The sequence below is a fragment of the Siphateles boraxobius genome, unplaced genomic scaffold (genome assembly GCF_051911475.1).
Source record: "Siphateles boraxobius isolate OS27281-9 unplaced genomic scaffold, OSU_SipBor_1 33, whole genome shotgun sequence".
In the NCBI taxonomy this organism is placed as follows: domain Eukaryota; kingdom Metazoa; phylum Chordata; class Actinopteri; order Cypriniformes; family Leuciscidae; genus Siphateles; species Siphateles boraxobius.
The window spans coordinates 3,169,610-3,282,500 of NW_027508953.1; the positions used below are offsets into that span (position 1 = coordinate 3,169,610).

Genomic DNA, 112,891 nt, shown 5'->3' on the forward strand with positions numbered 1-112,891 from the left:
TTATTAATATCATTTAATTTTCATCTCACCTTGACAAGCTTTGCACATGGCTGTTTGTAAAAAAAAACGTTGGAAAAAAATTAGACATGAAAAATCTGTTCCGGGCGAGCTGCATAATTGGCCATGTTTCCATATGGAAGCTATTGTTATTTCTAAATAACGCCCCTCAATTCAGGGGTCGGAACATATGAATGAGCACAGCAGGATAAGAAAGCATGTGATTACCGTCAATTTATGTGGCAGTTTTAGACTTCACAAAAATGTCTAAAGTGTTTATATCAAAGGAGACTTATTCGGTTACACATGTGGAGGCAGATAGATTGTATTATCGGAAACTCTCAACAAGATAGAAACTCAAATCCATGTTGAACGTTTCCTTTTCAATAATGCATGCGTTACCCCTCAGAGATGTCATATAAGGGTCATCTTTTTGCTGTCATGGTATTCTTCCTCCAATAGCGTCTGTCTGCAGTAATCAAAGAAGAGAAACATTATGTGAGCGGTTTTGGCAAGCGCAGGATCCCTGTCTTGTTTTGGCACCACATTGCCTTGTGCTTCACTAAGAAGAGACTGTCTTCTTCATTAGTTGGTTACCCTTTTTTTAAGCTGTAACTGCATTTGCAATTCACAATTTTAGCTCAAAATAACAAATTAACTACTAAACAATCAAATTGAAATTCAAATCAAAGTGACCACCCACTTGGCAAATAGCCATGAAGCAAAGCAACCAGAGATGAATCATAAAATTACAAACACTGATCTGATGCAAAAATATAAGAATAGGCCTATCTCGAAAAAAGCGTGCAGGAAAGTTAAGAGAGACTTTTTTTTTCTTTTTCGTTTTACTCAGATATACATAAGCTCTGTCTTAAAGACTCTCTGACGAATAGGATGTAAAATCCAGGAAAAACTTTATTTTAAATTCAAAACCAAGTAATATCCAGGCAGATCAGCATCAAACAGACAATGCAGCATTTAACTTAGACTGACAGCAAAAAAACAACTATACACCATTTTACCTTAACTGATACCAGAACAAGGACAGCAACTTTAAAGTTTCTGATGCTGAGTGACATGAGTAACCCCTGCTGAGATGAAGACACAAATCTCCATAAAGTATGTTCTCATCATCTTAAGAAGAGTGTGAACACCTGCATCCAAACAACAAGAAGACAGCAAACAGATAAAGAGTGTGATTTACATAGCAATTAAATACAGCTGTTGGCAGTTATGGATAAGTGTGGGCCTATATGTGCATTAAATCAAAACGCATGAATTTAAAGTTTGTATTTGCATGTGAGACCAAGATAACAGCTGTTGTTTTATGTCATCTTTGTTAAGTGATGGTAAAAATTCTCAATATAATATATATATATATAAATATCACAATAAAAAAAGTGTGAGACTAATTTATTCTCCCGTGCGTATTCCACTAGCCAACTCAAATTTTAGTTGGGGATGCCAAGCCTATACTGACTGTTTTTGCAAAACTCTTGCCCACGGAGCTCTGTCAGTCAGAATGACAGAGAAGTGACATATAATAAACATCTGCCTCTGACATTTTTCTCACATTCCCTGTCTCATGAGCTCATCAAAATAAGAATAGCAGCACAACTATAAACAAAAACTGTTGTAACAGGTCGAATTAAAATGCATTTCATGGTGAAACTTTACCCTGAATGTGTGTGATGTCTATTTGTTCCTTCAAGGTTGCTGTAGAAATCTGTCTTGCAATAGGCATCCTAAACATCATACAACCTTGTGAGTGATCGATTTAGAACACTCTATAGGAAGCAGCTCCATGTGTGAAACACAAATATGTTAACATGTTGCTAATACAATGCACAATGTTCATCGGAAATGTGCAATTATCATTTTTACACCAAACTATTATTCAACGCATTTCAGTATTGAATAAAAATTTGGGGTTCAATAAGATTTGGAAAGAAATCTCTTATGCTCGCCAAGGCTGCAATTATTTGATCAAAAATACAGTAAAAACAGTAATAATTTAAAATATTATTACAAATCAAAATACATGTTTTCTATTTTAATATATTATAAAATATAATTTATTCCTGTGATGCAAAGCTGAATTTTCAGCACCAGTCTTCAGTGTCACATGAACCTTCAGAAATCACTCTAATATGCTGATTTGCTGCTCAAGAAACATTTCATATTATCATCAATGTTGAAAACAGATGTGCTGCTTGATATTCTTGTGCAAATCCCGATAGCCTACATTTTCCCAAGGATTCTTTGATGAATAGAAAGCTCAAAAGAATAGCATGTAGGCTATTTGAAATAGAAAGCTTGTGTAACATTATAAACATCTTTGCTGTCACTTTTCATCAATCTAATGCATCCTTGCTAAAAAAAAAATATAAATAAAAATAAAATATATTTATTTAAAATCAATAGGCCTATTTCTTTCATCACCCATATTGGATGTATCTTTTACATTGCAATGAATTCTGGGATTGCCAAAATATCTTTCAATCTAAAATGCCAATGTTGGCATTTCGCTATATATTTTAGAACAAATAATTTATGTTCCTATGCAATAAGTGAGTATAAGATTACATTACAGTTTTTTTTTTCTCAATCGCTTTGGAACATTTGTAACCATCTTAACATTTTCTGAACTGTACGCTGAATTGTCACAGCTGTTTGAATGAATATCAAAACTTAAAAATGTAGTAACTCATAAAATATTCATGCTTTAAACCCTGGTTATTGTGTAATAATTTGGTCAATGACATCAAAATAAAAATGTTTTGTCATTGTGTGATCCACACTGGTCAAAACAAATGTCTTTTCACCATTGTAATATTAGTTATATATAAATTTCATGGGGTTTTTTTCTATTTTGATGGCGTTAAGAGTTGGACGTTTGACTGAGAATCAGCTCATCAGTTTTGATCAACAAGTCATTTGCATTTAGTTATTGTGCAAATTGTAGACTCTTTTGCACATGCACATGCAATTTGCTTAAATCAATAAGAAATTCAAATCTGATGTATAAACAAGAAATATATATATATTGTTCAGAGATTTAAACTAGTTTTGAAGAAAGAAAAAAAAAAATCGAGAATTGACCCAAAGCGATTGAGAAGACTTGCAGGACAGAAGAAAACACAACCATTATTAGACTTGATGTTTGCGTCCACGGGCTGATGCTGCTCTCTATAGGCACTGAATGGTATTTTCTACACCCTCCCATGAGCAAACCTTCTCTGATTATAAAAAATGTTAATCATCCGTTGGCCTGAACTTCTGTCACTCGCTGAGGAACTACATGCTGCGTTAGATAATTTAGGAGAATTACAATTAATATGCAAATATATATTTTTAAACAATGCCTTACCTATTCTTACCAAGAATAGAATTTGTACTTTAACTGGTCTTGGCCGCGTTTCCTAAAAGCATTGTAAGCCTAAATTAATCATTGAGACCATTGGTGGCATTGTTCAATTGTCAATTTCTTTAAACGAAACAATTCAAAACGAAAAGAAAAATGCTAGCCTATACCTTCTGATTATGTAATCCATGATTTGCATTTTTCTCTATATATGCGCGTCCACTAGGAGATGGCGATCGTCAACTTAATCTTTGCAGCACTGACAGAAAAGTTGTATTAATAAAAATCAATGGACGCGTGTCACCAGATTTACAAATGCACTTCTTGCTTGTTGCTTGTTAATTTAATTTAAATTAATTAATAAAATGCATACAATTGTCATAATTAAAATTATTAAATATTATTAAGTGTCCCATTTTTGCTCATTTATAAATAGTAGCCTATTTATATCTACAACCTCCTCAGCATATACCTGTAACTTTTACAGAAGTTGTAACCTCGGACAGATCAAATGAGTGGGTCACTGCAATGGATGAGGAGATGCAATCACTTAGAGAAAATTACACATTTACCTTAAGTAGTTTGCCTGAGGGTAAGAAAGCAGTGGGGGGCAGATGGGTTTATGCGATTAAGAATAACATAGATGGATCTGAAAAGTGCAAAGCACGTTATGTAGCCAAAGGATACAGTCAGAAGAGAGGTGTTGATTATGAAAGAGACTTTTTCCCCTACAGCTAACTTGACAAGTATCCGAGTGATAATACAAAAAGCAGTACAAGAAAACTTGATTTTGCACCACATGGATGTAAAAACTGCCTACCTGAACGCTCCAATAGATCACGAAATTTACATAGAACAACCAGAGGGTTATGAAGTAAAATCTGGCACAAATGAAAAATTGGTTTGTAAATTGGAAAGGTCATTGTATGGGTTAAAACAATCGGGCAGAAACTGGAACAACTACTACATGAGTACTTGACCAGAAACCACTTGTGCAGAATCAAGCTGACTATTGTGTGTATACATGGGAAACAGCTAATGAAAAAGTGATCATTGTAATATGGGTTGATGATTTGTTGATTGTGGCAAGTGATGAAAATGTTCTTAGATGTGTAAAGGACATGCTTACTGAAAGATTCCAAATGAAAGACTTTTTGAAAGACATTTTTTAGGCGTGGATTTTAACCACTGTGACAACTGTGTGAGAATGTCACAAGCAAAATATGTGACAAAAATATTGCAAAGGTTTAACATGCAGGATTGCAAACCTAGATCGACTCCTTGTGTACAAAAACTTGAGTATAATAATGATGCCGAAAAGATGATTGATGTGAAAAAATATGGAGAGGCAGTGGGAAGCCTCATCTATTTGACCATCTGTACTAGAGCTGATATAAGTTTTGTTGTATGCAAACTGTCACAATATTTCACAGAACCAACTGTTGAGCAATGGTCCACAGTTAAACAGGTACTGAGGTATCTTAAAGGTACAATTGACAAAGAACTGTGTTACAGAAAATGTAATGAGACACTGGGAATAAGAGCATTCAGTGATGCAGACTGGGCAGCTAGTAATGACAGACGTAGTACAACTGGCTATTGTGTAAGTTTAACTGAATGTGGTGCTTTGATTTCATGGAAAACAAAGAAACAGCCAACTGTCGCACTGTCCACCTGTGAGGCAGAGTATATAGCCCTAGCCACAACCATACAGGAGTGTCTCTATCTTAAACAACAGTTGAAAGATCTTGATACATGTCAATACTCGCAACCTAAAGTATATGAAGATAACCAAGGTACTATCGCCTTAGCAAAAAATCCTGTGAGCAGGCAAAGATGCAAACATGTAGATATCAAGTACCATTTTATTAGGTCTTCTGTAAATAATGGTGACATTACATTAGTGTATTGTCCCACTAATGAGATGGTAGCGGATGTGTTGACAAAGCCTGCAACCAAGTGTAAGATGATGAAGTTTGATGCAATTATTTTTGGAAAATGATGCGTTCTATGTTAACAATGTGAGAGCAAGTGGGGGTGTTAACCGTGGAGCTTAATGTTTTTTTTTTATTATTGATTGATATTTATGTATGAAATGAATGAAATGTCACGTGACGAATAATGGGGGTGTGTACATTTGTGATTTGTTGTTTAATTAATAAAATCACCTTGAGTGAGCATAGCTGTTGCTGTGTGTGTGTTGCAAGTCAGATACATTGTTGTGTTTACTGTGTGAACAGAACAAATTGTAAGATGTATATAAAAACTGATTAAAAAAATTTTTGTATAGACCGCTTTTGCGCCGACGTCACAATTACGTCACGGTGCTAGCTGGAGGCAAAACAAAGGGGAAACTGGAGGCGGCCAATACAAACCAGCACAGATTCGGCTACATAATAAGGAGCTTAAATTAGTATTATTATTATTAAATGTCATCTTGATGTGTTGTTGGATGCTAGAATCAATGAAAAATGAATATTCTGTATCTGGAATTTTTACTTCTAGAAAATATTCACATCATTAAAATTGCACCGTAATGTCTCTTTACATTGTCGTCTTCTTGGCGCTGGCTAGGCAGAACTGCAGATCGTACCACAGAAGTATTGTACATGACCATTCAGCACATAGTTATAGGCATCTAAAGATTCATATGCCCTCAGTTTCTCTTTACGCTCTGTTTCTCTATCGGATAGGTGTAGAAGTCAGGCCACTCAACCGGAGGTAGCCTAGCGTTAATGTTAATCCTGTCAGATCGTCCATCCATTGAGCGTGTATGGGGCGGCCGATCTGGTTCCGTCTGTTAAAATTAACTTTTGCAAATAACAGTCGCGGTCCTGGACAGTGAGTGACCTTGCACATTAAGATAAAATAGGATTTTCTCCAGCCATTGTTAAAAACAAGCTAACAAAATTTGCAAACTAACGTTAGTGAAGTGGCCAGAGGGATCTTTCGGTCTCCACCTAAGCTCCGCCCACATAAAAACATCATCATGTTTACCAACTGAAAAGGAGTCTATCCACATTATTCTTACGCCCCATGACGCTTTGCGCGAATTATGGGTGTAACTTCCGTTAGCTGTAAACAATCAGTGAAAGACTAGCTCTATGGACGCAATAATATATATTTTTTAAACTGTGTACAATGACATTATATTATTCTACTCACCCTTCAACCATTAAGGGCATTTAAAAGTGTAAAAGCATCTTTCCACAGCAAAATCGGACGGTTAAATATCACTGTGGTAATCTGTATAATGTAACATGCGTTCCTTAATAATAATAAAAAAATGACTTTGGCATTGCTTGATACTATTTCAAAGTGGTTTCAATTATTTTGACAGATAATAAATTGTATTTACCCGTGAAACCAAACCTGGAAAAAGATGTGAGGATTTGGGGAGGAAAAAAAAGGATTCTTTGTGCATTTCAGTGAGTTATTAATGGCATATATTGTAAATTAAATCGGGAGAACAGACCACAAATGTGCAGTATATGTTGACCTTTTTCATACTATTACAGCGGAATTCAAAAGGAAAAAAGAAAACTTTCATGAGGAAAAGAATGCAGTGACTGAAAAGAGCACTTGCCATAGATATTCTTGTTATAACATGTCACGTTAAAATACTAAGTGTTACGTTATTCTCATGTTATTCTTAAATAAAACATGAAAGAAAACTGATTGCTCATTGAGTCAAACTGACAGATAAGCTTTATTTGTAGGGCAAACTTATGATTTGAAATGATTCGTTTCAGTCTTTTTGAATGGAAGTTCCCCAAACCGGAAGTGCCACCCATAATTCAAAACGCAGTAAACTCATCAGGAATAAGGTGGATAGGTTAAAACAAGACATTTAATGTCACAGACTATAGTTTCTTTTTAAGTTTGTGATGAAAGTTGTTGTTCATTTGATCGATGACGCTGGCGTTGGCGGAAGTACCGCCCCACTCAACCGTGCGAAGGAGGATAGTTCAAATTGTATTGGTCGCTTTGTAAACAGTAGGGCCGTACTTCCGCCGACGCCATCGAGCCTGACCTTTCAACGTGATGGCGTAGTGAGTGTTCATAATAATAATAATACTTAATAATAAATATTGAAGATTTAAAATGATAATAAGAACAGTTTAAGGTTTAAAGGTAGACCATTCCACAAGACAGCTGCAGAGTATAGGAAAGAATACTTTCCCACACAGCTCTTAAAACGGGGGGGCTATAATCTGTGGAACTTTTATTTTTATATTTATTTATATATTTTATATTTATTTTATTTTTAGATTATTTCTTATCTTATAAGCTAAACACAGTTTAAGTTGAGAATCCCTCCCCTCCACTCTGAGCCACCCAAGACTGGAAAAATAGTCTGGAAGAAGATGAGTTCCAAGATGTAATTTAAGGATCACTCTGATTAGTTTATTTTGACAGATCTGTAACTTGTCTTTAAGGCCCTTTAGTAATGCCTGTGTAACAAGCTATACAGGCATAGTCAAGATGACATTGAACGAGTGCATCGGCCAGTATTTTTAAGGTTTTAATATCTAAGAGGCTAGATATTCTTGGCAGGAACTTTGAGAAACTTTTGAGATAATCTTTCGAGCCATAAGCTCCCCTGAAAGTTTGTTATCTAGTATACAGCCCAAGTAAGTAACTGCTTCCTTGGCTGTAATTTCAACATTACCTACGACTACCCTAAACCCCAAAGCCTTTTTCAGTTTATCTCTAGACCCAAACAAAATTTACAATGTTTTGCCAAGGTGGAGAGACAACTTGTTGTCTGTTAGCCAAACACTGAGATTAAGGAGTTCTGAACTAAGCAGCCTTTCCACCTTATGAGAGACAAGAATAGCTGAGTCATCTGCAAATAAAAACAAATTACAGTCTATAGCTGACCACATATCATTGACATGTAATAAAAAAAGAGGACCCGAGATACTCCCCTGGGGAACTCCACAGGTTAATTTAAGTGGTGAGGACAAGGTCCCTTCCACATCTACCATCTGTTCTCTGCCCACCAGATATGACCTCACCCACTGAAGAGATGCAGGAGAAAATCCTAGGGCTTTTAGTTTGTTCAAAAGGACTTCATACTGAACTGTATCAAAGGCCTTTTGAAGATCTATTAACACCATGCCACAAACATTCCCCTTTTCTACCTCTTTCCTAATAAAGTCTGTGAGATAAAGCAGACAGGTGTCAGTGGAATGGGCTTTTCTAAAAAACCTGATTGAAAGTCAAATAAAAGGTTATTGTAACCCTTTTCTCAACCCTAGTGGTTAATTTAAATGTTTTACAAACAAGAAAACCCTGGATTCCCGGCAGTTGAATGTTGAATTGGCCGGAGGTTAGTTTCTTCTTTTATCAAATTATTAATAAGCGCACAGTGCCTCCAAAGGGAATAAAAAAGCAAAATAATCTACTTATAATTTACTTCCCCAGAATTTTAGATTCTTGTTTTTTTCCAATTCATTTAAATAATAAATCAAGACAGCAATTCTAAATAAGGGAAAAAAGAATAACAAAGATTTATTAGACACAAATATGAAAAGATTAGAATAAAATAAAATAAAATAACAGCTGTTGTATCAAAGCGTGGAAAATGGAAAGATATCGTTTTGTTCAGTTGTATAACAGTTTGTTCACTCTTTAAACAATTAAGTATGGAATAGCCTCAATAATCTCTGAGTATTCTAAATTATCACCCTCAAAACAAAATTATATACACTCTCCCTTCTTATTTCAAGGGGGGGGGGGGGGAAATACACTGGATGATTATTGACAACTCACAATTACTCCTTTGGATCAATTTACACAATTCACAGAATGAACCCAGTAACAACACAATAGATGAGTTTGATCACAGTCTCATAAAAAAAACCACACACTCTTTTGGCTAGCCGTGGGGGCCCAATCGTTGGTGCACTTTCAAGGGAATGGATTCAAGTTAACTCAGTACATCAAGAGTATTTGTCGAGACGAATTCACTTACATTCCATCCAAGGAAATGACGAAGCAATGAAAAGTGATCACTTACGGCCCGAGCCACGAACAGAACAGTCATGCAGCCTCGCAGCGGGGTGAAAGTCCAGTCCAAACGCAACGACAATGCAGCTTGCGATGAATCTCGTCCCCGAAACACTGTTATGAGTCGTTTGGAAGTGCTTGTGACACCGATGATGCAGCTGTCGTCCTTGATGCGAATTTCTCCTTACAATATCTCACAGTTAAGGGAGCTGTATGTAAGAAATGTATTTCAATTAATCATAAAATGGCCCTGATATGTCACAAGACATTAAGAAATCATGTTCATTTCAAATACATTTCAAATCACTGACAACATTAGTCCGGCCAGGATATTGTCATTTAAAAAGCGAAGTTGCAGCCCTCAACTGATGTTGATGTTGTCATGTTGTGTTTTGGTCTGATGCACCACCCTCCACCTATCTACCAATCATGAAGTCAGTAGTGTTGCGGCATCCGGATTGCCAGCTCTGCTCTAGTTACCATAGCTGCAGCTACAAACGTGTCGGAATCGGATAAAACAAATGTCTAACGTTGCGAAACCAAAAAAATACTTGTTATGAATCCGAAATACTTCGTGACAAAGTCCGAAATAAAACAAGGATCTGTATAGGAGAGGCCTTTGAAAGATGGAGACGGCTGAAAACGGAGAAGAATTTGAAGACAGACGCCAACGTTGCTAATTTTCTCCTGGACAGGTAAGATTCATCTATGTTTGGCTAACTTGTACTTGATAGATGGTAAATGGACATTTTAAATATTCATGACAGTCGAAGTTGTGCATGTTCGTGCAAAGTAACATTACGTTAGCTCGGAGGAGGTGGGTCATCGACTTGAATAGGTAACCTAAGGAATTGTTTGGGTAATAAAAATGGCGAGTCATCATTGCTAGCATTAGCAATGCATTATCAGAGCCCGCTTCTCTGTCATTATGCTGAGACGCTGAGGAAAACAACATTAGCACGCCCATTATGGCAAAGTGAAACGTAATTGAGACAGTAGCCTAATGTTACCTCGGTAAAAATGATTTCTCATTCGTTCTTCGCGTATATTGTGGACTACACATGCTGCAAGTTGACCTGTATGAATAGCTATATCTTTGATATCGATTATACACAGTGACAGAGGCTTGTGCTTGTACTAATTACAGATACCTGCCTTCACAATTTAGACTAATGGTGTGTTCACACCGAACACAAATTTAATTATTTGCTTGAGTAGATTACATACAAAGTCAATGCAAAGACACGAATAGACGCATCATTCGCGCCGGGTGGCGCGAATGACGCGAATTGGGTGACGTGTTTGCCGTGAACGTCTTCCGCGCAAGTTGAAAAATTTGAACTCGAGCGAATGTTCAGGCGTCTAACTAGACGCGATAGACGCGTATTTGACGCTCTATTCGTGTTCGGTGTGAACACACAATAACAGCTACTGTTAACAATGTACTGTCACATACGAGCGTACATCTTTACGATTATATTTGGCTAATCGCCATTAGTACATTTTTGCAATGTATAATTACTTTGCAAAACATCTCTCATTTGAAGCATAAACATAATTAACAGAAAAAAAATTACAGGACTCGTCACTTGCCATTGGAAGCTTCTTGTAGCATCCTATCTGGCAACCTCGAGTCAGTGAAGAGGGGAAGGGGATACACCGCTCTACAGTAATTTGAAAGTGATTGCAGTACCAGTTTTGGCCACAATCTTACATACAGCTCCTTTAATGTACTAAACAGATGACACAACCCAATGGTAGAATGGGTTGAAATTATAATACAGTAAAATAAAAAAATAACACTTTTAAACAAACAAAATTGAGTGGATGAAAGTTCTATTTGTCACTTTGGGCCTGTACTAACACAAATAGCGAAGTCTCCAAGAATGACGCTCACTTTCACGAGGACATGTGCTGCACTCTTTTCGCCATGTGCGATCTCTTTCCATGTCGTCTCTATAACGTAACTCAACGCAACTTGCGTCCGTAAACTTTATACAATCTCAATGTTGATTGGTCAACATTTGTACACTTCAGTTCAACAGAACACCTTATTTGAGTAAAGGAAAACAGTATAAATAAAGAAACAAAGAATGTTGGTACATTTAGTTACATCACATAGTCAAATAAGCAACAACAAATAATCAAATGTAGCCTATATGTTTTAATACTCTGCAATTTTCAAAATAAGGCATATTTTAAGGGGTCCCTACATCATGTTGCACTAAATAACTGTCTATTTGCTCATAAATGATCCTTTCCACAATTTTTTATATCGAATACAAGATAGATACAGGAAGGAAATATCCAGGATCAGATTTGGACCCCTTTTTAAATAAAGGTATCACTCTTGCCACCTTAAATTTACTGGGAAAATTGTTATTTTCAATAGATAAATTAATAAGATAAGTTATGACAGGAGTGATTATTTCAGCAGCATCCTTAAGAAATCTGGCAGGGGTGTTATCAAAGCCAGTAGACTTGGAAGGTTTTAAGCCTTTGAGTTTTTCTAATACCAGCTCCTCTGTTACTAATTTGAAATAAAAATTATTTGTCTGGACTCCATTTTCTTCATAAAACTTATGCACCCTCTGTGAATCACTAAAAACACCTGATGCAGATGGAAGCTTCTGCAACAGATTCCTTGTAGCTGTTAAATGTATCTACCAACACTTTTTTATTATACTGGACCCATTAATATATAGGCCTATTTTACCTTGTTTTTTGCTTAGGGTTCTCTTTTGTCCCCAAAGGCCTAAGAGTTGCCCACATTTTTTTAGGATCCTTTTTATGCTCCTCAATTTTAGACATAACAAAAAATCTTTTTTCGCCTCATCCACCATTCGCTGAGCCTTATTTCTAAGCATTTTATATTCTTTAAAAAGAACAGGCAATTTGGTTCTTTTAAACTCACTTAAGATTTTATCCCTTAAGAGAATGGTGTCCAAAATATCATTATTTTTACAAGGCTGTGATCTTTGTTTAATCCTGGTCTCTTTTAATGGGGCTATCTTATCAAGTATTTCCGGGAAAATAGATTGAAAGCAATCCCATGCTAAATCAACATCACATTTGCTGGTAATTTCCATCCAGTTGATATTATTAAGTATGTCCTGAAAATGATTAACATTATACCCTTTTAAACTTCTGCTCTTCACAGATTTGTGAAATTTAATCTGAGCCCTTTTAACTTTCCTGGTACAATAGGTTAAAAAATGGTCACTAATTCCATACACAATTTAGCCTGGTCCCATCAGACTCTCGTACATTTCATTTCATTTGTACATAGAGTCTGGCACCGATCCATTGACAAGCGTTAACTTCCTTGTAGGCGGGTACTCTATTGAAGTCTAAAACAATTGGAGTCACTCTGGATCTGCCATAACCAATCGCTAACTGTGAGAGACCGTGTGCGTCTGCGGCTGGTTATGGATTGCTCGTCAACTGAGTCTTCCTCGGTCAGAAGGAATAGGCAAATCCGATGGTGCAGTTTTGAGTATTTATTAAGGAGGAGTCAGGTACATGAAGGTGATGCTGGTTCACAGGTATTAATATGACAAAATAAGTGTGTTTGTGAGGGTGTGTGTATATGTGTGTGGTTATCTGAAACAGATACAATAGAATGTATATTAATAAACATTTAGGCTATGGTTACATGTAGTTGCATAAAGAAATGACCCGCAGTACAACCAAAAATCCACTAGTGGGAGCTCTAACACTATAAATGAACTTGCATAAATGGTATAAATCTCCAAATGGTGAAAAGTGCCAAAACAGGCGAACTATACATTAAATATAATATGTGCGGTTATTTGCAAGGCAATAACTAAAGTATATACAGTAGATGGCTACTTTATGAGCGCATGTGGAGCGCCGTAGCGGCAACAGCAGTATAGCACTAGTAAATAACACGAGTATAGAGCTCGGGCAAAGCCCGTCTACGGAAAGCCTGGCCACTCCCTATTAGGCCCTATTGTACCGAATTTTGGTTGTAGTTCCACCAGAGTTCCACTGGGGGGCGATCGTCCGAGTGCAAAATGAATGGGAGTCTATGGAGCTAGACAGCTAAATTTGTCTCTTTCACCCGATTGCCGTTGAGAAATCTCAGATTTGAATGTAGGGTTTGCAAGTTCAACATGGGTTATAGGTCGAAGGTTGAATGAACGAGTACTTATGTCCTTTTGATTTCTTACAGGTTGAGTTGTTGTTGCCCATAACACGTGACGCTAGCATTCGGCTAATGGACAATGATTGGTCAGTGAAGGACTGATTATGACCAGAGATGCCGCTTGATGGCATCGTGGCATCCGAAGCGGGACCAGAATGTTAAGGTGGACTTAACTCTTCTAGCAAGTGTATTTACCTGTGTCAGCTGTGTTGTCGATGCCTCAAGCGAAAAGAAAGTGCAGATCGCGAAAGCACCAAAGTGACTGAAGGATTGGCGTAAAGTAGTTCTCTGGTCGTACGATGTGTATGACGTCATTAACATTTTAAAAGACTTTTTAAAGCAAATAAGTGACTCTAAAAAATCTAACACCCAGTAATCTGTAATTTCTTTGCATCTCCTTTCGAAAAACAACATTCAAAATACTAGACAAAAAATTATATCCTGAGAAAAGTGGATTTTTAGGGGTATATCTCCATAGACCTCCATTCATTCTGCACTCGTCCTGCGAGTGCCCTCATATGGAATGGAACCAGAGTGGAACTGCAACCAGTTCAGAACCCGGAAGTTTACTGTGAGTGATACTTTTCCCCATATTAGATATTCTCTGTCTCGGGCGTAGACGTCATGGAACGGTGCATTGTGGGTAACTGCGGCCATTTTAGAGATAACGCAAAGGCCGGTTTGGAATAAGGTATTAGCGTAACCCGCCGATCTCCGGATAAATAAAGGAGTTCATTGATTTAAAAAGGATTGTATTGCTCCAGAATAAACAGAACTGTGTCCATGGCAACACTCTGTTTTTCATGGCAAAGGTGTGTTATAAATAATAACTTACGCCTGGTCTTAAGGTAAGTAGGTCTTAACTCAGCATTCTAAGTCCGACCTAATAGTTACGACAGTTGCACCATCCAGGCTTAAGTCCTCTTCACGTTAAGACTGGGCGTAAATCTTACGCCTAGTCAGTAGCAGGCGTAAAGTCAAAATCTAGGCAAGTTTCTATAGTAACCACTTGATAACTCAGCAGTAAAGACTTATACACAGACTTTACAATGAGCGGGCTTTTAGACGGGAGAGAGTTATTAGGGACAGAGGCAATCCATTGGACATTTACAACGATGAGGAGCTTATTGAGAGGTTTCGATTCTGTCGGAGAGAAATATATGAACTTGTTGAACTAGTTGAAGAGCTGTCACCCGACTTACAGTTTGTGTCGAGCCACAACGCAGCATTGACACCGGCATTACAGCTGTTAATAGCGCTACGTTTTTATGCAAATGGTGCGTTTCAGAACACTGTTGGAGACATGATTAATGTCCACAAATCCACCGCATCTCGGGACATCCGCAGAGTCTCACTGGCACCAGTTATGCCAGATGTACGATAATTATCGTATTTATACAAAAATTTTGACCTCTGTACGATGTACGATCAATAATGAAAAAAATCCCATAATGTACGATAATTTCAGAGTTTTCAGTCGTTCGTCCAAACACACATCCTACGGCTTCTCTCTCTGACCCCGAATCATTTCATAGGCTCGCCTGCCTGCACACAAGCACGTAAGTCTCTCGCATATTGATAGCGGCTCCCTGATGCCCGCAAATTAGTTCAAATCTCCCGGAATCTTGAGCTTGCGAGCTCCAAACCGTGTAGCGCGCGCTTGGCAGAGAGCGAGAGAGCGAGAGACCTTGCGTGTGTGTGCAAATGTGCGTGTGTGCCTCTTGATTCTTGAAGCGCATGTAACCCACTCCCCCGTCAACAAAACCGAACAATCCACCATGCAACCCCACCCCCCCCCCCCCCCCCCCCCCCGTCAACAAAAATAGACCATACATGTTGGTCTAGATGAATAGCTGTATTATGTACGTTTAACTCGTGTACGATAATTTTCTTCCAAATACGATAATTTAGAACTTCTAGTACGATACTTGGACATTTCCAATCTGGCAGCACTGACTGGCACTGAGCCGTCGCCTTCCGTGATCTGCTCACCTCCCCACTGAGGCCGAGTCTGCGGTGATGAAACACCGGAAGATAGTTTACAACGTAACCCCAGCAACGCACGTTGCTAGGCAACCGCTATATTTCTGTGGCCATTCACAGGAACGTGCATCGCTAAAACCAGGCGTAGTTAAGCCAAAGAATATAGAAGTATCAAGAGGCGAAACTCAATAGAACGTTCCATTGCAACAAACGCGCCCATGCGCATAGCAGCAGTTCCGCCATCTTGGCCTGAACGCAAAACAGCTGCCATAGAATTGAACGATACCGGTTCCAATTCAAAAGCGGTTAAGGGAACTAAATAGTAGTTTCTAGTTTTTAATATCTCTATAGCCTAAACTAAAATGGCGTGTTGAATAATGTACAAGAAAATAATGCTTATGGATCGGTTTATAATTAAACAATTTCGTCATAGAGCATGAAGCTGTCAAATAGGCTATTTATTTACCACAACACCAGTAACAGCCCATCCTCATGAAATGATTGACAAATTCATTGAAAAAGCCAAAACACAATGAACAGTGAGTAAGTTAGGTGAAAGCGAAAACACATTAGTCAAGAGAGAATATGTAATAGTAATAGAAGATCATCACAAAATGAACAGTAATAAAATTGGTGATGGTAAGTAGATCACAAGTCCTGCAGTGTTTTCGACTAGCATCTAAGTATTGTGCTTTATCTGGGAAGAGAGAAAACATCATCTCCACCACTACTGTGTAGTTGCTTTTGGTCTTATTTTTCTGAAGACCCTGGAATATAATGAAAAACAAACTTCATTGTAAGAGGTTTAGTATTTTGAGGTTCACAAGAAAAATAGTAATCAACAAATGTTGACACACTTGCACTGGACTTCTTTTCCAAAACCTAGTGAGCTGAAGAGCATGAGAAACTCGATTTAATTTAATTAAATAGAATTTCCCGTGAACATTTTGCCAAGTGAATGACATGATACTCAGAAGAATAAAAATACATAACACACGCAAATATGGGGTAAACAGTAAACTTAATGACTAAAAAAACGGATTAGTCCACCATCTTGGATGGATTTCTTTCATTGAGCTCATCATAATACCATTTTGGGACATCCAATGCAATAATTCGAGCAAAAACATAATCATGCTTCCCATGTTTTGGAACAACTTTGTTGTGAGCACAACTGTACTGTCTTAAAATGCTGTCTACATAGCGTCAGTTTTTGGAAAAGATTCAATGTTATTTTACAGTTATTTAATTCATCACTGCGCAAGGCTAAAAGAAATGTAAGATCAATACCTTCCAATACTTGTAGATATCTTCACTGAGCACGTAATTTTCCCGGCTGAGCAGTGGTTGAATAGAGAGATCATAGAGTTCATTGAACCAAGCACTGTGAGTGCAGAGGGGGTACCAGGATGTCATGTTTGGGGGGGCATTTGGCTTGTTTGGGGGGGCAACATAAACAATTGAAAAAATCTGCGCAAAATTAAGCTATACTACACACAATCTGTTTTAGTGCAGATCTTTTTCTAAGCCAGGAACCCAGAGATAGGCACAGGGCCCCTATTAGACTATAGGGCTATCACATAAAAGTTAATCAAACGAGGTCAACATTAATAATATGATGATGATATTATTATTATTGACAGATTCATATATATCAGATCACGGTGATTGCCTGTGTTTGCTTGTGAGAAGACGTGCTACACGAGTAGGCTACCGAGAAGGATGAGAGTTTTTTAAATGAATCTGAAGTCACGTTTGTAGACAAGAGGTAAATTAATTTGTTTCTTCTTCTAAACTGTCTCAGACGTAGGTGCTACTTTTAGGGCTTAAATGTTTCGTGAAGTTCTCTTAGTAAAACACATTAGGAGTCTAAAGTTATGAGTCACACGCCCATTATTTTTAGAAGTTTCGCCAGTTAGGAGCTACTTGTAGCCTCTTATAAGATTCTTTGTGAATGCGGCCCCAGGTAAACAATTTTGATATGCTCATTTGAACAGTATGAGAACAGTATTTGAATGTTATTCTCTGGTGGCTTTGGATAAAAGTGTCTGCTAAATAAATAAATGTAAAAATGTAGGGCTAGATAAAACCAAACATATTAGGCTACATGCAGGGGGTCAGGAGACCTAGAGAGTTGAAATAAAAGCTATTTTTTGTGAAACTATAAGAATTGAAATTATGATATGATTAGCAGAGGCAACATAACTTTTTTTTGTAAATATATATATATATATATATATATATATATATATATATATATATATATTTTTTTTTTTTTTTTTTTTTTTTTAATGGTACTTATTCATGGATTTAATCAGGTCCCTGATACATCCAGTGTATCCTATCTACAGGACCAGTCTGCGGCTAGTCTTGGCAAATTCAGAAACAAATCGATTAATGTCCAGACCTTTTGTGATTTTCTTTTCGTGTGCCAAAATGACCAAATCTCTCTTCCTTGAATGCAGCATTGATCTTCGGAGAGGGGTGAGAATGCGGCTCAAGGTAGAAAAAGAACTTTCACATGCAGCTGAGGACACACCTATGATGAGTGCTGTGACATACAGCTTATGCAAAATGGGGAAGGCCTCTTTGTACTGCTGAATGCACTTGCATACTTCAGAGAGGTTAGCATCAGTGGACAGTTTATTGAGCAACATTGCTTTTGCCACAGCAATTTCATTTTGCAAGGTCATACTATTTTGCTCTGTGCCTGCAAGCACTTGAAGTGGCTTCAGGAGAGAAGGGTCAAGGAAAGACGCTGATTTTGGTAGGAGAAATGATGTTGCCCTCATTAAATCAACATTTCTTTGAGAGAATCTCGTCTCCATCTCCACAATAGCCCTATCAAGGATGGTGAACATAGCCCTTTTAAAAGTCTGATTAGGAGCAGTTTGGTCATCAGAGTCACCACCATGCCCTATTGTAGACAAGATAACACTACTGACAAGTTGTGAATTAACTATCCGTCTTCTTTTAGGTGGGTTGGTAGGCCTACTTCCACACTGAGAGAAATGCTCCTCCCAGAATGAGTCACATCGCATCTCCTTCAGTGTGCCCAGGGAAGCTGTCACCACTTCCCCTGCAGTGCACAAATCCACAGTTTGGGACTGCAGAATTGAATTGGCTGGCTTCAGCGCACCAAGCACATGCAGAAGAAATTTGCCAGTGTCAAAGAAGTTCTGTCTGTTAAGCTGAGTCAAAAGACCACATGCCTCTGTGTTAATGTCAAATGGAGCACTGTCATCCTCTGCTATCTCAGACAGAAGCCTCCTGATGACATCCTCATTGTGAACAATAGACTTGGTCACATCATAATGACTGGTCCAGCGAATTTCTAATAGTCTTTTCAGTGTGGGTGTACTGTATCTATTTGCAACATAATGTCTGTGACAAAATGTGTTTAGTGAACTGGACCAGTAAAAGAACTTCTTTGCCACAGGTTCTGCATGCATTGCATGTACCACTGCCAAATGGAGTTGGTGGTTGTAGCAGTGCACATATGGGATATCTTTACCCACTTTGTTTTGCAGAAAAGCCTGCACACCGCCCCTCACTCCTGACATGACAGAAACACCATCATAACACTGAGACACTAAATTGTCACCATTGTAACCCAGGTTAGACAGATTAGACAGAATTTGGTCACACACATACTCAGCATCAAGCTGATTCAATTCAATGAGGCCGATTAGGTGTTCCTCTGGGATTGAGTTGCGGACAAATCTAATGATGACTGACAAATTCTCAATGTTACACCGATCCCTGGTACCATCACTTTTAATACAAAGGCCACGAGAGTCGGCCTCCTCATATTTGGTCTGGATGTCTTTTAGTACCATTTTGGCAAGAGTTTGAATTATCTCTTTCTGAATCAAATTGGACGTGTATTTCGCGTTTTCGGGAATGCTTTTTGCAATCTCTGCGAGTTCAGGGTCTTTTTGGAGGGTGTAATCAAATAGCCGAATTAAAAGACCTTCCTCATCCCCACCCCCGTGATGGTGCCCACGTAGAGCAAGTTCATTAACCGCCAGAAACTGAATAACTTCCCCAATACTTTTTACATAATATCTGTTTTTTTCTATGTGAGTTTGACCAAGCTGGTGAACAATGGTATTATCGGTCTCTGTCCGGCACTGGTATTCCTGCCACGCAGACATGGCTCTGACATGCGCAGTGCCGGAGGCATGTTTCTGAAAACCACTGTTTTTTATCAGCGCTTTTTTCCAATTGGTGTAGCCTACTTTTGTGAATGCGTCATCTCTTTCTGAATTGGAGACACTAAATTTACGGCAGGGAAAGCAAAAGCTGGCATCACGTAAGAGAGAATATTCGAGCCATGGTCGAGACTGATACCAGCCCGCATTGAAACACCTGAGAGCCTGTCCAAATGGGCGCTTAGGATAGCTACTTAGCTTGGGCTGGGATGGGCTATACAAATCTAAGTCAGGGGGAACAGACACGCTAGAGCTGGAGGAGGATTGTCTGTTTTGGGGAGGCTAGAATATTGCTGGCTCCGACACAGATGCAGAGCTGGAGGATGGTGCATGTGGATTTTGTGGAGGACATGCGTTTGGAGGATTTACCGTTGTGGATGCAACAAGGCTCTGCTCGGTGTCGGAAGCAGAGGTACTGGGCTTGTCAGAGGCAGCATGTTCACTGTTGCTAGCAGGAGAGCTGAGCTCAACAGAGACAGCTTGTATGGAGGGCGAAGGACAAGGTGCCTGTTTTTTAATGAGCCACTAATGCATTTTTTATGTTTAATAAAAACTGGTCTAATTATTAAATCCAAAAGCCTACTTCATTGACTTCAGTCAGTCAGTGCCAACTTCAGTGACTAGAGACTAGCAACTTAAGTGAGTGACTAGCAGCTAGCTAAGCAGCCTGAGCTACCCAACAAATTAATAGCCTGCTAAAATGACAAAAAAAGTGCACACAAAACTTAACTGTTCAACCACAAGAATTTCAGGAAAAGCTTATAAGTACACACTAGCATTAAATGAGAAAGGAACAAAGTTGTGATCAGTGAGACTTTTAACACGAGCTGCCAACAGATTCAAAATCTATATCGTCTGTGTGCAGAGTGACTGTGACTGCTGCGCACTCTGGTTGTTAAAGTGATCCGGCAGCAGACTGACACACCCCCAATAACGGCCAATAGAAAAGCAATAGGTTAAAAAAAATTTAATGAACGTTCTGGTTAGGACTGTTCGTTTTTTATTTAAGGGGCTACTGGAGGAGTTTTGAGATCTATAGTCAAAATAGACTTAGATAGATGTATTTAATTGCATACTTATATTTTTCACAGTCATCTTTTTACTTTATAGCGGGGTAAAGCAAGGAAGATTACAATTTACCTCAACAAGGCGACATAATGAACGATACTAGTCTCATTCGTGGAGGTGGAAAAACAAGTTCTTTGTGAAATGCAGGATTTATTGTATTAAAATTTAAATGCAAAAGAAAAGGTATGAGTCTGCTGTTTTTGTCAATTTTAAGTTTTAATTTAAAATGTTTGCGAATCAGATTTTAATATAAATACATGGTTAAATATTTTACCACTTGCTTTAGCAACTAGATATATTCTACATATAGCATACGCACTGCACACGGCTTTCTCTCATTCATCATTTGGCCATTTCAGTAGATTTACTCACTAACATTGTTGTGGAAACACATTAAGCGTATGGAAACTAAAATATGATATAGTATAATATGATAGTATCGTGCTACAGCGCACATTCTATCAGCTGCAGTCCCAATACTCGATGTACATTCACATGTTAATGCAGCGGTAGAGTTAAACTCACAGGACACTGCACTTATTCGCAATCACAAAAGTTCATTATTTGCTCGTGCTTTAAAGCTTTGACAGGTAAGCATTTCATTGGCGTTCTGTTCTCACATTATTATGCACTTTTTCTGAGTGCGTATACGTCCGAAGCACGCGCACACTGTCAAACAGCGCCTAACTGGATTTTTGTTGGGTCAGACCCTTCCGCTAGCGTTGGGAAAATATACACAAAACAATCCACTTTTATCTTAATTTATCATCAGATGGACAGATAATTTCTCTGGGGAGGCAGGGCTTATCCTAGGGGAGGCACTGCCTCCCCGGCCTCCCCCTAGACACGCCCCTGGTGTATAGCCTACACCCCACAGGCATCTCCCCTTTCATGAGTGTATACGCCATCAGGCATCCATGCACCTCCCCGCTCATTAAAGGTACAAAATGCAAGAGTTGTTTGCCACTAGAGGGCGCTACATTCCAAACAACAACAACGGCGTAGCTTGATGACGATGTGAAGGATCGTGGAATGATGGGAACTGTCGTATTAAACTCCACCGTGGATGTAAATCAGTCAGACGGGAATCGGAAAATCATATTCATGGATGAGGTTTTTTTTTTTATATATAATGAAATGCTTTTTGTGGCGAGGGTGGCGTGGTTCAGCGTGGTCTGTAATGGGAGAGAGAAGAGACGAGTGGGAAGTAGGTCAAGTGCAAATGACGAACACCTGTGTCTTATTGCAGTGATCGGGGTGGAGAGACCGCTGAGCCGCGTGCTGGAACGAGAGAGAGAGACTGGAGAGAAAATTTGACGCAGAGAAAGAAAACCGGTGGATCCGAGCTCTCATTTTTGAACTGTTTTGTGCCGTCGCGGTTGCCACGGTGAATGCGCGTTGTGTGCGACTTTTGTTTGTTTTGTTTTATTTTAATAAAGTAGGAGTCCCAGTCACGCAGACCCCTGTCTTCTTCCTTCATGACTCTTGAACCTCATCACACTTTAATTTCATTAAAATGAATTAACCGCAAGAAAAGTAAGGTTTAATACTAAATTGGTTATCATAGATGTTACTGTATGTCGAATTCATTATTGTGATAATGCTGTGCAGTTTTACGTGTTCTTAACAATTGTTGTAAAAGTACATTCGAACATACCCACATCATTTGCCAAAATACTGATTAATCATTATGTATAACACATGCTATATTTATTTACATGGCCATAAACATCAGACGTGATAAACAATGTAAATAAACTAAACACAAATCTAAAGCAATAATACTTCCCTTACATAAACATAACTATTAACGAATGCTACATTTGGAAAATATAAAATTAAGCATGCTTTGTCGACAGAACCAGCTGCAATCGGTAAAGAATAACGGTGTTCCGTAACGACTGCACGAAACAAGCTAACGTTTGTAGCTTGATAGACGCTACAACTACAACTTCTGCATTTGTCAAGGACTCCACGCAGTACGAGCGGAAACCGAGGGTAACTCGGATATGACGCAATTGACTGGCGACTCCCAGCTCCTCCCTGCTGTAACGTTTCCTTGGTTAAAATCGCAATTTTCTCATGATTTAAAAATAGTTGGAAACATTTGGTATATTGTAAGTAATCAACTTAACAAAATATATAACACTGGCCTTGAGATTATGGGATATTGTAATGCAAAATTCTTACATATTGTAGCTTTAAATAGCTCAGGTCTGAGTGGTTTGATAGATAATACTGAATGTGTTTCCCGACTGGAAGCTGTAATACAAAACTTCTGAACTTTCAGTCTGATGTTTGCTGCAGCTGGTGGTTCCCAGCGTCTAAACACACACACACACACACACACACACACACACACACACACACACACACACACACACACACACACACAAACACACACACACACACACACACACACACACACACACACACACACACACACACACACACACACACACACACACACACACACAGTTCACTCACTGTACAAAGTGATAAACTGAAGGCCATATTGTGACTAAATTGTATTGTATTTAGTTACCAATAGTTCTATGGCGGATTTGAACTCAGTTGTTCCTCTTTTAAAAAACCTTGATTCAAGTCAATTGCATAGACTGTAAGGTCAATAGTTGCGTTTTATTCATGATAAAACCTGACTGCTTCACCCAAAACACACCTAGCATCCACTCTTCTCATTCATATTGTTCATTGAAGCTTATAGAGTAGATTATCCACTTTATTCCTGACGACCTTGCTGCGTTTTGAATTATGGCTGGCACTTCCGGTTTGGGTAAATTCCATTCAAAAAGACTGAAACTAATTTCAAATCATAAGGTTGTCCTACAAATAAAGCACCTCTGTCAGTTTGACTGGATGAGCTGTCTATTTTCCTTCATGATTTATTTTCAGACATTATGAGAATAATGTTATTGTCACGGTTCATCAGTCCGGGTGTTCGTTCTGAGTTTCTGTTGGTGTGTTTGTAGGCGTGGGTTTGTGGGTGTGTACTACCTGTTTATTGTTTAGCACCAGCTGATCACTTATCAACCTTCAGCTGCAGCTTATCATTATGCTTGTTAGCTGTTTTTATATCGCTGGAGTTGTTTGTGCTTGGTGTCGGTTCGTCACTCTGGTTTGTGTCTCTCTCACAGTTCCTGTGTCCTAGTCTCCGTGCGGAGTTTATGTCTCTGTTTCCTGTGCATCCTGCCCTTTGGAAGATCGCCTAAGTCCATTCACCTGCCTTCGAGCTAGCCTTCATTGGGGATTCCCCTTCTCACGTCTCCAGTAGGAGTGTTGTCTTCCAGGTCGCCCGCCTGCTAAACGTGGTGTTTTGAGAACTCTCCTGTTCTGTCTGTCAATATTAAACTGCTTAACTTGCATTTGGATCTACGACTCATCCTTGTGACAGAACGAACCGACCATATAATGGATCCAGCAAGTGCGGCAGAATTGCATGACGTATTGGTCAAGAGTGACGCTCGTCTTCAGCAACAGGAGGAACAAACTATGGCTACGGGTCGTACTGTTCAGGCGCTAGTTACCCAGGTCTCTGAACTGACGAAACAGGTACAACAATTACGAAGTGAGGCTGCTGCTTCTCAATAACAGGCCGCGGCTAATTCACCGGCTCCAGTGATCCAGCCTATCCGTTCCACTGAACCCTGCCTTCCGTCTCCCGCATGCTACTCCGGTGAGTCCCAGTTGTGTCGTTCTTTTTTGGCAAAATGTTCACTATACATCTCGCTTCAACCGTCCGTGTTTCCTACGGAGGAATCCAAGGTGGCCTTTGTGATCACATTACTTCTAGAGCGGGCAGCTGGGGAACGACTGTTTGGGAGCAGAGACTTCCGTGTTGTGCATCATTTCAAGCCTTTTCTAGCGAACTCAGAAAGGTTTTCGATCGCGCTGCCTCTGGCCGAGACGCGGCGCGTCTTCTCGCTGAACTGAGCCAAGGGGAACGAACGGTATCAGACTATTCGATTGATTTTCGTACGTTGGCTGCTGAGTGTGGCTGGAATCCCGAGGCCCAATGGGACATGTTTTTACACGGATTTTCTGAAGCGGATTAAGGACGAGATCTACGCTTTGGAATTACCCACCGGGGTGGATAAATTGATTGATCTAGCAGTTCAGGTTGATACTCGACTACGTCGACGAGGCCGTCGGTCACAACAAGGCCACGTGACTTATTCACCTTATTCCAATTTTTCTCCTGACGAGACCACAGCACTTCTTCATGAACCCGAGCCCATGCAGCTTGGCAGATCTCGCTTATCCTCGCGGGAGAAACAGAGGAGAAAGGAGAGAGGATTGTGTTTTTATTGTGGTACCGCTGGTCATATCGCGCTGCAGTGTCCGGTAAAAGCCAGCACCCGTTAGTAGGTAAGAGGTTACTGACGGGTGGGGTTGCACGAACTGAATCCTCTTTTTCTGCCACTCATCTCTCAGTGAGTTTACACTTTCAGACTCTGAGGTTTGACTGTGAGGCCCTCGTTGACTCAGGGGCTGAGGGAAATTTTCTTGATATTGATTTAGCTCACAGACTAGACATACCTATTGTAACACTCCCTCTGCCCATCTCTGTGGTTGCTTTAAATGGGCAATGTTTGCCTTCTGTAACTCACTCTGTCGTCACTATAAGACTAATTACCTCTGGTAATCATATTGAGAATATTGACTTTCTGTTGATTGACACTCCTTCCTCCCCTGTGGTGTTAGGTCATCCCTGGCTGGTACTCCATAACCCACACATCAACTGGGGCAGGAACTCCATATTAGCCTGGAATGAATCCTGTCATGCTTCTTGTTTATTGTCTGCATGTTCTTCGGTGTCTTGTTCTGTGTTTCAGGATGAACACGCGGATTTATATAACGTGCCACGTGAGTATCTTGACCTGAAGGAAGTGTTCAGTAAGTCTCGGGCTGCTTCTCTTGCTCCGCATCGTCCCTATGACTGTGCCATAGATTTACTAACAGGTATGTCTCCGCCTAAAGGCAAGTTATACTCACTTTCTGTCCCAGAGAGGGAGGCCATGGAGAAATATGTTTCTGATTCTCTAGCCTCCGGGTTCATTCGTCCTTCCTCTTCTCCAGCGGGGGCAGGGTTCTTTTTTGTGGGGAAGAAGGATGGTTCTCTGCGACCTTGTATTGACTACCGAGGGTTGAACAACATCACGGGAAAAGAATACTTATCCTTTGCCGTTGATGTCTTCAGCCTTTGAGAGGTTGCACGGAGCATCCATTTTCACGAAATTGGACTTACGTAATGCATATCATTTGGTCTGCATAAGGAAGGGGGATGAATGGAAAACTGCTTTTAACACCCCCAGGGGGCACTTTGAATATTTGGTCATGCCGTTTAGGCTGTCCAACTCCCCAGCGGTTTTCCAGGCACTCGTGAATGACGTGCTGAGAGATATGGTAGACCAGTTCAAAAATGTCTACCTGGATGACATGTTGATATTTTCTTCTTCTCTCCCGGAACACGTTCAGCATGTCAGAAGAGTGCTCCAGAGGCTTTTAGAGAATGGGCTTTTTGTCAAGGCGGAGAAATGTTCGTTTCATGCACAGTCGGTCCCGTTTCTGGGTTATATCGTCTCCTCCGAGGGGGTGCGCATGGATCCCGACAAGGTTAAAGCTGTGGTGGATTGGCCAACTCCAGATTCCCGTAAGGCCCTACAGAGGTTTCTGGGGTTCCCCATTTTTTACATGCGTTTTATTCGCAATTTCAGCCAACTAGCTGCGCTTCTGACTGCCTTGACCTCCACCAAGACGACGTTCAGGTGGTCGGGTGTAGCTGAAGCTGCATTTACCAACCTCAAGAGCTGCTGTTTCAGCCCCCATTCTTGTTGCCCCTGATACATCACGTCAGTTTGTGGTGGAGGTCGACGCGTCAGAGGTAGGGGTAGGAGGGGTTCTTTCCCAGCGCTCGTCCGAGGATGACAAGATGCATCCCTGCGCGTTTTTCTCCCATCGTTTATCTCCGGCAGAGTGCAATTATGACATTGGTAACAGAGAGTTGCTGGCAGTAAAGTTAGCATTGGAGGAATGACGCCATTGGTTAGAGGGCTCGGGGGTACCCTTTATTGTCTGGACCGATCATAAGAACCTTGAATATATTAGGTCTGCTAAAAGACTCAACTCCAGGCAGGCTAGGTGGGCACTTTTTCTCGGTCGTTTTGAGTTTACCTTATCGTATCATCCGGGGTCCAAGAACATCAAACCCGATGCTTTGTCTTGCATTTTTGACCGTTCCGTTCGCCTGTCCACTCCCGAGTGCATTTTTTCCGAGAGACTCATTGTCTCCACACTAGGGGTGCAACGGTACAGATAGCCTCGGTCCGTACGGTCCGTACCTCGGTTTTTGGGCCACGGTCTCGGTTCGGTTTCGGTACATGTTTTGTGCAGAAAGAGACTGCTATTTCATCCCAAAAATATGTTTTATTTTTCTTTTACAGAAAAATAAGTTACAGAAGTGAGTTTGACTTCACACACCTGCGATTGCTCGATTGCTTTTGTCCGCCTCGCTGCCTGCTGTGAGCTGTGAGTTTGTTTGCGTCGTGGCTGTCTAAGCCTTGTATTAGCTTCGTATTTCCCTCTGTTTTTCCGTATTTCTCTCTTTATTCTGTTCTGAACCATCATTTAACTCATAATTACAACTCGGACTGTTGGCCATTATACGGCTGGAACCGCAAATACGGTTTGAACATTGATTGTTGGTCGTAGAGCGAGACACTGCTTCACTGCTGCTCGCCCTGCGATCGACTGCTTTTGTCAGCCTCGTTGCCTGCTGTGAGTTTGTTTGTTTTCCCGTCTGTCGTGCGTCACTGTTACAACTCGGACTGTTGGCCATTATACGGCTGGAACCGCAAATACGGTTTGAACATTGATTGTTGGTCGTAGAGCAAGACACTGCTTCACTGCTGCTCGCCCTGTGATCGACTGCTTTTGTCAGCCTCGTTGCCTGCTGTGAGTTTGTTTGTTTTCCCGTCTATCGTGCGTCTACATTACACCCATACCACTAATAAGACGGTTTTTACCCAAGACTTGAGTCATAAATTAGTATAAATATTAATAGCATCACTGGTTGCATCATTGCTAACTTACTGTCAATCTGTTAAAATGGCGAATATATCAGGTGTATGTTATCTACCTTTTGGTGCAGATGAGAACAAATCTGAATTGCTCGCGGTGCAGTCTGAATTAGAAGCTGTAGAAAAGCAGATCAGTGACCTTCTAGAGAGACAAGCTGAGCTGAGAGACCGGCGTTTAGCACTTGAAACATCACGCGCTGATGCACACGGATCAGTGATTAACGTTAGTAACCCGCTGACGCTGACCTCGTCTACTCCGTGCGTTTCTCAGCATTGGTCCCGAGCGTCCAGGTCACGATCAGCCATGGTTTCATTCACTCCGGCTCCAACACACCACCACGAAGCCTGGGTGGTTCCGCGGAAGCCGCGAGCCAGGACAAGAATCTTTTCGCCCCTCCCGGTTTTCGAGATCTCCACTCAGAACCGATTCTCCCCTCTTCGTGAAACGGAACGCGATTCTGTGATCATCGGCGATTCCACCGTCCGACACGTCCACGCTACGTTAGGTAAAAGTAAGGTGCACAGTCACTGCTTTCCTGGTGCTCGTGTTCTCGATATCACTGCGCGGGTAACTGAGATCTTGAACGGTGACGAGCGCGTCGGAGCTGTTGTGCTGCACGTGGGAGCTAACGACATTAGGCTGCGACAGACGGAGGTTCTGAAGAAAGACTTCAGGAGCCTTATCGATACGGTACGCAGCACATCGCCTGAAACATCGATTATTGTGTCTGGACCGCTTCCTACGTACCGACGAGGGCATGAAAAGTTCAGTAGATTATTCGCGCTAAATGAATGGTTATTGTCATGGTGCAATGAGCAGAAACTGATTTTTGTAAATAATTGGAATCTGTTTTGGGAGCGACCAAGGCTCTTCCGCGCTGATGGCTTACACCCATGTAGAATCGGGGCAGATCTTCTGTCGGATAACATCTCCAAGATGTTAAATACCGTTTGACTAGTAACCAAAAATCCAAATCACAGTCTCTACTGCACCAATTTAATTGATATAAATACTAGTGTAGAACATTGCATAGAAACTGTGTCTATTCCTCGTTTAGTAAGATCAAATAATAAATCTACTGCGGGATCTAGAAAAAATCTAATTGTTATTAAAACAAAAAATCTCGCTAGTAGTGAACAAAAACTATTTCTAAAGCTAGGTCTCCTAAACATTAGATCGCTCACACCCAAGGCGGTTATTGTAAATAAAATGGTCACAGAAAGTAATTTCGATGTTCTGTTGTGTTTAGATGTAAGAAAAAAAAAACCTATTATCTCTAGCATTGGCAACCGTATATAGACCTCCAGGGCCTTACGCCAATTTCCTAAAAGAGTTTGCTGACTTTCTATCAGATCTTTTGGTCAACGTCGATAAAGCATTAATTGTTGGAGATTTTAACATACACGTAGATAATTTAAATGATGCGTTAGGGGTTGCGTTTACAGATTTATTAAACTCCTTCGGGGTCAAGCAAAACGTCACCGGACCAACTCATCGTCTTAATCATACACTCGATTTAATTATATCATATGGAACCGATCCAACCGATATAGATATTGTACCGCAAAGTGATGATGTCACTGACCACTACTTGGTAACTTGCATATTACGCACTGCTATAATATGTCATGCTGCGCCACGTTATCGACCAGGTAGAACAATTCGTCCATCCACCATAGATCATTTCTCAAATAGCTTATCTGATCTGTCCCAGCTGCTGCCTGAACCCAAACAAACAGATGAACTAGACGAACTAACTAGCACTATGAGCTCCATTCTCTCTAGAACATTGGATATTGTTGCACCCATTAGATTAAAAAAGGTCAGAGAAAAAAGTATAGCACCATGGTACAATAATACTACGTATGTTTTAAAGAGAGAAACCCGTAATTTAGAGCGTAAATGGAAAAAAACTAATTTAGAGGTCTTTAGAATCGCGTGGAAAGACAGTATGTCATGTTATAAAAAGGCCCTTAAAACGGCCAGGGCGGAGCACCTCAGCAAATTAATAGAAAACAACCGAAATAATCCAAGGTTTTTATTTAATACCGTGGCTAGACTAACACATAAACAGATGTCGTCTGAACAAAATACCTCGTTACAGTTTAGTAGTAATGATTTCATGAACTTCTTCACCGAGAAAATTGAAAGCATCAGAATCAAAATCGTAAACGTTCGATCTATGCTCGCGCCTTATAATTCAGCCGCAATTATCACCCCGCAAGAACAATTACAATGCTTTACAACCATAGAACAAAAAGAGTTAAATAAACTTATCACTTCATCTAAAACAACAACATGTTTATTAGATCCTATACCAACTGAACTACTGAAAGAAGTGTTACCTATAGTGGAAGAGCCTCTTCTCAATATTATTAACTCATCTTTATCTTTAGGTCATGTTCCAAGAACGTTCAAGCTGGCAGTTATAAAACCTCTTATTAAGAAACCACAATTAGATCCAAATAACCTAGCAAATTACAGACCCATTTCGAATATTCCATTTATGTCAAAAATATTATAAAAAGTTGTGTCCGCTCAACTCGGCTCTTTCTTGCAAGAAAACGACATCTATGAAAAGTTTCAGTCTGGATTCAGGCCACATCATAGCACTGAAACTGCGCTTGTTAGAATCACAAATGATTTACTTTTAGCTTCGGACCAAGGCTGTATCTCAGTATTAGTTTTACTTGATCTAAGTGCTGCGTTCGATACTATAGATCACACAATACTCTTAGATCGACTACAAAATTACACGGGTATTCAAGGACAAGCATTAAGCTGGTTCAGGTCATACTTATCTGACCGCTACCATTTCGTCTACTTAAATGGAGAAAAATCGATTATAACTTCGGCAAACTATGGAATGCCACAGGGATCTGTGTTAGGCCCTTTATTATTCTCAATATATATGTTGCCACTTGGTAATATTCTAAGGAAACATGGAATTAGTTTCCATTGTTATGCTGATGACACTCAAATATATATTTCATCACGGCCAGATGAATATGCTAAATTATCCAAATTGACAGATTGTGTTAATGATATAAAAGATTGGATGACGCGTAATTTTCTTTTATTAAATCCTGACAAGACAGAGGTAATACTTATCGGTTCTAAAAACCGTCCACAAAACCCTTCACAGCACGACTTTAACATAGTAGGATGCCCTGTTACTTTATCCGCTACAGTAAAAGACCTGGGTGTTATACTAGACCGCAACTTGTCTTTTTGAAAAGCATATTTCATATGTTACAAAAACAGCCTTTTTCCACCTTAGAAACATTGCTAAGCTACGTAATATGCTATCAGTCTCTGATGCAGAAAAGTTAGTTAATGCATTCATGACCTCGAGACTAGATTACTGTAATGGTTTATTAGCTGGTTGTCCTGGATCTTCAATAAACAAGCTACAGTTAGTCCAAAATGCAGCCGCTAGAGTTCTTACTAGATCAAGAAAATATGATCATATAACACCGATTTTATCATCACTTCATTGGTTACCTATAAAGTTCCGTATTAAATACAAGGTATTGCTTTTGACTTATAAAGCTCTAAATGGTTTAGCTCCAGTCTATTTAACGGATCTTCTATCGCCTTACAATCCATCGCGCTCTTTAAGATCGCTAGATTCGAGGCTTCTGGTCATTTCTAGGATATCCAGATCCACCAAAGGAGGCAGAGCATTTTCACATTTAGCTCCGAAGCTCTGGAATAGCCTTCCTGATATTATTTGTAGCTCAGACTCTCTCTCCCAGTTTAAAACTAGACTGAAGACGCATCTATTTAGCCAGGCATTCAAATAATTTTTTTATCTTACAGTTACTGTAAATTTGGCCTCTAGTTCATAAACGCCAGAGGAGAACTGGCCCCCGACTGAGCCTGGGTTCTCCCAAGGTTTTTTTTTCTCCATTGGGTCATTTAATGGGGTGTTAGGACACCATTAGGTCACTGGATGGAGTTTTTCGGTTCCTTGCCACTGTTGCCTTTGGCTTGCTCAGTTGGGGATATTCAAATGAATTAACCAATCATACCATTGATTAGCTCTACCAAACTTGGATGTCTTTTTTTTTCCAGTAATAAACAAACATTGTCAAGTTGTTTTGATTGATACTGTGAAGCAGCTTTGATACAATCTGTATTGTGAAAAGCGCTATATAAATATATTTGACTTGACTTGACTTGACTTTCTTATGAGCATAAACAGAATGTCACAGTAGGAAGAACATCAATGTGTATGGAATAAATTAACACTCTAGTCTGTACTGAACAACACTAAGTAATACAACCTCATCAACTGCCACTTATGAAATACAAAATGTAAACAACACACTTTAGAATATTCAAGTGGATCCCAATTCCAAACCTTGATAACTGGTATATGAAGTGATCAATGTGAAAGAAAAAGTGCACTTTTACCTTTAACAAACATAAATTAGGTTGTGGTTTGAATAAAAAAAGCAGAGCAAAATAATATAATAAAAAAAAATCAGGATACAAAGTGCAATGTTATTTACTCATCCACTATTGAGAGATTCTTGTGCAAAAAGATGAGTCTATCAACACTGTCTGGTGCAAGGCGAGACCGGTTGGCACTAACGATGTCCCCAGCAGTGGAGAAAATTCTCTCACTAGGAACTGAAGTCCCTGGGACACAGAGGAGACGTTTTGCCGCTTTTGCTACATGAGGGAACTTGCACTCATTGGTCTTCGACCACATGAAAGGATCAGCATCAACACCAATGGAGTCTGCTAACCTATATGAAGCAACTTCATCCTCAACAATCTGGGAAAGAGCCTTGACCTGGTCTTGTTTTTTAAAAACCTCCCCAAATAGCTCTGCCATTTCTGTCTTCTTTGGAGGGGGAGAGGCTGACTCTTGTCCCTCTGTGGGTGGCATTGTCTCCGCTTGTCTCTGAAAGAACAATGACAAATAATTAGCATATAGAATAACAGCTGTAAAAGTCTGTTTTGCTCCTGTGAACTGCCACAATAGAGAATAGTTCAACTGCTGTTTTGTTTTATTGTTGACAGATATGTATGTATACTATGTACAAGTATGACATGTTAAATCATCTATATACATTTTGACAACAAAAAAAATTATCATTAAATAAATATACAGCCATAGATTCACAGAAAATAAGATCATCATACCTGTGGTTCATACTCCAAGATTTCTGTGGCAAGATCTTTGTAGAGTCTGTCAAGGGAGGATTCATCAAGGGAGGGCAGGGATTTAAACCTGGGATCCAGAGCTGTGGCTTTTTGGAGGTACTTCTGAAGGTCAGGGTCAGTGTACCTTCTTCTATCCAGGTCCTGTGCAATGGCTTCTTTTGCTTCTTTGATAACTGTACTGTCTTCATCTCCAGGTACCATGGATTTGAGAATCATTTCTTCAGTGGGAGGATCATTGAAATTGTGGGGGCTGTTCCACTGCTCATGAGTGTTGTCACCGTCTTCAGTGGTTTGAGTACTTCAATTAGTTGTTCTGCCATTTTTTGTTCTCCATCAGTCAACATTGCAATGCCCGTGAAGTGGCTCCTCAGGTTTTTGTCCATTTTTAATGCCGAATAGATGGCAGGCTGCTGCTCAACATATCGTGATAACATGTCATGTGATGTGTTCCACCGAGTTATCACATCATTGATTAACTTGTGCTTTGGCAAGTTTAACATTTCCCGTTTCACAGCAAGTGCTTGGTTTGCTGTGGTGCTGCGTTGAAAAAAGGTGACAACTTTCCTCACTTTCCTCACGAGGCGGGACACACCGTTGATTGACACTGCCCTCTTGGCCGCGAGATTCACAGTGTGAGCAAAACAGCCAATTTGGGGTCCCAGCTCAACAGTTTCATTGACTGCATTAACTATGTTTGCAGCATTATCTGTGGTGACGGGTATAGTTGTGTTTGGCCGCTCCAGCTTCCACTCGCTGACTGCATTTTTCAACTCCTCTGCTAAATGCGCACTTGTGTGGCTTTCATAAAGTGGGTGGGTCAGCAGCACGGCACTTTTCATCTGCCAGTCCAACATGTAGTGAACCGTCACAGTCATGTAGCTCTGTGTTGCCCGAGAAGACCAACTGTCCGTAGGCAGTGCGAGGCTTTCTGTTTTCGCCAAATCACTCTCGATGGCTTTGCAGATTTTGTCGTAAAGACCAGGGATGACAACCGCACTGAAATAAGTGCGACTGGGCACAGCATAACGTGGGCCGAGTGCTTTCATTAAATGTTTAAACCCCACATCCTCTACTACAGAAAAGGGCTGTAAATCCTTAGCGATAAACACTCCCAATGCACCGGTTATCTTTCTGTGTTTCTCTGAAGAGGCCCGGTACGTCTGAGCAAAAGCATTCTCAATAGACTATTGTTTTTTTTCTGCTGGTGCCTGTTCGGGTCGCTCGACTGACCTGTGTTCAGGAAGCGTTATGTCTGGATGCTTTCGCTGGATATGCTTTGACATATTGCTCGTGTTTCCTTTGGAGTATGCGACATGTGCCAAACAAAGTTTACGGACTGTGTAATTTCTGTTGATTGTTTTCCCTCCTTCGTCGTTGTACTCAACCCCAAAGCCAATATGATTCCACACAGAAGATTTGAAAGATGCTGGTGCATCTTCAAATTTCTGTTTTTCAACTCCGCTAGAGCTCGCCATTTCTACGTGTCTCTGTAGCATGTGTAGCCAAACAACTAGTAGTACGAGCCAGTGAGTGACAGAAGTTAGCGTGTGGGTGCACAACAGTGATTGATTGGACACATTAACTTGCGGGGGCGGGCTTTCGTCTGCCTCGACAGGCAAACGCACCTGATGGTATGTAAAGCAAAAACTAAAAGGATCAGCGCGAACTCAATGGCAAAACCGAAGTCCCGCGGGACACGAGGGTAGATTGTCCCGTGCAGGGCTGACCGAACGGTCCGGGATTTTACCGTATACCGTTGCATCCCTACTCCACACTCGCTTGGGAGATCGAGTCGAAGGTCCGCTCGCCTTAGAAGGGGTAATGCCTCCGCCCGGGTGTCCACCGATTCGCTTATTTGTACGGGAGGGGTTACAGTCCGACGTTATTCGGTGGGGTCATTGTACCAATGTGGCATGTCATCCAGGAGTCAATCGCACCAGTTTTTTGGTCAAGCAACGATTCTGGTGGCCTTCCATGGCTCGTGACGTTCGGAGTTTTGTTTTGGCATGTTCAGTCTGTGCGTGTGGTAAGACTTCCAATCGCCCACCGGATGGGTTACTCCAACCGCTGTTTGTCCCTTCGAGACCCTGGTCCCACATCGCGCTAGATTTTGTCACTGCCCTCCCGCCCTCTCAGGGCAATACAGTCATTTTGACTGTAGTGGACCGGTTCTCGAAGGCGGCTCATTTCATTCCCTTGCCCAAATTACCGTCTGCCAAGGAGACAGCGGTCGATGTTGTAGACCACGTCTTTCGGTTACATGGCCTCCCGGTGGACGAGGTCTCTGTTTTGACGTTTGTTGGGGGTGAGTGTCAGTCTTTTCTTCTGGGTTTCATCCTCAGAGCAACGGGCAGACCGAGCGTGCCAACCAAGACTTGGAGAGAGTTTTGCGATGTTTGGTTTCTCAGAATCCTTCCTCCTGGAGCCAGAAGCTCTCATGGGTGGAGTACGCACATAACTCGTTACCAGTGTCATCCACGGGCCTATCTCCGTTTGAGTGTAGCGTAGGGTACCAGCCACCTATTTTTCCCAGTCTGGAATCCGAAGTCGGGGTCCCCTCGGCTCACGCCTTCGTCCAGAGGTGCCATCGCACTTGGACCAGAGCCCGTGAGACTCTGCTCCAGGTGGGGGCGCGCACCAAGTCTAAGGCCGATCGCCACCGGTCAAGGCCTCCCGTGTACGTCGTGGGTCAAAAGGTCTGCCTTTCTATTAAGAATATTCCGCTCCGTTCCGTGTCTAATAAGCTAGCTCCTAAATTTATCGGCCCATTCACTGTCACCAAGATCATTAGTCCGGTGACGGTCCGCCTCAAACTTCCTCCAGCGTACAAGAGAATTCACCCCGCCTTTCATGTCTCCAAATTGAAACCTGTTTTTCGTTCTGACCTTAATCCGCCCACCCGGATTACCCCACTGCCGCGACTCGTTGACGGGGAGCCTACATATTCGGTTAATCGTATTCTGGACTCGAGACGGAGGGGACGCGGATTCCAGTACCTGGTGGACTGGGAGGGTTACGGTCCAGAGGAGAGGAGTTGGGTTCCTGCTAGGGACATACTGGATCACTCCCTTATCGATGATTACAATCGTCAGGTAAGCTCTCCTGGGAGTGCCAGGAGGCACTCCTAGGGGAGGGGGTACGATCACAGTTCATCAGTCCGGGTGTTCGTTCTGAGTTTCTGTTGGTGTGTTTGTAGGCGTGGGTTTGTGGGTGTGTACTACCTGTGTATTGTTTAGCACCAGCTGATCACTTATCAGCCTTCAGCTGCAGCTTATCATTATGCTTGTTAGCTGTCTTTATATCGCTGGAGTTTTTTGTGCTTGGTGTTGGTTCGTCACTCTGGTTTGTGTCTCTCTCACAGTTCCTGTGTCCTAGTCTCCGTGCGGAGTTTATGTCTCTGTTTCCTGTGCATCCAGCCCTTTGGAATATCGCCTCAGTCCATTCACCTGCCTTCGAGCTAGCCTTCATTGGGGATTCCCCTTCTCACATCTCTAGTCTGAGTGTTGTCTTCCAGGTCGCCCGCCTGCTAAACGTGGTGTTTTGAGAACTCTCCTGTTCTGTCTGTCAATATTAAACTGCTTAACTTCCATTTGGATCTACGACTCATCCTTGTGACAGTTATACTTGGTATTTTAACGTGACATGTTATAACAAGAATATCTATGGCAAGAGCTCTTTTCAGTCACTGCTTTCTTTTCCTCATGATTATTTTCTTTTTTCCCCCCCTTTGAAATCCGCTGTAAATGTATGAAAAAGGACAACATATACTGCACATTTGTGGTCTGTTCTCCCTTATTTAATTTACTCCCTTTAAATTTAATTAAATTTTTTATATATTCCATTAATAATTCACTGGAATGCACAAAGAATCTTTCGTTATTCTTCTCAAATTCTCACGTCTCTTTCCAGGTTTGTTTTCACAGGTAAATGCAATTTATAATCTGTCAAAATGACGGAATTCACTTTGAATTAGTATCACGTAATGCTGAAGATAATTAAACATTTTTGATTAAGGCAACATAAGTTACATAATACAGATATATATTAGCCTACTACAGTGATATTTAACAAAAGACTCACACTTTTGGGGTTATTTGGTCTGTTGAAAGCACCTTGTTGATGCTTTTACACTTTTAAATTTCCTTTTAATGTTCGATAGTTGAAGTGTGAGTAGATTAATGTCATCTCATTGTGACACTTTTTTAACCTATTGCGTTCATAGAGCGAGCGAGCCTTTCGCTAATAGTTTACAGCTTAAAACAATTAATAGAAGTAACACCCAAAATTCGCGCAAAGTGTCATGGGGCGTATGACTAAGGGGGATAGTGTTTCATTTGCGATAAAACCTGACCGCTCACCCAACGTTCAATGTACACAACACCCCTAGCAATCACTCTCAGCAACGTAAAAATACATTAAACCACTCATTGATATTGTTAAAGCTAAAATAGAGTAGAGTATTGTGAGAGAGATCGAGTAGACGAGTGTACCCCATTTACTTCCATAGTATTTAGGGTCCATCAACTGGTTACCTACATTCTTCAAAATTCCTTCACACAATATTAACAATCTAGTAACTATTATTAACTAACAAGAAATTCTAATTTACGAATTTCTAAGTAATAGCACACAGATGAAAGTGGTAGTTCACTATTAACTAATCAATAACTAAAATTTTTTTAATGCTTCCTAGATACTGAAAAATGTATCATAATTCATGCAAAACTAATCAATAACTAATGCAGGACAAATGACTAGCACTACATTAACATTTTAACTGCTACTGTAAACGAATACAAAAGGTTTATCAATATGTAATAGCATAGCAGACTTATGATTTGGGAAATAATTAGCCTATGCTCTCTCCTAGAGAACTATTTATCAACCGAATAATTTTAAAGAAATGGATTTTTAAATGCAGTTGTCGGGACCTTACTTGTCCTGTGGCCAATTTTCCGGGATTCCTCTGGACTGGCATTGAATCACTAGAGTCGCGGTGACGACTGGAACATATTGAGTTATCAGCCATCCAAATACCATATACAATGATTTTATTATTTAACCTAGCTCACAAAAAAAATATATTTTTATGTATGTCTCCTAGCTCATATATGTGTGTGCAAATATCTTGTGAAGGATTAGAAGATTCTAGACTTTAGGATTGGCTTTTCATTAGTAACTACTGTAAGAATCATGGTAACTAACTAGTAATGACTGAAGTGTTACTACATACTTCTAAAGGAATTACTAATTATTTGGATCCGTATTCTAAAGTTAAGATCATGGTAACTAACTAGCAATGACTAAAGTCTTACTACATACTTCTATGGGAATTACTATTTAAAACTTCACCAAAAACATCAAAAGCTTAAAATAATTAGTAATTCCTTTAGAAGTATGTAGTAACACTTTAGTCATTACTAGTTAGTTAGGGTTAGGGTTAGGGTTAGGGTTAATGCTCTGGGAAGCATTAAACAAATAGTAGTTATTGATTAGTTAATAGTGAACTACCACTTTCATCTGTGTGCCATTACTTACTAATTTGTTAATCAGAATTTCTTGTTAGTTAATAGTAGTTACTAGATTTTTTATATTGTGTTACTCATTTGTTCCTGTGTAGTTATTCATTAACGAAGGAACCGTATTCTAAAGTGTTACCATACCTTCTTTTGTGTTCAGCAGAAGAAAGAAATTCATACAGGTTTGAAACAACTTGAGGGAAGTTAAAAAACTTTTAGGTTTACAAAACTAAAGCCAGTTACAGTAAAAGCAGCTGAGTGGGAGAGAACTACATGGGGAAGAAGAGACAATGAGAGAGATTATATGCATGCAAAATACCATGATGTAGGCTACTGAAAAATATAAATGTATATATTAAAAAATATATATTTCTGCCCGTGCATTAAACATGTATCCTTGAGAATATCACAGTTAGGACTTGAACAGCATTATTTCTTCCTTTCTGCATTCAGTGTCTTCAGTGCCACATGATCTTTCGCAAAAAGGCCTATGTTGATTTTGTGCTCATTTCTAATTATTATCAATGTTGAACACAGTTGTGCTGCTTAATATTTTTTTAAGGAAACAGTAATACGTATTTTTTTGGTGAAAAGAAAGTCAAAAGAACAGCATTTAAAGGAAATAGAAATATTATGTAACAATGTATGTCTTTATTGTCCATTTTGATCATTAAATAGCATCCTATAAAAATTTATCTTTAGAAAAACAAACAAAATCTTGCTGAGCAAACACTTTTGAATGGAGGAGTCTATATAACAAAATATGTATATACAGTGCTTGAATACATTATGTTTATCTTATGTCACATCCACAATAATACGTTTTCTAAAGTTTTTTCAAGTTCTGTTTTCGCTGGAGGGGCGTAACGGCCTACTTCGAGCACTGTGTATATCATCAATACAGATGAATGTCATTAAATAATCATGTAACTGAAACTCAGAGTCCTCGTCCTTCTCACCACCCTCTGTATAGACTGATCAGCTCCCTTTCCTGAAGTTCTAAGATGGTCTGCTGCTCAATCCCTCCACTGTGTCTACCAGTGCGTCTGAAACTCTTGGGCATGTTTTCGAAATAGTGGTGCCAAGTGCCTTTACTGTTTGCGCCAAAGCCAAACACACTGACCTAAGCACAGAAAAACACATCAGCAGAAGTACCTGACATTAGTACACAGCACACAAACCGCAGACAGTAAGCCACACGAGCTTTGTGAATGCTAAAACTTTACCTCATCACAGATGTGCAGGGCGAACATCAGCACAAGGAAACCTGTGGATGGATAAGATCTTCGAGACTTAATGTGGAGCCACGCAGTGTGCACATAATGCATGAAAGCAGGGTGTACAACCATCACCTGGAAGTACGAGAGGAAGGTTAGTGAAGAACAAAAAGGAACTTTGATGTTGTAGCCTTTACAAGCTACTTCAGAATCTACAATGCACTAAAAGTCTGACAAGATCTGGGACTAAAAACCAGATAATGAACAAATCATTTTATGATTCAAACCGATTTTAAACGAAGAAATGTTACAATAGTTGTGTCTTCTTCCAAAGTTGCAAATTTAACTGAACTAATTAATTGCATTAAACATTTGCGAATAAAACCGTGTATCCATCTCATGTGTTCTAAAAGACAAAATTGTCCCTTCCAGGCAAATTGGCGCAAAATATCTAATAAAAATGGAAGTTGCAGCAATCAGTGGCTTTTTCCTCTTACATCATAAACGTGTTGTGTCTCAGAGCATGCAGTCGAAACGCAATACATGCTGTCTCGTTATCTTGCGTTCAGACGCCTGGTGTTTGGGAATTCAATCTTCTGGGAGGGAATTAAACCAAGTCATTCTGATGACAAACTTTTGGCAAGCATTACTAAACAAACATTAATATACTATTCAGTGAATTTGGTCTACTGGTTAGTCCAGTTATGCAATCACATCCTCTGTTGAGGCAAAGTCACATGAGCTTTTTGTTGCAAATCAAGGTACTTATGGGTTTCCATCGTAGTTTATGTCTTCTGACAGAATAGAAATGTATCTGCCTCAATTGAGCGCATACATTTTTTTTGCACATTTGTAGAATTTATGCGTATCTTAGCGTTTCCATCCAGCATTCTTTCAAGCGATATCACAAAATGCGCATAAAAATACAGTAGAGCATGGAAAGATAGCTAATGTCAAATGAAGTGTTTATAGCAGAAGTCTTCAACCCTCTTCCTAGAGGCCCACTGCACTGCAACTGTCACGGTGTGGGTGTTGTGTTTGGTTCCTTGTTCTTGTCTGTCATGTGTTTCCCTGTCTTTACATGTTTTGCTGTTCCCCGTTCTGTTGATTAGTCTCCCCAGGTGTTTCTGATTCTCCCCTGGATTTCTGTTTGTTGGATTATTAAAGTGCTTGCGATTGGATTCACTCTCTGCTTCATCCTTGCTGCATCGTAACAGAATGACCGACCCTAAAATGAATCCAGAAGCACGGACCTCATCTGATCTCTCCAGCATGAGCCGGGAATTCGCGGGTCAAGTCGCAGCCTTGGCTCTGGATAGCCCTGATTTATTTCAATTCACGTGGGGATTTATTCCTCTTGCTACTTCCTTCTCCCTCGGAGACGAGGCTATTAAATTGTGTTATCGGCTGGGGGCTAAGGAGGTCAACCCGAGGGAGCTTCCCAATATCTCTGGTCTGGACTGGAGAGAGGCACTCTCCCGATGTCTGGAGAGCTTCCTCCCATGGTACGCCAGGTCATCATCTGACCTCCACGCCCAGCTGGATTTTCACGTCCAGCCAGAGCTTCACGTCACCCACGTCCAGCCAGAGCCTCACGTCAGCCACGTCCAGTCAGAGCTTCACGTCAGCCACGTCCAGCCAGAGCTTCGCGTCAGCCACGTCCGGCCAGAGCTTCACGTCAGCCACGTCCAGCCAGAGCTTCACGTCACCCACGTCCAGCCAGAGCTACACGTCACCCACGTCCAGCCAGAGCCTCACGTCAGCCACGTCCAGCCAGAGCTTCACGTCAGCCACGTACGGCCAGAGCTTCACGTCAGCCACGTCCAGCCAGAGCTTCACGTCAGCCACGTCCGGCCAGAGCTTCACGTCAGCCACGTCCGGCCAGAGCCTTCACCGCTGGTCCCATCCAGCACAGAGCCTTCACCGCTGGTCCCGTCCAGCACAGAGCCTTCACCGCTGGTCCCGTCCAGCACAGAGCCTTCCCCGCTGGTCCCGTCCAGCACAGAGCCTTCACCGCTGATACCGTCCAGCACAGAGCCTTCACCGCTGGTCCCGTCCAGCACAGAGCCTTCACCGCTGGTCCCGTCCAGCACAGAGCCTTCACCGCTGGTCCCGTCCAGCACAGAGCCTTCACCGCTGGTCCCGTCCAGGACAGCGCCCTCACCGCTGGTCCCGTCCAGCACAGCGCCCTCACCGCTGGTCCCGTCCAGCACAGCGCCCTCACCGCTGGTCCCGTCCAGCACAGCGCCCTCACCGCTGGTCCCGTCCAGCACAGCGCCCTCACCGCTGGTTCCGTCCAGCACAGCGCCCTCTCTCTATCGGAGACGGAGGAGGAAGAGGACTTCCTGCGTCCCGCAATGCCTGGAAGTCCTCCCTGTACTTCCTGTCAGCCCAGAGTCCTCGCCGCTGGTCCCGTCCGATCCAGAGACTCTTCAAGTCACGTCTGCCGATCCAGAGACTGTTCAAGTCACGTCTGCCGATCCAGAGACTGTTCAAGTCACGTCTGCCGATCCAGAGGCTGTTCAAGTCACGTCTGCCGATCCAGAGGCTGTTCAAGTCACGTCTGCCGATCCAGAGGCTGTTCAAGTCACGTCTGCCGATCCAGAGGCTGTTCAAGTCACGTCTGCCGATCCAGAGGCTGTTCAAGTCACGTCTGCCGATCCAGAGGCTGTTCAAGTCACGTCTGTCGATCCAGAGGCTGTTCAAGTCACGTCTGCCGATCCAGAGGCTGTTCAAGTCACGTCTGCCGATCCAGAGGCTGTTCAAGTCACGTCTGCCGATCCAGAGGCTGTTCAAGTCACGTCTGTCGATCCAGAGGCTGTTCAAGTCACGTCTGCCGATCCAGAGGCTGTTCAAGTCACGTCTGCCGATCCAGAGGCTGTTCAAGTCACGTCTGCCGATCCAGAGGCTGTTCAAGTCACGTCTGCGATCCAGAGGCTGTTCAAGTCACGTCTGCCGATCCAGAGGCTGTTCAAGTCACGCCTGAACCTGATCCAGAGGCTGTTCAAGTCACGCCTCAACCTGATCCAGAGGCTGTTCAAGTCACGTCTGCCGATCCAGAGGCTGTTCAAGTCACGCCTGAACCTGATCCAGAGGCTGTTCAAGTCACGCCTCAACCTGATCCAGAGGCTGTTCAAGTCACGCCTGAACCTGATCCAGAGGCTGTTCAAGTCACGCCTGAACCTGATCGCTCTATGTTTGTTTCTGTGTTTACGTCTGTCCTTGTGGCTGTTTCTGTTCTGGTGTCTGTTCCAGAACCGGAGCCAGTGTCTGTTCCCGAGCCAGTGTGTGTGTTGTCTGTTCCCGAGCCAGTGTGTGTGTGGTCTGTTCCCGAGCCCGAGTGTGTGTTGTCTGTTCCCGAGCCCGAGCCAGTGTGTGTGTTGTCTGTTCCCAAGCCAGAGCCAGTGTTTGTGTTGTTTGTTCTCGAGCCAGTGTGTGTGTGTTGTCTGTTCCTGAGCCCGAGCCAGTGTGTGTGTTGCCTGTTCCTGAGCCCGAGCCAGTGAGTGTGTTGTCTGTTCCCGAGCCAGTGTGTGTGTTGTCTGTTCCCGAGCAAGTGTGTGTGTGGTCTGTTCCCGAGCCCGCGTGTGTGTTGTCTGTTCCCGAGCCCGAGCCAGTGTATGTGTTGTCTGTTCCCGAGCCAGTGTGTGTGGTCTGTTCCCGAGCCCGAGTGTGTGTTGTCTGTTCCCGAGCCCGAGCCAGTGTGTGTGTTGTCTGTTCCCGAGCCCGAGCCAGTGTGTGTGTTGTCTGTTCCCGAGCCCGAGCCAGTGTGTGTGTTGTCTGTTCCCGAGCCTGAGCCAGTGTGTGTGTTGTCTGTTCCCGAGCCAGTGTGTGTGTTGTCTGTTCCCGAGCCAGTGTGTGTGTTGTCTGTTCCCGAGCCAGTGTGTGTGTTGTCTGTTCCCGAGCCAGTGTGTGTGTTGTCTGTTCCCGAGCAGGTGTCGTCTGTTCCTGCGCCTGAGTCACCGCCCTGGCCACCCGAGGGGTCTTCACCTCCCTGGTCGAGGGGTCTTCACCGCCCTGGCCGCCCGAGGGGTCGCCTGCTCAGCCTGCTCCACCCACGGTCCTGGTCCGCCCTCACTCCACGAACCTGGCCCTCCGTCCCTCCCCCAAGACCGCCTCCACTTCACCACCCTCCTGAACTTTAGTGTTTTTTTGTTTTTTTTGTCTCAAGGGGCGTCGGGAGCCGCCCATAGGGGGGGGGGGGGGGGGCGTTGTGTTTGGTTCCTTGTTCTTGTCTGTCATGTGTTTCCCTGTCTTTACATGTTTTGCTGTTCCCCGTTCTGTTGATTAGTCTCCCCAGGTGTTTCTGATTAGCCTTGCCCCCTTGTTATCTTGTTAAGCTTGTTTGTCTGTGTATTTATACCCTTGTTCTTCAGTTGGTGTTTGTCGGTCGTTGTTTGATGTTAGATGTTCCCAGTTCCTTGTTCCGTGTCTTGTGTGCCTTATTCTGAGTTTTCCCTGGATTTCTGTTTGTTGGATTATTAAAGTGCTTGCGATTGGATTCACTCTCTGCTTCATCCTTGCTGCATCGTAACAGCAACCTAGTTTATAGTAAACCTGCAGATCCTGAAAAGCTTGAGCTAGTTCAGAAGTGTTGACATAGGGTTGGAGCGAAACTCCATGGCATGCATTGTACAATTTTCTCAAGCCTAAAGTAGTCTGTGTGCAATAACATTAATCTCCAGAGAAAATATGCCTCTCAGGTGGAGTTTGAGACAAAGCGTACAACTATAATGACCAATTAAATCAATTCAAAGTTCTTTAAATTAACTATTTTCTGTTGAATGGTTTATCGTTTTCGTTGGTTTATTGTTAACATAAAATATAGATACTGTGTGATCTTACTTTGTCCTTGTTGGCTTGTAGCTTGTCTATAACCTTGAATCGCGTTCTGTTGAGTAATACAGAAATAGAAAAAAGGGTCAAAACAATCCAAGAAATAATTGATGACAAAATAAATGTACATATGTCCAGTGTTGTTAACTTGAGTAACTTAATCATATTACTTTTTCAAGTAACTAGTACAGTAACGCATTACTTTTAAAATGTACAACAAAATATCTGAGTTACTTTTTCACACAAGTAAAGCAAGTTTCTTTATTTTCCCATTTATTGACTGACAGCTCTCTTGTCCTCATGTTGAGACAAATAATCGAAGCGCAGAGGCGTTTTTACAGTGAAAAACAAAACTTGGAGATATTGCTGGTACAACAACAATTTATCAATTTATTGTTATTTATTAACAACATAAATGTATTTAAACAAGTTTTTAAACAGTGTGTGTGTGTGTGTGTGTGTGTGTGTGTGTGTGTGTGTGTGTGTGTGTGTGTGTGTGTGTGTGTGTGTGTGTGTGTGTGTGTGTGTGTGTGTGAGTGTGTGTGTGTGTGTGTGTGTGTGTGTGTGTGTGTGTGTGTGTGAGTGTGTGTGTGTGTGTGTGTGTGTGTGTGTGTGTGTGTGTGTGTGTGTGTGTGTGTGTGTGTGTGTGTGTAAACATGATGGTTATTGTAGTTTTAGACTAAATAAACAAATATTTTGTGCAAATGAGATGAATAAAAATTCATCTTACTTGCACAAAAAAAGAATCAATATTCATTATGCAGAATCAGAATACAATGCAAACCTCTAATAACTAAATATATTAAATAAAACATACATTTTTATGCATTTAATCTCACTTTATTGACCAATGTACTTGCTTCTGTCCTTCAATGATTCAGTTAAACCAAAAATGACTATAGATTTTTTTTTTTTTTATTGATAAAGTAAGTGTTAAATGTTTTTCTCCTATTCTTCCGTTATCCAGAACAGCAGCAGCTGAAAGGTTTATTTGTTTGTTTGTTTCCTATACTCTACTCTACATGCGTGAATTTGCATTTCCTTCAGCATGATGCTTATTATTTCACTTTTGGTCTGAAAGGGCCTTCACATTTGCCCAAAAATATAACTTTTTTGTTATAAAACAAACAAGCCTACTCCTTGTGAAAAAAAGTAACGCAAAAGTAACGTAACGCATTACTTTTCTAAAAATGTAAGTAAAGCAATTAGTTACTTTTTAAGGGAGTAACGCAATATTGTAATGCTTTACTTTTCAAAGCAACTTTCCCCAACACTACATATGTCATTCAAGATATAAAGACTAATCAATGCCCGGTCATATTTCACCTCCAAATCAAAAGACATATGAAACTACATTTTGCTTATATAGAAAATATATATATATATTTTTTTTTTTACGTGTGTGTGTATGTTAAGCAAAATTCAGCATATGTTATCAAAAAATTTATTACCATAGTACAAAAAAAAATGTATTGCAATAATGTTTAAATTGTAAATTACTTACACATTAGGGTATAGAACAATTTTTGTACTGCATTTATGCTGATATTATGATATATATGCATTATGCATATATATATATATATATATATATATATATATATATATATATATATGATTTTCCTTCTCTCCTTTCATTTTGCGATTCAATGTGACATTTAAAAAAAAAAAAAAAAATATATATATATATATATATATATATATATATATATATATATATATATTTAACCATTATCTTACCGTTTAATAGTTCCATCAGTAAGAGCACTGGTGACCCACTGGATATCCAGTGTTTTGAAGGGCAACAACACCAGGTGGGTGGTGTTGTCCAGATGAGTGGCAGTTTCTGGGTACATGATGCGGTGGGTGGTCTTGGATCCCACATCTTTCTCATAACCTTTAACTGGTGCCTTATTCATTCTGAGGGAGACAGAACTATAATATTAAAGTAATATTAAAATCATAATTACAAAAAATGTATTCATCAAAGTGGACCTATGTCCATTTTATAATTTTTGATTCAGTTTTTTTTTCTCTACTAGAATAGGTTTTCATGCTTTATTTCCATATTTTGCAGCTGCAGCACCTCTCTTCCCAGTCTGTCTGTAATGCTCTGTTTAATTCCTGTCACTATGAAGCCTCTCCTTTCTGAAAACCAAAATGTGCGTCAGCTGAACCAGTGTGTTGTGATTGGTCAATTGCTGTAGGAGAAAACACACCCCTTGCAACTCAATCAGGCCTTGTTTCCCCCCTTTTTTGGTATGCCTTTTGCGGGAATTATTTAAATAAGGAATTTTGCTGTGTGTAAGTTCCCAGAAGAAAACTCAAAACTACAATGGAGGGATTTCAGGGAGTTCAGAAACAGTGCGCCCTTTGGAGAGACTTTGTGCTGTGTAACTTTGCATCCCTTTTTCATGTTCAAACAGCAACAATACACACCAAAGAAAGTTGAGACTAAAAAAAGCATAACAGGACACCTTTTAAAAAAAGAGAGTTTACCTCATTACACAATCATGATTGTCTATAAGAGGACCATAGAATGATCCTACAAGGTTCCCAGAGTTTCCCACCACAGCACAGGTTCGGCAGCGAGACGGACCAGCGTCTCTGTAGTGTTCCCCTCCAGGAATGACCGAGAACAGCTGCTGAATCACTTGAGAATAACTAGCTTTGCTCTTAGACTGTAGAGACTGTGGGTGGATAAAAAACAAATCTAATGTCACAGTGACACAGGAAAGTGCACTTCTACAATCAGCATGAAATGATAATCAAATAAAAATCAATAAAGAAGATTAGATTTGAAAATCACCAAGAACAATTTATATAAACTAGCACCAATGATTAGTTAAAAGACATTACAACTTTAGAAAATATTTCAATTTAAAAAAAAAACTGTTTTTGAACTTTCTGGTAATCAAAGAACCCTAAATAAAATGTATCAGGTTTCCACAAAAATATTAACCAACACAACTATTTTCATAATAATAAGTGTTTCATGAGCATCAAATCAGCATATTAGAATGATATCTGAAAGATGATGTGACACTGAAGACTGAAGTAATGATGCTGAAAATATATTTTCTAATATATTTCTAATATATTTTACATTTAAATATATGAAAATAGAAAACAGTTATTTTAAATGTTAATGTTATTTCACAATGTTAATGTTTTTACTGTATTTTTGATTAAATTAACAAACATTAAAAAAATTACAGACCCCAAAAACACGTCAATCTCCTTCTACAGTCAATTTAAATAATTGACTCCCATTCAAGTCATCATTGTGAATATGAACAGATTTGCCCACACCCCAGAAAGTTAGATTAAAACTTCAGAAAAAATGTTTCTGTAAAACGCTTTGAAATGTACAGTTAAAGGCACTATAGAAAATTAAGGTTGTTATTATTATTGTTTTTTTTTTAAATTATTATTTCAATTTAATATTACGCAACTGGTTTAGTTTATGTAACGCAAACAAAAAGGATGCTATATCGTGATTTGTGAATAAGTAACAGCTGAAGGGCGCTGTTAGGCTCGACGCAAAGCTTAGTTGCTTTTATAAAATGTTACCACACAATACAAATATTAAAGCCAAAAAGTATGTATCAATGCAACTTTCATGAAGTAAAATCACTAAAATCCTTGCTTCCACTGGAAAAATGTCCCTGGCCGTGGACAGCAACAGAGGTTACATTATTTCGCCGTTAGATGGCGGCAAAGGCTGTCTTTATGAGTGAGTCAGTCAGTAGAGAAGACTTTTATATTGAAAGACTGAAACTTTTTGTGAACAGAACACGGAGAGGAAAGACGCAAATGACTAGAGTGTCACGGAAAACCAGGTTGAAAGGACAAGATCTCGCAGCGGACATTTAAACGGATTGTTCTATGACGAATATAGAAAGACCTGAAGTAAAAGCAGGTACGCTCGCTTACTCGATCTCTCACAATACTCTACTCTACCTTAAACCGACGAGAGGCCGTTGAAATGGTCTATACGCTTCAATTAACAATATCAAAGAGAACACACAAAATAAGCTCAGTGTTGCCAACTATTTTCAAAGGAAAGTAGCTAATGCCTTCCCCAAAAGTCGCTAAATGTCGCTAGATGACGTCATGCATCAATTAGCATATTCATGACGTTATCGTGTCGTACTTGCGTTCTGCCTGCCTAATGTCAGTGATTAGGCTTGTTTGAGATGCGCCTTGCCTCGCCTTAAATGTAGTCGAGAGTAGGCGGCTGCAGTGAGAGGAGGAGTGAAAAAAGCGCAGGCAAGCCGGACAGTTCTCGCTTCTCGCAGTGGATCTGACACCTGGGAGATCAATGATGGATATCGCGGGATTCACGCTCGTGCACAGTTTTGCTAATAAACTGGATGTAATTTAAGTTCTGTTGCTTTTATATGAAAATAAATATAATGAACAAGACACCCAAAGTACTTGTTATTAAATTCCATTCCAAATAAGTGTTTATCAATAATTTTTCTTTAATATATATATATATATATATATTTGTGTGTCTTTTCCTTTTTATAATAAAATGACATTGCATAACCCAAAGAGATCGCACTGTCCGAGAGTTTGGGAATATTCACACATAACATACACATAAAGCATGATATTCGAGTTTTAAAATCAAACATTTTAAAAGAGAACAATACATCACAGTTGTTTAAATCAATCAACTGTCTCGGACAGTGCGATCTCTATGGGTTATGCAATGTCATTCTATTTAAAAAAAAAATGTCTGTATTAAAGAAAAAATGATTGATAAACACTTATTTGGAATGGAATTAAATAATAAGTACTTTGGGTGTCTTGTTCATTATATTTATTTTCATATAAAACAACAGAACTTAAATTACATCCATTTTATTAGCAACACTGTGCACTAGCGTGAATCCCGCGATATCCATCAGTAATCTCACAGGTGTCAGATCCACTGCCAGAAGTGAGAACTGTCAACTGTCCGGCTTGCCTGCGATTTTTTCACTCCTCCTCTCACTGCAGCCGCCTCTCGACTACATTTCAGGCGAGGCAAGGCGCATCTCAAGCAAGCCTCCAGCTAACGCCGTGACGTAATTGTGACGTCGCGCAAAAGGGGTCTATAATATAATATAATATAATATAGCCGAATGTCCAATAAAGCTGTTCTCATTACCTATATTATTTTTGTCAGACAATAGAACAAGTAGCTATGATATAGTGAATGACTACATTTTATGTAAAATTAACTGAATTGAGAGAGTTCGGGAACTGGGTGAAAGCTCTGTGATAGTGAGTATAGGGCTATTACAAGTAATAAGCAAAAGAAAGGACATTAAAATGGTCAAACTAAACTATTTAAATATAAAACAAAACAGCAGCAGATAAGTGACAAGTCCTGGAAAAACAAAAAACTGGCGCGTTTTCAACACATGAAGCATATTCATGTGTTGCATATTCATGCAGCAGCATATTCAACACATGAATGTGCTGCTGCTCGTCACAGCCATTCACTGAACAAGTTAGACGCAGAGAGAGTGACGGCAGGGAGAAAGCAAGAGCTCGCACTCGCAGAACAGTACTGGCAACATCTGGAGGTTACTGTGGTTTGTCTAAAAAGTCGCTATATTTGTCGCTAGTCGCTTTTCTTTTTTTTCTTTTTAAAATAGTGACAAAGGCGCTAACTTGGCAACACTGAATAAGCTGGATTTTCAACAGCCATTACTCCAGGTCTTTAGTGTCACATGATTCTTCAGAAATCATTCTAATATGTTGATTTATCATCAATGTTAAAAACAGTTTTTTTATGGAACCTGTGATATTTTTTTTTTCAGTAGGCTATTCATTTATGAATAAATAGTTAAAAAGAACAACATTAAATTAAAATTCACGTGTGAAAGTCTTTACTGCCACTTTTATCAATTTAGCACATCCTTGCTCAATAAAAGTATTCATTTCTTTAAAAAATAAATAAAGAAAATTACTGACCCCAAACTTTTGAACGGTAGTGTATATTGCTAGGTATTTCAAATAGATGCTGTTCTTTTTGTAACTAAGAATCCTGAAAAAAATCAAAGGTTATATATAATAGAAAACAATTATTTCAAATTGTAGTAATATTTCACAATATTACTGTTCTGTATTTTAGATCAAATAAATGCAGCCTTGATGAGCATAAAAACTTGGCTTCTTTCAAAATCATAAAAATAGTAGTGTCCAAACTTTAGGCCGGTAGGCTACTTGCATAGCCTAATATTATACTTATATACTTACACTACTACTACTACCACTATGTGTGTGTGTGTGTGTGTGTGTGTATATATATATATATATATATATATATAATGACCCTTTTTACATTTGAACCCCTGCCCCTGAGGAACTCTTTGCACATCCCTGAGGAACACACAATTAAAATATGCAGGGGTGGTAAAAGTACTCAAAAATTATACTCGGGTAAAAGTATATACCTAAATAAAAAATGACTCCAGTAATAGAAAGTCCTCCATTCAAACATCACTTGAGTAAAAGTACAAAAGTATCCGATTTAAAACGTACTTAAGTACCGAAAGTAAAAAGTAAATATTCAAACTGTAAATATAAATAATTAAACAGATCAATTGTTTTGGGAGTGATATGCAATGTTTTAATTGAACAAATGATTAGATACTGCAATTAAGAATTTGTTAGATTTGCAATCATAAGAGATAATGAATCACCTTGCATCAATTCTAAACAATTTCATTAAGTTTAGTGACAGCATATTATGCTTAATTTTTAAATTAAGAAAATCTCACCTAATTCTGTAAACACAGGCTACAGAGAGCCCTGTCGGCTGGTATTATTACATGTTAAAAATACATGTGATTTTTATTATAATAACAACTTTATAATGTCTTAATGATATAATTAAAAATATATAGTGCACATTTAACAAAATACTAATTTATAATGATATGGTCATTAAATGTTTTTTTTTTCCTGAGGTAAATGTAACGTTATGTGACATATTGTTCTCCAGCTGTTCTATTGACCTCTTTCCGCGGTTGAAAAACACTGATTTATTGATATTATGTATAAGGTATAAACATTTTGGTAAGTTGTACTGTATCTTTCAACATAGGCTACCTATTATTGTTCATTTGTGTTTATTTACAATTAACTAGTAAAGACATTGGCACCCCATATAGCAGGCACTATAGCTATCTGTCACGTCACATTTAAAAGCTCCAAAACGGTATTTATTGTTTAAATTTCGTAATAAAATTGACAGAATCTGAGAGCTGAGAATTTGTTTCATATCAAAAGTAACCTAATCTGTCTTGTCTGTCGGTGTCAATGTCCTCTTTGCTTCGCGATTTTTCTCTGCTTGAGAAAATAGATGTGTGTCGTGAAAGCGTGTGGAAAGTGTCAATTGCGTGAGTCTCACACTGAATGAGTGAGAGTTGGCAGCTCTGCAATAGACATGTTCCATAACATTAGCTGCATCAAACAGAAGATGTGCAAGATTCAAGGTAAGCGGGAATCTCGGGATCATTGCTGGGCAGAGCTGCACCTTCACCTGTTTCTGCGGTCATCTTCCACAATGGCGAACTGACTGCTATGTGAGCGCATGCTGGAAAAGAGCTTGCGCATTCTTTTTTTCAAAATAAAACCAAGTTTTTCATTGGTTTGGAAAGCCAGTGTAATAAATACTTGGAGCAGGCATGGGGAAATGTAACGGAGTAAAAAGTAAACTTTGTCTTTAATATTGTAGTGGAGTAAGAGTAAAAGTAGATGCAAATAAAACATACTCAAGTAAAGTAGCCTACAGATCCCCGAAAAAAATACTTAAGTAAAGTAACGAAGTATTTCTACTTCGTTACTTACCACCACTGAAAATATGGCTCATCTTACCCCAGTCTCTTCTATATAACACTGTGGTTTTTGGACATTTTCAACACTAAGGATGGAACTGAATGCCTACCTGCCACCAGGCATAGATGTCGTCAGGAAGCCCGCTGTTATGGAGAGAGAGCAGAGGTGGGACATCTTGTCTGAAGCGTTTGGTAAACCACTCGTCGTCACTTGCAGCCAAACACCGCTCCATACAGGCACAGGGTTCTTCATGAAAAAACCGCTCCACCATGCTATTGTTCAACAAATGTTTGAACCGATTGTGAGGAACTTTATGTATGGTCACTGTACTGATGATGGCACCCAACAGAACGACGAATAAGACCTTCATGTGTTTACAAGATGGCATTTTGAATGCTGAGGTGCTTCTATCCTCAGATGTTGGGTTGGTATAGATTGAGGTTCAGGCGATTCCTCTGGAAACTTTCAGCACCTTAATATGAGACCAGTTGCAAGAAACTGAACATTAGGACAATAAAAAGAGATATGCTAATGAAAATATTTATGAGAATAAAGGGTTAGAGAGAAAGTATACTACACATAGCTACTTTTCCATTGTTTTTCAATTTAATAAGGTTTAAAAAAAAACTTTAACGCTTAAACTCTTAAACTCCTTCTGTGTGAACAGTGTTGTTCCAAATTCGGACTAGGGTGAACACCATCAAACAAATCAAATGTGGGACAATTATAAGATAATAATAATAATACATTTATTTTGTATAGCGCCTTTAAAATGTGCTTTCTCAAAGCGCTTTACAGACAAACATAACAACAGAAAAGAAAAGCAACACACTTTAAACACAAAAATAAGCAGGTAAAATAAGTAATCAGATAAAAGCAATCCTAAAATAAAATGTTTTAAGAAGAGATTTAAAAGTCACTAATGTTTTTGCTTCCCTAATGTCAGCCGGGAGAGAATTCCAGAGCTTGGGAGCAGCGAAGGAAAATGCTCTATCAGAACGAAGACGCGTCTTGGGAACAACCAACAGACCACTCTGAGAGGAACGCAGATTACGACATGGTGTATAAGGCAATAAAAGATCAGTCAAGTATTGAGGAGCCAGATTATGCAAAGCCTTATATGCCAGCATAAGGATTTTAAAACCAATACGGTACCTGACAGGGAGCCAGTGCCAGATTGTGTGGGACAATGTGGGACATGTTACCAACACTAAAACATAACCTGAAACTGTTATATAATGTTTATCTAACTTAATAAAAACATTTATATTCTGCCTTTCAGCCGATAAAAATTCTTTGTTCTTTAGTCCCTTCCAGAAAACACCATTACGTCACAATGTAACATAACATGTCTTTATTTTACATGACGTTTACATTCAACATCACTGAGCCCAAAGGCAGCAGCATCATGTAGATAACTATTTTTGAAACATTTCTGATGAAGTCCAAATAAAATCCCAAAAAATAAATAACGAACAAATAAAATATAAACCAACATGAATTTGTACCATTGACAGTTTTATATATTAAGAATATATTGAACCAAAAACGTTCATATTTTTTTTTAGAAAGGATGTGAATTGAAAAAACCACAGCAGGAAACAAGTTGATAAATTCTGTTAATTTTAAAATTAAATTTTCGTGAATTTAAATCACAAATGCACAGAAAGCGGTTCACAAATAAATGCCATGCAGAGTTGTGCTTGTGATATAAAACACATTTGCAAATATATATTTTTTAAATTTGCAAATCTCATTTTATTTATTTGTGAGTTTTATATTTTTTTGATAAATTCTTAAAATTTATTTGTGGATTTTAATCTATTTATTTGTGAATTTGATATTTGTTTGTGAATCTCTTTACATTTGTTTGTGAATCTCAATCTATTTATTTGGAATAATGCAATAATCCTAACCCCATAGGTTTAGGATCAGTCAACTAGAGGGGTTATTATTTGGCCGCAGGGAGTTTCACAGATCACAGATCCTCAGCACATAACCAGCTCTATGCAGTTCTAACAGATTTGTAATTCAACATTCTCGTCAGAAAACGTTCAGAAAGCAGACATTCAAGAAGTACAACTGATTTATGTTTGATTCTAAACCTGATTCGAGCAATATTCTGTTATCTTTTCATTTTCATGAACCTATAATGATCTGCACTGTTTTTAATTCTACTCTTAAAAAATGATGGGTTGTTCCAACGTGTTTGAGTCAAATACGGACAAGCCCAACCGTTGCTTTAAATTAAACAGTTTAGGTAGCCTAAATTTAAACCAACAGTTTGTCCATTTGACCCGAAAAACCCATCAGTTTTGTTTATCGTTTTTTAAGTTGTTTTTGGATATGCTGGTCTAATGTCTTTATTTATTTATTTATTTATTGTAGACCTACATAACAGTGCTCGAATGTATTAGGCTATACCCTGCCCTACACAATAGTCTAATATTAATCATACGTAGCCTATTAGGCAACAAAGGTAAATAATAAAAAAAATTATGAAATATACCATTTTCAGTCGAGGCTGGTCACTGAGGTAACATCTAATTACAACCCGAACATCGTATGCAACGGACATTTAAGATGGACTAAAATCTTTAATTACGGCATTTAAGAAATGAATAGAAAAATGAAATAAAAATAAAACATTTACTCACTTTCTTGCCTTTAAATAAAACTGTGCAGTTTTGAATCCACCGTTGAATGCGTCTCTGTGGAACTATCTAAATGTGTAGGAATGTGTAGTTGTGAACTGGAAGAGCAACTAGTTAATCTTGTCACACAAACAACTGGCTAGATCAGTCGCTTCTCGGTTCACACGAAAATTACAACCCAGTCTCACGGCAGTTCGTGACATAGTCACGAAATTTAATCTATTGATTCGTGTTCATGGACACGAGTTTCCCCATTTTTTCGTGTCACTCAGCACGACTTTCAATCTAATGTATTTCAATGGGACGTATTTTTCGTGCCTGCACCACGTTTTTCTTTCGAGAGCACAGTATTGTTTTTTTCTCAATTGTTATTCATTTTGCAAACTTAAGAGCTACATTACTCAACATTTAATCAATAGATTTTAATCCTCGTTTTTATTGCTTTATATTCGGTAGGCTACTCAACATTAATCTATTTATTCGTGTCCAAAGGGCACAAATATCCTTCTTTTTTTCGTGCCACTCAGCACGACTTTCAATGTATTTCAATGGGACGTATTTTTCGTGCCTTCACCATGTCTTTCTTCCGAGAGCACACTATTGTTTTTTCACAATTGTTATTCATTTTGTAAACTTTAAGGGCTACATTACTCAACATTTAATCAGGTGATTTTAATCCTCGTTTTTATTGCTTTATATTCGGTAGGTTACTCAACATGAATCTATTGATTCGTGTCTATGGGCACGAATTTTCTTCTTCTTTTTTCGTGTCACTCAGCACGACTTTCAATCTAATGTATTTCAATAGGGCGTATGCACCACGTCTTTCTTTCGAGAGCACACTATTGTTTTATCCTCAAATGTTAGGCTATTCCTTTTGCAAACTTTACATTACTCAACATTTAATCAGGAGATTGTAATCCTTGTTGTATTGCTTTATATTCGGTTGGCTACTCAACACGAATTGATTCGTGTCCTTCAGCACGAATTTCCTTCTTTTTTTCGTGCCACACAACACGAATTTCAATCTAATGTATTTCAATAGGGCGTATGCACCACGTCTTTCTTTCGAGAGCACTATTGTTTTTTCCTCAAATGTTAGGCTATTCCTTTTGCAAACTTTAAGGGCTACATTAGCTATTCAACATTTAATCAGGTGATTTTAATCCTCGTTTGTATTGCTTTATATTCGGTAGGTTACTCAACATGAATCTATTGATTCGTGTCTATGGGCACGAATTTTCTTCTTTTTTCGTGTCACTCAGCACGACTTTCAATCTAATGTATTTCAATGGGGCGAATGCACCACGTCTTTCTTTCGAGAGCACACTATTGTTTTTTCCTCAAATGTTAGGCTATTCCTTTTGCAAACTTCAAGGGGTACATTATTCAACATTTAATCAGGAGATTTTAATCCTCGTTTTTATTGCTTTATATTCGGTAGGTTACTCAACATGAATCTATTGATTCGTGTCTATGGGCACGAATTTTCTTCTTTTTTCGTGTCACTCAGCACGACTTTCAATCTAATGTATTTCAATGGGGCGAATGCACCACGTCTTTCTTTCGAGAGCACACTATTGTTTTATCCTCAAATGTTAGGCTATTCCTTTTGCAAACTTTAAGGGCTACATTACTCAACATTTAATCAGGAGATTTTAATCCTTGTTGTATTGCTTTATATTCGGTTGGCTACTCAACACGAATTGATTCGTGTCCTTCAGCACGAATTTCCTTCTTTTTTTCGTGCCACACAACACGAATTTCAATCTAATGTATTTCAAAGCCGTCTTTAATTTTGGGCTACATTAAAATTACATAATTACAGGACTGCATATTCTATATGCTTAAAACATGCCTTATTTTATTGTGGGATATTTTATAATTGTCGATGGTATTTCAATTTTCAATGGCTTATAGTGAGCCTACTTTGCTTTTTTTTGCGCCAAAAAAATTAAAAAACAGAATAGCCTACTTTTATAGAACTTTCATCTCAATACTGATTATGAAGTTGTAATAAATTAATTATATAGCCTACTGCAGAAATGTTTATTGCTTTATATGGACATATCCTTTGGCAAAGAGATGGATGCATTCTGGGAAGTGATATGTGTTTAAATGTAATGTCTACATACTCGTGTTCCTTCACTTGGACATTTACGCTGACCCCTTTAAAATTTTGAGCACGGATATAAAATATTAAGACTGTACTTTTTAATTATTTCGACATTTTGGCGCAATTTTGTGCAATACGTCACTGTGTGCGACCATCGCAGAAACCATTGCCCAGCGCGATTCCACCACGGTAAGTCGCTTACAATAGTCTAATAAGCAAAATGAATTCATGAGCATTTACACGTCCAAAATTAATAAAATTACGTGTTTATAAAAAAACATTTTCTAGGCCTAGATATAGGTTCTAGATGTGTGTGTATATATATATATATATATATATATATATATATATATATATATATATATATATATATATATATATAATGAGTATTTACATAAAAAAAACATGTGATATATATAAGTATATATATATATGCATATACACACACACACATATATATATATATACATCACATGCTTTTTTTCACTGTAATGTGTCAGTAATAACAATATTATCACTTGGTCTAACGTTATACTGCACATATGAACACACACTGAACCCTAGACACATGTTATGCGCCATTAAAAAAGTAGCACAGGAAATAGGAACAACGTGAATCTGTATTTATTTATCCTAAGCATTTATTAGAAAATGGGAATCACTCACTATATTAGGGTACACTTTTTAAATCTTATATCAACATAACACTACATAATTAACATTTTCTGTTGTTCTCCCTGCAGATCCTGTCAAACATATCACCTGTCGAACCTATCCGAACCTGATTTTCAAAACCCAAAGGCACTTTTAAGAGCCAACCTCTATCTCTTCATTATTTTCTATATCTTACATCCTCTCTGTTCTCTCACTATCTATATTTCTGTCCATCTCTTCAATCTTTATCTATCTCACAGTCTTTATCTATTGCTCTTTCTTTCCTCCCTGTCTGTCTTTGTCTACTTGTCTGTCTTACCCATCTTTGTCAGTCTGTTTGTCTGTAACTGACTGTCTGTCTGTCTGTATCTGACTGTGTGTTATAATGCCAGGGGGGTCTACAAAAAAGATCTGCCCCTTTTGTCAGGGGATTTTATTTTGCGCTCAAAAGATCTGCTCACATTGTAAACAGGAGCAGCCTCTGAAGCAGCGCCTCAAGAAGAAGCTTCAGAGGTTTGATGAGAAGCGAGAGCAATGGGTGGTTGGTCGTAAGAAAAACCACAACACTGCATCCATCAAGGATGAAGCCAATATCATGGTACGTACAATTTCATACATGACAGTAAACTGTCCAGATCATCTGTAAGTACATTCAGTGGTACCATTTGTTATTAAGTGAGCATTGCCAGCGCAAGGTCAGAAAGGCGTTTTTTTTTTTGCCAATATAGATAAATTTGAATCTTTTTTTTTCCAATGATACTTTGTCCTCCCTGTGTCATCAGAATAAATTTAAAAGTATAATTTAACTATCAACTTTGAAGGCACACGTAATTGTGATTTGTATTTTTTTATTTTAGTGGTGGTAATACAACCATAAAGTTATCACATCTTCACCGTAATACATCACATACCTAAATGATCTACCAGAGCAAAATTTGAACAAACAGCAAATATAATTGAAACTCAGGAATTCTTGAGTTCCTAATATATACAGGCAAGCATTATGACAGAATTACAGGTGCAATTTAATAATCAAACTTTATTTTCGAGTGGATGAGAAATAACACATGAACGAGTTACTAATGTTACAAAAATAAATATTTATAACGTTATAAAAAGGGTACCCTCATGGTGTCAGATTCATCTTTTTACTGTTTTTCTATATAGAGTTGTTTTTTGCTTCTAATGTATGAGCCTTTCCTGTTTGCACATAAAGCTAAACTCACCATTAGGTTAAAAATCCTGAATGGCAGTAACCTGGATGCTGTCATTAATAATGTTATATATTTTTAAATTAATATTCTTAATTATTTTTTATGTTGTTTTTCTATTACTTTAAACAGCAAACACACAATTTTGTCATTGCAGCTTGAGAAACTCCATGCCATTGGCTACAAACCAGTTCTGCTACTAGGAAAGGAGAACAAAAAAAAAGAAATTAAGTGCGAAATATTAATGCCTCGCTGCACACTCTCCATCTTTGCCCAGGACTACCTACAGAAGATAGGTTCATTTTATGAATACCTTTGTGAAGGTGAGATGCATGCACTGTATCTTAAAGTCACAGTTCACAACTTGTGTTGAGTACGCAAAATATTTTATTAATGTTTAAATCTTAAAGGAATGGCTCACCCCTTAAACTTAAATTCAGTCATTCTTTTTTTCTGCTGCTGAATGCTTGTATGATCATAGTCTACTCTATGTGACGTCTCTACCAACACATTTAATGTAGCAATGGGTAGAAAAACATAAAAATTCACACCTGGCAATTGATTATGGGAATTGAAGTAAACTGTTTCAAAACAGTAGTTTCCTGCAAGTGCAGATGTAGACATGTAGATTATTAGTGTATTGAGCCCTGTTTGTATTAATAGCATGCAGCACACTGGTCTACAATGGGATTTGGCACCCAGAGTTAAGTGCATTCAAGCATATACTGTCAACTTTTATTTAACTTTTAACAATTATGTTTGGTATTATTTTGTAGGAGCCATATTTCATTTCTGTTTTCAGCCCACATACAACCATATTTTTAATGTTTAAAGCACACTGACCACAGCAATTTTTGTAGTGACATACTAATTGAACACGTTACATTTGCAAAGACCCATTTTGGTCACTGGGTCGATGAATCAAATGATAATGAATCTATATATACTCATTAAAACAATATCGAGGACAGTGCTAAAATGTAGATCATTAACAGAAATAACACAAAGAAAAAGAAAACCATCAAATTTTTGCTGGATACACCACAAACTTACACTGCTAACTTTGAGGTATAAAGCACACACAGTCTAGTCTTAACTGAATAGTTTGACCCAGACTGTAAACAAACATTAAACTTGTAATTTTTTCAATAGATATTATGAGCACTCTGGGTTTAAAGATATATTGTATTGGTTATCGTCATAGAAAATCAATCAAATATATTACAGATATCTAATACATCTAGTGGACTCTCAATAGTTCTCCTGCAATCAAAAGTGCCTTCAAATCTGGTTGGGGAAAATTTGGTATATATTATTCAAAAACATTTACCTAACAGTTAAAACAGGTACAGATAATTTATGGTTAACCTCTATGTTTTAAATAAGCAAAACACAACACTTGTTTAACTTGCACAGGATGGACCCAGGATTCCAGTGGCAATGAGGATCAGCTGATTACACTGCAGCTCACACCCTGCGAGGCGAGATCCACGGAGGAGCAAGTGGAGCAGCCGGAATCCACAGAGGGGCAAGTGGAGCAGCCGGAATCCACAGAGGGGCAAGTGGAGCAGCCGGAATCCACAGAGGGGCAAGTGGAGCAGCCGGAATCCACAGAGGGGCAAGGTAATTAGAACAAATTTAAAGAGTTACAGTTTATATTTGTAAAGGCCAAAAGTGAAACTTTTGACTTGACTTCCAGTGTTTTTCCCCCATAGAGCTTGATGCAGGTTAGGGCTCTTTTCAACGAAATGAACTCAAACACACCATGCTATAACTTTTTTGCTGCTTGATAAAGTAAAACTCACTAGGTGATGATACACAGGGCAACTTTTTGAGCAATGTTGCTGGGCAATCTTGCCGAGGGATTATTCCTTGGGCACTTTCACATTGAAAATGGGCAACACATTTCTATCTGGATAATTTAGATGGGTTGTGGGCCCTGTGTCTCATCTGGTTGCCCGTTGACGGCAACATTGCTCAAAAAGTTGCCCTGTGTATCATCACCTACAGGGTTCTCATTTTCAATGGATAATCTGCTAGAAAAGTTGATCTGATATTACATAATTAGATAGATGATAGGTCTATCTGATTCTGTACTAGGGCTGTTGGAAGGAATTTTGTGAGTCTATTATAAATCTAAAAGTAAAATAAGTACTACTAATCAAATGCTGAAATTACTAGGCCAAATTTTATTATTAAAGATATTAGGATAAATTGAATATTCAAAATAATTGGGAATGTCAGTGTCCCATGAACACTGAACTTAACCATTCTCCCACCCCTTGCGTTCCCTGAACAACTCAGCGCAGGATCAGTGCTTGTTGAAACAAATTAGGATTATCACAAACAGGATGGACCTAAACGAGAAAATGAAACACGTGGAGTTAATGGAGCAACCTTAATTCAATCGCAATAAGAATGCATATACTTTACACCTATTAATACATGTACTGCCACACTTGTGCGATGTTGTGATCTTCCAGTATTTTAAATAATAAGTTAAAGATTTATTTGGTATATGAGTTATTTTCTTTCTCCAAACCCACAGCTGTCTTCACAGGGTCAGCCAGGGGCACAGTCGCAAATCGGAAAAAAAAAAAGTCAGGTATGTAAATGTTTGTCCGTCCTTCGGATGAGACGTTAAACTGAGGTCCTGACTCTGTGGTTATTAAAAATCCCAGGGTGTCCTTCGAAAAAGTAGGGTGCGGTGGGGTGTAGGGGTGTAACCCCGGCATCCTGGCCAAATTTGCCCCTTGGCCTCTGTCCATCATGGCCTCCTAATCATTCCCATATATATATATATATACACACTGATTGGCTTCATCACTGTCTCCTCTCCACCAGTAAGCTGGTGTGTGGTGGTCGTTCTGGCGCAATAGAGTGCCGAAGTTATGACGTCACTTTATAGGCCAAAACGTGGAAGTGAGTTAGCATTTTAGCACCTCCGGTTCCCTCGCCCTAAAGTCTATGGGTTTTTTTAATGGGTTTTTGCTAAATCGCCTGAAATAAGGTCTGTGTTTAACAAAGCCTCTAAATATTTTCACGTTTTGATCTATGACATAAAACACACCAGTTATAACCTGCTTGTGTTTTTTTAAACTTTATTGTGTCTTTAAAATATCTGACGGCTTTATTTAGGCTTCAAAATGTATACATTTTGGATGAACTTGTAAAGATTATCTTGATAGGCAAAATGTGTAAGGGTCACAACTCTTTGTTGAACACAGATCTTATTTTTGGGGATTTTCCAAAAGTCTATGGGGAAAATGCATAGCTTTTCGATCGAGGGAACCCATGCGCCGCTAGCTTCCGAGTTGTCCTACAAAATGACGTCATAACTTCGGCACTCTATATAGCTCCCGTCGCATCATCCAAGTGGATGCTGCACATTGTTGGTGGTTGAGGAGATCCCCCCTTCTATGTAAAGCGCTTTGAGTACCCAGAAAAGTGCTATATAAATGTAATGAATTATTATTATTATTATTAGGGTAATTATTGGTGGTTCTGATAACTGTTACCATAGCTTGGTAACTATGAAACTCATTAGTCAAGCAGATTCTCTAATAAGTAAATTAATTACTTAGGCCTAAATAGAATTTAAAGGGGACCTATTATGCTAATTTCCAGTTCTATATTTTTATTCTGATACTCCACTAGTGTAGCTTTGCATGATCCTAAAAAAGTCCTTATTTATCTTAAACTGGTCCTTTATGCAGACCCTGTCTGAAACAGGTCATTTTAGATGGAGTATTCTATAAGCCTACTATGATTACTATTTTCCAATGAGCCTGCATGTGATGTAAAATCTGGAGCTAAATTAAACAGTGAGTGGATATATGACTGGACTGTAATCTTATATCCCACAGGGGGACCAAGGCAAATGCCTGAAAGGAAAAGGCCACAAAAGAGTAAGTGCATGTAAATGCAATGATTCATACTTTGCTAAACATTGCAACTTAACCCCTGTTAATTCGCTTCAGTTCAATTGCTTATTTTTTTAACTACTACAACAGACAATTTCCGGTAGTCACAATTTTATTTATTTAATGAATTATTTAGAAAACGCTTTTATCCAAAGTGACTTACAAATAAATACAATATTTACAGTACAAGCAGTCAAATCAACAACAGGGCAACAATAATGTATGTTGTGACCTAAATGTTGTGACCAGTCCAGCTAGTCCAGCATAGCACATGTAACCATGATTATTCATAAAAGATATAGAATGATTAGTATTATTGAGATTATTACAATTGACAAGCTATAAAATCCAACAGGCTTAATTAGTCAAATTTGACCAAAATGCATTGCCAAGTAGTAGAAGAAGCAGCAGTGGAGTATTCTTAGTTGCGAGCTGTGGCTTAGCAGTAGTATGGTTATTCAAGCAAGCATACCACATTGGAACCGAGAGTAATTTGGTTCCATGGTACATGTTTTGATTAGTGATAAACATCACTTGTCTTCCTTGCAAGTCTGGTCACTACTTAAGTCTTCATAGTTGTGTTTATTTTGTTCCTAATCTAACTATCTAAGAAATATTTGAAATGTGTTTTTGATGTTCACAGATTGCTCCTACCACACTCGCCTAGAGGCTTTCCCCATCAGGAGTGTAGTAAGAGAAAGAGTGAGAAAGGTTAGACAGTCATAAAGGAACTGCAGAGTGTAGGCAGTATGCAGAGTGTAATATAGGATTTAGAAACTTCTGTGTGTTTTGGCAAATACATATTATACATACCATAATTGTTAGGTAGATACTTTTTATGTGTTCAGTCTTTTTGAATTACAGTTTATGAAGGAGTGTCTTCTGAAAATCAATGAAACTCAATGCCTATAATCGGACATAATAGCCTTATGCTAAGAATGGAGTTTATTTTTTGTCTTTTCTTACATTAGGGCAAAGCAGAAATGCTGGTTGACTGGGAGCCCTGTCCAGTATGGTATGTATTATTCTGTTCTTCTGCTTTATGAATTAATGCATACATTATTTATTTACTTAAACTTTTTTTTTTTTTTTTTGCTACAATTAAGTATAACAGTTTCATTTTCCATCTATGAAGGACCACCGCCATTAATGCATGCATGAAGGAGGTGGTCCTTCATAGACGGAAAATGAAACTTATACTTATAAAAGACATGTTCGGTAATGTTTTAAGTTTATTGGAAACCCCAACCAGTAACAGAAAAAAAATCCCTTCTGTTTTTAGTGGTGAGCAGTGGGCCCAGTCCTGGCAGCCAAAGGATTCACTCCAAAATAATGAAAATAAATAAAGTGTATATTTAGAACTCCATTTTGGTTTCAGGCTATTTATTAAATTGTTTCTGTGCTGCATTTGAAGTCATATCTCATCTTTCTGTAGTAGTGAAAGGGGAACATCTCCAAGAATATGACCTGGAGTTTAATCTCAAAAGGGAATGTACTAGAAATGTACTTAATCCAACTGAATTTTCTTTTTCAGATGTTATTCAAAAGCATGTTTCATATTTCATGAATGATTATAAATTGCACTGTTATTTTATTACAGTTGACGTGTAATTTGATTTCAGCCTTATGGCTTGTTTGACATGAAGCTAAAATATGAAGTTCAACAAATAAGACTGTCCTTCTTTATACTCGCACATTATATCATATATTTTACATTGTCTCTCTCACTCTCTTCTACTCCAAACTCATCAGCTGACTGGGTGTTTTATGTCTTAAACCAAATGTATTTTCATCTCAACCCTCTTGAGCCAATCGTGTCATACAGTAGGTCCCTCCACTGTGGTCATCAGGAGAAGAGCTCCACATTCATCCAGATCTCAGCATTGCTACTCACCCCTTCACCACCACCAGTGTCGGCTCCTTTCATATCATGCATTTCTCTTAAAAGAATGATGTCTTGATGTGGTCCAATTGCCAAAGACTATATAGTTTTAATTTGTTATGCACCTTGTCAATAAATTTATTTGATCATTCTTTAAGCCTCTAGTGAGTAATTAAGCAATAAATAAGCATTTGGCATATTTCCACTTATATTTTTGTGAAAGAACACAAATACACTACAATAACACTTGCAAAAGATGATCATTTTTGTTTTACTTTTCCATACATACATTTAATTCAAAACAATATGAGGATGAAGTGGTTGAGACAAAATAAACAGACTACATTAAGCATATTTATATGTGAAATTTGTTTAACTTTACAAGTGGATTCTTTTTTAATTAAAATTTAGGTTAGCATATATAATTTAATCAGGGCTCTCAAGTTTTATAAAAAAATTGGAGTGAGGTTACATTTGTTAGGGGAGGAGCCACTCACATATTTGAAACAGTGGCCCCAAGTTTTTACTTGCAATTCAATTTTATCTATTGTTCTTGACAAACAAATTATAGCAATTGGTAAATCTGATAAACAGACCAATTCATCCAAATAAAATAAATGATTTTATCTTCTAAACAGTTTTTGTCACTAGTTAAAAAGCCAAATATTGATTTATTGAGAAGGTCTTGATCTGGAGAGTAGCATTTCACACATTTTGGAATTCTTTAATATTATATTGTTTGTATACTTATTGCATCTAATGCTGACATATTTATAAGTGGCAGTTTATTACATTCATCAGTTGGTAAAACAAACATTTGCAGGCCATAATTAAATAAATAAACATAATAAGTCGCTCTTTGGGGTAGCATAACTCCCGTCGACAATCTTGAATTCATGTCTACTGTAGGCCTACCAGCTAAAACCACAGATTTGAAGTCTTGGCGATTTTTTTTTTCATCCTAATCATATATAAATATAGCATAATGTATGTTTCGGCTGTATAATGTATGCTTCATAATATAGAATAGTAAAGACACATTTTTATAACATTATTCCTGGTCGGGAAACCAGAAGAACTACAAGTATGGTGACTGATTTGTACATTTTGTAAGTTCAATGGCGCGTCTCTCATGGGAATTGTAGTTTATACAGTTTTTTTCCCAACTGCTTACACACAAAATCTTTTTTGTCACACGATTTTTTGAAACCTTTCACTCAAAGTGCAAAACTGCACACCACATCTCCAAAAACAATAAACTATTTCTCAGCCTTTGACTCAGTTTTCAATTGCATAAAACACTTTTTTCAAAACACTAGGCTACACAATTTTGTGTGTGCAGTTTTGGGAAAGTTTTGAAAAAAGGTGACATAGTTTTGAAAATGTGTGCAAGCAGTTGGAAAAAAACTGTAAATAGTGTACATTGAAGACGGCCCTGATTGTTCTACAACTACAATAACAGTCGAATATACTCAATGACCTGATAGCGATTTTTTTTTCATCTTGATCATTTAAATATAGTATAATGTATATTTTAACTGTAGGTGATTGTTGATATATATAGTAAAGCTACAATTTTATAACCCTAAAACTAACCCTACTCTGGAAACTGGAAGAACTTCAAGTATGGACGCTGATTTGTACGCTTAGTAACAAGTTCAATGGCACGTCTCTACAGGGGGGAGCGTGCCTATGTTCCCACAGCCCTATGTTCCCAGAGCCCTAAGTTCCCACAGCTCTTTGTTCCTACAGAGGGTTAGGGTAACCCTAAACCTAACCCTAACTAGCTGTAGCAGTGTAGAATAGCTGTAGTGTAGACTAGCTGTAGTAGTATAGACTAGCTGTTGAAATTATAGGGAAATTTATGAACACAATACTCAATTTTGAAAATGTTCTAGAAATGTGGGATCACAGAGTTCCTGACAGATTTCTCCCGACCTTTTGGTGACTTGGCGCTTCTTGCTTACAGTAACTGCTTGGGGGACAGGGGATGGTTAAATGTGGTAAGAAAATGACTTGACTTAGAGTTTCATTTTTAGAAAAATCTTTGAAATTAGACAAATATAGAGAGAACATAGGGCTGTGGGAACATAGAACCTAATTTTCAAAATTTTCAGTAAAAGAAAATTCTCAGAAATGTGGGAACATAGGGCAGAGGGAACATAGGGCCATGGTAACTTAGAGCTGTGGGAACAGAGGGATGACCCCAACTAGGGAGCTGGCACAAATCTCATCTGAGACTGCTGTCTCTTTGCCCTCCCCCTCTCATCTTGTCAGTTTCATCGATCTGTTGAAGGTTCTGATTGCTGTGTGATCAGTTTTGACTCTTTGTGTAGTGCTTTCTAAATTACAACATTGTGTAGGCAATGATAAATGGATATGTGTGTAAAGTTTTGCAGTGAAAGTTTAACAAATCTGACTCATGTGTCAAAACTGGGGAGTAGTGTTTATAGTTTGAGGAAAAGGGTATGCTTTTTGATAAACGGTGTTGCGTTTTTGAAATTTGAGTTCAAATCCATAGTTATAGTGTTTCAGCATTAGAGAAAAACTGTAACAGATACACATTACTTATTATGATAGATCTTGTTTAATTACAAACAAGGTTGATTGTTTGAAAATAAGTAAAAAGACATGCATTAAAGTAATTAATGAATAATGCAGTTTGATGTTAAACAGAGTTTAAACTGTTAAACAGTTTATCTGTAAACAAGATTCCACAGTGTGATGTTTTTTTTATCAACTATAAAAATATAAAATATTGTTTTTCAATAAAGTATGAAAAATTAAAAACAAAATATTAATCTTTGGAAATACTTTATTTCTCGTCTTTCTCAACAATACCAGTGAAAATACACCAAATGCATATTTGTCAAAGCCATAAGGCTGCATTTAAAAACATTGGACTGAGGTTAAATTCACTTGCAAAAACCTCCAGCAGAACAAAGAATTAAGTCATCTGTAATAATATACAATATAAAGTATAATCATAAAATAAAAAACGGTGTATTTTTCTGTTACATACTATAATGCATCTTTGCAGTAACAAAGTTACACAACAGGTATATACACTCAATCAAGTAGTGATCCATAGGCAGCCTCCTCTGGGGAAAAACAAAATGACATAGACTGACACAGACACTGCTGCTGCACCGCAGAATAAGTGAATATTGAGATATGCAATCAAGAATGAGTTTTCACATTAAGTCCTAAATGTGATGATAGAGGAATTGTCATGAGGTCATCATGTGCTTACAAGATTTCATGGCAATCTGCCCAATTAGACTATTCAATTTTACATTCTGGTCTAATGATTTTGCTACAGGGAATGTCATAAGGTCAACATAACATGATTCATTGCTCAGCAAATTACAGAAATCGGTTCATAACATTTGTTGTATGCAAGTCAAAAGTTTGGCCTAACCTTGGTGCAAAAGGAAAGGTTACAGGGTCACCACAATTAAGGGGAGTCTCTCTTAAAAGAGTATACACTACCCTAATATCATATGAGCCCAGTAATTACATCTGGTAATATCATACATGCAAAGTTAACATTTAACAAGATTAGTGCACTTATACTGAGAGGTTTGTGCATTTTCAACGAACTGTGCAATGTGCTTACTAAATTACTTGGAAAATCTAAAAGACACAGTTTGAATTTCCAAAAAGATTTTGATGTGGTTAATCAATCAGCATAATAATAATACACGGATATAGGGCAAGTCCATTTCCTTCAACATAGTCCTTCGTGCAGCTTCCATCTGGGGAAACACAGAAAAACAAAAAAGCAAGAATTAGGATAAGAGTAGGGATGGGAATTGATAAGAATTTAACGATTCCGATTCCATTATCGATATTGCTTATCGATTCGATTCCTTATCGATTCTCATTGGGTGAGGGAATAAGTACAAATTGTTTGTTTGTATTAACTCGCTTTAATATCTGATCAGAAGACAAAGCACAGAGTATTAGGGTGTGAACCTACACTGGTCTCACGGTTCGGTTCATTACGATTATCATGTCATCGATTCAGTTCAATTCGATATCTCGATGCATTACGATGCACTGCATCATCAATTTTCAATTTTACTTCAAAAGTGATGTGTGCGTGCGTGTGCGTGTTCGCCTGTTCGGGAAGTCGCAGTGACAGAAACAGAGACATTCCAGTTTAAGTTTCATGGGACTAAAGTCTGTTTATGCCATTAAGAAAATGAAATTCTGCCAATTTTTGTTTAAAAAAAGTGTTCATTTAAAAGCAGCGCTCATTCATCATCAGTGTATGTTACACTGTTGCTGTGTGGCCAAATGTTTCTGCATAGCCTATTGGATGTAGTTCCCCCTTTTGACGAAATGGAAATTTTACACGTGTTGCAAGTGACCGTATTGTTATGAGGCGCCGTCATCCTTTCATGTGCGCGAGTTTGTGTGTGCTCGCGTCTCATATGAGTATGTGCGTGGAGAGTTTGTGTGTGCGCGCGCGCCTCATATGAGTATGTGCGTGGAGAGTTTGTGTGTGCTCGCGTCTCATACGAGTATGCGCGTGGAGAGTTTGTGTGCGCGCGCGTCTCATATGAGTATGTGCGTGGAGAGTTTGTGTGTGTGCGCGCGTCTCATACGAGTATGTGCGTGGAGAGTGTGTGTGTGCGCGCGCGTCTCATACGAGTATGTGCCTGGAGTTCCGCACATCTCGTGTGTGTAGAGTTTGCTTGTACAGTATGTGCGTGTGCGACTTTAGGTGTGTCGTTGTGCATTTCATATGTATTTGTTTGCGCATTCAGCAGTGTATGTTTGACTACGTAGTGTATGCAAGTGTTTCATAAATGTGTGCGTGAATGAAGTTTGATTTAAGCCCTAGACGGCGCCATATTGTCGTCTTTTCGCATGAAATATAACCAAACTTTAGAGCGCTTCTGCCTCGATGCCATGTTTTCTGCGTTCTGAACCAAAACAACGCAGCGCGTGTGTGACGTCATGACACATTTGCAACGAGCGGAACCGATAAGCGGAATCGTTAAGCAGGCATGCTAACGGTTCCAAGGAATCGATTCACTAGGCACCGGTTCTGAAGAACCGGTTCTCGATTCCCATCCCTAGATAAGAGGGTGAATTTCAGCTGTTTTAGAATAAGTAAGGTGTGTAAAGCATTAATAAAATACACAAATAAATTAAGAATAACAGTAACAGGGGGTTATTCCAAAAAACAAACAAACATAATAAATAACCTAAATTGTGTTTTCCTCTTCATCCTCACTGGTGTCTGGACTACTGAGGCCACTTTGATCTTCCTCTTCAACATGTAGAAGGACAGAGGCCTCAGGACCTAAGGCAGTCTTGTACTGTTGGAGGACGACTTGGAACCTTTCTGACACCTCTGACAGTCTTCTTAAGAGACAGCAAAGTCCCTCATTTCCCTGGTCTACGTCTCAAAATACAAACGAGATTACATTAAAGACAAACTATATTAAAAGGTTGTATCAGCGATTTCAGGCCCAAACATAAATGATCACATTCATCGAATCTTTCCTAACAATCCGCTAGCTGCCCGCCCCATAAGCAAGCCGTCAAAAAAAACGTGTCTCTGTAGGCAGCCTAGGCTCTGAGATCTGCACACAAACACCACCACTCAAAACCAAAATAAATGGTGTTCCAACCAATCACCAACAGGGGCGGGTGTGGTGAGGTTTTGCGTGCAGCCGTCATAGGCAGCCGTGCACGAGCGCAAAACCTCACAACACCCGCCGTGATTGGAACACTATTTACTTTGGTTTTGAGTGGTGGTAAGCGCAATCGTTTTTGTGTGCAGATCTCAGAGCCTAGGCTGCCTACAGAGACGCGTTTTTTTTTTGACGGCTTGCTTATGGGGCGGGCAGCTAGCGGATCGTTAGGAAAGATTAGATGAATGTGATCATTTATGTTTGGGCCTGAAATCACTGATACAACCTTTAAGATGGTTTCATAAGGCCAAATAACTTAAATGGAGTAAAAAGATGTACCAATTCAAATCTACATAGCAGAATGATTGGCATTTTTATGTGTATCGCTGACATGGGACCAGGCTAGCTTCTGTATAAAACAACTTAAGGCAACATGACGGCTCACTGAGGTGACTTTATGGAGGGAGGCCCAAAGTAGCATACAGTATACTTGTCTGATAGCTGTTTTAAGTTAACAGTTTTCTTCACTACAGTTGTGCTGAAGTAACACATTGTGTTACTTGCTGACCAGCAAGGTTTTCTATGTTGACTGGAGGAGATAATAAGATTAATCTTGATGTTATGCTAACCCCATGTAGCACATCAGGACACAAATTCCAATGTTCAAATTCTTTTGTTCATTTCCGCTTTCCAGTAACAGACATAGTACAACAAATCTGCACATCTTTCAAGCAAATGTGAATCTTTATAGCCTTACTGACTTGTTACCATAGCTACAGTAACAACTTTAATCCCCATTTTATGTATATCCCAAAGGACCACGGCAAAGAGAGCCATAACCGTTCTACTCCATCCAAGTTCTGTGACTGATGTGTTTTTTTGTGTTTTTTTTAAAGACATTAGATGGACAGGGTTTTAATTAAACTTACCCTCCTCAGCCAACTTGTTCTTGAGAACCATTGCCAGGCTCTGCAACCATGTGCAGTGTTGTGCCATCTCCAACACCAAAACTCTTGTTTCCTCATGCAGTCGCCTTGTTAACATCACTTGGTCGTGCACTCGTTTCTTGATTGAAATGTTTGCTAAGAATCAATAACAGTTATATGTATACATGAGACAATCTTGCATAATCACTACAAACATTGACTTTATCAAATTGATACATAAGAAAACTGAAAATACACCATTAAACTAGATTAATATTACAACACTCAATATGTAACATGCATGCCTTAGTTCAGTATACTCTATAAAGCAGAACTGTAAATAAATTCCTGTGAAGCATCTAAAAACAAACATACCACTGCCATGAACCTCCCACGGCCATATTTGAGACGCAGTACTCTCTCCAGTTAGGGAATGCTCCACCACAGCTACGTCAATGGTTGTTGCCGATTCTAGTACAAGATCATTGTATTTCTGTATCTCCTGAAGAAGGAGTTTTTTGTCTTCTGCCAGCTTCCTTCGAAGGCGATGGCGAAACTTGCTGCTGTCTAGAAAGACAAGTACAGGGGCAGAGGTTTTTGACAGAACTCTTCAACAAGAAAAAAATGATAGCACCAAAAAATTGAAAAGCAAAGCTCCAGTTATTGAAGTATGTGAAAATTATAATGTAGACTGACATGGGAAACAAATTGTTCAGCGTCTAACATTTTGGGGGGAATCTATTTGCAGGAGTAACTAACACACTTTTCATGATTGCCTGAAAATAATAGTGCATTAATTAATTTAGAATGGGCAGTTTTGTATCTAAATACGTTCCCCTTCCACAGAGGCCGCTATGTTGCACCTCCACGTTCCTACAGTAGCCCACAACGGACAAACAAACACTGGGTTTAGATAGTACCGCACATTTTCTCGTCGGCTACCGTAGCTTGGAAAGATAGAGGTGAGGGGAGGTGGATGCAATCGTCAAACCTCACCGATAGATACCACTAAATCCTACAGACTGGTCATTTAAAGAACAGAATTCAATGATTGAGCTGAACTGTGCTACTACATTATTTGCTAATTCCATGTTGGTGGAGTAGGATGCATACAGTAGCCTGAATTTATCAACCTATTATATTATATAGTTATACCATTCTGACGGTAGAGGGTTCGCTTCCGGTGCCTCACACTAAGGTAGAGCCCCTCAATTGATTGCTGCATTCCTCTGAGTGTTGTGCATTGACTGGCACGAGATGTATCAGGTGTCTCTGTAGAAGAAATAGTGAAAGCAAATTTACTGTTAAAACACAGAACCGTTTCTCTGTTTGAATTTTATGTAAAACCTTTTAATCCAACTTATTTAAACTTTGTATGTGCACTTCCTGCAGGGAACTGGAATATAGTAATAAACCTGACATAAATGTGGCATCACATTAGATGATGATCCACCTACTATTTTTTGCTGCTCTTTAATATCAAACTTTAGATTGTAGAAAGGGATGGTTGTTTCTTTTATCTGGTCATGCTTACCACCAGTTGCCCATTCCTTTACATCAGATAGCCACTGTGACACCACTTCATCTGTGCAATCTAGCTCCGTTTTTAGGTCAGCTAGCCTTGCAGTCTCATCCTGGAGTCTCTGACAAGTCTGATGAACAGTGTTACACAATAATCAGGATTAAAACTTTGTATGATTAACAACAGGCCAAGTAAACACAAAAGGACACACAACAATTAATATGAGACTTACCTTCACATATCTTGTGGAAAGTGCCTGATGTAAAGAGAGATTTTTTTTCTCGTTCCACCCCATTGCATGCAATGTAAGCATGTCCACCCGTGCTGTTGAAAGCAAATAATGAGGTTATGATGATCAATCTAAAAAAAAAGTATACATGAATATTGCAAACTCCGATCACCTGCTTTGGACATGTATTTGGTTGTCAGGGCACAACGTGAGAGGTAGCTGTTCACTTGCTCCACCTCCTCACCAGCGGTTGTCCCTGCTCCTTCCTGGTTCCTGCCACTCCAATTAATCTTTTAGTAAAGGGTGGAAGACATTCAATTTAATTTTATTTATATAGCCCAATATCACAAACCACAATTTGCATCAAAGGGCATTACATTCCATGCAAGAAATGGTTATGCAAAAAGACAAGATAATATAGTGTAGCTTAACTTATTTCATATTATTAATGTGCTTGTAAATATTACAAATGTACATATGATGCCAAAATATTATACACACCTCACACTTAGTAGCATGGGCTCGAGCATGCATTACACTGAGAAAGGGTTTCATAGTGGTCAGTTCCTGAAGAGCAGGAAGGACACTAGCAACTTTCTCCAGGTATGGCCAGTATTTGCATGCCACGTCCATTGCGAAGAATTGTGCCTTGGCTGGCATGAGCTCCTTCTGAAGGTACAGAGGGTAGGCAAATATCTCCCCCCTGTACATATTAAGGGCTTTCAGAAGGAACCCATGGCGGCACACAGCAACCTCCATCCCCTCTTCATCCAATTTTGAAGCCCTCCTTGAAGTCTCCCTCGCTGCTGTCCACTGGGAGTCCCCACATGTGCCTCTTCCCTGTGTCTATGACACACAAAACAAACATGACAAATCAAATAAAAGCAATATTGTCAATCAATATATGGCATTTATTTTCTTAATTTGATTTTGTAATTGGTAGGCAGGAGTAATTGAAGTGGGGGTTACGTTTATTATTGTAACAACTATTTTGTCAACTTGCATTTTTCACTGCTTTCTGTATGGTGTCGACAAAACTAGACACCGTACTGTCTTCAGCCACAAAGAGCCCCTCAAAAAAGCCAGGATCATCAGAGCTGAGGAAGAAAGAAAAATAGAAAATCCATTCATGAAATATATGAAGTAAGAAAATAAATCAATAAAAAGACTAGAAGAAAGATCACCTTCCGTTTCGGCGAAAGCGATATAGCTTTCTATTTCCATCTGCTGAAACAGCCAACATTTCCGGCGTGCAGGCTGGGCAGGTGAAAGGAGCACTACAGCAGAGCTGGTCTTCCTCATATGATGCATATGAAAGCTCTAAGAAGCTGCGCTGCAGTGCATCACCGTTGATAGGTCCAGACTGGAAAATATATAGAATGAAATAGTATTTTGATATTGTCTGCTTATTAATTTTTTTTTATAAAATGGTAATTACATTTACACTTACTCTTCCTCCACACTTAGTGCGATGTTCCAGCAGCTTTGCAAAGGCTTGTCTGGAGAATCCCGGAGATATGATCTTGAGTTCCTGAAGGGAGCTCAGGAGGTCCAGTGTATAAAGTGTGGAATTGGTGACGGAGGCTGGCCAATATCCACTTCTTAGGAGGTCTTTAAAGTCAGGGGTCCACTGCTGCTGGCATGTTTGACATTCATACAGTGGCTGATGCAAGTCAAAACGCCCTTGGAACAAAAAAACAAATTAATATAAATATATATAAAATACACACTTACCACATACTTAACTTTACAACACTTAGTTCATTATGCACATTGTGAATGGTTGAGAGACTGTCACGTTACGTTAAATAGAACCCAAGCGCAGACAGTAACTTTATAAAACACGGTTTATTTACAACCAGAAAACAAAAGCCCACGATGGGGCAAACAAACAGTAACTGAAACAATAACTAGACTTGACAATAAAACAGACCTGGAACCTTCACAAACAGATCACAATACTCACAGGATCGAATATTAACAAGACAAAACAGCACTGAGGAACAAAAATCGGGAGCTTACATAGAACACATAATCACAAAGACACAGGTGACACCGATGAACATCAATACTAATGAGGGAACAAGGGGCGTGGTAAGGACACATGATCACAATCACAGGTGACACTGATACAACATTAACAAGGAAACGAGGTAAAACACAAGACAATGCAAACACATAGCCCAAAACAACTGGCCATGTGTTTGCACACAAAACACGAGACAAATACATGACAGAGACATTGCACAAGTTCCTATAATCCCACATTTATATTTTCTAATTCACTAAATTCCACACTGCTGTGTTGATTGGACATCATGCTGGAAAGATGCTAATTTTTTTATTTGTGGAGGACAAAAACAAAACAAAAAAACATCTGTCTTTGTTTCAGTTAATAACAATACCATGTGCTATTCCATATGTTCTGACACTTCTGCAATTGTAAGCACAATGCCACAGCACACTAGTGTGAAAAACATCAAATTATATATATATATATTTTTTATACCATTGATGGTAATTAAAATCACTGGTTTGCCTGGTAACACAGTGAAATTTGTGCCTCCACAGGAGCAGTCTGGCACCTTCACAGTTGGCAAAATGCAAGCTGGCAAAAATAAGGAAAACAAATAATTTAGATGATCTGTAACTGTCTGCAGACATACATTGAACAGCAAAATTAAAGCTTTCTTGAGAACGTACCTTGCTCATGGGTGCAATATCCATCTTCCCCTTTAATGATGCATGTGGTTGGAGGAATGGCTTCAAAAAAACCACGAATCACGCATTCCCTGTTGTGGAGTGGCTGTTTTTTGTGATGCAATACATCACAGTCCCCACAGAACCACTCCTCAGGAAGACACTCTCTGCACCTAGGGAGAAAAGAAAACAATATTATAATATAATACATTATTTCAGGTGAATAACTCATATAAAGTACTGTATACTCTATTTAAGCTATTCCAGGTTTGATTTAATTGTAAAGGATTGCATAGTGGCTCAGTGTTTAGCACTGTCACCTCACAGCAAGAAGGTCCTAGATTTACTTTTCTCATTAATGTGTTTTTCATCTGGGTATCTAAGTCTTCTCCCATCCCAAAAGACATGTATCTTAGCCTATAAAGCAGGGCACTCAGCAAACCTACCCTGGGTAATTTAAGTTTGGTATTAATGAAAACCAACCTAATAACAGCAGGCTCGTTGCAAAGGCAACACAGGGGATGACCAACAGCCTCTTTTGAAATAAGGCATTTTAGGTGGTATGGCCTTGCTTCTTTCCAGCGCTCTGAGGCTTTCTGCTGCCGAAAAGACCATGATGATGCAGAGCTACTTTGAGGCTGAGCAGCAGAAGGACATGACGCCAAAATATCAGAGAGCCTCTCCATATTTTTTTCTGTAAAGAAAATCCAAAAATAAAGCTGTAAGGGATCATTCACTATAGATAAGGAACAATTAAAAGTCAACTGATCAGTATCAGAATGAACACTTTTTTTATACTGTACATTCATAAATTCATCACTGTGAATTACCAAATTCCTCTTGAGGATGTAGTCTTGTTGAGGTTGCAGTAAGTGGAACCTCCACACTGGATGACAGGGAGCACTCAACCGTGGGGTATGTGGCTGTAAAACAAAACATAGAAGAATAAGAACAAGTTAGGCTATCACACTCTATTCTTGTTCTTCTTTTCAAACTATATACTAAACAATTTATGAAATCAGACATATTTTTGTTAAGTACTTGGTAGTGTCTTCTACAATAGTGTCACTGAAAGGTTTATCTACTTTTTAATGTCTTTTTAGATATTTGAATATTTTAAACTCTCAATAAACAATTACATTGTTCTATTTTGAGTTGGTCCAACATTGTCATAGTAAATTCCTACAAATGTCAAATAATTCAGATATAACCTGTAGCGGAGGCTTGGCGTCGCCCTCCTCGCCTCCCCCTCGGCTTACCACGTCCTACAGAGTCCCTTTTAGAGGTGTGTGGAGGGTCTCGTACACGTTTCCTCTCATCAGCTGCTCTCTGTGTATTGGAGTTAATATTTCTTGTAAGACTGATGTTGATAAAAGTACGGTAACCAAAAGGCAGGTAACTTGTGAAAGGAAAACACAACATAGGGTGTTAGTAAGGTGTTGAACAGCTTAAATGAGCCTTGGAATAGATTCTCAAGTCTCTGTAACTCAGAGGGATGGAACTGCATATACTATTATTATTAGTATTATTATATTCCCTTATTAACACATGTCACAGAGCATGGCAGGATGCATCATGCAATATACCTGTATTAAATCTTCTGCACTCATCATTCTTACATATTCCTCATCACGTTTTACTTTAATTTGTTATGTTTGTTATAAAATGATTGAGGTGTACAAAAACTCTAACCTTGGCTTCAGCTAGAATGTGTTCATGTTTCAGCTCCAGAGCCATGCGTCTCCCCTCTTGGTAGTGTGGATCCTTTGAATCAAGTTTATGCTTGGTGGCCATTGCAATGCAGTCAGATACAGACAGACAGTCAGATACAGACAGACAGACAGTCAGATACAGACAGACAGACAGTCAGATACAGACAGACAGACTGACAAAGATGGGTGAGACAGACAAGTAGACAAAGACAGACAGGGAGGAAAGAAAGAGCAATAGATAAAGACTGTGAGATAGATAAAGATTGAAGAGATGGACAGAAATATAGATAGTGAGAGAACAGAGAGGATGTAAGATATAGAAAATAATGAAGAGATAGAGGTTGGCTCTTAAAAGTGCCTTTGGGTTTTGAAAATCAGGTTCGGATAGGTTCGACAGGTGATATGTTTGACAGGATCTGCAGGGAGAACAACAGAAAATGTTAATTATGTAGTGTTATGTTGATATAAGATTTAAAAAGTGTACCCTAATATAGTGAGTGATTCCCATTTTCTAATAAATGCTTAGGATAAATAAATACAGATTCACGTTGTTCCTATTTCCTGTGCTACTTTTTTAATGGCGCATAACATGTGTCTAGGGTTCAGTGTGTGTTCATATGTGCAGTATAACGTTAGACCAAGTGATAATATTGTTATTACTGACACATTACAGTGAAAAAAAGCATGTGATGTATATATATATATGTGTGTGTGTGTATATGCATATATATATATACTTATATATATCACATGTTTTTTTTATGTAAATACTCATTATATATATATATATATATATATATATATATATATATATATATATATATATACACACATCTAGAACCTATATCTAGGCCTAGAAAATGTTTTTTTATAAACACGTAATTTTATTAATTTTGGACGTGTAAATGCTCATGAATTCATTTTGCTTATTAGACTATTGTAAGCGACTTACCGTGGTGGAATCGCGCTGGGCAATGGTTTCTGCGATGGTCGCACACAGTGACGTATTGCACAAAATTGCGCCAAAATGTCGAAATAATTAAAAAGTACAGTCTTAATATTTTATATCCGTGCTCAAAATTTTAAAGGGGTCAGCGTAAATGTCCAAGTGAAGGAACACGAGTATGTAGCCATTACATTTAAACACATATCACTTCCCAGAATGCATCCATCTCTTTGCCAAAGGATATGTCCATATAAAGCAATAAACATTTCTGCAGTAGGCTATATAATTAATTTATTACAACTTCATAATCAGTATTGAGATGAAAGTTCTATAAAAGTAGGCTATTCTGTTTTTTAATTTTTTTGGCGCAAAAAAAAAAAGCAAAGTAGGCTCACTATAAGCCATTGCAAATTGAAATACCATCGACAATTATAAAATATCCCACAATAAAATAAGGCATGTTTTAAGCATATAGAATATGCAGTCCTGTAATTATGTAATTTTAATCAACATTTGATTAGTAGCCCAAAATTAAAGACGGCTTTGAAATACATTAGATTGAAATTCGTGTTGTGTGGCACGAAAAAAAGAAGGAAATTCGTGCTGAAGGACACGAATCAATTCGTGTTGAGTAGCCAACCGAATATAAAGCAATACAACAAGGATTAAAATCTCCTGATTAAATGTTGAGTAATGTAGCCCTTAAAGTTTGCAAAAGGAATAGCCTAACATTTGAGGATAAAACAATAGTGTGCTCTCGAAAGAAAGACGTGGTGCATACGCCCCATTGAAATACATTAGATTGAAAGTCGTGCTGAGTGACACGAAAAAAGAAGAAAATTCGTGCCCATAGACACGAATCAATAGATTCATGTTGAGTAACCTACCGAATATAAAGCAATACAAACGAGGATTAAAATCACCTGATTAAATGTTGAGTAGCTAATGTAGCCCTTAAAGTTTGCAAAAGGAATAGCCTAACATTTGAGGAAAAAACAATAGTGTGCTCTCGAAAGAAAGACGTGGTGCATTCGCCCCATTGAAATACATTAGATTGAAAGTCGTGCTGAGTGACACGAAAAAAGAAGAAAATTCGTGCCCATAGACACGAATCAATAGATTCATGTTGAGTAACCTACCGAATATAAAGCAATACAAACGAGGATTAAAATCACCTGATTAAATGTTGAGTAGCTAATGTAGCCCTTAAAGTTTGCAAAAGGAATAGCCTAACATTTGAGGAAAAAACAATAGTGCTCTCGAAAGAAAGACGTGGTGCATACGCCCCATTGAAATACATTAGATTGAAATTCGTGTTGTGTGGCACGAAAAAAAGAAGGAAATTCGTGCTGAAGGACACGAATCAATTCGTGTTGAGTAGCCAACCGAATATATAGCAATACAACAAGGATTACAATCTCCTGATTAAATGTTGAGTAATGTAAAGTTTGCAAAAGGAATAGCCTAACATTTGAGGATAAAACAATAGTGTGCTCTCGAAAGAAAGACGTGGTGCATACGCCCTATTGAAATACATTAGATTGAAAGTCGTGCTGAGTGACACGAAAAAAGAAGAAGAAAATTCGTGCCCATAGACACGAATCAATAGATTCATGTTGAGTAACCTACCGAATATAAAGCAATAAAAACGAGGATTAAAATCACCTGATTAAATGTTGAGTAATGTAGCCCTTAAAGTTTACAAAATGAATAACAATTGTGAAAAAACAATAGTGTGCTCTCGGAAGAAAGACATGGTGAAGGCACGAAAAATACGTCCCATTGAAATACATTGAAAGTCGTGCTGAGTGGCACGAAAAAAAGAAGGATATTTGTGCCCTTTGGACACGAATAAATAGATTAATGTTGAGTAGCCTACCGGATATAAAGCAATAAAAACGAGGATTAAAATCTATTGATTAAATGTTGAGTAATGTAGCTCTTAAGTTTGCAAAATGAATAACAATTGAGAAAAAAACAATACTGTGCTCTCGAAAGAAAAACGTGGTGCAGGCACGAAAAATACGTCCCATTGAAATACATTAGATTGAAAGTCGTGCTGAGTGACACGAAAAAATGGGGAAACTCGTGTCCATGAACACGAATCAATAGATTAAATTTCGTGACTATGTCACGAACTGCCGTGAGACTGGGTTGAAAATTAATGACATCGACGGTGCGGGCTATTTTGATTCCCATCATTGTTATTTTAATATAATTCACAAATTAGTAATACGTTTGAACTGTTTATTTTACAGTATAGGCTATTCTAAATAGCCTAGGCTATAGTTTAGCCACAGACACACACACAAATTCGTATATCCAAATGCATGTTTATTATCTTTGCTCAGCAACGACCATCCCTGCTTGATCTGTTGAAGACTTTTGACATGTCAAGTACCTCTCCCTTTCCCCTATTGTGTAACATTATGCAAAAATTGTTCAGAAGTTTGAAAACAGTACAAATTCACCTCAAAGCAATTTTTAAAGCCCCAGCAATTCTCTTCAGAACAGTTTCACCATCCATTTGGGCTGCATATTTGCATTTTTTTATACCAAAAACAAGTATTGGAGTGTTATTTCTGAGATCTCTTGATTATTTGGACAGCATATAGCCTACTCCGGGGTGTGAGCAGGTAAAACCAGTTCCACAAGTTGAGGGACAAACATTGTTTTTGGTTTGGGGAGACATGAAGCTTCCAGCCCTCATGCTCTAATGATTCAGGTGACAAGAAATAAAACATATTGCTGAGTATTGAATATATTTCCTGGCCATAATATATCTATACAGACCTCATTAAATACTTATACTTATAAATATATTTGTATTAATGTGTGGGTGTGTGTGTCTTTGTGTATTGTGTGTCTTTTTTGTCTAATTTGTTCATTTGATAGCTCTTTACTATGTCTAATTAGAAGTTACTGTTTGGGTAAAATAAAAAATGGTGATGGATAAAATACTCTCAAATAAAGGGTTAAAAATAGCTCATTTGAATATTTGTAGTTTGCGAAATAAGATGCAGGATATTACTGGAATTTTGGAAAATAATAATTTGCATATTTTGGCAATATCTGAGACGCATCTAGATGCAACCATAGAGGACTCCCTTTTGTATGTAAATGGATACCTATTAAATAGATATGACAGAAATATATATGGAGGAGGAGTGGCTTTTTATGTTCAGGATCATATACCAGTAAAGACTGGACCTTGGTTGTATTGGGGTTGAAGCACTGTGGTTGCAAGTGCAGTTACCACACTTAAAGCCTATTTTAGTTGGTTGCTGCTATAGGCCACCCAATGCACCAATAGTCTGTTTAGATCGTATCTGTTATATGTTGGATTTAGTTTGTGATTTAGATATGGAGATTTATTTTTTAGGTGATCTAAATATTGATTGGAGTTCGAAGAATTGCTCATTAAAAAATAAGTTACAGTTTATATCCGATACATGTATTTTGTCGCAAGTGGTCACAAAGCCAACAAGAATTTTTTATAATGTTGACGGGACAAAAACGGAAACATGCTTAGATTTACTATTTACTAATGCAACTGATTTGTGCTCGAAAGCAATCTCAATTTGTGTTGGCTTTAGTGATCATAATTTAATCGCAATTAACAGAAAAACTAAAATTCTCAAACCAGGACAGAAAATAATAATCAAACGGATGTTTAAATATTTCAATGAGGCCAGTTATTGTGCTGATATCAGAAATACGGATTGGTCACAAGTATTAGAGGTAGTAGATCCGGATCTAGCTTTGAAGGTTTTTACAGATTTATTAATGCCAATTGTTGACAAACATGCTCCATTAAGACGAATGACAGTAAGAAACGTTGCTTCTCCATGGTTAGATGCTGAACTTAAAGAATTTATGAGGAAAAGAGATAAATTAAAGTTAGAGGCAAGTTTATCTGGGGATAATGGAATATGGGAAAGGTACAAGCAATTAAGAAATTTTGTTACAAAATTAAACAGAACAAAAAAGAGGATCTATTATAAATATAAATTTGTGGAAGTAAAATTAGACAGGAATAAATTATGGAATACATTAAATCAATTAACAGGGCGGAGAGATAAATCTGTACCAACATTTTTAGATGTAGGTGACACTTTTTTGACTAAACCTGCTGATATAGCTAATTATTTAGGAGATTACTTCACAAAGAAAGTTCAGAATTTAAAAAAAGATATGATCTCACAGGAATACTCTGATTTATCTTTTAAGACAATTAAAAATACAATTATGCTCTATAAATCATGTACATTTAAATTTGACAGAGTAAGTCTTACTACAGTAGAAAACATATTAAAGTTAATGAGATATAAACCTCCTGGTGTTGATGAATTGGATGTCAAGCTATTAAAGATGGTTGTTGATGTGATTACTAAGCCTATATGTTATATTATTAATTTAAGTTTAGAAAAATGTGTTTTTCCTGCTGATTGGAAAAAAGCTAAAATTGTGCCTCTTCCAAAAAATAGAAGGGAAAATTTTTCTGGGAAAAATAGCAGACCTATAAGTATTCTACCAATTTTGAGTAAGATTACGGAGAAAATAGTTTATGATCAAATTAATTTATATTTCTCTAAAAAGGGATTGAATTCACTTTATCAACATGCTTATAAGAAAGGGCACTCTACAACGACAGCCTTGGTTCAGATGACGGATGATTGGTTGCAAGAAATTGACGATAGAATATTAGTTGGTACTGTAATGTTAGATCTTAGTGCAGCATTTGATTTAATTGATTATGATCTATTATTGGAAAAATTAAGTTGGTATGGATTTGAAAAGTGTCCAATCCAATGGATCCATAGTTATCTCACTAATAGGACGTTTAATGTACTGTTTAATGGTAGTTATTCTGATACAGAGGTTTTGCGTTGTGGAGTGCCTCAAGGGATTTGCCTTGGACCACTGTTATTTTCTATTTTTATTAATGATCTGTCTTTTATTTTGAGGTGTGCCACTATTGCCCTTTATTCAGATGACTTGACTATTTTTGTGTCTGATCATGACTCTACCAGACTTAATATTGTATTAAATAATGAATTACAATTAATAGAAAATTGGAACAGAGTAAATAAGTTAAAGATTAATGTTGGGAAGAGTAAATATATGATGTTGGGATCTAATCATCTTTTAAAAGATTCCCCCGCTTTGAATTTGTGAGTTGGTGGTCTGAGAATTGAACAAGTGGTGGAGGCCAAATTGCTCGGTGTGATTGTAGACAGCAGGTTGACCTGGAACGCTCAGATAAAATTAATATTGAATAAAATGGGCAGGAGTATGGCTGTAGTTCGTCATTGCAGAAATTGCATACCGTTTCGTATACGGAAAACTCTGGTGGAATCAATAGTTTTATGTCATCTGGACTATTGTTCCATCATTTGGGCCTCAACTACAGAGAATAATTTAAATAGATTACAGATTGCACAAAATAAAGCATATCGGCTTGTTCTAAACTGTTCTTTTAGAACAAGTATCAGGGATATGCACAATCAGTTAGCATGGCTTCATGTAAGAAGCAGAATTAATTATTCTCTTATCAAATTCTTAAAAAAATATAATTATTACAAAAGCACCTGAAATTATTTATAGAAGATTGACTTTCTTCAGTGACGTTCATACCTATTCCACTCGTCAATCAAGTGAAGGGCGTTTCTTGTTACCTGTCTGTCAAACAAATCAGCTTCAAAGAACATCGTGTTACAGAGCAATGGTGGCATGGAATTCGCTCCCGTTATTTTTGGTCTCAGAGAGTCACAATGTTAGTTTTTCCAAAAGATTGAGATTGTATTTATTTACTTTGGAGTAACTTTAATTATGTAATTAATAATGACTCTATAATGAGCTATGGTTATTGAACTGTGTTTTTCATATTTTGTGTTTTGCCCGGACAGCTGTAATATTTAGTATATAGAAGAGCTTATATTGTAATATTATGTTATGTTTAGTGTATATGTGTTGTGTTGTGTTGTGTGTGGGTGAATTAGATGTCTTAGATGATGTTGTGTGCATTTCTGTATTTGTCTTCATTGTTGTACAGCCTTGATGTTAATATTTTGTTAAAAAATTGTTAAGACCCCAGGAAGAATAGCTGCTGCTTAATGGAGTAGCTAATGGGGATCTAAATAATAATAATAATAAACTTATAAGAAATACGAGAAACCTTTCAGCCTGACCTTATCAATTAGGTAAGTTTCACCTTTTATATACAGCGGACATTTAATTGTATTATTTACTTATAGTGTACTTAAATTCGATCAGTGCAATCAACTTAATTGATTTGCCTTTGAAATGTAACGTTTATAAAATATTGTGATAGTGGACTGAGTAACCTTCTATTGCTGAAACACAGTTTGAATTTTTTTATTATGTATTTTTTTTAAATTTCAGTATTGTTTTATGTTTTCAATATTTAACCTAAATGCAATAAGTGATAGCCTACCAAACAGTACAACTTAGATAAATAAAATGGGTTTTAATTACTCAAAAAAATAAAAACGTTCATTCGACTCAATTTAACTGGCACGCATGAATAGACAAGTAAATTGGTGGTTTTCATAGAGGTTTGACAATAATTTGATGCACTTTGTTCCATTTGTTGTAAATTTTTTGTTAGGACAGGCATTTATAAAATTGTATTTAAATAGTTTGCCAAAGACATAGGCCTACCAGTAGCTTGTGTTATTTATTGCCATTTTTGCTCTTGCTTAAAATGTGACATTTCAAATTGTGCAGTATAAACATATTTAAATTAAACGTTTAAGGTTTGAGAGTGACTGAGTAATGCCTATTAAGTTACATAACTGATTAACGTCGTGTATTCACATATTTTTACTAGTATTTTGGTAAATATTACAACCTGATTAACTTCTCAATCTCTCTTTTTTCAGGCTAAAAGTGAAGCAGCTGGCAGTTCATTTTGGTATGTTTATGTCCAATTATTAATACACATTCATTGCATAGAGATGCTAAAATGTGAATGAATATTGAGTTCACAACACAAATTGAAAAAAAAAAAATGGCATGGAAGTGCAAACTTTGTGCTGCAGTCTTTGATAAAAGGGTACAGGTGCTTGATCACTATCGTTTGCATCATGGCAATGTTTCCTCAATCAGCCCATTGCCATGTCTCTATGATGACTGTATCTGCACATTTCAGTCAATAAATGCGTTGAAAATTCACTTAACACGGTTGCATACTCCGACAGCTGTGCATAGTGTAAATCATATAGAATGTGTATCATTCATCTGTCCTATATGTGGACTGAAGCAGCCGTTTAGCGATAAAACCCTTCTCACTCATTTAAGGACACATTTAAAACAGCATGAGATGGTGGACTGTCCATTCAGAAATTGTCAGTACTCTACCAATGTCTATTCCTCCTTTAATGCCCACAAAAGTAGGAATCACCCAGATAGTGATGTATCAGATTTTAAGGACGAAATCATCTTGACAGTAACTGACAGCTCCTCAATGCAAAGTCAAGTTGAATCTAATGAGCCTGATTCCTTTCAGGATTCTTTTGACCTAGAGACTACTGACTTTAATCCTCTTGAGTCAAGATATGACACAGATGAATTGCAAGCTCAATTGAGGAACAACTTGGCTTCTTTGTTCTTGAAAATGCACAGTGTTCTTCATGTTTCAGAGGTGGCTATACAAGACATAGTTGAATGTTTGATACAGATATTCTCACTTTCCAAACCTCTTGTGAGAGACTCAATTATCATGGTTCTGCAAAAGTATGATCAGACTCTCAGTGAAGTCCTCCTTAATGAATTAGTGGAAGCTGTAGTGAAAAGTAACATCTTTGTCAGTTCTACTGCAGAAGGTGCGGAGCTGTCCACTGCTAAGCGAAGGAAACGATTTGTGGAGAGTAACTATCCTCTAGTATTTCCAATTCAATATACAGTAGATTCCAATGGACACACAGCTGTGTATGTTCCAATACTTCAGATGCTTCAAACAATGTTTAAAAATACTGATCTTCTCGAGAAAATTCAAGAAGCCAAACCATCGCCACCTGGAACGTACATGTCTCATGAAGACGGAATGTACTTCAAACAAAATGAGGTATTGTCTGAAGTAGGAGAGCTGAAATTGTCACTGATTCTGTATGTGGATGACATTGAACTAGCAAATCCTTTAGGCACAGCTAGAAAGATCCACAAACTTTGTGCAGTGTATTGGTTACTTGGCAATTTACCCAGCAAGTATAGATCCAGCCTACATGTCATACAGCTAGCTCTGCTATGCAAAGTACCAGACGTGCAGAAGTGTGGTTATGAAAGTGTTCTGTCACCTTTGTTGAAAGACTTGCAAACTCTTGAGAAGGATGGTGTTTTCATTGAAAGTCTCGGTCAGTGCATCAGGGGCACTGTGTTGTCTGTGGCAGCTGATAATTTGGCTGCTCATGGTCTTGCAGGCTTTGTGCAGTCATTCCGAGGACATTATTTCTGTAGATTTTGTTGCTGTACTGCAGATCAAAGACAGGCCAGTGAAGTTTCTGAAGGACAGTTTTGCATGAGAACGAAGGCCTGCCATGATCTTCATGTGCAAAATGTTGTGCAAGGAGAAAATGTAACCCATTTTGGTGTTACAGGTGATTGTGCTCTCAGCAAGGCACTGCAGCATTTTAATCCCATTACTGGATTCCCACCTGATATTCTGCATGATTTGTTTGAGGGTATTGTGCCTGTTGAGTTGGTCTTGTGCATTAGTGAAATGATTCGAAAGAAGTATTTCACCCTTGAAGATCTAAACAAAAAAATCCTCACATTTCCATATCAGCACACTGATAGGCTTGATAAACCTCACCAAATCCCCAAAACCTTTGCTGCCAAACAAAGCATTGGTGGGAATGGGCATGAAAATTCCACTCTGCTGAGGTTATTACCACTTATGGTAGGAAGTAAAGTCCCTGAAGGAGATGAAGCATGGGCCATATTGATGGACCTTAAAGAAATTGTGCAGCTAGTGTTGTCTCCATCTTTCACAGAAGAATCCATCCAGTACATGCAAACTAAAATAAGTGATCACAGATAGGTTCTTAAAGCAGTGTTTCCAGACTTTAAACTCAGACCCAAGCATCATTATATCGAACACTATCCAGAACTGACAAAGTGTTTTGGTCCTCTGGTTCATCTGTGGACCATGAGATTTGAGGGAAAACACCGCTTTTTCAAAAGGGTGATGCATGACACACAGAATTTCAAGAATGTCTTGAAAACCCTGGCTACCAGGCATCAGCACATGATGGCGTATCACCTCAATGCACCATTTTTTTTCAAACCCCACATACAGGTCGCAAGTGTTACTACTGTCCAAGTCACTACTCTGCCTCAAGTGGCAAGAGACTTCATAAAGACCAAGACAGACAGCCAAAACATATATAGTACATCAAAAGTCTCTATTGATGGCACAGAGTATGCAAATGGAATGTTTGTTTCCACAGGGCAGGCAGGAGGACTTCCAAAATTCAGCAGGATTGAAAATATACTGCTTGTAAACAACTCTGCTTCCTTTCTTTGCAGGAACTACGAGTCCTGGTACAGAGAACATTTAAGATCATTTGAGCTGACATCATTGCACATCTTCTCTGTGCATCAACTGTCAGAACTAAATGACACAGTAAGTCTCACAGCATACACTATCGATGGACATTGGCTCTTAACACAGAAAAGATCTATTTTGATCAGAGACTTGGAGGATTAAACACATTTGGAAATGGGAAAATATACAGTCACCTAGAACAGTTTGTGGTCAGAATAGTGAGACCCCTCATACAATCCCATATGCATATGACTTTATTTCTTCAAATGAACAAAACAGATAATTTTTTAGAAAAATATACCATATCGGTGAGTCCATAGTGAATAAGTTCCAAAAAATTTAAAGTTCAAAAAGGACATTAGCAATAATGACAGTAATCCATAAAACATCAGTGGATGAATCAATGTCTTCTGGAGCAAAACAATAAGTGTGTTAGTAACATTCTAATATTTTAATCTTCTTTTTTATCTATAATCATGTGTTCATGGAGAGTGTCAAGTTCATGCTTGATGTAAATTTAAACATGTTGTGATGCATGATGTAAACATGTTGTGAAACTCACGTAAGAAGCGCACAAGGATATTCGTTTTTGTGCAAGCTTCTCTGTTACGTCACGGTTCACACCATGTACAAACACGCGTGTTATGACTGAAAGCAATGCTTTATAGTAAAAAAAAGTTACATTTATTAAAACATTCTTACACCAATAATTTTACTCCAGAAGACATTGATTCATCTACTGTTATTGTATAGACAGTGTTTTTATTGCTGTTTGAAGTGTTAACTTTTCTAAACTTATTCACTTGTATTATATGGACTCACAGAAATTGATTATTTTTCTAAAAATCTTCATTTATTTTTGTAAATAAAGAAAGAGAGTCATATACATCTGATATGGAATGAGTGTTTCATATTTTTGGTGAACATTCCATTTAAACTCAATCTTTAATGCAATCTTTATTTTCTTTTAAACAGTTAGAATGGCAGCTCAGAACTTCCTGCTTCATGTCCATATCTCATCAGACATTGTGAGGAAGATGACTTTGTCTTCACGTCCAGAATCTGTGAATGATTTAAAAACAATGATAAAAGAAAAGTTTAAGCTGGACTTTGACTTTAACCTATCTTACGAAGATCCAGATTTTGACGGGCTACAAGTTCCCTTGTAGAAATTGAGGAACTTCCACAAAAGGCTGTGCTAAAAGCTGTACAATCTGAGATTGATACAAATTCAGTAGTATCAGATGACACAATAACATTGCCCCATGCTGTGACTCCAGACAGGACTGAGAGATGGCCTTATGTTTTTCCAGTGCCCGCTTTTTCTTACGAAGTAGAACACATACTTGGTGAGGGAAATGCTGCATGTGAGAAAACAGGAAAGACTCTCAAGTTATCCAGGGGACAAAAGCATGACATTCTTGAGACCCTTGCAGCCAAAATGCATAGTTTCAAAGCATACCCGAATGATAAAGAAGTTTCAATGGTAGCAGAAGCACTTGTCACCAAGCATCATTGTCTAAAAGAGCCAGGATCTCAGACAGGATGGTATGGTTGGAAAAACAGTCTGAAGTTTAAAATGGGAAATTACTGCACTAAATTGAGTCGAGCAGGATTTCACGAGGTTGCTGTAAATTGTGGAAAGAGGAGTAGAAACAACCCGGACAAGCAAGCTCCTCACACAAATATCAAACGCCCCAAGAGGGCAGAAGTGAATTTCCTCCCTAACTTCCCAGTAGGCGAAGACACGGCAAGCCTGGAACAACTCAGGCTACAAATTGTAGAAGAAGTTAAGAATAGTGACAAAAATCTTGTCCTGATTACGAAGTTAATGCAGACGACCTTTGCCCTGAGACGCAAAGAGGTCATCACTGAAAACCTACCTGTTGATGATATCTTGGAACGCTGGCCTGCCTTTAAAATGGAGTCACAGGTAAAAATATTTTTCTTAGTACACTTGAAAATGTTATATTTAAGAAGTAGTTGACCCAGAAATGAACATTTGCTGTTAATTTACTCTCTCTATGGCCATGCAAGATGTAGGCTACGTTCTTTCTTCAGTATAACACTAAAGATGATTTTTAGCTTAACTCATGGTCCTTGTTGACTCATAAAATGCAGGTCAATGGGTGCGGTCACTCTGCAAGTCAAAAAACAAACAAGCAATACAAAATATATACCTGTGAGACAGAAATCTTGAGCTCCAGATTCTCGTTTTCCATAATAATGTTATAATTTGATGTCTATATCTTCTTTTTTACTCACAAAGTGGTGGCACCCGTTGACTTGTATTTTATGAATCACCAAGGACCACAGGTTCAGCTAAAAATAATTTTTAGTGTTCAACTGAAGAAAGTAACCTACATCTTTGGTGGTTAAAGGGTAAGTAAACTGACAGCACATTTTTATTTGTGGTTATTTTTCAGTGTGTCAGGTTTACACTTGTAGCTGACAGGTGAGGTACAAAATGTTATTTTGCAGCACTTTTTTCTCTCTCTACAGGATCACAAATGTAAACTGTATACATACCTTGGCTTAATCACTTATTCATTTGTGCAGATCTGTTCAGAGTTTCATAAAATTACAAACATCAACCTGAAGAACCACTTTTATGCCGTGTTGGACCAGCATGCTCCCCGTCTTCAGAGCTTGTTCAGAAAGAAAGCTGCTGGCACAGGGAAAGTGTCTGAAGTACTGAGTCAGCTCTTCAGAATATATGACCTCCAGGTCAGTTGGTTACACTTCTTAATGCCTGATATAGAAACTGCAGTGGATTTTTAAATATTTTGCTTACAGACATTTGAGAGATGCATAGTATTTTATATCTGTGCGGATTATATTCCATGTAAAATCAAGATTCTCATACTTGTGTCTCTAATTCTCACACTGAAGGAAAACGTGGACGTCCATGTACGACGAGCTGCCGTCCTCCGTGCTCTCCCCGCCTATCTGCAAGAGGATGACTCCAACTTTCTCAAGACGTGGGATGTAAGTGTTGCACTGTTTGATTACCAACAATCTCACATCGCCATTCAGATGTGATCCTGGTTCTAGTTCCATGTTTTTAATATATTAATTAGAATTGTAGTATGTATGTACTGTATGGGAATGGTAATAGAATGGTTTGAAATGGATGTAAATATTTGTCACTTTTTAGCAATCATCCTTTGGAAGTTTAGAGTAACAGTTCTTTGTTCTTGTCTTCAGGTTGAACAATCTAATGAACCAGGCATTGATGACGTACCACTCGGTCTCCTCTCCATTTGTGGCAATTCAACAGATGCCACGTTCTTCTGCCCAGAGAAGATTGCAGTTGTACTTGAGGGTAACATGGTTATCGATTTTCCCACATTGGCTGATGCATTTGTCATGCTTTTTGGACTAACTTACGCCTTGGATCTAAGTTACCCAAAAGAGTTGGCCAACACATTTGACTTTACCCAGAAAGTCTTGATGGGTCTGGAGGATGGGAAGCTAAGGCCCAGAGTGTTGAGTCTTAAAAATGAGCTTTTTGCAGTGGAGTAACCTCAGTGTTTGAACAACGATTACAAAGTTATTTGACATTTCATTCTGTCACTTTTATTGCACACCATAGTGCAAGGAAATTATTTTTTTGGAAAACAGCTTACATGTGTGTTTTAAAGTATGATTGTTCAACATACAGTTTAAATGCGTTGCTGTTCAAGTTGTCAGGTTGGCACTGTATTGATGTTATACAGTACGACAGAAAATGCAGTGCATTGCAGTTTACACTGTAGTATTCATATCTTCAATTTTATGTACGCTAATACATAGTACATCACATAGTACATAGATCCTTATGTGCAGTTTAGTAAATCATTGAGCAAAATGTTTATGGCAATATCAGATTTTTACACTATTTTTCTATTGTGTAATTTGCAGAACAGTTTCTTATTTGATTTATGTAAAAAATTACTACCACTCAGAGATGATGGTTTAAAAATTTATATTGTAATAATATAACTTGTATTAATATATAACTTTTATATTGTTAAGGTTACTGCTATGTGTGAATTTTGAATAGTGTTTCTACTTGACGGAAGTGTTTACAGCTGGGAGATATCTAGATACCCATATTGTCCACTTCTAAAAGTGATAGTTATCTCAGACCATTTCTGAAGGGCCTTGTACTGTATTGGAGTATTTCCAGTTGACAAACAATTTATTGTTGATGTTTCGTGGTTACTTTAATAAAAGAGTAACTTGCATTTAAATTGTCTGTGTTAACCTGTTTTTATTTCATTTTATTTCAGAATGTGTTATAGTTAGTAATTTAGTTATTTGATGACTTAAATCTAAAAACATACAAAAAAATATATAAATTGAGTACTTTGTTACCGAGAAATTAAAACTAAAATGTTTTTATGAAGGTAAAATAAATTGTATTGTTACAAAGAAATAAGTTTTTAATTAATTTTAATAGGTTATGTGAACCCAAAAACTCCTTGTAAAATTACTCAATTAATAATGTTAAATTAACTTGTAATATCAAGTTAGTATCAGTTTACATTACCTAGTACCATTTACTTAAAAAAATTATGTTTCTTTAACTTATAAAATTTAGTTAGTATCACTTCAAATTTTCGATGTAATCAGTTTCAACTATTTTTTTGAGTTATATTAACTTATCCGGTTTTACAGTGGAAACGGTTACATTAATTAACCCTCTGATGAAATACTTAGGCTATAAAATAATGAAGTAACCTAACATTTTTCAAATTATTCACGTCAAAACAATATAGGTTCAATTATTTTCCCAAAAGGATGTAGGGAATTTTTAAAATTAATGATTATAAAAAATGCATAAATACAGCAAAAGTGGTGTCGAAGTTACACTGCCCCTTATTGCACTATATGATTTGAATTACTAATCGAGTTTAAAGTGACAATTCATGCAGAAAGGACAGAAATTATACGTTATACATATTAGAATATATTAAGTTATACATTCGATTGTGATGAGTAGCCTACAATTTTACAGTGCGGTGGTTTGAACCTATAGCTGTGGCACTATAATGTAAATCATGCATAATGTTTTTGTCTTTTTAGTAACCAAACTTAATTCGGAACATTACGCCGTCAAAAGATGAAAGCCTTCAACAGACTGGCACGTAGCTACATCACCCTACCTTTAAGCTTCATGGCAATCTTTCTTCTGTACACTCAGAACGCCCCGATGGACGATACCACAGACTCATTTGATGATTTAATATTCCAACCTTCATGCTCCTGTAAAACTTGTCATGGGATTTCTGGACGATGACTGGTTCATTTATCGGTACAATCCCATCATACCAGCTCTCCTCAACAGAAAAAAAGCGTGTTACTTGGAGACACAAACAAATGGTGGAGGGTAAGACTTTAAAATATTAAAGGTGGGGTCCTATGATTCGCTGTACGCCAAATGAAATAATTAAATATTCACAAAAACCTGTAGAGAGAGAGAGATAGAGTGTGTGTGTGTGTGTGTGTGTGTGAGAGAGAGAGAGAGAGAGAGAGAGAGAGAGAGAGAGAGAGAGAGAGAGAGAGAGAGAGAGAGAGAGAGAGCAGGGCCGCATTAAGACAGTTACCCCTTTTCCACCAAAGCATTTTGAGAGCCGGTTCGCGAACCAGTTCTTTGTGTTTCGACAGCCAAAGAACCGGTTCTCGGCCAGGAAAATTGGTTCCAAAGCGGCACCAACTCTTTGCTGGACCAGAACCGTTCCTTTTCCACGTCATGCTGGGGCGGGTTTAGATGTGTTCTAAACATCTTTTCTGACCATAATATAGGATCGCAAAGCCAGGAGAAACATTTGCAGAAACACGATGTAGTCCGCCATTGTAATTGTTATGCTTGAAGTTGGCGCAAGCGTTTCTATTTTTTTTTTATTGAAAACATTATGTAAGCAAAGAAGAAAACAGTCACAATATAGAACAAATAAATGGAAAGAAAAAAAAAAGACAGGGATAGGCTACATAACTAATCAGAAAAGATTACATATAAAAGGAAAATGTTAAAAGACTTACATATTTCAATTGTTTTTAAAGCCTTTTTGGTTCACGATTTAGAGATAATCCCAAAGTAATGTTGTAGGTTTGCAAGCGTTGCTAAGACGTATGGCGACGTACACAGTGACGCAACGACGTCGTTCGCTGGGCGCTCTAGTCAGTGGAAAAACAAACAGGTTCTGAGAAGGTTCGCAAGTTGAACCAACTCCGAACCAACTTTGAACCAGCACCAGTTCCGAACCAGTTCTTTTTTGATGGAAAAGGGGTAGCCTAAGTGTGGTGCCCCTGGGCACTATCCTACATCAAAAGTCCTTTTAACTTGTCCAACTAGCCTACATGTAGGCATATGAGTAGTGAGCACTATATTCAAATGTCTCAAATCCAAATGTCGTCAAATTAATTGACCGAGTAAATTCACGTTTGCCCAAAAATAATAATAAATCTATCAGGTTTCTTACCTTTACAGGCTTGAAAACGGGTCAGAGGTGAAAAATGTGAAAAAGATATCCCCCCTGGTTGTCCGGGGGCATGCTCCCCCGTAAGAAAATTTTAAATAGCCTATTCCATATTTTAAAGCATCAATCTGATGCATTTTGAGATGCATTTTTTTTTTTTGCCAACCTGGGGAAATCTGGAGAAACTTAACTTCAGCCACGAGTCAAAAATACTATGGCTTCCGTAACGTTAGCTAATAATTTTTACCAGCATTTACTTAATACAGACAACGTCATTACAAAGAAAAACAACAAATCAAAAAAAGAAAAGAATTATCATAATCTCTGACTAAACTTCTATTATAAACTACCGTAGATTAGTGGATAACTCAGCAGTAAAATTTAGAAAAATCACTTTAGAAAAGTGCACAATAACTGTATAAAATCTGAACATTTAGTGAAAAAAAAAACATTATTTAGTCGGGAACAAATAAGAGACAATAAGTGTAGCACTAAATCTGGTCAAACGTTTTCATGTGTGAAGTTTAGCAGAACTGCTTCTTCCTAGATTTTGCGCAAGCAAAAGTGTTAACTACATCCCCAAAGTCCATTTCTTTGTTACCGTCTCCACAGCAGACTCAGCGCTGCTAGGGATCGCAATTCCCGTGATGTTCTCACAAAAAAACTTTCGATCCCTGGAACATTTTGTAGCTAAACGTCTTGCGTCCTTGTCTTTCTTTAACATTCTTTTTGCAAAACCACTCAATTGAGGTCTGTCCATTTTGGATTTAGATTCATTTTCTGTGGCCTTTACAAAAGTGACACATTTGCGCGTAGGCTACGTGTTGTGGACCAACTCTGACAGATTGGGGAGGGGGGAGTGATAGTGGTCATGTAATCTTTATTTATTTATTATTATTATTAAATTAGTGTTCATGAACGAGTTATGTATGGTATTTCAAGAATTTCAAGTTAATATATAACAATTTACGAAAAATATTTTTAAAGCTTGTGTCATGTGGTGGCCACCTAGTGGTTGTGAATGGTTGGTGCCCCTGGGCACTGGATAATCCGGCTCTGTGTGTGAGGCCCCATCCACACTACTGCGTTTTCGTTTAAAAACGGAGACCTTTTGCTACGTTTGCACCTCCCGTCCACACTAAAACGGGAAAAACGAAGACCCAAAACGGAGAAGTTTAGAAACGCTGCAGCTCCGTTTTTCGTTTTGAATCTCCGGAGGGCGTTTTAGTGTAGACGGGACAAAACGGAGGAGTTTAGAAACGATGACGTAGAAGGTCACGCTCGGCTCTATGATTGGGTGTCATCACCCATGACGTGTCCTTCCCTGATTCGTCAGCCACCCATCACATGTCCCGTCACCGGAAGAAAACAAACAAAAAGCAGCTGTTAGCAGCTGTTGTGCAAGCAAATTCTGCATTTTTCAATGCTATAACTGCCTACATGCGCCGGAGGCAAACTATTATTCGAGCAATCTATGACAATTCCCGTGTGCAGCGGCGGTATCAACCGTACATGGAGCGTCGGTTTTGGGTTAAGCCGGGAAGAACCAGCGCATGGTGGGATAATTTTAAAAATCAAGTTGTGGTCCCTGAGGAATAGTGCGAAAACTTTCGAATGTCCAGAGCGGCACTTATCAACCTCAGCGAAAGACTACGTCCGCACGTGGAAGGAGCAACAACAAAAATGTATTCCATTGTAACTTTAAGTAAAAGTTCCACCTCGTCGTCGGTCCATGAAAAGAAATCTCTTGTCTTCGACATTTTCTAATCTTTGCAGAGGTAGCTAACGTTACTTGCTTCCTCATCAAATCTGAGGAATAGTCCATCCGTTTCCTGTTTACACCGGCACGCGCATGCACAGTGTTGGAGAATGGTCACGTGATCCGAGTTTTCAGTCGTTTTAATGTGGACGGAGATCAATTCTAATACGCAGCTAAAACGCTGGTGTGGACGGAGATCGTTTTCGTTTTAATTCTCCGTTTTTAAACGAAAACGCAGTAGTGTGGACGGGGCCTCAGTCAATGCGCAAACAAACGTTTAGGCTATTTGCAATTTTGTGATTGGTACAGATTCCCTCATGATTTTCATCATATAAAGCATGATAGCCCCATTCAATTATTTATTTCTTCTCTTTCACTACAATTATGGTGACAAGTTTTGGATTTTGAACTCAAGTGTATAAGTTTTAAAAAATTAAACCAAGTTATCCATTCTTTTAACTATTTATGAGTTGAAACAAAGGTTATCTTCCAATTGAGTTTACAATTCTTTTTTTTTTTATGGCAGCAGGTTTCTAAGTTTAACCAACTGAATATTATATAGTTTTCGATTTATGAGTAGTTCTTTTCATTTGACATATTCTGTGCCAGAATAATTACTGCTTATCTTCTAGGCTTCTGTATATACATCCTGATAACAACATACATCAGGATTTACTATAGTTTTAGTAAGCTTAACTTTCTAATGTAGCCTATGTTGTTATCAGGATGTATATGCAGATATCTAGAAACAACAGTCCGGCAGGCAGTTGAGAAACACCCTATTGTGAAAGTGAAAATAAAACCATTATAGCCTACTTATCTTGATGATCTTGGTTGAAAAAAATTGTTGTCTTGATGCTAATTGTGTCTTTTTTATTTCTATAGGGTCTACAACCATCAAAGCTCAGAGTCAACTACACAGAGGTGGTGGACCAGCTGTTTTCTCTCTTCCCCAATGAAGAACATTACTCAGACGCTGGTCCAGATCGCTGCAGAACCTGTGCTGTGGTGGGAAACTCTGGGAACCTCCTGAAATCCAACTATGGTCAACTGATAGACAGCCATGACTTAGTCATAAGGTATTAGAAGAACAGATTATTACACAGAATAAATCTAATGAATGTTCTCTATACAGCAGTGGTTCTCAACCCTGTTCGTGGTATATCTTCAGCAATAATCTTCTTTTGGTAGCCTCTCAATACCTGTTGCCTGTTTTTCTCTCAGGATAAATAAAGGCCCGACAAAAGGTTATGAGAAGGACGTGGGGTCTAAGACCACTCACCGGATTCTGTATCCCGAGAGCGCTGTGGACTTGGATGACAACACCCATCTGGTGCTTTTTCCCTTTAAGATTCGTGACATGCAGTGGCTCATAAGCACCTTCACCACTAGACACATCACACGGTGAGTATGTTTAATAAAACATTTAAAAAATCATGAAAGCAAATAAATGATTATCTATATCTTTTTGTTTATCAGCACCTACACACGAGTCAAATCTTCAATTAAAGCAAGTAGCGTTGCATTTGAAATAAAACAGTATGCAATAATAACATATTATGATTATATTTATTGCATTATTGGGACATTACTTGTACTTGTAATTACCTCCCCTTCACTCAATTTCCATTATTAAATACCCGCTAGGCACTTTATTTCCACTGTTCAAATATTTTCTTAATCTCTATTTATAATAAACGCTACTCATAGTCCTGTAGTACTGTATGTTCCTGGATTAACATCTTTGTTGATCCTGTTCTGGAAAAAACATTTCAGTGAACGAATCTGATTTGAGGGACAAGTTTACAGTTTATGTCAAGTTTAGGCTTACAACCAGGGTTAGGTGCTTCTACATCAGTGTTATTCACCTGTCATTTCCCTCTGATTTTAGGGATAAGTTATGGGAAGGTCATAGATTTAGGGGTACGGATAGGGTTAGTACTTTCGGACAGGAATATTGTTCCAATTTCAACAAAATATGTTAATGTTTACTTTTGAGAGATGTAGAATGTCTACTCTTTTCTTCTATTTATAATGCTTTACTGTACACATTGTAAACATACTGTATATGTTATTAATGTACTAATATACAAGACATCTGGAATGTTAAAGTTAATATAGATCACTATTTTGTATTATAAAAATAAATAAATAAAATTAAAAGGTTGAGCCTTTGCATGCATGCATTTTGCGGAAGAACATTGTTTTGTTTGTTTGCATAAGGGCGGATGAATCCGGTTTTCCTACTGCTCATAAAACATTCCCTATACTAGGCTTAAGAGATATAACTTATGTAAAGGATCTCAAGGTTACTGTAGCTTTACACATTAATAAACACGGTACTTCCTTGAGAATAAATTCCAGCACAGCGCTACAAATAACCCTTCACAATAGATAATGCTTTGAAATGATTTCTGTTAGTGTAACTAAGTCTACCGAGGATGAGTTGTGTAGAGCCCAATTGCAGTTTTTTATTAAAGCAGGCTAAATGTGAATGAATACAACAGAAAAAGAAAAAAACAATGACCTGAACAAACTTGGCTTGAGCGGAAACTTGACACAGCATAAACTCATGGAACCGCAGTTACACAAACAAAAGGCCTGTTTGAGATCAATCAATCAATGTATTATAAAGCACAATAAAAACAACAGTGGTTGACCATTGTGCTGAATAATATAATTTAAAAGAAAACTAAAAGACATATAATATGTCAATAAGACACAAACACACAATTTATGTTTAGACAAAATCTGCAATGAACTAAATCTTTGCAGAACCGATCACCGATGATCTACGCGAGATGCATGCCGGTTAAAAATGTGTCCGATGGTGGTCTGACCGACTGACTGACTTTTATGTCAAAAAATCTCGCGACCGCAAGGCGGCCATGTCAGATTCTGCAGTCGAGAGCAGTTGGTCTCCACCGACTGCGCTGATCAAAAGCACGATAGGAAACGATTTTCCTACTCCCTCTTGGCTCTCAACGAAGGCGGTCGCATTTTCTCTCCCTCTCCCTCCCCTTACCTCTCCTGCTTTGCTTCTCTCGTCGTGTCTAGTCTACTGTCTTGTACTTTGAGAGACTCTCGCAGCACTGCTCTCCAAAACCAAGAAATTATGGATTTGATCAACTGGTCTCTCAACGCAATTGACACCATCTTCTCGACGAGAAGTTTGGGTTCGGGGGAACCTGACTGCCCTGCCGGGACGTTCGCAGCTGGCTACACGATGGACGCGTGGGAGAGGTGGCGGGTCGTGTGTTTGGCGGCTCTTTCCGTGGAGGACGTTGAAGATATCTACCTATTCGGCACCATGATAACAAGTCTTCTGCTGATTGGATTAGGCATTGCCCTGGTTTATCGAGGAATTAAGCAGACGATGACAGCGGTCCAAAGCCCCGAAAGGCTGCCCGTCATGATTGAAGTGGTGGGCAGAGCTGTCAGCACTCAGACTGGGTCTATGAACCACAATATGGATAATATCATGGAGAAGCTCACATCTTTGCAAAGGCAAATGGATTGTTTCAGAGACCAAAATGGACCAGGAGAATAGCCTGTGTAAATTGAATGCGGCTACTCTCCCGAAGACCAAACAATCCCAATCTTATCTGTTTCGGCACCCCCCTACCAGCACTGGCCTTGGCCAAGGCCGCTGTTGGAACAACAACTCTCCCGGAAGAGCACTGCAGTGAGACGCTCTTGCGATCCTTTCCCAACTTCCCAGACACCTGGTGATTTTTGACTCTGTATGGACCTGATCAAGGAGTCTGATCACCTGGGTCCGTTCCTTCAGCTTCGTCCCCTGAGGCGGCAGTGTGGGCCGAAGCCGGCAGCTGCGCGTCTGGGAGGGGCAAGGAAGGAGAGAGAGAAGCTGGCGGACTGTAACGTAATCCGGCGAGCTCTACATTGTGACCTCAGGCTCCGCTCGCTTCTGTGAACGGCGCTTCTTCTTGCGTGGTCCAGAGGGCGGGGGTGACAGTATCCACAGCGAAGGCCTCGAGTCGAACATGTTCCGGGCCCAGGCAGAGAGCGCAGATCACATGGCAGTCTCCGGCGGGGCGGGGCTTGCACGAGCCACAGGACATGCGAAGCATTTTTAGAAAAACGCCTCACGCTCTTTTAGAAAGTGAGTGTCGCAGAGGCGAACCCTCACAGAAAGCAATAGCATTAAAAGGATATTCGTCGCCGGATTGCGTAGCAGGCACGGAAGGCTGAAGGCGGTGAAGATGGCCGGCTTCCTCAGGGTCTAACCTCTGCGTGCTGGTCGCTGGTTTCAACGGCGGCGGCTTTTCTCAGAGTCCAGCGATGCGGAGAGCTTCGCTGACGATGATGAAAATCAGTGACGCAGCCTCTGAGCCTGGCCTTTATACGCTAAGCCACCCCCATTTTGGTGGGCTGTGACGCGTAGAGGGCGCGATGTCACGAGCGAGGCTCAATGGTAGGCTGCAGCAGGTGCCGAATGCAAGATTGCCTGCTCTAGGTCTGCTGGCTGCTGCACTGCGTTGACAACAAATGCAAAATTAAGGATAATTTTTGGCTTCAATATCTCAAGAAAAGATGACTTTACCCGTAGCGTATATGCAATTGTGTCAGTTCATTTTAACCTATAGGCCTAATAATAATAATAATGTACCAGCTGACAGAGAGGGTTCCCTATATTTTGTAAATTGGTTGTAGTTATGTTTTATAGGTAATTTCAGATTAATTATATTCATAAGTTTAGCTAAATTATCATGAGTTGAATTTACAATTTTTTCAAGAATCAGCATGTTAATCTCAACAATGGTGACAATTATAAAGTATGCTGCAGTTCAAATTTAATTCAATGATTCAGGTCAAATTATTGTGAAATAATGAATGCTAAATAACAATCAACACCATCAGATCATCTATTCTAATTATTCATCTAGCTGTTAGAACTCAAGAGTAACAAACAATCATACTCTAAAGTTAATGAGTTAAGGGTCAAGAGCCCAACTAATACACACACTAATCTCCATTATGGTGACACAAAATTACGGTTTTCTCCTTCAGTGATTCTGCTTGTTAACATCAGGTGTCTTCAATGTTGGCAATAAAAATAAAGACTTATTACTTCTTCTTTGACGTCTGCCTGTTATTTTTGTTTAAAATGCATAGGGATTTTGTATTGAACATAGCTCTGGATCACAGTGTCAAGGGGGCGGGCTCATTTTACTCAGACGACCAATCAGTCTCTCTCAGTTTATATTCATTTGAAAATGGTTAACTTTTAAAGAATTATTTTGATTAATTATTACTCAATTCTAATGTGTTAAATTTAATTAATAATATTGCCTGTAATCTGTAGACACAATTTTAAATTAAACATATTTTTTTCTAATTACATTAATTGAATAAAATTAACTTGTTTTAAACAAGGGCATTGAATTTGAAAGTTAATAATAAAAAAATAAGTAGGATTAAATAACACATTAAAATCAGTGAAATTAACCAGATAAAAACATGTAACATTTACAAGGGGTCAGAATCATTTTGTGAATCAAATCGCAAGATAATGAATCGAAATAGAATAAAATCATGAATACCAAGCCCTAATTAAAAACACAGTACCAGTCATGGTAAACATTGTAACATGTTTTCAGTAAACCAAATGAAATGTTTTGACAATCTCAGTCAGTACACTTCTTGTGAAGCAGGATTTTAATAACCACAATTTTCAGGATCCACTTTTCTGAATTACACAATTAAGGGTTTGCTCCAAATAAACACAGAATTTACACAGGCATATAAACGTGTAAAAATAGCTGTTTTATCTATGACACAGCAATGCTAGGGAAATGACTCAGGAGCAAAGGTCAGTACAGAGAAACTTTAGATGGGGTTCTCTCCAGAGCCGGCACCAGCCGAGTGCTGATGAGGGGGCGTCTGAAATACCGAGAGGGGGCGTTCACATTAACGTAGGCTACGTCACCACTTTTTGCCAGGGTCGATCTTCTCCCCACCACTTTTTAAAACATCTTCGCGGCACGGATGTACCAATACAAATTAATAAAACATCTCCAGTTAACTAGCAGAGGATTAATTTTGTTCGTTTGTCAAATTAGAGTCGTTAGGTGCTGAAATGTGTTGCTTTTTAAATCAAGTGATCAAAGTGCGTGTTGCTGCTGCGATCAGTGAAGCGGATACAGTGTTGTCTTGTGGCTCGCGCAGCTTTCACACGGACGCGCACTTCGAGCTATCGTTGTTAGGGGGAGACTCTATTCGTTACGGTGAAATCACAAAAGAAAATGCACACAAACGTGTCCCTGCTTGATATAGACTGTTATAGACGATTGATAAGACATTTTGATGAGAGAGAAAAAAAACTTTTTGCTAAAAAGGCTTAGCCTTCCCCTGGCCACGGACATGAGACTAGCAATATAGCCTACAATTCGAGTGAAATGTTCTCCCTCAAAAGCAGCCTGAGCGCTTCTACAGTAGAAGTTCTACTAGCTGCTTTTATAAAGAAATGCTGCACATAATTGCTGGTCAAGGATCGGTTTCCTCGATCCACTCCATAACCAAATGATAAGCGCGACTGAGCTGGCTAAGTATATGTGGTCTATGGAAAACGACGTAGGCTAAACTAGGCTACATGCCGTTTTTTTCCGATAAACAATTTTTAAATAAATGAAAGCAATATAATTTATAAATTGCAATGTTTTTATTAAATTGTGATCACTTTAAATACAAATTCATTCATTTGCACGTTGAGTTGGAGGTAGTTATCAGAGCACCACAGTACAACATCTGTGATGGACTGGTGGTAGGCTGTAATAGAACTGTTGTCTGTAAGTAGTCCTACTATGGCTGTGTCATCTGCATATTTGTAGTAAGTGGTGTTGGGTAGTGAACTCTGGCAGTCATTTGTGTAAAGTGTGTACAGGGAAGGACTGAGTATGCAACCTTGGGGGGTTCCAGTGTTGGTGATAATGGTTGATGATGTTGTAGTCCCTATTTTCACTGTCTGTGGCCTGTTGCTGAGAAAGTTATTTATCCAGTGAATGAGGAGAGGGGTGACATTCAGGTGCTGTAGTTTCTTAATGAGTTGATGGCGCTGGATTGTATTGAATGCGGAGCTGAAGTCAACAAACAGAACTGAGGCAAAGTTATGGGAAATCTGGAGATGGTGAAGGAGGGAGTGGAGAAGGCATGCCACTGCGTCCTCTGTCCCCCTTTTCAGCCGGTATGCAAATTGGTATGGGTCCAATTGTGTGCTGACAGCAGGTAAGATGAGTTGTAGTATGATTTTCTACATGCATTTCATGATTATTGGGGTGAGTGCGACCGGACGGAAGTGGTTGGGCTCTGAGGGGCGTGGTTTCTCGGGTACAGGTATAATAGTTGATGTTTTCCAGAGGGTGGGTATTGTTGCTGTCCTGTAGGATTCCCAGAAGATGGAGTGGAAGATGGGAGAGAGCTCCATTGTGCAGCATTTCAGCAACTTTGCCGGGATGCCGTCTGGCCCAGGTGCCTTACCAACTTTGCACCTGGCCAGCTGCTGCTGCACATCCTCCTCTATGAAGGGCGGTTGGTGAGGTTCATGGCAAGACAAAATAATTGGTTATTCATGCATCAAAATCACCCCCTGGATTCACTCACATCACTATACATGGCCAACCAGTGGCACAGGTCAGCACTTTTAAATATCTTGGTCTCACCATTGACAATAAGCTTAACTTCAATGAACATGTCACTACTACACAGAAACGTGCACAACAGAGACTGTATGCAATACGCAAACTAAGATCACTGTATGTTGCCCCCCATCTTCTTCCGCTACTCTACAAAAGCATCATCCAACCCCTTCTACTTTACTGCTCCCCCTGTTTCTTCACCATACTAAATGTCATCAGCAAGAACAAACTCATTAAAATCTCACACTTAGCATCCAAGATAATACAGCTTCCCACCCCCAGTCTCACTGATGCAAATGACACAGCCATCATACGCCTTGCACGCACCATAGTAAGTAGCCCTGACCATCCCCTGAACCGGTTCTTCACCCTACTCCCATCTGGCCGCAGATACAGAGCCCTGGACTGGAAAAAAGCGCACTTTAAGAAAAGTTTTATACCCTCAGCAATCACTGCACTTAACAAACTCCCGTGACACTACCCATGGGGGGGTGTTATATGTTATATGTTATACGTTATATGTATGAGGCTGTGTACATCCTGCATGGAATGTAAAAATTGACATGTGTGAAAAAGAATATCCTTATAGGACAATAAAGATTAAAGAAGAAGAAGATTAGAATATCAAATCAACAAGAGTGCCGTTTTCCCTTGCACAATTGCAACTGTGATTATTGATGTTATACAACAGTTAAATTAACAATAAGTTAACATTGGGAGTAGGGCTGGACGATTTTGGCTAAAATCATAATCGCGATTAATCGAACAAGTTACCTCGATTACGATTATTGAACGATTATTTAAAATAAATTATTTCTCATGTGTCACGGGCAAAGCTTATACTGTAAATATTCACTGTTATTTTTTTTTAATGAAAGAATGCATAATCCTATCTTTGTGATTCTAAAATAAGGAAACACACAGATAGCGTTTAATGCTTACTTATTAAATATTTCAAACAATTGAATCAAACAAAGCATACAATGCTTGAAATAAAAACGTCTTATAAAAAAGTAATTAAGTTTTAATGTAAAAAGAAAGTTTTCTAAAAATGTAAATGACTTTGTACACTGACGCATGTATCATTCCTATTTTGCACCCGCGCAAAGCGGACTTTTCCCTCCACAGACACACGTCGGTTAACTAAGAAATACACTTGCGCTCCGCGGGGCGGTTCGGCGCAAAGGGGAGGCGTGTTCCGGCGCAAACTTTCCCTCATGCTATTTTGCTGGTCTATAAAACAATTGCGCCACTGACCAGAAAAAAAACAAGTCTAAAGTCAATGGCGCATTGCGCGTACATTCAGGTGCTATTTTAAGCGCGCATGCTTGGCCATAATACAGAGTGTGAACAACGTGCATACACTGTAGATGATTCTCTCATCTACACAGATACATTTAACTTTTTGCAAATGATACATTATTATAAGGAAAAATATTAAAACACGAGGGAAATCATTGTTGAGTCCATGACGATGGGGAAAATAGGCATAAAGCTTACACATTTACCCAAATTATTATATGCATGTTTAACCGAAGCTAATTTAGGTGGGTTTGTTCATGCCCCAATGTCACTTCTCTTTCTTTTACGGCCCTGACGAGAACATCGATCTCCTCGGCTGAGAACCGATTCTGAAGCGCGCCTGGTAAATGCGCCGTTATAATAGTATTGCGCCATGGAACAAGCGCACCTCGTTCATCATGCTCTTAAAGGGAATGTGATATAAATGAAAAGTAAATTGAAAAGTGTTGGGAAATATTCCCTTCGGTCTGATAATCGTTTTTCTTTCTCTGTTCCATTTGTGAGAACTGAACTGGGAAAGGGGGCTTTTATGTACGCAGCTCCATTTGAATGGAATCTACTCCAAACAAAATTGAAATTACAAACTCTGATTCCTTTGGAACATTTTAAATCTGTTATTCAGTCACTCGAAGAAGACTCATTGATTTGCAATTGTTTTTAAGTGTTTTAATTGTATATTTGTTGTTTCAATTCGTAAGTTTGTAACTGCTGTCCATTCTTGGCCAGGACTCTCCTGTGAAAGAGATTTTTAATCTCAGAGAGATTTTCCTGGTTAAATAAAGGTAAAAAAAATAATAATAAAAAAAATAAAGCTCTTATTCGTTTGTTTCCCGTTACGCCCAAACCACACCTATGAATAATGAAGCTACTTCAGACCAACCCCTTTTAGATTTGCGCCAGGCGCAAGAGGCATTTATCCCGCCGGGAAAATAGCAACAGCGCCGGGATCATCCCCACAAAGTTACTTGCGCTTTGCGCTTTGACACTTGCGTTTCAGATCGTTATAATAGGGCCCAATACTGTCAATATTGTTTGTTTTCCCTTTATTTCGCCGACTAGAATTTCAAAATGAAACCGTAGCAGTGTCTCAATTTAACAGACAGCGATGATTTATTGAAATCCGCGTTTTGAAGGAACCACATGCTCCTTTTCCGAATGAATCAGCCGTTTGAACAAATCGTTTAATGAATGAATCCCTAAACTCACTTCTGTGACTTTCCGCCGCCTACTGGCGGTTTTAGTTTCATATTTAAAGTACCCTTTAATTAAAACGTTAAAATTAGAAATCATTTCATGTTTAAATATTGATTTAAAAAAATATATTTCTCATAGCTTTATTTATGCAATTGTAAATGGAGTGTAAATATATTAATGCCGCTTCTGTGCCACCTCTAGACTGCACTGCAAAGATGGATTGCCTTTGCAAAAAAATGCTACCGTAGCGCGAATCGATCACAGAGAATGTTGATTCATTCTCTATTGTTTCCATAATTGTGTAAATCTCACAAAATTATGACATCGTTATTTAATTTAAATCAGGGTAAGTGTATGGGGAGCATATTTTGATATTTTAAATTAACTAGCAATTATCACATTTGATATAATAAGTAAAAATGACATTATTATATGAAATACAATTATAATAAAATTCCATGGTAAGAGTACAGTATACTGTACTGTTTTTATTTTGAAAAAGTAAAAATTAACATCAAATGTTCATCTTTGACCTGTCCAAATTTCCTACAAGTCTCCACAGAAAGGATGCATAGATTTATGGGCGTGGTAAGCAGAAGAAAAATGAGTCTGCACATGCGCATAACCAGTAAGTAGCACATTTTGATGGGTAGCATGAATCGTCAGAACACCAGCCCTGGTTCTCTCTAGCCATCCTGGGCTTGGAAACAGCAGATGCGACAACTCAACGGGACTCTCTTGTCAGCAGCAGTGGCGCAAAAAGTGGGTATGCGCTATATGCGGCGCATAGGACGGACTTTTGACTTAAGCTCGGCGTCTTCTAAGGGCCCCCCACCCCCCCCTGCCTCGGGCCCTGGGTACTCGGTACCCTTTTTCCCCCCGCTACCACGCCCCTGAATGCAATATCTCTGGTTTACCATGGAATCATGCGTAGATTTGCTACCAAGCTTGGAGGCTTGCAAATATTAATGTTAACAGCAAGTGTTTGCTAACTTAATGCAAAATAATATTGCTGATATCTACATTTAGATTGTGGTCAAACCCTACGGATACCAATCCCATGCATGACATATCTCAATTTTATTAAAGTAAAATAACAACTGGAAAATATAAGGTAGCACGCACAAATGACTAGAAGCTGGAAAACATGACTTATGCAATAAGGCTGGTTTATCATGGAAACAAATAGATTTTGTTTTACCATTCATGTATGTCCATGTTAGCAGTGCTATCAGACATACAAGCTATAGTTACATCTGCTGGGTGACATGGAAGCTGTATTTAGGGTCACATCTCTCTCTCTCTTTAAAGATCTGTGCTATATAATATGTATGATCAAGTGGCAAACAGCAACGAGGCTTTTGTTGACCACTTGGACAAAATCTGTTTCTGTTTTTTTTTTTTTTTTTTGTTCATTGACATAATTTATATCATCATTGTTGTCATTGTCACAAGTACAGGGATTTGCAAAGAAAAAAAATTAAATTTTCTGGGATAAGGAAGATTTGATGGATGATCATTTTGATACAAATGACAGCTATACACACAATATGATTATTATTATTTTATATATATATATATATATATGTGTGTGTGTGTGTGTGTGTGTATGTATGTGTATATGTGTTTGTTCTGTAACTTTTTATAATTTGTTAACATTGTTAATATATATATATATATATGTGTGTGTGTGTGTGTGTGTGTGTATTGGGGGGCGCCAAAATTGTTGCTGCATACCCCTCTAACACTGGGTAGTTGCGCCCCTAGTCAGCAGGTATGTAAAAATAGTTTATTTAAACAAATAAAACCACAGGATTGCACCTTGTTTGGCCAAAGGTTAATTTAACAATACATATTTGTTCCTTCATTGTTGTGGTAAAAGCAGATGGATGAGATGAAGTGTAATCTGTCACCACCCGTCTTTGATTAGTCTCAAACTGATCCATAGCCAACATTTGGTGCAGTAATGAGCGGCTGTGTTATTTTGGACTCAAAAGCCTTAACTAGGACTAATTCATATGCTATCTAATAGCGGTGTCAAGAGTACAATTTTTGTAATAAAAAGGTTATAAAACATATTACAAAAAATATTACATTTGGTCCACGGCTACTTTTTCGACTGGGGACCACCGCACGGAGCCCCCAGCTTATTCCGTAGCTTACCTTCATATCTGAAGGGGTTGTCCATTATCCGCCACCTATGGACGTGGTTGGTAGCAGTCAACACACACACACACACACACACACACACACACACACACACACACACACACACACACACACACACACACACACACACACACACACACACACACACACACACACACACACACACACACACACACACTTCTGATGTTTGGGAAAGACAACTGGTGCTGCTGCCACCCCTTGTAAAGGAGTGTTGTTCTAACTTAATTTACTGTTGCTAAGTGCTTGGTGCTTGGTGCTTAGTGCAAGGCTGAAATCGCATACTCTCTTGAGTAGGTATTTATTTTGAATAAGTTATTATTTCACAGCCCCTAAAAAAGTATGTTCTATATAGTATGAGTGTGTGTAATATGAATGTAATCTGGACATACTACATTCGCCATGCCTCGTCATCACGTGACGTCGTGACCTATACTGGCGTCAGTTGCGTCGCTTCACTGCTATTCAAAAAATCCTTTCCTGTGGCCTCATAGTAAAGTGTCCACACTTCAAAATCTTGCCTGAAGTAGGTCATCCAGGTATTTTTTGCCTACTCTTTTATGTGTACTGTAAATTCGGACACACTTCTTTTGTCAAGTACTCTTTTTCGCCTACTATTTAGTATGAAAGTATGCGATTGCATGTGCAGTGGATAAAATCACTGACACTGTGTGTGTGTGTGTGTGTGTGTGTGTGTGTGTGTGTGTGTGTGTGTGTGTGTGTGTGTGTGTGTGTGTGTGTGTGTGTGTGTGTGTGTGTGTGTGTGTGTGTGTGTGTGTGTGTGTGTGTGTGTGTGTGTGTGTGTGTGTGTGTGTGACTGTGTGTGTGTGTGTGGGGGTGGGTGAAAGTGTTAAGAGGTGCATGGATTTACACTGGTATTTCAGTTCTAGACAGGTCAGGATGAAGAAGATGCACATTTGTATTGATGATTGTAATTTGATTATTAAGTTGGCTTGTGAAAGCCAACTTACTGAAATCCTATTTAAACTTATTATTAAGTTGGCTTGTGAGAGCCAACTTACTGATATTGTACTTAAACTTATTATTAAGTTGGCTTGTGAGAGCCAACTTACTGAAATCCTATTTAAACTTATTATTATTATTATTATTCTTCTTACTCAAATTTACAACTCTAACTCCTCCTAGAGCTTTAACTCCACATACTCCAAACTCGGCACGGACACTCAAACTGTTCTGACTCGGTATGCTATATCTTTTCTAACTCATCGGACTTACGGTTTTCCTAAAAACTACGATCAAACTCGGAAAAAACTCCCATTGACTTTACATTGCGGAATCTTCAGATTTTCAAACTCCCCAACTGTCAAAAATTCAAATCTAAATACCTTGAAGCCCTAGACTGAATCAAACTGCCATTCTATATACTATATGAGCCATTGAGACTCATTTAAACTAATAAACTCATATATCTATGACACTTATCTATCTACACTTAAACTCTTAAACTCATAATAAATTAATAAACTCTAAACTTGAACTCTTAGACTAATTTAAACTTATAAACTCTAAACTCATAAACTCATACACTTATAAACTCATACACTTATAAACTCATGAATTCAAACTCTTATGAACTCAAACTCATAAATTAATAAACTCTGAACTCTTACTCATTTAAACTTATAAACTCTAAACTCATAAACTCTACACTTATAAACTCATGAATTCATACACTTATGAACTCATGAATTCATAAACTTATAAACTCATACACTTATGAACTCATGAATTCATACACTTATGAACACAATCTTTCTATCTCTCTTTCTTTCTTTCTTTCTCTCTTTCTTTCTAAATAATCTTTCTATCTTTCTTTCTTTCTAACTAATCTTTCTTTCTATCTAATCTGTCTATCTTTCTTTCTTTCTTTCTTTCTTTCTAACTAATTTTACTTTCTATCTTTCTTTCTTTCTAACTAATCTTTCTTTCTATCTCTCTTTCTAATCTTTCTTTCTAACTAATCTTTCTTTCTTTCTTTCTTTCTTTCTTTTCTAACTAATCTATTTCTTTCAAACTAATCTTTCTTTCTTTCTTTCTAACTAATCTTTCTATCTTTCTTTCTTTCTTTCTTTCTAATCTTTCTTTCAATCTTTCTTTTTTTCTTTCTTTCTAACTAATCTTACTTTCTAACTTTCTTTCATTCTAACTAATCTTTCTTTCTAACTAATCTTTCTTTCTTTCTAACTAATCTTTCTATCTCTCTTTCTTTCTTTCTCTCTTTCTTTCTAACTAATCTTTCTATCTATCTTTATTTCTTTCTAATCTTTCTTTCAATCTTTCTTTCTTTTTAGCAACCACCCAAAATACCTTAAAACACCCTAGCAACACCATAGCAACCACCCAAAATGCTCTAGAACACCCTAGCAACCACCCAGAACACCCTAGCAACCACCCAAAATACCTTAAATCACCCTAGCAACACCATAGCAACCACCCAAAATACCCTAGAACACCCTAGCAACACCCTAGCAACCACCAGAACACCCTAGCAACTGCCTAGCAACCACCCAGAACACCCTAGCAACCACCCAAAATACCTTAAACCACCCTAGCAACACCATAGCAACCACCCAAAATACCCTAGAACACCCTAGCAACACCCTAGCAACCACCAGAACACCCTAGCAACTGCATAGCAACCACCCAGAACACCCTAGCAACCACCCAAAATACCTTAAATCACCCTAGCAACACCATAGCAACCACCCAAAATACCCTAGAACACCCTAGCAACACCCTAGCAACCACCAGAACACCCTAGCAACTGCCTAGCAACCACCCAGAACACCCTAGCAACCACCCAAAATACCTTAAATCACCCTAGCAACACCATAGCAACTACCCAAAATACCCTAGAACACCCTAGCAACACCCTAGCAACCACCAGAACACCCTAGCAACTGCCTAGCAACCCCAGAACACCCTAGCAACTGCCTAGCAACCACCCAGAACACCATAGCAACCACCCAAAATACCTTACAACACCTTAGCAACACCATAGCAACCACCCAGAACACCATGGCAACCATCCAAAATACCTTAAAACACCCTAGCAACACCATAGCAACCACCCAAAATACCGTAGAACACCCAAGCAACACCATAGCAACCATCCAAAACACCCTAGCAACCACCTAAAATACCTTAGCAACCACCAGGCAACCACCCAGAACACCTTAGCAACCCACTAGAAACACCCTAGCAACTTTAAATTACTTCAAACTATACTTCAAACTTTAAACTACTTTAAACTTTAAACCATTAAAACTTTAAACTTTAAACTTTAAACTACTTTAAACTTTAAACTAATTTCAACTTCAAACTACTTTAAAATTTAAACTAATTTAAACTTTAAACTAATTTAAACTTCTTCAAACTTATTGGTCCAAACTTTCACAAGCCAACTTAAAGTTTGTCTCGACGAACTTTTTCTAGTTATTATTATTATTATTCTGTCAAAAATTTACAACTCTATCTCCTCCTAGAGCTTTAACTCCACATACTCCAAACTCGGCACAGACACTCAGATTGTTCTGACTCGGTATGCTATATCTTTTCTAACTGATCGGACTTACGGTTTTCCTAAAAATGACGATCAAAGTCGGAAAAAACTCCCATTGACTTAACATGGCGGAATGTTCAGATTTTCAAACTCCCCAACTGTCAAAAATTCAAATCTAAATACCTTGAAGCCCTAGACTGAATCAAACTGCCATTCTATATACTATATGAGCCATTGAGACTCATTTAAACTAATAAACTCATATATCTATGACACTTATCTATCTACACTTAAACTCTTAAACTCATAATAAATTAATAAACTCTAAACTTGAACTCTTAGACTAATTTAAACTTATAAACTCTAAACTCATAAACTCATACACTTATAAACTCATACACTTATAAACTCATGAATTCAAACTCTTATGAACTCAAACTCATAAATTAATAAACTCTGAACTCTTACTCATTTAAACTTATAAACTCTAAACTCATAAACTCGTACACTTATAAACTCATGAATTCATACACTTATGAACTCATGAATTCATAAACTTATAAACTCATACACTTATGAACTCATGAATTCATACACTTATGAACACAATCTTTCTA

The 112,891-nt window shown here is 38.5% G+C and overlaps 3 protein-coding genes and 1 long non-coding RNA gene across 9 annotated transcripts; 1 reads left to right on the forward strand and 3 right to left on the reverse strand.

Annotated features, from left to right (window-relative positions):
- Positions 1 to 413: 413 nt before the first annotated feature.
- On the reverse strand, positions 414 to 55,255 carry LOC143701612 (CMP-N-acetylneuraminate-beta-galactosamide-alpha-2,3-sialyltransferase 2-like). 3 transcript variants are annotated; one of them, XM_077195042.1, is made up of 7 exons: positions 55,154 to 55,255; positions 52,606 to 52,968; positions 47,154 to 47,344; positions 46,395 to 46,589; positions 44,664 to 44,709; positions 39,831 to 39,956; positions 414 to 466 (listed from the first exon to the last, which is right to left on the reverse strand). In XM_077195042.1, the coding sequence occupies exons 2-7, from the start codon at positions 52,882 to 52,884 to the stop codon at positions 437 to 439; spliced, it is 867 nt and encodes a 288-aa protein (XP_077051157.1). In that variant the 5' UTR covers positions 52,885 to 52,968; positions 55,154 to 55,255; the 3' UTR covers positions 414 to 436. The 3 variants fall into 3 exon arrangements, with proteins under 3 accessions (XP_077051157.1, XP_077051156.1, XP_077051154.1); XM_077195041.1 differs by lacking the exon at positions 414 to 466 and adding an exon at positions 39,423 to 39,727 and having other exon boundaries at positions 46,395 to 46,574; XM_077195039.1 differs by lacking the exon at positions 414 to 466 and adding an exon at positions 39,423 to 39,727.
- A 2,538-nt stretch (positions 55,256 to 57,793) lies between these two features.
- Positions 57,794 to 64,418, forward strand: LOC143701905 (uncharacterized). Of its 3 annotated transcripts, XM_077195595.1 has the most exons (8): positions 57,795 to 58,518; positions 59,289 to 59,454; positions 60,548 to 60,754; positions 61,680 to 61,736; positions 62,998 to 63,039; positions 63,698 to 63,765; positions 64,026 to 64,069; positions 64,337 to 64,418. In XM_077195595.1, the coding sequence occupies exons 1-8, from the start codon at positions 58,306 to 58,308 to the stop codon at positions 64,398 to 64,400; spliced, it is 861 nt and encodes a 286-aa protein (XP_077051710.1). In that variant the 5' UTR covers positions 57,795 to 58,305; the 3' UTR covers positions 64,401 to 64,418. The 3 variants fall into 3 exon arrangements, with proteins under 3 accessions (XP_077051711.1, XP_077051710.1, XP_077051712.1); XM_077195596.1 differs by lacking the exon at positions 62,998 to 63,039 and having other exon boundaries at positions 57,794 to 58,518; XM_077195597.1 differs by lacking the exon at positions 63,698 to 63,765 and having other exon boundaries at positions 57,798 to 58,518.
- Positions 64,419 to 67,739: 3,321 nt separating this feature from the next.
- Positions 67,740 to 74,564, reverse strand: LOC143701906 (uncharacterized). Of its 2 annotated transcripts, XM_077195598.1 has the most exons (11): positions 74,449 to 74,564; positions 74,268 to 74,361; positions 73,766 to 74,110; positions 73,437 to 73,554; positions 73,268 to 73,359; positions 73,048 to 73,165; positions 72,669 to 72,785; positions 71,889 to 72,080; positions 71,517 to 71,669; positions 70,156 to 70,349; positions 67,740 to 68,694 (listed from the first exon to the last, which is right to left on the reverse strand). In XM_077195598.1, the coding sequence occupies exons 1-10, from the start codon at positions 74,505 to 74,507 to the stop codon at positions 70,156 to 70,158; spliced, it is 1,482 nt and encodes a 493-aa protein (XP_077051713.1). In that variant the 5' UTR covers positions 74,508 to 74,564; the 3' UTR covers positions 67,740 to 68,694. The 2 variants fall into 2 exon arrangements, with proteins under 2 accessions (XP_077051713.1, XP_077051714.1); XM_077195599.1 differs by lacking the exon at positions 74,449 to 74,564 and having other exon boundaries at positions 74,234 to 74,371.
- A 216-nt stretch (positions 74,565 to 74,780) lies between these two features.
- LOC143701907 (uncharacterized) lies at positions 74,781 to 76,129 on the reverse strand. The gene is made up of 3 exons (XR_013190195.1): positions 75,968 to 76,129; positions 75,774 to 75,872; positions 74,781 to 74,947 (listed from the first exon to the last, which is right to left on the reverse strand). It is a non-coding gene; the product is annotated as an uncharacterized LOC143701907 (long non-coding RNA).
- Positions 76,130 to 112,891: the final 36,762 nt, after the last annotated feature.

What these genes read in the sequence shown, in the direction of transcription:
- LOC143701612 (XM_077195039.1), bottom strand. Translation starts at nt 52,884, where the DNA reads ATGCCATCTTGTAAACACATGAAGGTCTTATTCGTCGTTCTGTTGGGT. An exon ending in AATCATGATTGTGTAATGAG is followed by an intron (nt 46,590 to 47,153) that starts GTAAACTCTCTT and finishes TTAATATTATAG; the next exon opens with TTCTGTCTCCCTCAGAATGA. An exon ending in TACAAGCCAACAAGGACAAA is followed by an intron (nt 39,957 to 44,663) that starts GTAAGATCACAC and finishes TCGTACTTCCAG; the next exon opens with GTGATGGTTGTACACCCTGC.
- LOC143701906 (XM_077195598.1), bottom strand. Translation starts at nt 74,507, where the DNA reads ATGTTGGCTGTTTCAGCAGATGGAAATAGAAAGCTATATCGCTTTCGC. An exon ending in GTGGGAGGTTCATGGCAGTG is followed by an intron (nt 71,670 to 71,888) that starts GTATGTTTGTTT and finishes ATTGATTCTTAG; the next exon opens with CAAACATTTCAATCAAGAAA. An exon ending in GAACAAGTTGGCTGAGGAGG is followed by an intron (nt 70,350 to 71,516) that starts GTAAGTTTAATT and finishes TTTGAGACGTAG; the next exon opens with ACCAGGGAAATGAGGGACTT.
- LOC143701905 (XM_077195595.1), top strand. Translation starts at nt 58,306, where the DNA reads ATGCCAGGGGGGTCTACAAAAAAGATCTGCCCCTTTTGTCAGGGGATT. An exon ending in AGGATGAAGCCAATATCATG is followed by an intron (nt 58,519 to 59,288) that starts GTACGTACAATT and finishes TTGTCATTGCAG; the next exon opens with CTTGAGAAACTCCATGCCAT. An exon ending in AAGGAAAAGGCCACAAAAGA is followed by an intron (nt 63,040 to 63,697) that starts GTAAGTGCATGT and finishes TGATGTTCACAG; the next exon opens with ATTGCTCCTACCACACTCGC.